Here is a 102,614-nt window from a genome sequence, read left to right as displayed (position 1 = left end):
CAAGAGGATTATGGCTGGTCTCTCACGTCAGCCACTTTGCAGTGCGCATCCCATATTGCTTCATTCTTTTCATATATCTAAACATCTCTGTACAAACATACTCAGAAAATTCCAAAAATTATCGTCCTTCTGACAAATAAATTCCTTTTCATCTTTCTTCCGTTCAGCCGGCACCTTATTCTGAGATGGTAGCCCCTTGCTGAGACACCCCCACCCAGGAAAAACGTCAACTCTTCTTCGGCCTTGTCAATTCCTTAGGAATTTTGTACTTTTCAATGTGATCACCTCACAGACTTCTAAACTCTGGAGAGTTCTGGCCCAGTCTGCTTACGCTCCTCTTACAGGGCAAGTCCACCATCCCAGCAATAATCCACTGAACCCTCACTGCACTTCCTCGATTGCAAGTGTATCCCTCCTGTACCCGTACACAAAATTTGGGATGCAGTTTCGTGTTATCTGATTTTGTACTCAAACCTGCTTGCAATAGATGCCGCCACTCTGTGCATTTTCCACATTTCTTTCTGTTTCCTCACGTTAACGTTCAGCAACGCATGGAAACAGTTGTACAACTCTCTCTGATCACCATCACCTTTAGATCCCTTATCACTTAGAAATACTTCACCTTTTGTCTTTATGGCTTTGATGTGTTTATGCCTTATAACTTCAAAACTTTGAATTAATTCAAAGATACGGAAGTCCAAAATGGGCTTTTAACTTTGTCTTTATTTTAAGCGAGGCACACGCATGTGGTAGTGCGATGACGTATGCAATTAATGCTTTTTTATGTATGTCTTAATTACTTAAACAACCACAAATGCCTAACCAACCTATATATATACACACGTATAAGATTACTCAAATACCTGTTAGATTGTTGAAAAACTGGCTTAAACTGTTTATCTTCCCCTGAAGCCACTTTGCATCCTTCTCACAGCACAAGCTGACACCTAGTTTCGCATCATCTCTTCAGACAGAATTGAGAATGGCACTTTTCACTTGTGGCTTTTGGAATGTGCAAAGGTGCAGACTCTCCACGGTTGGTATGTGAGCTGCCTGTCAGAGGGGGAGGGTGGCTACTCTGTGAGGTGATGCGCTTCTCCTGTCACGTGCGTGGAGCTTGCACAGGCTCACGCATGGTTTTCGATACCATCCACCTCCTCTGTGAGGTGTCATGGACCAGGGGTTGGCAGGAGTCACTGGGGAAGGTACATTTTCTCTAGAAGTCTTTGAGATCATTTTTGAATCATTTCCACTGTACCGTGATCTCTTCCTTTGACCAAGTTTGAAATAAGGAGTAAACACGAAAAAGCCATGTTTTTTTTTCTTCTTCTTCTAGATTTTGTATTGCATTGAACTGCTGCCGCTAAGTTAACAAATTTCACGACACATGCCGGTGATAATAAAACTGATTCTCAAAGTCTGCAGATGCTGGAATTCCAAAGCAACACACACAGAATGCTGGAAAAAAGTAAACAGTCAACGTTTTGGGCCAAGACTTTTGTTATGCTTGTTCTTACTAAAGACAAACTTGGTGCAGGTAAAAACCAACACATCTTTACTTGGGATACGCCAGCAATGGCTTCAGCCCAACACGGGCGCGTGCGACCAGCTCAACCATGTCACTTCCAGTTCAAAGTGAACCACCTGCATCGCACACTGGAAACTGGAGTTCTTTATCATGTACACACATAATAAGACAATCCTTTTTCAAGACTGAGTTATTCTTCCCCCTTCCTTCTCAGTCCTGAAGAAAGATCTTGGACCTGAAATGTCAACCGTTTACTCTTTTCCATAGACGCTGCCTGACCTGAGTTCCACCAGCATTGTGTGTGTGTGGCTTTGAAATAAGGAGTTAAGAAACCTGCCTGTACAACATGACCAACCCAGTATAACCAAGGCATCAAGGTAATTCTCACCACCATCCAGTTGTTGAACCAACCTTAAAAACCCTAGCACTATCTCCAACTGTATTTTTTTCCCTCCCTCTCAGCTTGCTCTAATGTTGTTATATTGACTTTGCTGTGCAGGTTACCTATAGCTTATGTTAACTTATTTCTGTTGTGTTTGTAATGTACTGTGCTGCTGCTGCAATGAGATAATTATCACAGCATTTATAGTCATGGTCATACTTTATTGATCCCAGGGGGAAATTGATTTTCATTACAGTTGCACCATAAATAATAAATAGTAATAGAACCATAAATAGTTAAATAGTAATATGTAAATTATGCCAGTAAATTATGAAATAAGTCCAGGACCAGCCTATCGGCACAGGGTGTCGGACCCTCCAAGGGAGGAGTTGTAAAGTTTGATGGCCACAGGCAGGAATGACTTCCTATGACGCTCTGTGTTGCATCTCGGTGGGATGAGTCTCTGGCTGAATGTACTCCTGTGCCCACCCAGTATATTATGTGGTGGATGGGAGATATTGACCAAAATGGCATGCAACTTAGATAGCATCCTCTTTTCAGACAGCGCCGTGAGAGAGTCCAGTTCCATCCCCACAACATCACTGGCCTTTCGAATAAGTTTGTTGATTCTGTTGGTGTCTGCCACCCTCAGCCTGCTGCCCCAGCACACAACTGCAAACATGATAGCACTGGCCACCACAGACTCGTAGAACATCCTCAGCATTGTCCGGCAGATGTTAAAGGACCTCAGTCTCCTCAGGAAATAGAGACGGCTCTGACCCTTCTTGTAGACAGCCTCAGTGTTCTTTGACCAGCCCAGTTTATTGTCAATTCATATCCCCAGGTATTTGTAATCCTCCACCATGTCCACACTGACCCCCTGTGCATGCATGCCAATGGCAGTAACATTGAACTTCATGCATCTGTTAGCAGGTGGGCATCAGTGCCAGAGTGCCTAGAGTAAGTGTGCCAAATAAAGCAGCAATGAAAACAGTCAAGAGCAATAAGACAAATGGTGGATAGAGAACAGGGTGATCCTTTTCCCTGAAGCATAAACAGCTGAGGGGTGGCCTCATAGAGGTATATTAAACCATGAGGTGGATGATCACAGTCTTTTTCCTGGGGTAGTGGAGTCTAAAAATAGAGGGTATAGATTGAAGGTGGGGGGGGGGGGGCAGATTTAAAAGGCACCTGAAGGAAATTCTTTTCAGAGACTAGTGGGTATATGGAATAATTTGCCAGAGGAAGCTGTAGAGCTGGGTCAAATGATAAAGTTTAATTTGTGTGGATTGAGAAGATTTAGAAGGACATGGGCCAAACCCAGGCAAGTGGGATGGATTAGATAGACATCTAGGGTTGGCATGGGCTAGTTGGACCGGAAGCCTGTTTCCATGCTGTGTAGCCCTCCGATGTCCATAAATTAGTCAGGATACGGGATGTAAGGAAAATTTAAATAGAAGGGAAAAATCTCTGAGTAAAGTTGCAGGAGGAAACTTGAAAATCATTTGCAAGCATCGAATATGTAAGAGAATAGAGGAAAGATGCGGTTCGGTAACAATAAGGATATTGTCCTGTGGAGGCAGAGCACACAGTAGGCAAACAGGAAAGTTGAATGGTGTTGCAACAACCTTGCACCCAACATCAACAAGACCAAGGAATTGATTGTGGATTTTAGGAAGGGGAGTTTGAGAGAACACACAGCAGTCCTCATTGAGAAGAAGAGGGGGGAATAACTTCACTCACTGCAGTAGTGAGCTGTTCCCACAACCTACAGACTCACAGGACACTTCATCTCATGTTCTCAATATATATTGCTTGTTTATTTATGATTATCATTTTTTTTTCTTTTTGTATTTGCAGTTTTTGTGTTTTGCACATTAGTTGTTTGTCTTGTGTGTGGTTTTTCATTGATTCTGTTGTTTCTTTGCATTTACTGTAAATGCCCACAAGAAAACACATCTCAGGGTTGTATATATTGACATACGTAATTTGATAATACATTTACTTTGACTCTGAACTAATGACATTCAGCAGGCGTATGTGAAGGGAAAGTCAAGTCTGTGTGTAAAATAAAAAACTGAAAATGCTGGATATTTCACATCGGGTCAGGCAGCAGCTGTAGAGTGAGAAACAGATTTAACATTGCCGGTCTTGGGAAAAGTTAAAAAAATTCAACAGGTTTTAATTTACAACAGCAAGTGTGTAGTAGTGTAGGTTTGTGGAGTAATTGGTTTTATTATTGTCACGTGTACTGAGGTACAGTGAAAAACGTTATGGTTGGCATGTTATTCCGGTAGGTCACTGAGGCAGTTAAAAACGAATGTAGAATACCGTGCAGCAGTATAGGGAAAGCACAAAGCAGTTAAACAAATATAGTGGATGGGTCACACTGGGGCACATTGGGAGATGAAGAATTCATCTTTAACATACGTGCAACGCTGATATAAACAGTGCGGATTGAATAACAAGCAGTGGTGGCATTGGCTGAGAAAGACTGGTAAAAGCTAGTGAACAACAAAAAGTTTGTCTGGAGGATGTAATTAGGAGACAATGAATGAATTCTGACATTAATGAAAAGAACAACTGCTATTCACTAGTGCTCTCAAATCTCTCCCCCGTGTCATGTGTAGAATTACACCTTTCAGCTTTTACCGTTACCACTTCCCAACCCCACAGTCCTGAACGTTTACAGAAAGTAGTTCCTAATGACATGTCCCATTATTTTATTTCATTAGATTCAGTGCTGATGTTTGCTTGATAATATTGTAGTGATTCAGCTTGGGATATTTCACGCTGCTAAAGGGTCTGTATAAACGTTGCTACAAATGAATAAGTTATAATGAGAAATTTACAACCAGCCAACCAAAATAATTCTGAATCAATTTTATTAGACATTTTATTTTCATATTGTTTCTTATTGCTTAAAGCATCTCAATTAGCAAGAATAAACTCTAAAAACCCACTTTACCCATTTTGTGCATTCCATTTAAAACACATGGCTTTTATTTTTTATAAATTCAAATAATTCAAACACACTTAAAAAGTTCTGTAAAGCGCACTGACAACTGCTGTTTGCACAAAGGATACCAAGGCTCGATAGCTCAGATTCAATCTGGAATTCAGTCCCACTAACAGGAAAGAGGGCCACATCTGAATGGCTCTAAGCCATCCTTGTATCTCCATATGGAGGTGCATTGCATAGGCTGGAAACTTAATGCCAAATCATAGCACCTTTGAGCAAACAAACTCATTGGAAAAAAGGTGCCTGTAATGGGGCCCTGCTTCAATAAAAGTTCAAGTATAAGAACTGACTGAGCAAGACAATTCTGGAAACTGCGAAGCAAATGTGGAGTGCAAAAGAAAAGCTGAATTATTAACCACCCACGCTAGAAACAAGTTCATGACGCACACAAGTGGCGGTAGAGAGGTTCTCCATTTCATTCCCATTATTTGCTCTTCCTTTTCAGCGATTCCCAAAGTGTGCAAGACTTTCTTTGCATTAGCCTTGCAATGTTTCCCCATCTTAGTAGTTACACCTAGAATTATTTTCTCTTTTGGCACAGGCTAGAACAAGTAGACAAAACTTTAAAAGTTACAGCTAGGCTGTTCTGCGGTGATGTCAGGAAACACCTTGACAGAATAGAGCAAATCTGGGATTCTCTCACAGCTATGAGATAGAGAATCACTCAACCATTTCAAGACAAGGATTGACAAGTTTAGTGGAGAAGGGTATTGAAGTCAGAACTCAGGCACACATTTGAAGTTAAGACACAGTCAGTCGCAATTAAATTTAAATGCAAGAGCAGACTCCAGAGCCTAAGCTGTCTCCTTGTGTTCCTCTGTGAGAATGGGAAAGCACTCAGCCTTCAAGGCGCACATAAAAAGAAGAGTTAATCAAAGGTGTGTCGCCTGTACACATTGCAAAGGGACACGGTGATTATGCTGCATCCACTAAGTTGGCTCTTCCTGAAACCAGTCCCTTCCTTTCAGAGGAGACACAAGTCACTGCAGACTCTAGAATCTGTACAGCAGATGACCTGCTGGAGGAACTCAACAGACTGAGCCACCTCTGTTCGGGGAAAGGAACCATCAACATTTTGAGTCAAGACTCTGTATCAGGATAGGTGATATGGGGTTTTGACCGAAAATGTCAGTATTTCCTTTTCCTTCACAGATGCTGCCTGACTCTCTGAGTGCCTCCAGCAGACTATTTGTTGCTTCCTGTTTACATTTCATTAATGCAATTAAATCTTTGCAACCGAATAATGACCACCATAAACTGGGACTAATTTTTATTTCTTTCAAGAAGTGCTTCTCACATGAGTTTTTATGATGAATTATAGTTAAATCTAATATGGGGAAGTACCCTGTTAATCCTCAGCCTTCATCAGCTATGACTAAAGGCACCTTCTGGTTTAATAATTTTTAAACAAATTCTGACACTGTGAAAGGTAATAAATCTATCAAATGGCACCTACTGAATTGCAAATGAAAACAAATCAGTCAGCTCAGACACATTTAAACTGATACAGAACCAGCGAAAGGTCTCGGAAAAAAAATGCAAACATTTACAAAATTGAAAAGCTAAGTCACATTTTAACTGGGTGAAAGCTTTCACAATAGAAATCTTGTGATCATCTATTCTAAATTTTGCTCCAAAAATTATTAGGAAATGAATTTTAAGCAAGAAATTGTTTAAAGCTGTCACATCTACAGAGCAATATTGTATTCAAACTCCAAGGTGATAACCCACTAGTTTGATTAGGTATATACAAATGAACATCCTGCCAAGTTGCAAATCAAGACTGAATATATTTTCAGATGAAGCAGGATTAAGGAAAACTCTGTACCCATTTTAAATGCGTACATCCTGACCCCAGTTTGTTAAATATGCACACCCAGCCCTGTAATGGAAACTGCCAATGTAAACAACATAATGTAATTATACCCCTACAAGTGGTAGCACAGAAACATAGACGGCTGCAGATATAATCTGACAAATTTACTCATCCAGTATCCATTGAGAGTACAGATAGAAGAATTTATAATAGAAAAAGAGCAAGCAGAAGCAAGATTTATAATATAAATATATTTCTTTTAAATTTTGCAAATTCATTCACAAACACACAGTCCTGCATGTGAGAGCAAGCAGTCATAACCCCTGCTCTCAGGATTTCTATTTAAGGCTTTCATCGAATTTTGGAATATACACGTATCTAATATAATAAAATCTTTAAAAATATACAAGAAACACCAGTGACAACCTAGTAACTCGAAGTAAAACTTCAAAGTGACAAACTGAAGGTGGTGTGAAGATCAGAAGACAAAGCACGGAGATACTGTTTGTAACAATCCCATCACATCTTAACTTGTAGGCTCAATGAAGAGATGTTTATATTCAGCTTGAAAAGTATTCCTGTTATTAGGAAGCTACAACTGGACTGTCAGCTGCTGCCTGACTGTAGGAAAATGCTGAAACTTTTAGATACTATAGGCTGAACATCTGCTCATTTTCCATTGGGCTTTCTGGTTTATTTGGAGAATTCCTCCAAGTGCATTTCACGCTGCCTTTTGTGCACAGATCAAGAAGGATGAAGATCAGGTCCTGCAGAACGGCCATTCTTTAACTTTTGAACAGTATTTCACCCAGTTGCAGAACAGCACACTCACATTAGCCCATAGGGCAATTCCACTCCATCAGCAAAGAAATGAGATCACACGAACAGCCCAACACAGGGAGCATTGCCAAGCCATGGAAAAGATATAACTCCAGTTCCAGGTTGGACAAATAGTGCTAGAAAGTGCTAGACACTTCCCAAACACTATAGAAACCCAACATTTTTCTTAAATGAACTTCTTATTCCTGGCGGCAGTCCCCCTGCCATTTTAAATAGGATGAATTTAGTTTGGGAGTGGACCGAAGTGAGACTGCAGTGAAGAGCGTGCAGACAGTAGCCAGACGAACAGGCCAAAACCTCTGCTGACAGAGGCACACGCTGATCAGCATGAAGGTGTCTCATTGTTAAAGTGATGCAATTGCAGAACCTTGATATGGTATTCGTATATCTTTAGTGCTGGGCCCAATTTAATTGCTAGTCCTGTCAAAACATCATTCCTCTTCATCAGAAGTAGAGACTTGCCGTCGATCTCCTGCAGTAAAGAAGATTAACACTTGTCAGTTGGCAGTGGTGATTTCAATACAATTACACCATAAGCATCTTGGACAATGAGGTTCCTAGAGTTTACATTGAGTTTAAATGCTTGTTCAATAGCATTGTTTCAGCTGCAGCTTTTGGACTCCGGGATCCTAGACCCTCTGAGTCCAAGTCCAACATTCTCCTCGGTCGTGGTTCACAGCATCTTGTGCTGCTGTCGCAGAATCAGAATCGGGCTTCTGTCACTGTCTGACATGACATTTACTGCCAAGTACAATGCAAAGACTCAAAATTACTATAAATTACAAAATAAATAATAAATGCAAAAAACCCCACGGAATAATCAGGATTCACGGATCATTCAGAGAGCTGATGGCAGAGGAAAAAAGCCGCTTCAGAATCCAGTGCAGCCAGTGTAGAGTTTGCAGATCCTCTTGGTGACTGCGTGACTTCTCTCACCATCCCCAACACCTGCTAGTGCAGGAGTGCCAAAAAAAAAATGGGGGCTTGATGGGTTTGCGTGAGAAAGGAAGTTGCAGAGGTACAGTGTAAGGAGAGGGGAATTGAACTGATGGGATGGGTCCCCTGGCTGCCAGGATGGACCCCATTCACACAGTGCTTTTGATAAGTTGTTGATAACTCAGCATCATTTTATCAAGTCCCTCAATAAGTAATGTCTGGGTCTCAACAAAGGCCAATTAAATCATCATCTATACACCCATTGGGACAGTACAAAGTTCAAAGTATATTTATTATCAAAGTATGTACAAATTATACAACCTTGAGATTCATCTGCTTACAGGCAGCCACAAAACAAGAAACCCGAAAGACCCCACTTTAAAAAAAGACCAAGGAACACCCAATGTGCACAGAGAGAAAAGAAACACAAATCGCGCAAACAACAAAAGCAGGCAACAGCATTCAGAAAAAACCTGAGTCCACAGACACGGAGCCCAGAGCAGCAAGAGCAAGCCCACAGCCTCAGCCTCAGTTCAGGGCAAACTGCAGTGAAGCCAGGAGCAGCCGGAGCAGTCTCACAGCCTCGGTGCAGCGGACACAGAAGGGCGAGCAGAATCGGCCCAGCCCTCGCCTCCGGTCCCAGCACCCTACCTATTCAGTCTATCTGGGCCAGCGTTTAAAATGCCAAAAACACTGGGATGGGAGCTCAACGTTCAGGGATATTCAATATTCAGGAGGGATAGACATGAAGGAAGGGGAGGTGGGGTGGCGTTGCTGGTTAAAGAAGAGATTAACGCAATAGAAAGGAAGGACATAAGCCGGGAAGATGTGGAATCGATATGGGTAGAGCTGCGTAACACTAAGGGGCAGAAGACGCTGGTGGGAGTTGTGTACAGGCCACCTAACAGTAGTAGTGAGGTCGGAGATGGTATTAAACAGGAAATTAGAAATGTGTGCAATAAAGGAACAGCAGTTATAATGGGTGACTTCAATCTACATGTAGACTGGGTGAACCAAATTGGTAAAGGTGCTGAGGAAGAGGATTTCTTGGAATGTATGCGGGATGGTTTTTTGAACCAACATGTCGAGGAACCAACTAGAGAGCAGGCTATTCTGGACTGAGTTTTGAGCAATGAGGAAGGGTTAATTAGCGATCTTGTCGTGAGAGGCCCCTTGGGTAAGTGTGACCATAATATGGTGGAATTCTTCATTAATATGGAGAGTGAGATAGTTAATTCACAAACAAAGGTTCTGAACTTAAAGAGGGGTAACTTTGAAGGTATGAGACGTGAATTAGCTAAGATAGACTGGCAAATGACACTTAAAGGATTGACGGTGGATATGCAATGGCAAACATTTAAAGGTTGCATGGATGAACTACAACAATTGTTCATCCCAGTTTGGCAAAAGAATAAATCAAGGAAGGTAGTGCACCCGTGGCTGACAAGAGAAATTAGGGATAGTATCAATTCCAAAGAAGTAGCATACAAATTAGCCAGAGAAAGTGGCTCACCTGAGGACTGGGAGAAATTCAGAGTTCAGCAGAGGAGGACAAAGGGCTTAATTAGGAAGGGGAAAAAAGATTATGAGAGAAAACTGGCGGGGAATATAAAAACGGACTGTAAAAGCTTTTATAGATATGTAAAAAGGAAAAGACTGGTAAAGACAAATATAGGTCCCCTGCAGACAGAAACAGGTGAATTGATTACGGGGAGCAAGGACATGGCAGACCAATTGAATAATTACTTTGGTTCTGTCTTCACTAAGGATGACATAAATAATCTTCCAGAAATAGTAAGGGACAGAGGGTCCAGTGAGATGGAGGAACTGAGTGAAATACATGTTAGTAGGGAAGTGGTGTTAGGTAAATTGAAGGGATTGAAGGCAGATAAATCCCCAGGGCCAGATGGTCTGCATCCCAGAGTGCTTAAGGAAGTAGCCCAAGAAATAGTGGATGCATTAGTGATAATTTTTCAAAACTCCTTAGATTCTGGACTAGTTCCTGAGGATTGGAGGGTGGCTAATGTAACCCCACTTTTTAAAAAAGGAGGGAGAGAGAAACCGGGGAATTATAGACCGGTTAGCCTAACGTCGGTGGTGGGGAAACTGCTGGAGTCAGTTATCAAGGATGTGATAACAGCACATTTGGAAAGCGGTGAAATGATCGGACAAAGTCAGCATGGATTTGTGAAAGGAAAATCATGTCTGACGAATCTCATAGAATTTTTTGAGGATGTAACTAGTAGAGTGGATAGGGGAGAACCAGTGGATGTGGTATATTTGGATTTTCAAAAGGCTTTTGACAAGGTCCCACACAGGAGATTAGTGTACGAACTTAAAGCACACGGTATTGGGGGTAAGGTATTGGTGTGGGTGGAGAATTGGTTAGCAGACAGGAAGCAAAGAGTGGGAATAAACGGGACCTTTTCAGAATGGCAGGCGGTGACTAGTGGGGTACCGCAAGGCTCAGTGCTGGGACCCCAGTTGTTTACAATATATATTAATGACTTGGATGAGGGAACTAAATGCAGAATCTCCAAGTTTGCGGATGACACGAAGCTGGGTGGCAGTGTTAGCAGTGAGGAGGATGCTAAGAGGATGCAGGGTGACTTGGATAGGTTGGGTGAGTGGGCAAACTCATGGCAGATGCAATTTAATGTGGATAAATGTGAAGTTATCCACTTTGGTGGCAAAAATAGGAAAACAGATTATTATCTGAATGGTGGCCGATTAGGAAAAGGGGAGGTGCAACGAGACCTGGGTGTCATTATACACCAGTCATTGAAAGTGGGCATGCAGGTACAGCAGGCGGTGAAAAAGGCGAATGGTATGCTGGCATTTATAGTGAGAGGATTCGAGTACAGGAGCAGGGAGGTACTACTGCAGTTGTACAAGGCCTTGGTGAGACCACACCTGGAGTATTGTGTGCAGTTTTGGTCCCCTAATCTGAGGAAAGACATCTTTGCCATAGAGGGAGTACAAAGAAGGTTCACCAGATTGATTCCTGGGATGGCAGGACTTTCATATGAAGAAAGACTGGATGAACTGGGCTTGTACTCGTTGGAATTTAGAAGATTGAGGGGGGATCTGATTAAAACGTATAAGATCCTAAAGGGATTGGACAGGCTAGATGCAGGAAGATTGTTCCCGATGTTGGGGAAGTCCAGAACGAGGGGTCACAGTTTGAGGATAGAGGGGAAGCCTTTTAGGACTGAGATTAGGAAAAACTTCTTCACACAGAGAGTGGTGAATCTGTGGAATTCTCTGCCACAGGAAACTGTTGAGGCCAGTTCATTGGCTATGTTTAAGAGGGAGTTAGATATGGCCCTTGTGGCTACAGGGGTCAGGGGGTATGGAGGGAAGGCTGGGGCGGGGTTCTGAATTGGATGATCAGCCATGATCATAATAAATGGCGGTGCAGGCTCGAAGGGCCGAATGGCCTACTCCTGCACCTATTTTCTATGTTTCTATGTTTCTATCCCCTGCAGTAGGACCCAGGCCCTGCTGCAGCGATACACTCTGGGCCCGGACCCAGCTGCCACGTTCTGGCCCATACTCCACTTTTCCAAATCGGCCCGGCACTTAGATTGATCCAACCTGGTTTAGGCGGATGGGCTGTAAAACCCTCCGAGCTGATCCCCTGAACATGGAGGGCTATCAGCCTTGATTGGTCAACAAAACTGATATGGAAACAGCAATGAAGAACCCGTCTACACCCCTGTGCGATGGCATTCCTGAGTGTGCAACAGTATTCCCGAGACCCCACCCAGGACTTGCGTGGCTGACAGTCGTTACTGTTATGATGGAGGAAGTCCTGAACACCGCTAAAACCAAAACTGGTTTCTGGAATGGCTGAAGACGAACAGAGATGGAGGATCCTCAGTGCTGCCCTACACGCCAGTGACGTAACGCGCAGTAAGCGCAGCTGCTGTTGTTACTGCCTGTACTGTAGCTCTTGATGAGTAATAATCCTAAAGCTGCCCTGCTGGACGTGGTGAGTGAAACCACGGTAAAGTTTTGTTTTGTAAAAGAACACAAATTTTTCATTCAAAGTCAAAGTGAATTTATTATCAAAGTATATATATGTAAGGGTCTGTTTTCAAATAAATAACCCCTCTTGACAGCTGGTTATGTTTATGCTGGAATCTGCAGTGTTCCCTTACATATTTAAATCTGCACCCATTTTAGCTAGTTATGAGCCAATTGTTTAGGTGGCGCTCTCCTAGTAAAATATTATTTTGTAGCAAGCAGCGTTTATAGTTTGCAATGGAAGTCTAACAGCCCGCGCGTGGAATCCATTTGGCAAGAACAGTCAGTCGTAAATTAACTGGAGCTTCCTTGTGATAGTATTCTTCTGCGTCTATTGGGCACAAGGCAAGTATTTTTAATGGGTAAAAGTCATTTCAATACAGAGTTCATGTAAGTGCTTTAACATCTTCAAGAATTCATTCAGAAAATAGAACCATTCATCAATTTAGTACCATAAAAGCTGAGAGAGGATTTCATACTCACTTGGTCCTCGAAAGCAACAGCTTGCTCTGGAAATCCTGCCTCCTTAAAGTAATTCACCACATCAGTGATGCTCCATTCAGTCGGGTCTACTGACTTCCCTTCCTCTTCTAAGCTGTTGACAGAGAAGCCACAATAAGTCCTTCCTAATACCCTCATGTTTCACGCTTCCATCAGAGCCTGACAGGAATTGCTTTTTAATGATCATAAACACATATAGGGTACATCATAGGGTCCTGATGCAGGGTCTTGGCCTGAAACATTGGCTATTTATTCCCACTCCATAGATGCTTCCCAGCCTGCTGAGTTCCTCCAGAAATTTGTGCGTGCTGCTTCTTAACAAACTGAGATGTGTAGGTGAAGGAGTGGTTACCATTGTGAAAACCAAGCTAAGAAGGATCAAAAGCTAATGGAAGGGGTTAACATTTAAAAATAAATCTGCCCATGTCAATGATCCTAATCCTACTGCGGTACAGAGAAAGAACTCATTAGGCTCAGGGTTACTTTCCAGACACCGAGCTACAGCTCTCGTGTAGCTGACAGTCTGCCTCTCGCTTCAGCGTCACTCAATCATGCCAGCAGGACGCAGAGTCAAATCCCAGATGTTCATTTGCATCTCCAGCTGGCTCTGCATCAGGTTTCAGACTTTGAGTCACAGCCTGCATTTTAATTGGGGTCAAACTCTGGATGTCGAGACTAATTCACTCTCAAGCTAAGGGTCAAGGCCAAAGTATTCAATCACCATCTATATGTGGTTTAAAATGAATCATCTGTGAATTCCTTATAAAAAAAAATCCAACAAGGAGATACAGGAAACACAGAAACTATACAAAAGAAAAAAAAACATACAAGGGAAAACTCAATAGAAGTTGATTATAAATTGTGTAATATTAATTTAGATTAAAACGTGGACTTTACAAGTTATTCACTGGATAATCCCAGTTAATTATTTAACAAAAGGGGTACTTTCATCAATTTGATTTACTACAAAGTTATGTTTAACATGGCACATCTCTTCAAAGCTAACCTTAGATGTTAACTGGTGTTAGCAAAGGAAGACTGTAAATTTATCATTGCTTTAAACATGTCTTTACCCATCCAAAGTAGGACAGACTCAGTAATTTGATGTGGTTCAATATCAGAGGGCATGTACTGAAGGTGAGAGGGGGTAGGTTCAAGGGCGATGTGAGGGCTAAATTTTTTTACTCAAAGTCACGGATGCCTAGAATGTGCTGCCCGGTATGGTGGTAGAGGCAAATACATTAGAGGCTTTTAAAAGATGTTTGGATAGGCACATGGATGTAAGGAAGATGGAGGGATATGGACACTGTGTAACTTGGCGGGATTAGTGTTTGAATGTCTTTGATTTCCTTTTACTTGGTTTGGCACAACACTGTGGGACGAATGGCCTATTCCTGAGCTGTACTGTGATATGTTTTATGTTCTATGTAACAACCAGGGGCACTGCTCTCGACTCATCTACAGACACAGAACATACAATGTGCCCACTAATTATTACTGGATTATAGATGGGCTAGGGCCATTGGGATAGGTAGCAGCAAGAGTACTAGAACACTGAACTCTGCGAGTGGTTTACTTACAGGTGTCTGTCTGAGGGGCCATTCTCTTCAGGGACCATCTCTACCGGAGAAGCTGATGGCGTAAGCAGACACGAGGCCCCACCAACCTCAGGAACTGTCCAACAAGAGTAAAACACAAGTATCAGACACTGTGCAGCAGGCCCTGATCAACCATAATGGCATACATCTCCGGCTACAAAGCCTCAGGCAGTGAAACAATGAGACTGTGAACTGCCACAGACTTCAAGCACTTAAACAGTGCCTACAGAAAGTATTCAAACCACCCCCCGCAGAAGATTTCATGTTTTACTGTTTTACAACATTGAATCACGGTGGATTTAATTTGGCTTTTTTTGACACGATCAACAGAATTTCGTATCAAAGTGAAAACAGATCTCTACGAAGTGATCTAAACACAAAATAATTGATTGCATAAATATTCACCCCTTCAAGTCAATAATTAGTAGATGCACCTTTGGCAGCAATTACAGCCTTGAATCTGTGTGGATAGGTCTCTATCAGCTTTGCACGTCTGGACACTGCAATTTTTCCCCATTCTTCATTACAAAAATGCTTAAACTCTGTCAGATTGCAAGGGGATCGTGAGGGAACAGCCCTTTTCAAGTCCGGCCACAAATTCTGAAGTGGCTTACGGTCTGGATTCTGACTTGGCCTCTCCAGGACATTAACTTTGTTGTTTTTAAGCCATTCCTGTGCAGCTTTGACTTTATGCTTGGGGTCACTGTCTTGCTGGAAAACAAATTTTTTCCCAAGTTGCAGTTCTCTTGAAGACTGCATCAGGTTTTCCTCCAGAATTTCCCTGTACTTTGCTGCATTCATTTTACCTTCTACCTTCACAAGGCTGCCAGGACCTACTGTAATGAAACATTCCCACAGCATGGTGCAACCACAACCATGCTTCACAGTAGGGATGGTGTGTTTTTGATGGCGTGCGTTGTTTGGCTTATGCCAAACATAGTATTCCGTCTGATGGTCAAAAAGATCAATTTTGGTTTTATTAGACAATAGAACCTTCTTCCAGCTGACTTCAGAGTCTCCCACATGCCTTCTGGCAAACTCTAGCCAAGATTTCATGCGAGTTTTTTCCAACAGTTGCTTTCTCTTTGCCGCTCTCCCATAAAGCTGCAACGGGCGAAGCACCCGGGACACATTGTTGGATGTGCAGTCTCTCCCATCTCAACCACTGAAGCTTGTAATTCCTCCAGAATTGTCGTAGGCCTCTTGGTGGCCTCTCTCACTAGTCCCCTTCTTGCAGGGACATTCAGTTTTTGAGGATGGCCTGCTCTTGGCAGATTTACAGCTGTGCCATATTCTTTCCATTTCTTGATGACTGACTTAACTGTACTCCAGGGGATAATCAGTGACTTGGAAATTTTCTTGTATCTATCTCCTAATTTGTGCTTTTCAATAACCTTTCTGCAGAGTTGCCTGGAGTGTTCTTTTGTCTTCATGGTGTAGTTTTTGCCAGGATACTGACTCACCAGATACAGGTGTATTTTTACTACAATCAATTGAAACAGTTTGACTGCACACAGTGAACTCTATTTAACTAATTACGTGACTTCTAAAGCCAACTGGCTGCACCAGTGATGATTTGGTATGTCATTTTAAAGGCAGTGAATACCTATGCCATCAATTTATTTTGCGTTTTATATTTGTAATTAATTTAATTCACTTTATAGAGATCTGTTTTCACTTTGGCATAGAAGAGTCATTTTCTGTTAATCAGTGTCAAAAAAGCCAAATTAATTCTCTGTAATTCAATGCTGTAAAACAAGAAAACATGAAAACTTCCAAGGGGATGTGAATAATTTTTATATACACTGTACAGGGAAATCAATCCACTGAACATGCCAGCTTAGATCAAGTACAGGACAGCAAGCCCACTTATTGAAAGAAGAGGAGGAATAGGAATAAGACTTGGAATATTCAGATTTTCTTTTCATTAAAGTGACTTGATATATATATTTTCTAACCTCTTAAAATTCTAAATGTTTAGTGTAAATTTGTGCTTATTGACTTGAAGTCTGACAGCTTTGTTGACAGATAAGCTTTGAGGACTGGCTCAGCTGAAGGTCAAAGGATTTTTTTCTGGACAGAACTTGCTACGTACAATCAGATCAGTGCTAGCAGTGCTGAAGGAGTTTGTACCAGGGACTGGTTGAGAGTGCACAACAAACCAATCTGCAGAAGATGACAACTGATAACCTCAGTTTATTGAACATAACAAATACATTAATAAATTACTAGTAAGAACCTCCCAAATACAACATTTCAGATACCCACTCCAGTGGAGATTGAAGGAACTGGGTTGCACTTCTCAGGACTGGGAAAACGAAGAGGAGATTTAATAGAAGTGTTCAAAACTATTCAGAATTTAGAGTAGTTAATGAATTTCAAGGCCACTTTCTTCTTAAGGGCGGGGGGGGGGCATGCTAAAGGCTTACTTTGCAGTGCATCAAAGCGCAATTTGGCTTTGGCCACGCTGCAGCTGAATCTAGAACTGCTGGAGGCTCAGGACACCCAGCATGACCGAAGGGTCCTTACAGCTTTCCTTCTGTGTGTTGCACTATTGCAGTGCCCATGAAGCAACGTACTACATGGGTTTGCACAGGGTCGGGTACTGAGGGAGGAGAAAGGTTTAGTGGGTGTGTTGGGGATAGTGGTGGGAAGCAAAGGCCACGTATGGAGGTGCATCTGGGGAGGGGGGAGAGGGTTGACAGTGAGGTTTGGGGCAGAGGCAGAAGGTGAGAAGATAAATACGGGATATTCCCTGTGGGGTTCTTAGACTTGTACAGGGACTCGCTCACAGAGCCTGCTTTTACAGCATGGGTGCCCTACAAGAACTAATTTCCTCCCAATGATCTAAAACACCCTTATATTGACAACTACATAGTACAACCTGTTCTGATGTGGACAGCACATCAATGGCACAGGTGGGATTTGATCTTGGAATTGTCCAAGCAATTTTCTGGAGTGCTGCAATTCAAGATGGAAATAATCTCAGTAACATTTCAAACATATAACGTTGTCACAAGAACGCTGCTCTGTGTACGGATTTCTGTTCCAATGTTTCCACTATAGAAGCCGGTGAGTAACATACGCATGAAAATACTCAGCAGGTTGGGCTGCACTGGTAGGAAGGGAAACTGAGCTAACATTTCCGGTCAAAGACCTTTCGTCAGAACTGGGAAGGAGACAAAGAAGCTTATGAAGCTGCATACAGATTGATGGAAGAGGGAATATCTCTGATGGGGTAAGTCCAGGCTGAGCATGGGAATAAGCTATAAACAATGTTATTTGGTCCTCCAAGAGGACCACACCTTGTTGTGGTTTGGAAGCTTGCGTGCATTAATAACCCAGAGAGCCATGTTTGTCCAGGGTCAGGGCCTTGTGCTTTGACTCTTGTTAGGGTCACCCATACTAAACAGGTCAAAGGGTAGAGGACAGACTAAGAGTGGTCAACCAGTGCTCCAGGTTAGGGGTTGAGCTCAGGGCTAACAACCCTGACTGGTCAAACAAAACTTTTATGGAAACAGCAATGAAGATAACAATCTGTGTGCAGATGGTATAGAAGATGGCCAAGGACAGACAAAGATGGAGGTCCTTCATTGCTGCCCTAATGCCATGACGTAGTGAGCAGCAAGGTCATTTGATGAATGAGTGAAGGAGAAGTTAGGAATGACAACGTAACCAAAAAGGAATAAAGACAAAGGGACGTAGAAGTTGGTAAATGCAGAGCAAAAGGGATACCCAGCAGGTCAGTCTGGAGAAGCTGCTTTAATTCCCCAACCCATCTCCACTCTGACCTGTTGGTCTGTACCCTCTTGCACTGTTACAGCAGGCACAACAGAAACTTGAGGAACGCCACCTCACCTTTGGTCAAGACATAAATATCATAACTTTCTGGACTCAATTTTTCAGTCCAGAGGAAGGATCTCATTCTGAAATACTGACTGCCCATTTCCGTCCTCAAATCCTGTCTGACCCGCAGAGGTCTATCAGCAGCTCGACCCAGTTTTTGTTTTGCTGCAGAATCCAGCATTGATCCCATGCTCAGCCCAATTTTACCCCATGGGAAACAACCCCTCCACCCCACCTTCTCAGCAGCTTAGAAGCTTCCCTGTCTGACAAAGGATCATTGACCATTAAGTAGTGTTTCTTTTCCCAATGCAGCCTGACCTGTAGAGTATTTCTAGCATTTTCTGGTTTTATTTTAAACAACACACAGATTTAAGCAATTGCTTAACAGTAGGGAACTTTTAGAGTCATAGGATCAAATAAAAGTAGTGCACAGAAACAGACCCCTCGGCCCATCTAGTCCATGCCAAAACCACTTAAACTGCCTACTCCCATCGACCTGCACCAGGATGATAGCCCTCCGTACCCCTACCATCCACATACTCATCCAAACTTCACTTAAATGTTGACATCAAGCTCGCATGCTCCACTGGTGTGGAGCTCATTCCACACTCTCATGATTCTCTGACTGAAGTTTCCCCTCAAGTTTCCTCTTAAAATGTTCACCTTTCACCCTTAACCCATGACCTCTGGTTGAAGCCCCACCCAACATCAGCGGAAAAAGCCTGCTTGCATTTACCTTACGTACATCCCTCATAATTTTGTATACCTGTCAAATGTTTTGTGTTCCAAGGAATAAAGTCCTAACCTATTCAATCTTTCCTTATAACTCAGGTCTTTCTGACCTAGCAACATCCTTGTAAATTTTCTCTGTACCCTTTCAACCTTATTTACATCTTTCCTGTAGGTAGGTGACCAAAACTGCAAACAATACTCCTAATTATGCCTCACCAATGTCTCATATAACTTCAACATAACATCCCATCTCCCGTACTCAGTACTTTGATTTATGAAGGTCAATGTGCCAAAACCTTTATTTATGACCCTATCTACCTGTGATGCTACCTTCAATGAATTATGGACCTGTATACCCAGATCCCTTCGTTCTACCACACTCCTCAATTTCCTGTTGTTCACTACATAAAACCTACCCTGATTGGTCATACCAAAGTGCAACACATTGCATTTGTCTGCATTAAATCCCATTTGCCATTTTTCAACCCATTTTCCAGCTGACACAGATCCCTCTGCAAGCCATGATAGCCTTCCTCTCTGTCCACTACATCCCCAATCTTGGTGTCAACCACAATTTTGCTGATCTAGTTAACCACATTATCATCAAGATCATTAATACAGATGACAAACAACAATGGACCTAGCACCGATCCCTGCTACGTTCCACCAGTGACAGAGACAACCTTCTGCTACCACTCTCTGTCTTCTCCTACAAAGCCAAAATTTAATACAATTTACTACCTAATCTTAAATGCCGAGTGACTGAACCTTCTTGACCAATATCCCATGCGGGACCTTGTCAAATGCCTTGCTGAAGTCCCTGTAGACAACACCCACTGCCTTGCCTTCATGAACTTTCCTGGTAACTTCCTGAAAAACTCCTGAAAGATTGGTTAGACATGACCTACCACGCATGAAGCCATGCTGACTATCTTTACAACACACACAAAATGCTGGAGGAACTCAGCAGGCCAGGCAGCATCTAGTAAAAGAGTACAGTCGACGTCTCGGGCCAAAACCTTTTGGCAGGACTGTTCTTACCTGCCTATACTGGCTACGCACCTCCTTTTCTTAATCAGGGCCTCAATATCTCTTGAAAACCAAGTTTCCCTATACCTGGTATCTTTACCTTTTAGTCTAAAAGGCACATACAAGCTTTGTACTCTCAAAAATTCACTTTTGAAAGCCCCCACTCACCAAGTACATTTTTGCCAGAAAACAGCCTGTCCCAATCCACACTTGCAGGTTTGGCTAAGTCGGCTTTCCTCCAATTTAGAACCTCAACCGTGGACCAGACCTGTCTTTTTGCATATTTAATGACATCGTGATCATTAGATGCAAAGTGTTCTCCTACACAAACTTCTCTCACCTGCCCTGTTTTATTCCCTAATAGCAGATCAAATATCGCATGCTCTACGTACTGGTTAAGGAAACTTTACTGAACACATATGACAGACTCTATCCAATCCAGTCCTTTTACAGTATGGGAGTCCCAGTCAATATGTGGAAACTTAAAATCACCTACTATAACAACTTTATGTTTCTTGCAGCAGTCTGAAACTTTCTGCAAATTTGTTCCTCTAAATCCCTCAGACTGCTGGGTGGTCTGCAATATAGCCCCACCAACATGGTCATTCCTTTCTTATTCCTCATTTCTGCACCAGATGAGTTCTCCAGTCTGCCCTGACTGTGCACTGTTGTGACATTTACCCTGACTAGTAACGCCAGCCCACCTCCCTTAATTCCTCCCACACTGTTACACCTAAGACAATGGAACCCCAGAATATTGAACTGCCAGTCCTGCCCCTCCTGCAACCAAGTCTCACTAGTGGCTACAATATCATAATTCCAGGTGTTGATCCATGCCCTGAGCTCATCTGCCTTTCCCACGATATTTCTTGCATTGAAATATGTGCTGCTTAGGACATTAGTCGCACCAAGCTTAACCTTTTGGTTCCCGATTTTGTTTGAGGTCTGAACAACACCTGCATCCACAACCTCTCCGTTAACTATTCTGGCACTCTAATTCCCATCCCCCTGCAACTCTAGGTTAAACCCCTCCGTACAGTACTAGCAAATTTTCCCACTAGGATTTTAGTCCTTCTCCCGCTTGTGTGCAAACCATCTCTTCTGTACAGGTCCCACCTACCCTGGAAGGGAGCCTAATGCCCTCCCTCCCACACCAATTCCTTGGTCATGTGTTAAACTGTATAATCTTCCTAGCTCTAGCCTCACTAGCATGCGGCAATCCTGAGATCACAACCCTGGACATCCTGCCCTTTAACTTAGCACCTAATCCCTGAACTCAATTTGCAGAACTTCGTCACTCTTCCTACCCATGTCACTGGTACCTACATGAACCACAACTTCAGGCTGTTCACCCTCCACTTAGAATGCTGAGGACTTGATCCAAGATGTCCTGGACCCTGGCACCCAGAAGGCAACATAACCGTCCAGGGATTTCATCCTTTCTGCCCAATTATGAAAACAGCTCGCCTCTTCTCCCCATCTTTTCTTCTGAGTCACAGAGGCAGACTCAGCGCCTAAGACCTGATCGCTGTGACTTTTCCCTGCTACATGACCTACAGTAGCCTAAGTGGGTTGTGAAGGGGATGGTCACTGGGGTACCCTGCACTGGCTGCCCCTTTTCACTTCCTGTCACACTGTTTCCTTTGTCCTGCACTCTGGATGCAACTACCTCTCTAAATGTCCTATCTATCACCCCTCGGCCTCCTGAATGACTGGGAGTTCATCCAGGTCCAGCTCCAACTCCTTAATACGGAGTGTTAGAAGTTGCAGCTGGAGGCACTTCCTGCAGGTGTAGTCACCAGGGACACTGGAGGTCTCCCTGCCTTCCCACGTCCTGCCTGGCATCTCTACTGTTCTAACTGAGCAAATATAAAGGAGGAAGAACAAGAAATTCTGTGTGTGTGTGAGTGAGAGAGTGAGAGCGAGAGCGTGCGTGCGTGTGTGTAAGTATATATATTACCTACAACTTTTTTACATTCTCTCAGCTGAAGCCTTGAAGAGCTAAGGCCTCAAAATGCCCACCCTAAACTCTGTCCACTCCAACAATGGCTGCTCTGCTTGCCCCTGCCTTACTTTAATTTGTTCTTTTTCAATCAATCCCGAACGCCGGTTGGCCGCTGCTCAAAGCTCTAAATTGCTGCTTTTTCTACTCAATCGTCGAACCTGAGTGAACTACGTCCTCTCAGTTTTCTGATCTCTGACTGGGCGCTGCTCAAAGCTCCAACCTGCTGCGTTGTCTTACACAGTGAATTATGGTGATCAGGAATGCATTGGCTAGAAATAGATGGAAAGAAACTCTACATTTCAAAAGGGAATCAATATGCATGTTCCATGCCTGTTCTGAATAGAAGGGAATTGGATATGTCACCACCCACTCTGACAGGCCTCCACTGCATCTGAATCTACCGTCACCATCATGGATGTAACAGTCTTCCTTCTCCCACTGGGCAGAAGGTGCAAAATATTGAAAGCACTCAAGGGCATCTTCTATCCCACTGTTAGCAGACTCTTTTACGATAAGCCTCACAATCTACCTGGTTAAGATTTTCTACTTTATTGTTTACCTGCACTGCACTTTTCCGGTAGCTTTTAGAATTTATTCTGCATTATTACTGTTTTACCTTATTCTACCTCTACAGTGCGATCATTTGATCTGTACAACAAGTCAAGCAGTTCACTGTATCTTACAATATCTGTTGGAAAATTTTGCAGGTTTTTAGGAAAGGAATGATGGTACTACTAAACTCTGCCACTAGGGGCTCTGGTGTTAGGAACCTGATGTGCAAACGGACGACAACATACTGTACATTAGAATTCAAAACATAAACAGGCATCGCGTAAAAGCAAAGACCTGAAGAAAAATGTGTGAGTTTGTTCAGCGATTTATAAAGAAAAGCTGGCACTTTACAGCATTTTTTCACAATTTCATTAGGTTTCAAACTCGCAATTAAGTAATTTTTTGACGTACAGCTGCTGCTCGAATGTATACATTAAGGGTTCACGACAATGACCAGCTCAGGCGTCAGTAACACTGACTGATGGATAATGCTGGCCTACACAGTGGGGAAAGTCTCCAAATCTTCAAATTCTGCAATGGAACTTCTACATCCACTTCAGAAGGCAGACAGGAGGCACATCTGGCAATGCCATGCTGAGGTCGGCACTTTTGATAAACGAGGACACAAAAAACAAATGTAGGAGAAAACCACTCAGCCCTTCAAGCCTACCCCAGTACTCAATCTGATCAGGTATGATTTCAACCCCTTCCCCCCGAAAGGCCTCACCTCCACTTCTGCTTCTGTTCCCACAGCCCTCAGTTCCCAGATCTCTCAAAAATATGTCCATTTCTCTTTAACTAACCCTGATGATCTACGGTCCTTTGGGTAGAGAATTCCAGAGATTTATCACCCTTGGTGAGAAGTTCCCACACACCTCAATTTTAAATATCTGACCCCTAATGTTTTTGCTGCGTCCCCTTGTTCAACAGTCTCTCACTAGCAGAAACAATTGAACATAAGACATAGGAGCAGAATTGGGTTATTTGCCTCATTGAGTTTGATCCACCATTCAATCATGGCTGATCTATTTTCCTCATTCTCCTTCCTTCTTCCCTATAGTATTTGACGCCTTTACTAATCCCCTATCAGACTTCACTTTAAATATACCTATAACTTCTACAGTTGCTTGTGACAATAAACTCCACAATTTCACCATCCTCTGACCAAAGAAAAACCTCTTCATCTCCGTTCTAAAAGGACGTCCCTGAGCACTGAGGCTGTGCCCCCTGGTCCTAGACTGTCCCACTATTGGAAACATCCTCTCCACGTCCACTCCATGTGGGCAATTTCAATGAGATCTCTCCTCATTTTTCTAAATTCCAGTGAGGCCCAGAGACTGCAAGCACTCCTTCATATATCCCTTTCATTCATGCGATCATTCTCCTAAACTTCTTCTGGCCCCTCTCCAATGCCAGCACATCCTTTCTTAGATAAGGGGCCCACATATCCCCTCAGCACCTTACGTGTGTCAATAAGTTTACTAGTTATTCTTCCAGACTTCAAAGACCATAGTTATAATTTATGTTTCTAGTCATTCATTATCAGACAACCATATTCTAGAAGTGTGAGGTGGTACACTTTGGAAGGACAAACTCCAAGGCAGAGTACAAAGTAAATGGCAGGATACTTAGTAGTGTGGAGGAGCAGAGGGATCTGGGGGTACATGTCCACAGATCCCTGAAAGTTGCCTCACAGGTAGACAGGGTAGCTAAGAAAGCTTATGGGGTGTTAGCTTTCATAAGTTGAGGGATAGAGTTTAAGCGTCGCAATGTAATGATGCAGCTCTATAAAACTCTGGTTAGGCCACACTTGGAGTACTGTGTCCAGTTCTGGTTGCCTCACTATAGGAAGGATGTGGAAGCATTGGAAAGGGTACAAAGGAGATTTACCAGGATGCTGCCTGGTTTAGAGAGTATGGACTATGATCAGAGATTAAGGGAGCTAGGGCTTTACTCCTTGGAGAGGAGGATGAGAGGAGACATGATAGAGATGTACAAAATATTAAGGGAAATAAATAGAGTGGGTAGCCAGCGTCTCTTCCCTAGGGCACCACTGCTCAATACAAGAGGACGTGGCTTTAAGGTAAGGGGTGGGAAGTTCAAGGGGGATATTAGAGGAAGGTTTTTTACTCAGAGAGTGGTTGGTGCGTGGAATGCACTGCCTGAATTAGTGGTGGAGGCAAATACACTAGTGAAGTTTAAGAGCCTACTAGACAGGTATATGGAGGAATTTAAGGTGGGGGGGGTTATATGGGAGGCAGGGTTTGAGGGACGGCACAACATTGTGCGCCGAAGGGCCTGTAATGTACTGTACTGTTCTATGTTCTATGTATATGTTTTTCAAACTGCCTCCAATGTTAGTATATATTTTTTAAATGACAGGACCAAAATAAAAGTACCCTAAGTGTAGCCCCACTAAAATTACATTAGGGTTAGGTTTAGACATTTGAAATTTTTTTTGCTTAGACATATTAACAGAGACAGGAATGCTACACACTGACCTAGGTTGGGACTACTGAAACTAGTAATAGTTACAGAAATCCAAACCTCTAAAATAGCACTCAATTTCAACTGTACGAAGAGAAGACAAAACACCAAAGTTATCGGAAAATGGTGATTCATGACATATTAGTAGTCGTCTCTACTGCTGGAAGGAGCTGCCTCCAAAACTTTACCTTGGTAATGCTTCAGCCTACACTGCAGTGGCAGCATGAAACAGGCACAACTAACAAAGCACTAAACATACAAATTGATCAACTGGACATCAAACCTCTGCTCTGCACAAATAACTTAGCCACTGTTTTGAAATCTACACTTCAGACTATAAAAATCATTTAAATATTGGCTGAACAATCCTCCAGTTGTTTATAATTGAATTAAATATGCTTCTCTCTATATTGTTGCGTATATCGTCAATACTGGATGTCAAACCTCTGGTGTGCACAAATAATTCAGCCCCAGTTTTGAAAGCTATAGTTCAGACTATAAAAAATCAGTCAAATATTGACTCAACTGTCATCCAATTGCCTACAATAGAATTAAATATGCCTCTCCCTGCATTGCAGTGTATATTAAGTCAATTGAACTGCAGCCAAAACTAGTATTAGGGAGTAATGTCTGTCACTTGCAGTACATGCTACAGAAACACAGCTTTATTTCACTCTGCTACAAAGCTGTCTTTGGTAATCAGTGATTAACTCTCAGATCCACCACCTGCAGAAGCAGGAAGTAAAAGATCAAAGGGTTCAGAAGCTTCGGGTAATTGTAGGTGATTCTCTTTGCCCGAGGAGGTATTGTGCAGCTGAACACACATTGCATAGAGATGCAACCCAACCAGAAACTGTACACAGCTGCAAAGAAAGGGATAAGAGGCAAAGTGCTGAAAAATATAGCCCCAGCAGTGCACTAAGAGTGCCATCAAACCAATGGTAGAGGAATGAGATGTGCTGGGTCTAAAATGGAGTAGTGCCGTGATGTTGGGAGGGGTCACAAAGATTAGCAGGGGATTTTGTAAAGGAGCAGTTTGAAAACAAGGATGATAAATTTAGAAGTGAGACTTCCAATCAACTACTATCGGCAGCATTAACAGTTGCTAGTGAACTGGACTATCAAATGAACTGACAAGCCGATCTGCTGAGCATAAAGTCAGGAGAATGTGAGGGGCAGTATTTGTCGGAGCAGCGTAGAGAGTCCCCTGATGGGTCTTCTCAGCTTCTTCCATTGCCTGAATCTGGAAAGCCACTGACGGAAAGGTGCGCAAAAATGTGTCCATCCTGGGCCCCTGCCTATTTGGGTATCAGATTGGCTTGCTTGGCAAAGGGGTGGGGGGGGTGGGGGGGTGGTGAACTGGTATGATTCACGTTCTGGCTGGGCCGAACAACAGCAGGTTTATGGAAGGATCACTGCCATTAAAAGGTGTGTGCCTTTCAGTGAATTCTGACTGGCACCATTGTCTGTCAATTTGGAGTTGATCCTAAAAATGAAGGACAAGCTGTTATTGTCTCTAATATATGTATAGACAGTGCAGCAGCCAACTTATACTGAAAAATCTTCTCCAGTCTACTGACTGTGATACATCTCCTGTAAAAGATGTAACTGCAATTCAAAGCCCTCTTTCTTGATATTCTATTGAAGTATTGATCTAAACTGATTTGCAAGCTCTACATAAAAATGATACGGCCAAGTTTCTTAAAAAGGACCATCCACACTCTGGATAACCTCAATCATCTTTGAAAAGAAAGGCGTCTCTTAATCTGCAGCAGTATCCACTTCATAGCTAAGGCAGATGTTATTCCAAACGGAAGGATTAATTAACCTTCCGGACTCCACTGAGCCAGTTTGATTCCAGTCTAATTAAAAGGTGTAGACTATTTTCTACACGGACTTGGGAGTCCTTGTGCAGGATTCCCTAAAGATTAACTTGCAGGTTGAGTCGGTGGTAAGGAAGGCAAATGTAAAGTTAGCATCATTTCAAGAAGACTAGAATATAAAAGCAAGGATGCAACACTCAGGCTTTGTACGCCATTGGTTAAACCACACTGAGAGTATAATGAGCAGTTTTGGGCTCTTATTCTAGGAAAAGATGTGCTGGCATTGGAGAAGGTCCAGAGGAGACCTTCATGAGAATGATTCAGGAAATGAAAGGATTAACGTATGAGGAGTGTTTGAATGGCTCTGAATCTGTACTTGCTAGAGTTTAGAAGAAACAGTGTGATGACAGACCCAAGTGAGGATGATTAGGACCCAAACACGAGGAATTCTGCAGATGCTGGAAATTCAAGCAACACACATCAAAGTTGGAGGCGACACTTCACCTGTGAGTCGGCTGGGGTGATATACTGCGTCCGGTGCTCCCGATGTGGCCTTTTATATATTGGCGAGACCCGACGCAGACTGGGAGACCGCTTTGCTGAACACCTACGCTCTGTCCGCCAGAGAAAGCAGGATCTCCCAGTGGCCACACATTTTAATTCCACATCCCATTCCGATATGTCTATCCACGGCCTCCTCTACTGTAAAGATGAAGCCACACTCAGGTTGGAGGAACAACACCTTATATTCCGTCTGGGTAGCCTCCAACTTGATGGCATGAACATTGACTTCTCTAACTTCCACTAATGCCCCACCCCCCCCGTACCCCATCCGTTATTTATTTTTATACACATTCTTTCTCTCACTCTCCTTTTTCTCCCTCTGTCCCTCTGACTATACCCCTTGCCCATCCTCTGGGTTCACCCCTCCCCCTTTTCCTTCTCCCTGAGCCTCCTGTCCCATGATCCTCTCATATCCCTTTTGCCAATCACCTGTCCAGCTCTCGGCTCCATCCCTCCCCCTCCTGTCTTCTCCTATCATTTTGGATCTCCCCCTCCCCCCTCCCACTTTCAAATCTCTTACTAGCTCTTCTTTCAGTTAGTCCTGACGAAGGGTCTCGGCCTGAAACGTCGACTGTACCTCTTCCTAGAGATGCTGCCTGGCTTGCTGCGTTCACCAGCAACTTTGATGTGTGTTGCATGATTAGGACCCAAGTGATGTATCCGAGACTAGAATCAAGACATGACACGAGACTGAAACAAAGACAGGGTTCTAAACTTGATACTGCATGAGAATTCGAAGTAGAGCTGACGGATGAACACTGAACCTCAGTTTGGGTGCTCTTTAAATATTTGAAATCCTGGCACCAAAACATGGCCGCCAATTAGCAGGGCAGCCTGAATCTTTAAAGGAGCTGTGCCACCTATCCATACTTCAGAGAGTAAGAGTGTCGAAACTCTGGCACGTGTCATGACAATGAGGGGGGAATCACATTAAAACCTATTGAATACTGAAAGGCCCAGCGAGAGTGGATATGGAGAGGATGTTACCTACAATGAGAGAGTCTAGACTCAGAACAGAGGGATATCCATTTAGAACAGAGATGAGGAGGAATTTCTTTAGCCAGAGGGTAGTAAATCTGAGGAATCCGTTGCCACAGACAGCTGTGGAGACTAGGTCATTGGCTACATTTAAAATAGGCTCCTGATTAGTCAGGGTATCAAAGGTTATGGGAAAAGGCAGGAGAATAGGGTTGTGATGGAAAATAAATTAGCCATGATCTAGTGGCAGAGCAGACTAGATGGGCTGAATGGCTCCAATTTCTTATGATTTAACCTTCTGCTTTCTTGTTTCAAAATTGGCTGAAAACTGCTGCTACAAATACCATGGCTGGGAGAGTACTAAAAGGGTATAAACAAATTAAGCCAGCATTTAGCATCAGAGTGGCATCTAGTTCTGTGATTCTCTAAATGACAAAGGTCACCGAGGTCATTCCAGTGCTAAAAGCATCTGATGACACATCATGCTGATAACATCAATTAGTTGCTTTTAATGCAATCTATATTAGGCACACTATTCCACTTCCAATAATAATGGCAATACTAAGCCCTTTTTAAGATGCTATTCCTCGCAGTAAACATGATCAATGACAGAAAACATACACTGATAACTCCTTTGGTTCAATTTCCCTCTAATTAGAATGAATGGAAATGGATCAAAAGCAAACAAGGTGTTACAGAACACAACGTAACAAAAACTTGCTTATTTGCCATGAAATAAAACATGAATGTGTTTCCCTCAATAATGTAACACAAAATATGAACGGATGTAGTTTCCCTCAACAGTGGTCTTGGACTGACTGGCAAGATGGCGCTAGTGACTGACGGCGACATCTTGCAGACAGCTTACAAAACTACTAGATACGCTTGTTCTTCTGAACTGGGATTGATTGAAGCCAGTATTTCCCTTTTAGGAAGGTATTTTTGAGCTGAATGATGAGCTGGTACACTGCGATTTCCTGGGGGATTCGGAGCAGGGTGCAGATATGGCCGTCACTGGGGGTATGTTGCATCGATTCTGAATGCCGGAATACGAACCTGTGGTCAGCTCTATTAATTCTGTGCTGATTAAAACGCCGAGCAAAATTAAAATTGACGAGGACGAGAGTGGAAAATGAAAGGGTATTTAGTGCTGTCTGCCGGGGTTTGACCAGTCTCCCTCTTGCTGCTGCCAGTGGAAGGTGCAGGAGTCTTGCATCCCACACTGCAAGGTTCCATCACCTTGGAGGCTTGTGGTTCGGGGCTATGGATTCACTTTCAGCTGTAGTTTGATAGTTAATGTCCTCAGTGCTGAACCAGCTTGACGATTTGCACGATTTGATCAAGGTCTGCAGCCAGCAACACAGCACTAAACTGACTAACTTGGCTCCTGCATTGGCTTTACTTGCCTCAAAAGCTCATGGCTGTGGTCTCACTTTTGGGGACTCTACAGTTTAATGTTTAATATTTTATGTGTTGTTTGCACAATTTGTTTTTTTTTCGCACCTCTGATGGTCGTGATATGTGGAGGGGTTTCTTTGTTTTGCGGTTGTCTGTGGGGAAGACAAATCTCAATTAATGTACTTGAACTTTGGTTACAGTTCATTGTTTGTTCCAATTCTATTACACAATCGCATACAGGCAGATTTTGAGTTTTTTTATTTGTCAAGTTCAGTTTGCAAAACCAAACTGAATATCCATCCAGTCCAATTTACGGCAACTCTTAATGTCAATTTGTTAAAGTTAGTACATAATAATTTGTCTTAATGCTGAAGATGAAAAAGCCCTCACTTGACTATGATCAAAAGCAAAACGTATATTTAGATGAAAACAAGTACAGTGAATCAAAGATAATGAGAATTATATCTTGCATAGAATTACGACCTCGGACTGGGAGCAGCCATCTTACTCAGAATCAGCGAATTTTGTATCTCTGAAATATGACACAGTCAAATATGTGTATTTCTCCAATATACTTCTTACAGTAAAATGAACTAAAAAAGATATTCATTTTAAACAAAAATGAATTTTATAGCACATTTACATTTTCAGGCTGCATCAGTGTTTTAAAACTAATCAATTACTTTGCTAATTCATCTTTCTGTGACCAATCGGTGTGAAGGATAGAAATTTAAACCGCAGTGGAGAGGATGATTTCTCCTGTTACTGGCTAGAGGATCTGTGTCAATCAGGACAGCAGCAGAACACATCCAAATTCTACCATGGGTACCTGGACATTCAGCTAACAGAATATCGGTGGAACACCTCATCACAGAACGACAGAGAAATAATTTGTGTTCACATTAACTTTTAATACAGTAAACAAAACCTAGGGCACATCTTAAAAGTGCTTTCAAATCAAAATTTATTGGGCCATAATACATTAGGGCAGATGACAAAAATTTTGATCAATGCAGTAGATTTTATGGGATAACTTAAAAGAATGAAGAGAAATACAGAGGCAAGCAACTTAGGGATGGAACTCCATCGTAGGTGTGATCAAGAGGTCAGAATTAGAAGAGCAGAAATATCTAGTAAGTAATGGGGTAAAAAAAAGTTACAGAGAAAGTTTGGACCAAGGCTACCCAGGATCTAGAAAAACAAAGCTGAGGGTTTTTAGAATCAAAGGGTTCCTCAGCTTGGAGTCAATGTAACTAGACTTAATGGGTAAACAGCATTGCCTTGAGATAGGACATGGGCAGCAGAGTTAACAACAAACCTCTGGAAGATAGAGCATAAGGGATACTAGTGAAGACTGGAGGTAATAAAGGCTTAGATTGTTGTGTTCTGTTGATCAGCAGAGACATAGGTGAATATTTCAGGGATTCCCCTAGTCTCCTGCAGTGTATGTCTAACAAAAGACCCCTAGTTGGTGGGTCCCAGGATCGCAAGTTTATGCCAGTAGGAGGCACGAGAGCTGGTGAGTTGGTGAGCCCGGACTGTGAGACCTGGAGTGTTCCATCATCGGCCAGTATGGGGGTCAGTACTGAAGATCAAAGCCTGAAGGTTGATTGGAAGTTTGGAAATTGAAGCCTGAGGATTGAAGCCTAGAGATTGGAAGCCCAGAGGTCTGTCCTGGGGTTGTCCGTGCATATGGATAGGTGGGAGTGAGGTGAGGGGCTTGTTCTACCAAGTATTGTAGGGATGCAATGTTGACACTTGTGGGCTGCCCCCAGCACATCCTTAGGTTGTGATGGTTGTTAGTGCAAATGGGACATTTCACTGTTTTGATGTACAAGGGATAACTACTGTAAGAGAATCTGATCCTGCTCTGCACGTGACCCCAAGAAACTGCAGACTGTAGTCACAGCTCAGAACATCACAGAAACTCTGTCCATACTTTTTGATGTCTCAGTAAAGAAGTCAGTATAATCAAAGAGCCCACCCACCTGGGATATTCTCTTCCCCTTCTCCATCACGCAGAAGAATCAAAAGCCTGAAAGCATTTACCAGCAGGTTTAAAGTCAGGTCTAGCCCGCTGTTTATCGCATCTCCTTTGAAGCCCCGCAGCACCTCAAATGCACACCTTTTAATAATAGACATTTTGACCCTGGGAAAGATACCAGCCATTTGGATTGAAATGCCTATTCTATTTATGTCTCATAATTTTATAAATTCTATCACGTCTTCTGTCAGTCTTTGCCTCACCAGAGAAGACAACTCAAGTTTGTCCAACTTCTCCTTGTAGTACATGCCCTCTAATTCAGACAGCATGGCGGTAAGCCACTTCTGCACCCTCAACATGCTTTCTATAAATGAGGCAACCAGAACTGAATGCAATACTCCAGATGGAACCTAATTTTATAATGCTGCAGCACATCTTCCTAACTCTCGAACTCAATTCTTCAAAGACCAAAGTTCAGATTTAATATTAGACTACATACATGTCACCACATACAACTGAGGTTCTTTTCCTGTGGGCATACTTAGCTAATCTATAGAAAAGCTACTGTAAACAGGATCAATGAACAACAAACTGTGGAAATGCAGAAATCAATAATGAGCATTAAATAACAAGAGTCCTTAAATGAATGTAGTTATCCCCCTTTGTTTGAGGGGTAGTAACTGTCTTTGAACCTGGTGGTGCAAGTCCTGAGGCTCTTGTACCTTCTACCTGATGGCAGCAACCAGAAAAGAGCACAGCCTGGGTGGTGAGGATCTTTGATGATGGATGCTGCTTTTCTATGTCAATGTTTCATGTAAACATGCTCAATGGTTGGAAGGGTTTTACCCATGATGTACTGGGATTTTCCACTCAAAGGTATTGGCGTTCCCATATCAGATTGTGCAGTCAGTACACTTCCCACCACACATTTATAAAGGTTTACCAAGGTTTTTGATGACATGTTGAATCGTCACAGACCCCTGAAGAAGTAGAGGCTTTGTCGTGCTTTACTTGCAGTAGTATTTCTATGATGGTGGGCACGTGGCCAAGTGGTTAAGGCATTGGAATAGCTACCTGAAGGTTGTGAGTTCGAGCCCCAGCCGAGGGAACGTGTTGTGTCCTTGAGCAAGGCACTTAATCACACATTGCTCTGCGACGACACTGGTGCCAAGCTGTATCCGTCCTAATGCCTTTCCCTTGGGCAACATTGGTGTCGTGGAGAGGGGAGACTTGCAGCATGGGCAACTGCTGGTCTTCCATACAACCTTGCCCAGGCCTGCGCCCTGGAGAGCGAAGACTTTCCAGGCGCAGATCCATGGTCTTGCAAGACTAACGGATGCCTTTACTTATTTGTATGATGGGTCTAGGACAGGTCCTCTGAAATAGTATCACCCAGGAAGTTAAACCCTCTCCACCTCAGATCCTCCAATGGTTACTGGCTCATGGACCTCCGGTCTACCTGAAGTCTACAGTCAGTTCCTTGGTCTCATTGACATTGAGTGAGAAGTTGTTGTTATGATATCACTCAGCCAAATGTTCAGTCTCCCTCCTGTGTGCTGATTCATCACCACCTTTCATGCTGTCCACAACAGTGGCATTGTCAAGCCGGTGTATGGTGTTGGAGCTGTACTTAGCCTCAGTCATGGGTGTAAAGCAAGTAGAGCGGGGGCCAGGTATACATCCCTGCAGTGCTCCTGTGCTGGAGATTGTGGAGGAGATGTGTTTGCCTATCAAGTCATAAAGGCAAGCAGGCCTTTATAAAGTCGGCATGGCAGTGTAGCACTTAGCTCAACGCGTCCCCGGTTCAATTCCCGCCGCTGTCTGCAATGTTTTTAACGCTCTCCTCGTGACCGAATGGGTTTCCTCCGGGTACGTTAACTGGCCATCGTAAATTGTCCCGTGATTAGGCTAGGATTAAATCAGGGGTAGCTGGGTGGTGCGGCTCGAAGGGCCTGTTCGTCATTGTACCTTAATAAATAAATACGCCTTTCCCATCCTATCAACTTGCATGGCCTCTTTTGTGAGTTATGGACTTGGACCCCAAGATCCCTGGTACATCAACAGTGCTAAAGGTCCTGCCATTAACTGTATATTTACTCTTTACCTCTGATCTCTCAAAGTGCAACACCTCACACTTGCCCAGGTTCAACCCCATCTGAAATTTCTCTGCCCGTATCTCCAACCGACCTGTATCCTTTGGCAACCCTTCCTCATTATCCACAATACCCTCAATTTTTGTGTCGTCTGCAAACTTACTAACCCACTCATCCACGTCACAGATCCCTGTAGAACAACACTAGTCACAGTCCCCAGCAAGAATAAGACCCATCAACCATTGCCCTCCATCCTCCATGGCAATTTTCAATCCAAATGGCCAAGTCACATGCATCTTAATCTTCTGGATGAGCCTATCATGAGGGACCTTGTTGAATGCCTTACTAAGATTCATGTAAGTAACATCTACAGTTCAGAAACAAGAGAAAATCTGCAAATGCTGGAAATCCAAGCAACACACACAAAATGCTGAAGGAACTCAGCAGGCCAGGCAGCGCCTATGGAAAAAGTACAGTTGACGTTTCGGGCCGAAACCCTTTGGCAGGACTGGTTTCTACCTTCATCGATCACCTTCACCACCACCTTGAAAAACTTCTACCGTGTAACATCTTTAAGAAAATATGATCTGATCATAAGGTCTGATGGAGTTTTAACAGTTCGGAAAATCTGCTAGCCCAGAGGTCCTGGGTGTTCCTGAGTTTTGTATATCTAGATAAACATTAGCTAACATACCATTTGCTGCAGAAGGTAATTACTGACGGTAGATGGGAGGGGTGTGGTTACTCTTGCTACCTGGGTGTACATAGTCACACTTGCTCAGAAATAATCACGCTCATCACTAATTCCAAGTTATTTACAAATTAAGTGATGCTTATATTCATCCAAACAATGGCTCCAAAAATAAGGCACAGAAAGAGCGAGTCTAATCAGGACAAAAAAAAAAATCACAAACAAAGGTGCAGTTGAGCCAAAGAAATTCAGTAGAGGACCTAGTGCAAGAGCAACACTTGGTCCATGGAGACAGGATAGATAATCAGCTTATCAAATTCACAACTCCTAGCCAATCTTTAAATTCCTAACTCATTAGTTTAAAAATAAGGGAGCACTGAAAGTGCTGCAGTAAGTTAACTCTCACAGGTCATGACTTTGATCAGAATATGACACAACGGTTGGTGGTCCTGTTTGTTCTACGACAAAAAACAAGAGAGTCCTATAATTCTGAGGTTAAACAGAAAACTGTAACTTTGTGATTGCCCTTTACAATCACTTTCCATGGCAGATTATGTAACTTTTGTTTTATAATCACCATCGTGACGTTAAAACACAGCAATAAAATTGAGCAGCATGATTTCACAAGGAACAATTTGACAAGTAGATATACAGTTATGACGACACAGAAATAAACCCAAGCGAAAACAACAGAGAATCACTGCTCCATTCAGCATAGCAATGTTACCATCCCCTTTACACCCACAAAAAAACTCATCCAAAAGATAGAAACACGAGGAATTCTGCAGATGCTGGAAATTCAAGCAACACACATCAAAGTTGCTGGTGAACACAGCAGGCCAGGTAGCATCTCTAGGAAGAGGTACAGTCGACGTTTCAGGCCGAGACACTTCGTCAGGACAAAGGGTCTCGGCCCGAAACATCGGCTGTACCTCTTCCTAGAGATGCTGCCTGGCCTGCTGCGTTCACCAGCAACTTTGATGTGTGTTGCTCATCCAAAAGATAAACCTTTTGCCTTTCCTCAATACTGCATTGGGAACATTAGCAGAAAACTCACACCCAGTCTCTGAGATAGGATTTGAGTAGGATTTTTTCAGAGGAAGCCCAACGTGTATTTTACATTTTGCATCAAGGTACGTTTACCTTCTGGAGACCGAAGAAACTGCAAATACTGCAACCCGGAGCAGCAAACGATGCGCTCTGGAAACTCAGCGGGCCCAGCAGTATCTGGGGAGCAAAAGGAATTGTTGACCCTGCAGGGCCTCAATCTGAAACGTCAACAATCCCTGCTCGACCCACTGGGTCCCATTTATATCCTGGAAAATCAACTGGCAGCACTTTGCTTCTTTTTAATTACTACCTTCTTTTTAAACAAGAGTAGCAACAGCGAAAAGGAACGTCAGCACCCATTATTCCTTTGGAACGGCCCGAAAGCAGGGAAGAAATTATGTGAAGTTCTTTTTCTCTGACCCTTATACCCTCTGTGTATATTTAATAAAGCTAAGGTAATGAAGACTCTGGCATTGCATTTCACTTCACTGAACAAGTCGAGAGGTTAATACCCCAAACAGGTGATGGAGACTCTCGCATTGCATTTCACTTCACTGAGCAAGTCGAGAGGTTAATACCCCAAACAGGTGATGGAGACTCTCGCATTGCATTTCACTTCACTGAGCAAGTCGAGAGGTTAATACCCCAAACAGGTGAGCTATCTGCGCACCACACCGCCCACCTTGGCAGCCGCCTGCCATTTGTCCCGCCTCCAGCCCTATGACATAAGCGGTCTGCCCGTTCCCGATTGGCTACGCAAGCTGCTCCTCTGCCCAGGTGGACGCCCGACTGCAATCAGCCCGGTCGTCGCTCCAGGCGGCGGAAACACACACTGACGCGCCGCCGTGAAGGCAGTTGACGGCAAGTGAGCCAAACCCGAGTTTGTCTTTTACCTCATGTGGCGTCAGTGCCCCCTTTCCCCTGGACCCCGCGGCGCTGCCCACTCGCCCTCGGACGGGCACTCCCGCTACCCCGCATGCGCAGCAGCACCGCACGATTTGCGCACGCGCAACGGCAGGAAAACTCCACGGGGCTTCTCCCACCGACAGCGTGATGACGTCAGGACGCACACAGCAGGCAAGGGGTCGAGGCGGAGAGCGCCCGTACCCCTAGTGGAAATGGCTAGGTACTGCTGGCTACTGTTGGTGGTGCAGAGACGACCAGAGTTGTCAACAACTTCAACTCTCCAAATAGCTATGGTTTGGCAAAAAAATAACTGCAGTCAGAACACAAACAATAATTCTTACTCTCCCCCCCCCCCAGAGTGCTGCTCCTCAAAATAAATTTAATTTTACACAGAGGCCTCCGGATACCTTTAAATAGTTTACAAGCACTGTCACCTTTAAAATGTAGGAAACGTGGGACTTAATCACAAGCATTTCTGTTCTGATGAAGCAAGTAGGAGATGATGTGAAAGAAATTGGTAGAGTTGCAAAGAAAAGAATAGAGAGGGCAGAGATCAGCTGGGAAATTGGCTGCAACAGTGGCCAAAGAAACTGAATCCAGGCAAGTAGAATTTAGCCCAGCAAGTATGACAAGTGCTATACTTGCCCTTACATCTCCTTCCTCACCACTATTCAGGGCCCAAAAGCAATCACTCAGGTGAGGTGACACTTAACACGCAAGTCTGCCATTCATCTATTGTATCTGGTGCTCCCCTCTCCCTCCTCTGCTCTTTTTCCATTTCTATTGTTTCCCCTCTTAACCTTGCCCCATTCTCCTCACCTGCTATCACCCCCTTTCCTTTCTTCCATTGGCCACTGTCCCCTCCAATTAGATTCCTCCTTCTTCAGCTCTTTACCACGTCAATCTATCCCCTGCCTGCTAGCTTCTTACTTCATCTCCCTCTCTCATCCACCAACTTACCCCTCACCTGGTCTCACCTACTATCTTGTATTCATTCCCCTCCCCCACCTTCTTAATCTGCTCCCTTGTTTTCCAGTCCTGATGAAGGACCTTGGCTCAGAAATCCAACTATTTATTCCCCTTCCTAGAGGCTGGCTGACGTGCTGAGTTCTTCCAGCATTTTGGAGCTTTGAGCACAGCCAATCAGCAATCAGAAACCTGAGAAGACGTAGTTCACTCAGGTTCACTGACTGAGTAGAAAAGGCAGCGACTCGCAGCAGTCTGGTGCTTTGATCAGCAGCCAATCAGCATTCTGAATTGATTGACAAGACCATATTAAAGTAAGGTGGGGCAAGTGGAGCGGCCATTGTTGGAATGGTCAGAGTTAGAGTGGGGTTTTTTTTTTGATGCCACAGCGATGAGAGGCTTCAGTCAGAGAAGGCAAAATAAAAAGCTGTGGGTTGAGTTTTTTAATTGTTTTTCCTCCTTTATAGTTGCTCAGTTGGGAACAGTATTCACGCCAGGAAGGATCCTTGCAGGATGTGGGAAGGCGGGGAGTCCTCGAGTGTCCCCGATGACCACACCTGTGAGAAGTGCATCCACTTTAAGGAGTCAGAGCTGGAACTAGATTCACTCCGGATCATTTGGGAGGCTGAGAGGGTGATAGTTAAGGACCTATAGAGAGGCAGTTACACCCAAGGTGCAGGACACAGGAAGTTGGGTGGCAGGGTTTAAACAGCCAGTGCTGAATACCCTTGTGGTCATCCCCCTCAACAACAGCTTTGGATACTGTTGGTGGTTGGGGGTGGGGTGGGGCGGGGGTTGTATGACCTAACAGAGGAAAGTCACAGTAGTCAGGGCTCTTGCACTGAGTCTGCCAGTGTGGCTCAGAAGGGAAGGCAGGAGCAAAGGAGAGCTATGGTTAGGAACCAAAAGGTTGAGCATGATGTGACGAATATCCTGAGCTGTGTATATTTCAATGCAAGAAGTACTGTAGGAAAGGCAGATGAGGTAGAGGCATGGATCAATACTCGGAATTATGAAATTATAACACTTGGTTGCAGGAGGGGCAGGACCGGCAGCTCAATATTCTGGGGTGCTGTTGTTTTAGACATGACCAACCTGGATTGATTAAAGGAGAAAGAAAGGTGGCAGTACCAGTTAAGGAAAAAGTCACAGCAGTGCTCAGTCAGGACAGACTGGAGAACTCGCCTAGTGAGGCGCTATGGGTGGAATTGAGAAATAAGACATTAACGGGGCTACATTGCAGACCACCAAACAGTCTGAGGGATTTAAAGAAAGAAATTTATAGAGAGATTGTAGACTGTTGCAAGAAACACAAGGTTGTTAGAATAGGTGATTTTAACTTTCCATTTATTGACAGAGACTCTGATATTGTAAAAAGGACTAGTTGGAGAAAAGTTTGTCAAATGTGTTCAGGAAACTTTCCTTTAATCAGTACCTACAGTTGCAAGAAAAAGTTTGTGAACCATCTGCAATTACTGTCTTTCTGCATTAATTACTCATAAAATGTGCTCTGATCTTCAATCTAAGTCACAATAATCAAAGGCAATCAGCTTAAATTAATAACACACAAACAATTGTACTTTTCATGTCTTTATTTAACACGTTGTTTAATCATTCACAGTCCAGGCTGGAAAAAGTATGCAAACCCTTGTATTTAATAACTGGTAGAACCTTCTTCAGCAGCAATAATCTCCACCAAGCATTTCCTGTAGCTGCTGATCAGACTTGTTCAATAGTGAGGAAGAATTTTAGACTATTCTTCCATTGAAAACTGTTTCATTTCATTAATATTTCTGGGATACCTTGCATGAACAGCCTTCTTCAGGTCATGCCACACCATCTCAGTTGGGTTAAGGCCTGTACTCTGACTTGGCCATTCCAAAACATGAATTTTCTTTTTTTTTTAAAAAAAAAACATTCTGTTGTTGATTTACTCTTGTGTTTTGGATCATTGTCTTGTTGCATTATCCAGCTTCTATTAAGCTTCAGGTGATGGACTATTACCCTGACATTCTCCTGTAAAATGTCTTGATACAATTTTAAATTCATTGTTCCCTCAACGATTGCAAGCTGTCCAGGCCCTGAGGCAGCAAAGCAGTCCCAAACCATGATGCTCCTTCCACCAGGCTTCACAGCTGAGATGAGGTTTTGGTGTTGGTGTGCAGTGCCCTTTTCCCTCCAAACATAGCAGTATGCATATCTGCCAAAAAGTTCAACTTCGTCTCATCTGTCCACAGAACATTGTCTCAGAAGCACTGTGGAACATCCAGGGTAGTCCTTTGCAAACTTGAGAAGTGCAGCAATGTTTTTTGGAGAGCAGTGGTTTCCTCCACGGTGTCCTTCCATGAACACCATTCTTGTTCACTGTTTTTCTTATAGTGGACACGTGAACAGAGCCTTTAGCAAATTCCAGAGATTTCTGCAGGTCTTTTGTTGTTACCCTTGGATTCCTTATCACCTCCTTCAGCACTGCACATTGTATTCTTGGTGTGATCTTTGCAGGATGCCTACTCCTAGGGAGAGTAGCAATAGTACTGAGTTTCCTCTATTTCTCTTACTGTGGACTGATGAACACTAGGGTCTTTAGGAATGCTTTTGTAGCCTTTTCCAGCTTCATGCATCTCTACAATTCTTCTTTTATGGTCCTCTGAAAGTTGCCTTGATCAAGGCATGGTGCACATAAACAGATTTTTCCTGAGAAGAGCAGGTTCTGTCAGTAACCTGACTTTGTCTTTTTCTATAGGGCAGGACACCTCTACAACACACACCTCCAATCTCATCTCATTGATTGGAACACCTGCCTCCAAATAGCTTTTGTAGAAGGCATTACTGCAGAGGTTCACATACTTTTTTTGAACCTAGACTGTGATTGTTTAAATGGTATACTCAGTACTGATGAGAAGTAGTACAATTGTTTGTATGTTATTAGTTTAGGCAAATTGTGTCTATCTGTTCTTGTGACGGATGAAGATCAGACCATACTTTCTGAGTAATTAATGCAGAAAACCAGGTAATTGCAAAGGGTTCACAAGTGTTTTCTTGCCACCGTACGTTCCAATGAGAGAGATGTCCCTATCTCTCTCTCTCTGCAGGCTAGCACATCATAGACAGGAGCAACAGGGAGGTAGTCAGCCCTAAGATGCAGGAGGCAGGTATTTGGGTGACTGTCAGGACAGAGAAAGGGAATAGGCAGCCAGTGCAGGGTACCCCTGTGGTGATTTCCCTCAATACTAAGTGTAGCGCTTTGGATAATGTGGGGGAGGTGACCTAGGCATTAGGGAGAAGCCACAGCGACCGGGTCTTTGGCACTGAGTCTGGCTCTGTGATTCAGAAGGGAAATGGGGAGAAGGAGATTTCATAATTAGAGGAGGTGTCAGGAGTTCCTGTGGATGTGAAAAAGAAACACAGAAGGTATTTTGCCTCACAGGTGCCAGGGTCAGGGATGTCTTCGATGGAGTCCACAGCATTCTAAAGGGGGGAGGGTGAGCAGCCAGAAGTTGTGATACATATCGGTGTCAATGACATACCTGTACATAGGAAATGGAAGGAGGTCCTGAAGAGAGAATATAGGGAGTTAGGTAGAAAGCTGAAAAGCAGGACCTCCAGGGGTATTAATTTCTGGATTGCTACTTGTGCCACAAGCCAGTGAGATTAAGAATTGGATGATTTGGCGGATGAATGCATGGCTGAGGAATTCATGCAGGGTACAGGGTTTCAGATTTCTGGATCTTTGAGATCTCTTCCGGGGAGGGTATGACCTGTACAAAGAGATGGGTTACACCTGAACCCGAGAAGGACCAATATTCTTGCTGACAGATTTCTTAGAGCTGTTGGGAAGAATTTAAACTAACTTGACAGGGGAAAGGGAACCAGTGTGATAGGGCTGACGATGGGGCAATTGATACACAAGTAGATGCAGTGTGTAGTGAGGGTGTGAGGAAGGACAAGCAGATGATAGGGCAAATTTGCAGTCTGTGTGGACCAGAGATAACATCTCCTCACTGACAATCAACACCGGCACATCTCAAGGATGTGTGCTTATCCTACTGCTCTACTCTCTCCACACCCACGAATGTGTGGCTAGGCACAGCTCAAACACCATCTTTAAATTTTCCGACACAATTATTGTTGGCAGAGTTTCAGACGTTGATGAGGAAGCGTACAGGAGCGATATAGGTCAACTGGTTGAGTGGCGTCACAGCAACAGCCTTGCATTCAAAGTCAGTAAAGCCAAGGAAATGCTCGTAGACTTTAGGAAGGGGCAGTCCAGTCCCCATCGAGGGATCAGAAGTGGAAAGGAAGAGCAGTTAAAAGTTCCTGGGTGTCAATATCTCCCAGGATCTATTTTGGGTCCAACATATTGAAGCAATTACAAAGCAGCATGACAGTGGTTATATTTCATTAGGAGCTTGAGGAGAATTGGCATGTCACCAAAGACGTAGGGGCCAGAGGGGGTCATGGAGACAGGGAGAGGTGTAGGGGTCAGAGGGTGTTGCAGAGACAGGAAAGGATGTAGGGGCTGGAAGGGATCAACAGAGATGGAAAGCACTGTAGGGACTGGAAGATGTTACAGGCACGGGGAGGCATGTAGGGGCAGGTGGGTGTCACAGAGACAGACAGCGGTGTAGGGGCCAGAGGGTGTCACAGAGACAGAGAGGGGTGTGGGTCTGGAGGGTGTTACAGGGACAGGGAGGGGTGTAGGAGTCAGAGGTGTTAACAGACACGGGGAGGGGTGTGTGAATCACCATTGAGTTTCTGTGTGTTGGTGACAACAGTGATCAATTATTCCCTAAGTTTTTTTTAAACCCTACCAGAGCTTTCAACAGGGTTAGTCACAATATACTCTCCATGTCATCCTCCAGCTAAGTACTGGCATAGATATGATGGCCCGAATGGCCTCCTCCTATGCTGTAACCATGTACATCCTAGATTCTCCCTAAAACCTGTTTTGATGAAACCTTTGCAACCATCATTCCAGTGACACTGAAGGTGACAGTAATCCTGCCTTAAGTGGCATTAACATCGAACGTTATGAAATACTTCGAGCGGGTAGTCATGAAGCACATTAAAGCCGTACTTCTGGCTAGACTGGACCCTTTCCAGTTCGCTTATCACTTGAGTCGATCCACTGGCGATGCAATGGCCTCTGCCGTCCACTCTGTCCCGTCCCGCCTGGAAAATGGGTTCTCATATTCTAGGCTGCAGTTTATAAACTTCAGTTTGACATTTAACCCCATTATGCCCCAGAAACTGGTGGGGAAACTGGGTCTCAACACTTCCCTCCGCAACTTCTTAACAGAGAGGCCACAGTTAGTCCATGAGAGCAGCAACATTTCTCGTCCCGTTACGCTGAGCACTGGCTGTTCACACTGCTAACGCATGACCGTGTCGCAGGATCCAGCTCGAGCCGTGTCGTCAGGTTTGCGGATGGCACAACAGTGGTTGGCCTCATCAACAGTGATGATGAGTCGCAGTACAGAGAGGAAGTGGGGTGGCTGGTGTGAGAAAACAACACTGTGTACATACATCTATTGACGCTTCTGGACACATCTTCAGTGATGCTCCTGGAATCATCGTGTGTTTTGGGTCTTTCAACATCATATACCCTCCTCCAGCTGACCCAGCCGGGGCTGATCAGACCCCAGCTTGTGTCCAGATGGCTAGCTACTTATGACTCCATGGCTCCCCTCTTTTGAGCCACAGCCATCTTGAGGCCCTCTCTGCCGCATCGGTGGTACTGCAGACGGCTCTCCTCTTCCTCTCTCCCTCGATGCCCAAATTGCTGAAGGTTCTAGCTAAGGAACGGGCTACGAATCCCCGACAGCCAACCTCCACTAGGAGACACCTCGCTCTCCATCCAGCCTGCTGACAGTTGCTGACCAGTCCTGCGTACTTGGAGAGCTTCCTTTCAAAGGCCCCTTCCAAGCGATCTTCCCATGGGACTGTCAGCTCCAGCAGCACCACTTGCTTAGTAGACTCAGACACTAGGACAATGTCTGGTCGCAGGGTGTTGGCTGTGATATGGTTGGGGAACCTCAGCTGCCATTCGAGGACCACCAACAGCTGCCAGTCCCTTGCAGAGGTCAGGATGCCTGCAGATGTTCTTTTGGCGGGTATTGGCTGCTCCCCAGCTCTGACAAAGGCAATGGTCTGCTTGGAGGGTCGGGACCGCTTCGCCCACTCAACTCCTGCGCTGAAGATGCAGATGAACCACCTCCCTCGACAACTACATGGCTCCTCCCTAGAGAGAGTTAAGAGCACCAAGCTCTTGGGAATTCACATCACGGGTGATCTTACCTGGTCTCTTCATATCACCGCCCTGAATAAGAAGGTACAACAGTGTCTCCACTTCCTAAGGAGATTGAGGAAAGCAAGGATTCCCCTCCTCTCCGCACCCCCCATTTTAACCGAATTTTACAGGAGCACCGACAGCATTCTGACAAGTTGCATCTCCATCTGTTAATGGGAGCAGCAGAGCATCGGACTGGAAGCCCCTACAAAGGACTGTGACAATGGCTGAGAGGATCATAGGGGTCTCCCTACCATCCATCAGGGACATTTATCAGGAGCGCTGAGCACATAGGGGCCTTAGTTTTATTAAGGATCCCACCCATCCATCCAGCATCTTCTCTGACTTTCTACCATCAAGCAGGAGATTCCAATGTATAAAAACAAGAATGGACAGGATGGGAAACAGATTCTTCCCTCAGGCCATTAGGGTCTTGAACTCCCTGCTGCATCGCTTTCAAAGTGTCACTGATTAATCTGTTCTGTACCTTACAATATTTAATTTATGCACTTTAGTTTGTTTATGTATGTGCAATTCATCTGTAGGTTTCATCCTTACTTTCATATGTGTGATAATGTGTTATGTGTACTATAGTGCTTCACACCCTGGTTCGGAGAAACATCTCGTTTGACGGTTAAATGACAATAAACTTGACTTGATTTTGGTCACCTGCCCTCATACCACCTTACCTGAGTCAGTTTGTTTAATAATCCTATGAAGCTCCTTGTTTTTCTTCCTTACGACGATGGTTCAATAAGTTTAAACCACTGATATCGACATGGAACCGTGTTGCCTCTATAACAAATGCTACTCCATTTCAAACAGTAGTCCCAGAGATTTCAAACCAAGTGATTCAAATCCCTGTGTCGGGAGGTGTTTGTTGACGAGCAGCTTTCCCATCCCAGTGCAAATTTGTACCATATTGAAGAGCAACTTATGCGTCAATGGTTTTGGAAAACAAATTGAAATAGTTTCCATGGACTTAAGAATCAGTAGCCAGAGAAAGAGAATGATGGAACGAGAGGTAATTTTAAGGAGAGTACAGCACAGTAGAGGCCCCAAGGCCCATGATAATTTTCTTTTCTAATTATTTGGTGAACCTGTGGAACTCTCTAGACAGAGAGCAGACCAAGTTAAAAGCATTAAATTTGGAGCTGTAGCATCACACAGCACAGAAACAGGCCATTTGGCCCATCATATCCATGCCACCCATTGTAACTAGTTACACTTGCCCATTTACCTGTACTGGGTCGATGATCGATGCCTTGGTGATTCAAGTACTTGTCCTGAAGCTTTTTAAATGTTGTGGGAGTCTCTGCCTCCAGCTCCTCTTCAGGCAGCACGTTCCAGACTCCAACCACTCTCTGGATGGGAAGAACTACCCCACCCCCCCCACCACCATCCTCTCTAAATCTCCTTCCTTTTGAGAATTCCCAACCATGGGAAAACAGTTTTTATTTTACTATCTATATACCTGCCTCATAATTTTATACAACTCCATTAGGTCACTCATCAGCTCCCTCAGCTCCAGGGTAAACAAAGCTATCCTAATCAGCCCCTCCTTGTAACTGAGCTGCGTCCAGTCCAGGCAACGTTCTGGCGAATCCCTCTGCAGCCTCTCCAGCACGGTATCACCCGCGACAATCAGGACTGCACAAATTACCTCCAGTAATGGCCTAACCAAAGTTTTGGATCCCTGGAGGCGTTAAATATTGTCCTTGGAGCTGGAAGAAGAGGAATTAGAGGAAAAAGCTTGAACAGGGTGCTGAATTCAAAACGATCAGCCACGGACATACTAGATGGCAGGGCAGTCTCGGGGGTTAAGTGCCTCTTACTTTTCCATGTTTCTACATAAAGATGTTGCTTATCTGTCACATGCATTGTCTTCCAAAGCACACTGTAGATATCTGCAGCTGTAAAACTTTGCAGACATACAGACAACACTTGGGAGATGGGATTAACTGGATGAGCAAATGGATTCCTTCTCTGCTGGACGTGCCAGAATTCCACCGTGACTGAGAACTTGCAGGTTTAATTTAGAGTATGTGTGGCGGGAGCTGGCTGCACGCTGCACGATGCCAGAACTTTGGCTGGAAATTGCAGCATGAAACTGAACCGCATCTTTACTCAATCAAAAGATAGTGCACGATTGGCCTCCGTTATGTTGTAGTTATAAAAGACATTAGTGAGACTGCACTTGAACTACTGTGTAGAGTTTTGGCCACCCATTATCGGAAAGATTATTAAATTAGAAAGAGTGCAGAAAAGGCCAACTACGCTGTTGCCTGAACTTGGGGGCTCGTGTTACAAGGGGAGGTTGCACGGGCTAGGACTTTATTCCCTGGAACGCAAGAAATTGAAAGACATCTCATCAAGATATCTCATAGGGTACAACTCCACCAAGGACCCGGCTGTCAAAGGGCGGGGGGGCGTGCTGGGCAAGGGGCTAGCAACACCATCCCATAAAAACCCAGAGCTACAGAAATGACAACAGAAGCTCCCAAGCCCTCATCCCTGGGAGAAGGAGGACTTTCGCCTAGAAGAGGCGTGAGGTTGTGTGGTGAAAGGAATGTGGAAGCCACAGGGGCAATCAACCTTCTATCATCCAGGACAACTTGAAAGACTGGCCCAGGACTGGGGACGCTGGTGAGCTGCTGTCGCTGGCCTATCCCCAGATGGGGTGATGGGCTAATTACTACTTATAGAGGTAAGAGGGGCACTGACAGGGTGAAAACACATAGTCTTTTCCCCAAGGCGAGGGTGCTAAAAACAAGAGGAGACAGGTACAAGATCAGAGGCAAGAGATTTAAAAGGGAGATCAGGAGCAGCTTCTTCTCACAAAGGGTGGTTTGTATTTAGAATGAGCTGCGAGAGATAAAGATTGAGACAGGTACATTAGCAATATGATCTAGATAGGTACAAACATAGGAGAGGTTTAGTGGGCAGATGGGACTAGCTCTTTGGAGAATGCATTCAGTATGAATTTATCTGAAGGGCCTGTTTCCACGTTGAGGCTGTGAGACTGTTCCAGCTGCTCTGGGCTTCGCGTCTGCGAGGTCTGCGATGATTTGTCCCTGTGCGATGAACTGAGGCTGAGGTCGTGGGCCTGCTCTGTCTGCTATGGGCACTGTGTCTACGGACTCACTTTCCTTCTGAATGCTGTTGCTTGCTTTTATTGTTGGCATGATTTGAGTTGTCTTTTCTCTGCACATCGGGTCTTTCAAATTGTCCTGGATAACAGGAGGTTTGTCTTTTTTGAAAAAATAGGTTCTCTTGAGTTTCTTGTTTTGTGGCTGCCCGTAAACAGGTGAATCTCAGGGTTGTGTAAATTATAAATTAAGGCATCCGTTAGTCTTGCGAGACCATGGATCTACGCCTGGAAAGTCTTCACTCTCCAGGGTGCAGGCCTGGGCAAGGTTGTATAGAAGACCGGCAGTTGCCCATGCTGCAAATCTCCCCTCTCCACGACACCGATGTTGTCCAAGGGAAGGGCATTAGGACCCATACAGCTTGGCACCAGTGTCGTCGCAGAGCACTGTGTGGTTAAATGCCTTACTCAAGGACACAACACGTTCCCTCGGCTGGGGCTCGAACTCACGACCTTCAGGTCGCTAGTCCAATGCCTTAACCACTTGGCCACGTGCCCATAATTTGATAATAAATGTATTGTGAACTTTGTAGGACTCTACGATCTCCACTTATAGTTGACATTACCCTGCCCTTCTAGGAGACATTTGTGTGTCCACTGATATGGTATATTGGTTTTTGCTTCTGCTTTTCCCCTGGTAAGACTAAAGATTATGGGACGAAGATGCTATGTTCCCCAGCAAACCCAGAGCACGAGGTGGACTGAGGAGAAATAATCCATGCAACAATCCCAATCCAACTCGTATACAGGAACTAATGGTGGCTCGATGCTTTGAAAAGCCTCCCACAATGCCACATTATTCTACTATTCCATATACCCCAGTGGAGAGACATGGTAGTGTAGTGGTTACTGTAACACCTGACGTTGCCAGTGATTGGAAAATCGTGGGTCAATTCCCATCGCTGTTTGTAAGGAGCTTGTGCATTTTCCCTGCAGCCACGCAGGTTTCTTCTGAGTGCTCTACTTTCTCCCACACTTCAAAGACGTACAGGTTAGTGTTATTAAGTTGTGGGCATACTATGTTGGTGCCAGAAGCATGGTGATACTGTGGGGTGCCTCCAACACATCTCGGACTGTGTTAGACATTGATACATTTGCTGTACGTTTCGAAGTACGGTACATGTGACAAATAAAGCTCATCTTTTTTTCTTATCCTTCAAAAAATGGTTTCAGGTGGCAAAGTACAGTAGCTAGTCCAGGAGTCAAAGCCCTGTCCACAGAGACACAACCAGGCACAACAGAGTTGAACCAACATATGGACAAGCTGTGCAAATACATTCTCCAGGAAGTGCAGGTCACAAGACTCTTGCCACCTTCAGCTTGCAACGTCGTCAGAGTGATAATATTCTATTCTATGTAGTTAGTGGTTAACTTGTCTGCAAATTAGACAAGGAAGTTTGATACTTATTTTGAAAACATTCCTCTGAAATGTAGGGAGCATTTTCCAGAACAGCGAGAGGCACTTTGTAGGGGTGTCCGTGTCACATACTGCCTCAAATGCCAAGCTGCCTGGATCAGCACTAAATATACTCAAGGGCAAAGTATAATTTTGAACACTGGATGTCAATAATGTGAAGATTAATTAAACCAGAGCAATGCCTGCTGGGAACGTAGGCTCTTATGAAAATATAGGAATTTGATTAAAATTGAGAACATCTCTTGCCCTTCTTCATGCCTACACTTTTGGGATCTGGATAGTTACCAAACTGAGGTAGAAAGCAGCCAAAGCCATAAGCGAGAGAAGAGAATGATATTTACAAGTTATCCTCAGTTCTGCACAAATTCAAATGAGATGCGAAAGCCATCGGTCAACTGCCACCTCCTGACAAAGGGACCTGAATAACTGCGTTTGAAATCTCTGGGGCCAATTCAACCCAATGAGTACTGTTTGAAATGGAGTGACATTTGTTACAGAGACAATAAGGTCCTCTCAAAATCAGTGGTTTAAATTTAATGAGCCACCATTGTAGGAAAATAACAAGACACTTCACAGGATTATTAAACAGAGAATTGGCACTGAGCCAGTTAACTGACATTATGGGTAGGTGACCAAATGTTTCATCGAAAAAGGTAGATTTTAAGGACAGTCTAAGTTAGTAGGAGATTACAGCACAGGAGGAGGCCACTGAGATAGTTTACAAACTGAGTCTAAACAGTCGGCCCTCCTTATCCGCGAGTTCTGCATGCGCGAATTCAACCAACCGCGAATCGAGAGAACCCGGAAGTGCTCTTCCAGCACTTGTTATTCGAGCATGTACAGACTTTTTTTTTGTCATTATTCCCTAAACAATGCAGTATAACAACTATTTTACAAGGCATTTACATTGTATTAGGTATTATAAGTAATCTAGAGATGACTTAAAGTATACAGGAGGATTATCATGAATTGGGATCGAGAAAAAACCCGGAAGTTCTCTTACTAAGTAAGTCGGAACAGGTACATCTGGTATTATTTAGCGTCAGTTAGTCAAACATTTGTTTTAATATACAGTATATATTTTACCTTTCTATGCATATAAAACACTTAAGAAACGTATGTTTCAGCGCTGGGCTCGGGAACGAAAATTCCCGAGTTCGATCCAGTGACAGACTGCTCCCCAGTGCACTGTCCATCCCCGCCGGGTGGATGTGAAGGATCAAAAACCCAAAACCCAATAATTAAACCACTGCGTTGCTTAGTAATAATTGTAGCTTTCATCGGGGCAGGGATTTTCTCACTTTATCCTTTAAAATTGTTCCGATCGTTGACCGACTGTAGCCTAACACTTTTCCAATGACAATGGCGTTTCACCTCTTTCTGATCGCTTTATTATTTCCACTTTATTTTAAATCGCGATCCTGATTATTTTCGTGAACAGAAACACTGCGGATTCAGAGCTCCGCCGCCGGGTCCTAATGTCCACCGCACTGAGATAAATTAAATAAGGTCCGGGGTTCCGCTGGTCCTAAGGTCCACCGCATTAGGACAGGTTGAATAAGGGACTTGAGCATCCGCGTTTTTTGGTATCCGCGAGGGGTCCCGGAACCAATCCCTCGCAGGTAAGGAGGGCCGACTGTACTGTAACGTGCCAAATGTTATACTATGTTGGGTCAGTTTAATTAAGTGGCTCGTCCCCATAAGAAAAAAACAGGAGGCAGTTCTCTACCCAGATAGATAAATAGAAAAGTCACCACACGCTCCCAACAGCAGTTCTGGGTCTAAGGATCACCAGTGTAATTGTTACATTCGTAAGATTATAGTACAGATCACTGACTGGTTATGTCACCTGATCCGAATGTGGTATTTCAAGGAGTGTGAGTGTTTAGGCCAGTGGCAAAGGGAAACAAGAGCAACCTCAGAGCGAAATAGGGGATAGGTTCAGGAGTAACAAGAGATGGAGAGGAGCAGATACCGTCACCTTACTCCACAAGAAACAATTCACCACAGGTAGGATCATTTCAAGTATTTCCTACCTTCACTGGTTTGCGATTCGAGCTGGTAGGAAGTCCTCTGATCATATGCAGCGCGGGGTCTCTGAAAAGGACAAATGTTTTTGTCAGAACAAAGCCCAAATCAGTCCCAGGCACATTCTCCCGAGAGAATCTGATGTGGGCACACATCATCTGATGGAATCCTTGCAAAATTCTCAACTCAGGAGGCCATTTGGTCCATTGTGTCTGATCTACCCTGCCTTAACACCACCTTCCCGCACTGGTCTGTTGCTTTGCAGGTTATAACACTAATAATCCTTGCCCAAATTCTGTTCAAATGTCACCAGTGTTCCAGGACCCCACCTCTTACTGAGTGAAGGACATACTGTCATTTCCTGCATCTCCCCTCAAATCTTTCCATGTTTGTTTATATTAACACCCTCTTTATTTATAACTCCTTTCTGTTAGGGAAAGGAGACAATTCTATTTACTCCAATACAATACACAAAATGCTGGAGGAACTCCAGATCAGGCAGAAGAGGAATAAACAGTCAACGTTTTGGTCAAGACCTTTCATCCGGATTGGAGAGGAAGTGGGTAGGTGCCAGGATAAGAAGGTGGGGGGGGGGGGCAGGATAAAGGGACGTGGACCAGCTGGCAGGTGATAGGCGAAGCTGGGTGAGGAGTAAGGGCGGGAATAGGAACGGGAACTAGAATTAAAATGAACAGCTGCTGGGAAATCCCACTTGTTGTGGCTTCATCCAGGTTTCTGGGGTTTCTATACCTCCATTATGTGTTCCCTCAGTTCTCCCTATTCCAAAGAAAACCAATGCAGCCTTTCCAAACTTTCTCCACATCCAGAACTCTCCAGTTCTGGCAACATCCTCGTACATCTCTTTTGCTCTCCCTCCGGTACAGTCAAACTTTTCCTGTAATGTGACCCGATCCGTACTCGTACGGAAGCTGCAGCCCAACCAGTCTACATTCTTATTTTGCAATGTGTTCATATGATGTAGAACACTGCCACTTCGACCCATCATTTCAATCCTGACTCACAGGGCGGGATGTTGGGACATCAAAAACTTTCTTGGAAAGTGAATAGAAGATCCATTGTTTGGGACAACCAGGGTGCAATTGCCCCAACTCCAACTCCCTTCTTGGCAACCCTGCCAGGCCATCCAATGCCACGTCTCCCCCTCCTGTGCACTTGCAGCCCCTCCTTTTCCTGCACATCCATCAGTCAGCCTTCTCACACCAGCCAGGTACCCACCCCCCAACCTCTGCATCCCACCACCCCTTTACCCTCAACCTTGACCTGTCCTCCATGCCTGCCAGATGTGTTTGACCTTCACTAGCCCTGCCACTGCTAATCCCTCTCTTCAAATCATCTCAGTCGCCCCTTCCCCTGGAGGGGCAGAATCCGAAACAGCATGGAAAGGAGTGCTGGTAATTATACGCCCCCCCCCCAAGGTACTCACATCTTCCGTACACTGGGGCAGTCCTGCCGTATCACAGACTACAGGCCCGAGCTGATCCAGTGTCTTCAGTTCAGCATCTTCCTCACCTGAAACAGGACACAGACCGGAACTGAAGTTAACAATTCAGTGCAAACTTGAATGGGTTTCATTGACTGTGAGCTCATTACAGATGATCCACACAGGGAATTCAAACAGAGTTGTAGCAGTCATTCATCTGTTTTCCATCTGCACTGTATTCTGTTTTGTGCGTTCATTATGGTAGTTAGTCAGGTGAGTCGAGCTGTGGTAAAAGCAAAGGGAGTAAGTTACATATTCGTGCTTTATTCTGGGCAGTTTAGCTCTGGGCATCATATCTTTTGTTAACCGCTTAGTTAGCTTAATTATGTTTAATTACACTTCTTTGCAATGCATTAAGATTGTTTTACTAGTTGCTAATAAAGGGTCGAATACATTTCTTCAACTTTGTGGAACATTATTATTGGATTGACTAGAGAGCGCGCCACACAAGGATAACAACCCATGCTTAGTCGCCAGCAACGGCAATTGATTTATTAGAATTGGCTGCTACATTCTGTCAACAAAAGGTTTCGACAGTTACACCAAACAATTATTAGCATTTGGCAAAATTACAAGCATCAGAGCCAGCAGTAAGTAACAATCTCTTGTTGTTTGGAATGGTCAACGCTGATCGTAAGCCCCAGTATTGTGGCATTTGTCAAAGAGTTCAGTGCTTGGCTCATTGAAATGCTGAACTACTTTGATCGTCGACATCGGAGTTAAATACTGTTGTTTTGTCTGGTTCGTGCACTTTAAAAACAACATGAGTCAAGCTGGAAGCAGTGACCTTGAATTCAAGACTAAAAGAGAAATTAAACTTACTGGTAAAGATTCTGGTGACTAGAATTGACAGTTTTCAGTAGGACTATAATAAAATTGTTAAGAAGATTAAAGATTTAATTCTGTTAATTAAAAGTCTTTTACAAGACAAGCAAAATGTCTTGTGAGTGCAGTCTCATTTGGATGATTTGAAAAAAATCTTGGCGAAGATAGTGCTAAGCAACATAACCTGTTGTTGTCTTTAATGCTTATTTCAGAGCAAGATAAATAAACTGAAAGCTATGCGAATTGTCACGTACCCTGTGACGGGTTAAAGAACCAGCAGAGATGGAAAAAAAATGCAGATAAATCAAACAGGTTAGCAACGATCATAGATAAGTAAGTGTGGAAATAAATGAAAACCAAGCTTCTTCAAGACTAGGGGTAAATAGATAGTCTTACGATGATGAGTAAAGTTCAGTTCAGTTTGTGGTATTGAATTGAGTAGTGATGAGACAGAGGGGGAGGGGGAGAGAGGGAGAGATTTGAGTCTTCAGGTGAGCTGATACCGTCGATCTTCCCCTTGTCCTCCGAAATCCTTTTGAAGTCACTGTGACCCCAACAAAGGGGACCGTTCTTCTGTGGTGGAATTATAAACCCAGGCGAGGGTTGGACACGCAAACAACTCCCCACCGGTCACTCCCTTTTCACACTGTGAGAGCCACTGATCGATCCTCCAAAACCCACTTTTTCTGTGGGCACAACAAAGCTCATTCAGTGTCCAAAACCATGTGTCTGTAGGTCTAACAGCTGATTTATTTATCTCAGCGTGCTGAATACTAGCTGTCCATCAAGCAGCTCCTCCCTTCCCCCTCTGTAAGTAACTTGGAAGCTGCTAGTGTCCTTGTAGAAATTGTAAACAAACTGTGAGCAGTCTTCACTTCTCTCTCTCCTTTTAACAAGGTGTCTGGTGTTGAACAACTTTCTCTCTCTCTTTTCAAAAGCACAATTCATAGGGTTAATTCAGGACCCCGTCACAAAATATTGATTCTCTTATTAATACAGTCACAGCAGAGGCTGAACAATGGTTGAAGCAAACATGTGATGTTGAAGGTCAAATTGCTGGAGCAAATGAAAATAATTATAAAGCCACAAGGCATGCTTTGACTACGTATAAAGCTCCTGATTTTCAGGATGACATACACCCTGAAGACCATGTATCTAACATGCGCGCGGCAGGTTCTATTGCTAGCAGAGTGTCCCGTGCATCTGATACCTCCTGGCATGCACTGAAGCAGAGGCTCATTTAGCCGAGTTAGGAACAAGGCAACAAATTTGAAGGATAGACGTGCAATGGAAGAACAGGCGGAACACCTTCACAGAAAAATGGAGCAGCTTATGTTGCAGCCGAGATGGCCAGAGTGAAAGGGCTGAAGGCTTTAAGTGCTGTGGGTGCTAAAGGTGCTCCAGCGAGACAGTTCTGTGGTGTGATTCTTATCTTGAGATGGCACAGAAAATCCAACATACTCAATGTCAACGTGGATACATTTGTTCCTTAGATGTCTATGAGCCACGAGTTTGAGCCCCAAGGGGTAGTTCAGGGTGTTCACTCTCAGCCTGAATCAAGGAGTCAATAAGGTATGACTATGACTATGAGTCACTCTGAACATATGACATATCCAATTGCACAAGGTGCTTCTGAGGATGCTAATTTATAGTATGGGGACACTCATGTTTCATATGATAAAAGCTTAAAGAATGCGCTGGAGATCATAAGGACGCAAGCGGAAATAGTGAGCTCAGTGATGCAACAACAACAACGCATTGCATCTCTGCCTAAAGGAGAGATTCAAATCTTCAATGTGATTCATTGCAATATCATGCATTTATGAGAATAGCACTGAAGGCAAGACTGATGATTATGGTGACCATCTCCATTTCCTCATACAATCCACTTGATGTTACCCTACAGAGCTTGTCAAAAGTTGCTAGCGAGTCAGCCCAGAGGAAGGATATCTAAAGGCCAAAGCTTTACTACACGAACATTTTGGTGATGAACACCAGGGGTCCCCAACCTTTTTTGCACCGCGGACCGGTTTATTATTGACAATATTTTTGCGGACCAGCTGACCCCGGGGGGGGAGGGGAGGGTGGGTAAGGTTGCCAACGGACAAGAGTAGTAGTCAAATACGTTGTGTTTACCCCGAGAAAGACTACCATAACCATGAAGCCTTGCGCGGGCACCTGTGTGCGCATGCGTGTACGTGCTGATTTTTTTTCTACAAATCATTTCTGGCGATTCTGTTCGGGGGGGGTGGGTGTTAATCACGACCAGAATACAGGTGATAAGTGGCTAATACACTCAATTTCATTACTAAAAGGGTTTATCTAACAAATTTAATATTAAACACACAGCGCATATTTTCCTCGCATGAATATAGTGATTAGTCAATTATCAGGGGAGGACAGGGGAGCTTGAAGTAAGTATTGAATGAACTTCCAGTAGGAGTGGTAGAGGCAGGTTCGATGCTGTCATTTAAAGTTAAATTGGATAGGTATATGGACAGGAAAGGAATGGAGGGTTATGGGCTGAGTGCAGGTCGGTGGGACTAGGTAAGAATAGCGTTCAGCATGGACTAGAAGGGCCGAGATGGCCTGTTTCCGTGCTGTAATTGTTATATGGTTATATAAGTCACTTATAAGTCAATAGCATCATAACATTTTAAGTAATGTTTGGATATTAAACACACACCACATATTTTCCCCGCATGAAAATATAAAATCATTGCAACACACCAATATCGCTGAATCAGTGGGAGCCCTGGGCTTGTTTTCCTGCAACAAGACGGTCCCATCGAGGGGTGATGGGAGACAGCGATACTCGAAGGGGGCTCCTTATGTCCAGTCTATTCCGCAATTTAGTTTTTGTTGCATTCATTGCAGAGATATGTTGGAAATGGAAGCAACGTTTTCAGTGCTTTCGTGGCTATCTCAGGATATTTAGGCTTGACTTTGATCCAGAATGCCGGCAGAGATGTTATGTCATATATACTTTTCAGCCCGCCATCATTTGCAAGCTCGAGGAGTTGATCTCCTTCCCGCGCTGACATGGATGATGCACAGGTAATGATCTCGCATGCGTAACGACTTCGCATGCGTTCAAGCTCAATAGTGCGTGACAGGGAATGAGGAAAGGTGCAGCTGACTCATATCGCCAAATCATATCGTTTCCTCGCGGCCCGGTAGCGCATGCTTTGCGGTCCGGTGGTTGGGGACCGCTGTCATAAAGAAGCTGCCCCATAAGCTCAGGGAAAAATAGAGATTGAGCGTCTGCAAATGGCAAGAAAATGAAAGTAACCTTATGGTTGTGCCTGATATTGATGATTTTATTGAAAGACAAGTAAAGGTTGTTACACACAAACAACAGGAATTCTGCAGATGCTGGAAATTCAAGCAACATACATCAAAGTTGCTGGTGAACGCAGCAGGCCAAGCAGCATCTATAGGAAGAGGCGCAGTCGACGTTTCAGGCCGAGACCCTTCGTCAGGACTAACTGAAGGAAGAGTTACACACCCAGTGTTTGGGAATATAGGTGATCCTACATTGCTGGCACTAAGCAAAGGTATGAACAACATTAAGTCACTAGTTCATTCTAAAGCAGCTTTGCCACGATTGTGGAAAGTGAAGCTGAAACTGAGCCTGGAACTAGTGAAAAGGGTGCAGATTTAAAACAAGCCGTAAAGGAATCAAACACGGCAGCCAGCAACACCCTGGTATGTAATGGCTATGCGGAGGCTGGTGATGATGACCGTAATCTTCCTATAATTCCAGTTCCGGTGAAGTCTAAGATGGGTAACAAGACAGGGATTACTTATGCTTTCCTAGATCAAGGAAGTACTGCAGTGTTCTGTATAGTGAGCCGCATGAACAAGCTCAGCCTGACAGAAAAAGGAACACACGTGCAAGAGAAGGTTGTGAGTAGCTACGTCATTTCAGGACTGGAAGTGGTTGGCTTAGATGGTGTGAACTGCCCAACATTTTACGCAGGAACATATGCCTTTCCACAGAGGGGATATTCCTCATCAGAGGGATCTCCAGGAACAGTCTCACCTGAAGCATATTCATTTGTCGGAGTTTGATTCAGAAATTGATCTGCTGATAGGGATGAATGTGCCTAAAGCATTAGAGCTTTAGCTGTCCTGGGCTCATCATATAAATATAATTGCAAAGAAAGCAGAACAGCACCTCTACTTCCTCAGGAGTCTGTGGAGATTCAATACCATCGAAAACCTTAACAAACTTCTATAGATGTGTAGTGGAAAGTGCACCGGTTGGCTACGTTCTGGCCTGGATTGGGAACACCGATGCTTTTGAGTGGAAAATCCTACAAAAGGTAGCGGCCCAGTACGTCACGGGTAAAACCCTCCCAACCATTGAACACATCGACATGAAATGCTGCCGTAAAAAGGCAGATCCTCACCACCCAGACCACGCTCCTTTTTTGCTGCTGCCATCAGGCAGAAGGTACAATAGCCTCAGGACTCGCACCATCAGATTAAACAACAACAGTTACTACTTCTCAACCATCAGGCTCTTGAACAAAACGGGTAACTACACTCGTTCTATCTCTGGTGTTCCCACAACCGGCGGTCTCACTTTAAGGAGTCTTTGTCTTGTTACCTCATGCTCTCATTGTTTAATTTATACCTGCATTTGCACAATTTGTTGTTCACTGATCCTGTTTACAGCTACTGTTCAATTTGCTAAGGATTCCCCCAGGAAAAAGAATCTCAGGGTTGTATGGGGTGACGTGTAAGTACTCTGATAATAAATTTTCCTTTGCGCCACTGCCAGTGACTTGCAGGGTTGATGATACAATCAGAACGATGTTGGGTCGGTCTGTGAATGGACCATGGGAAGGAGACCACGGTGACTGGAGAGATTGCGCACAGTCCGAGCTGACAGTGAACAGGATTTCAGTTTTGAACTTGGATGAGCTTTGGAAGCAGCAATTCAAAACAGATTTCCATGAATGCAGTTGGGAGGAGCAACCTGGGTTTGTCAGGAGAAGATCACAATCCGGGACAGAAAGAGGACATTTGTGTGAATGATTAAGATTTCATGTCTCCTGCGTTTTGTAGCACCTAGCTGTAATTATTGGCGATGGCCTCAGTCATTCAGCGTTGACCATGGTTGGTTAGATATGCAAGCCTGTGTAGTACGATATGGAGAGCAAGCTGTTGCCCATGTAGCAAGCTTCCCCACGCCACACATCTGATGAACCCAAAGGAACGGCAGAGACTGATACAATCTGGTACCAGCAGCATTGCAGGAATTGTCAGTCACTATTGAGCTCAATATACGATTGCCTTAGGGACTGGAATGTAGGAGCCATGCATCTGCTTTCTATCTGAATTGTATTCTGTGTTGTGCGTTTGTTATGTTTAACATGGTAACCAGACAGGTGAGTGGGGAGTGGTAAAAATGAAGGGAATAAATTACATATTAGTGCTTTGCCCTGGGCGGTTTGGTTCTGGACACCACTGGGTGTCATGTCTTTTGTTGACTGCTTAGTCACAAATTACATTTAATTACGGTTAAATGCATCACATCAAGATTGTTTTGCTAGTTGCTAATAAAGGATTGAATACATTTTTTCCGATTTTGTGGAACATTATTACTGGACTGATTGGAGGCCGCATCACAGAACAACAACAGCCCAGAGCTAGGCTGCCAACAGTAGCACTTAACTTGTTAGAATTGGCTGCTACAAGGGTCACTTCCATTACTACACTTTGAGAGCTTGGGACTATTGGCGATAAGTAGATCAGCCTCGAGTTCAACAGCACACTGTTCAGTCACACAGAAGGATCAGAGCGACACGGAGGCACAGTTCCAGGGACCCAGGTTCAAACCTGACCTCCAGTGCTGTCTGTACAGACTCGGCACATTGTCCACGAAGCCATGCCAGATTTCCTCCGACGTCCCACAGACGTGCAAATTGGGTGGCTCAATGGCTCTGTAAATTATTCTTATGCTTAAGTGAGTGGTAGAATGTGCAGAGTTGATGGCAAGGTTGGGAGAGTAAAATAGGATTAATATAAATGGGTAATTGATGGTTGCTATGGTTTCAGTGGGCTGAAGGGTCTGTTTCTTTGCTGTAACAGCCCATTGATTCTGCACAGTCTACATCTAAAATGTAAGATTTTTCTTATTAAATGCACCCCATATGGAGTAATTGAGCCAAATACCACAGCTACATTTAACAAAGTGCAGTACAGAGCAGGAACATGTCCTTCACCCCATGGTGCCTGCACGGAACACAATGCCGAATTAATCTAAAGCCCTTCTGTCTGCATGTGATCTACATTCTTCCATCCCTGTGTGTGTCTAACAGCTTCTTAAGCACCGCTATTGTACATGCTCCCCTGTTCCAGGCACTAACCCCTCCATGAAAAGCAATTACCTCACGGACTAAAGCTTTGTTCCTCTCACTTAAGTGCACAGCCTCTGGTATTTGACATTCTAACTCTTTGAGAATTTAAGGGGAAAGAAGGTGGATATTCTCAAGAGGGCAGAGTGGAAGGATATGTAGGAGTACAGCATCCACCTGCTCAACAGCACCTCCAAAACCCTGACCTCTACGGGAATAGCCCTACCAGGCTTCACTGCCAATTATCATCATAGGGTCATAAAAAATACAGCAGAGAAATGTGCCCTTTGGCCCATCTAGTCTATTCTAAACCATTTAAACTGCTTACTCCCATCACCCTCCATACCCCTACCATCCATGTACCTACCCAAACTTCTCTCAATCGTTGAAATTAAGCTTGCATGCTCCACGCGTGCTGGCAGCTCGTTCCATACTCTTACGACCCTCAGACTGAAGAAGTTTCCTCTCATGTTCCCCTTATACTTTTCACCTTTCACCCTTAACCCATGACCTCTGGTTGTAGTCCCAGCCAACCTCGGTGGAAAAAAGCCTGCTTACGCTAACCCAATCTATGCGCCTCATAATTTTATATACCTTTTTATCAAATTTCCTCTCAATCTTCTACAGTCCAAGGACTAAAACCCTAACATATTCAATCTTTCCTTATAACTCAGGTCCTCCAGCAACAACTTTGTAAATGTTCTCTGTATTTTTTCAACCTCATTTACAGTTTTCCTGTAGGTGGGTAACCAAAACTGCACACAATACTCCAGATCTGGCCTCGCCAACATCTTATACAACTTCAGCACAACATTCTATCCTCTGTACTCAATACTTTGATTTGTCCATCTTAACTGCCCCTTGAGGTGGTGCTATGGCCCTTTGGCAGTGGATACAGGAGTTGCAAATTTTAGTACAGCATTAACAAAGGAACAGTTGTACATTTCCTGCAGGATGGTGAGTGAATTTGATGGGAGCATAGAACGTGGAACATAGAACATAGAAATTTACAGCACGTTCCAGGCCCTTCGGCCCACAATGTTGTGCTGACCATGTAACCAACTCTAGAAACTGCCTAGAATTTCCCTACCGCATAGCCCTCTATTTTTCTAAGCTTCATGTACCTACCTAAGAGGCTCTTAAAAGACCCTATTGTATCCGCTTTCACCACCATTGCCAGCAGTGCATTCCACGCACCCACCACCCTCTGTGTGAAAAACTTACCCCTGACATCCTCACAGTACCTATTTCCAAGCACCTTAAAACTATGCCCCCTCGTGTTAGCCATTTCAGCTCTGGGAAAAAACCTCTGGCTATGGGCCAGATGGCCTAATTCTGCTCCTATGTCTTATGGTCTTATTCACATGATCAATGTCTCTCATCATCTTATACACCTCTATCAGGTCACCTCTCAGCCTCCGTTGGCTCCAAGGAGAAAAGACCAAGTTCACTCAACCTATTCTCATAAGGTACACCCTCCAATCCAGGCAACATCCTTGTAAATCTCATCTGCACTCTTTCTATAGTACACACATCCTTCCTGTAGTGAGGTGAGCAGAACTGAACAGTACTCTAACTGGGGTCTGACCAAGGTCTTATATAGCTGTAACATTACCTCACAGCTCTTGAACTCAATCCCATGAATGCCAACACACCGTACGCCTTCTTAACAACACTGTCAACCTGCACAGCAGCTATTGACACGGACCCCAAGATCTCTCAGATCCTCCACACTGCCAAGAGTCTTACCATTTATATTATATTGTCTTCAAATTGGACTTTACACTTATGTGGGTTGAACTCCATCTGCCACTTCTCAGCCCAGTTCTCCATCCTATTGATGTCCTGCTGTAACCTCTGACAACCCTCCAGACTATCCACAACACCCCCAACCTTCGTGTCATCAGCAAACTGACTAACCCACCCTTCTACTTCTTCACGCAAACAACAGGAATTCTGCAGATGCTGGAAATTCAAGCAACACATATCAAAGTTGCTGGTGAACGCAGCAGGCCAGGCAGCAGCTCTAGGAAGAAGTGCAGTCCTGACGAAGGGTCTCGGCCTGAAACGTCGACTGTACCTCTTCCTAGAGATGCTGCCTGGCCTGCTGCGTTCACCAGCAACTTTGATGTGTGTTGCTTCTACTTCTTCATCCAGGTCATTTATGAAAATCATAAAGAAGATGGGTTCCTGAACAGATCCCTGCAGAACACTGCTGGCCATTGTCCTCCATGCAGAATCCGAACCATCTAATTCGTATTTGCTAATATTTATGTAACACAGACACAATGATGGAGGGACTCAGCAGGCCAGACACCATTTATGGAAAAGAATAAACAGTCGATGTTTCGGGAATCAGAACTCGTGATCAAGGGTCTCGGCCCGAAACATCAACTGTTTACACTTCCCCATAGAAACTGCTTGGCCTGCTGAGCTCCTCCAGAATCTTGAATGTGTTACTTTGATTTCCAGCATCTGCAGATCTTCTTGCTTTTCCAAATATTTATGTACTTTCTTTAGTAGCTACGTATAAGCTTGCTTGGCACAGAGTCCAGATCCACGCACAGCATTCCGAGCATGCTCTAACTAAACTCCGGCGCTTAATTAAAATAATCGTTATCCCAAGCTTGGATTTGCATTTTTCTGGCTTTGTTCACTTGCACAGCTAATTTGCATGAGAGCACTGGTGTAATCAAAAACTGCTAGTAGGCTTTTCATTACACCTATTCATTTAGGCAATATATGGCAACATATTTGACTTTTTTTTTGGACTTATGAATGTATTTCCTCTACCCCAGTTGGAACTTCATTTCCCAAGTAGTAAGCGAACTACGTAAGAAAAGGTACCCCTGAGAAAATTAGCTCTGACACAAGACACTGCAGATGCTGGTATCTGGAGCAATCGTCAAGTTGCTGAAGAAATGAAGTGAATCAAGTGGCAACTGTGGGGGGGGGGGATTAATTTTAATTATTGTATTTAAAGATACTTCATGATAACTGGCCCTTCTGGCCCAACAAGTCCAGGCTGCCCACTACCCATGTGAACAGTTAATCTACCTGTACTCCTTTGAAAAGCAGGAAGCACCCAGTGAAAATGCACACTGTTACAGGGAGAATGTACTAACTTATTACAGAAGAAAGCCCTTAACTCCGAGTGGAGTCATTGGGATGCCATCATGAGGGCATTTTTTTTTTAGCAGGTTTTCTTATTTTTACGAGGTCGCGTTGCTAGCTCGACGCTCAACCCAGCACGGATGGAAAGCATGCAAGGGAGCCGGCTGGATTCGAACTCGGGAGCCTTCGCTCCGAAGTCAGGCGCTGATGCCACTACGCCACCAGCCGGCTGACTTGTTACAGGCAGCAGTGGGAAAACATCTACGTTTCACGTTGAAGCGCTGCGTGAACGAAAACAAGGATTTCCTCCCCTTCAACACCCACAGATGGTGCTTGACCCGATGAGTTCCTACAGCAAGTCGTTCATTGCTCCATCTCAGCTCTGCGCTGAACTGGAGCTGAGGCAGAGGCCTGCTTTGTGTCGATGGACTCACTTTTGTTCTGAATGCTGTTTGCTTACTTTTATTGCTTGCACAATTTGCTTCTTTTCTTTCTGCACATTGGGTGTTTGACTTACTTTGTTTTTATGGGCTCTTATGGGTTTCGTTGTTTCATGACTGGCTGTAAGACCGGTCTCAAAGCTGTATAACATAGTTATAGTTTGATGAAGTGCTGCGTAAATCTAGGTTCAAAACAATGCAAACAGGTCCAATGTTGATGAGGAGAAGACTGTTACTGATGTGAGTAATAGAGAAATATACCAAATATACTGAACTGATTCAGGGTATTTAAGGTAGCCGTGTCTATTGGGGGAGGAGGTAACCAGGGTCGTGGAGTCTTACACTGTTTGGAATTAGAGTAGGCGTGGAAGTATGGGTAACTGAAATGGAACTGGAACTTAGTCCATAACATTATTTTTGAAAACACAGATTTTTTGATGGTGCATTTTTGTTTAAAGTACCAATCTAAAGAGGTGCCATCTTCACAACCTCACAGAACTCCAAAGCATCTCTCAAAGGACCTTTAAAGAACACTCTATAAAAAAAGCACGCAAGGACAGATAAATAGCAATGATATAAAAACTTTTCCTCTCCAGACAGGCATCCAATAAGTATTTGATCTGTTTTAGTGAGGTCAGTTAAGGGATAAATATTGCTCAGTAGCCTGCACAGAACCTGAGCGTACCCTGCGATTCAATGTGCATATCCCATCTCAAAGCTACATCCCCATCCAGGCTCAGAGTAACTGGATGTTAAATTTATATTTAGGAAAAAAATGCCAAGTGGAAAACTTTAAAACCCAGGTTTCAAGGATGAACACACACCAGTCTCATCGAGGGGCCAGTGGTGGGAAGAGTGAGCAGCTTCAAGTTCCTGGGCAGCATCGTCTCAGAGATCTGCTCTGGGCTTCACGAAGAAGACATGCTAGCAGTTGAACTTCATCAGGAGCTTCGGGAGATTTGGTAGGTCACCCATGATCCTTACAAACTTCTGCAAAGGTACAGTGGAGACATTCTAACTCGCTGCATCACAGTCTGATATGGAGACTCTTTGGCCAGCGTCACAAGAGGCTGCACGGAGTTGTAGATTTAGTCAGCTCCATCATGAGCCCAACCCTCCCCAACAGTGAAGCCCTCCTGAAGAGGTGGTACCTTGAGACGGAGGCATTTGACATTGAGGACCCACACCTTGTTACTATCATCAGGGAGGACATTCAGTGTCTGAAGACTCATTTTAGAAACAGCTTCTTCCCCTCCACCATTACATTTCCCAATGGTCCATGAATTCATGAACTGTACCCCCTTATTCCTTCCTTTCACTATTATTTTCACAATGTATACGTCTTTGCACTGTACTACTGTACAGCAAATCTCACGTCATACAAGCCAGTGATCTGATCTGATCCTGCCCGGGACTGGTCTGAAATACACACTGTCCTTCAGTAATAAAAGGGTTCCATTTCTACAGGAGTCCTAAACGCAATTTTGTCCGCAACTCAGAAATATTGTTCGATATGGTAAACGCACACTTCTACATCTCCTCAGTAGTCTGCTGAAAGGCACCAAAATGCAGACCTGACTGATGAGAGAAAGACAGAAAAGAAACCAGTTCTGTTCATAGGAATGAATTTATGTTCGAACCTTTGAAATTTATATTATAGGAGGCTTAATCGTATCTGTGACCATCTGTAAATCACAGGGACAGCCCACATAGCAAAACACAGACAAGGGCTGATGCATAGATCTAGCTTTCTAGTTCACACTGTGGTAGGTCCGTGACACTGGTTCACCCAAACACCTGTTACTCCATACTCGAGTCCTATATCTGCAGCTTAAACATGTTTTGTAAGACCATTTTAGCAGATTGAGAGGCAAGCTGCTGATTTCAATAATAGCTTTTATAAATAGGGAAGAAAGTGCTATTAATTTTACTGTTAAAACCCTAAGTATATTTTTTGAAGGTTGATTAAACTAATTTGCTAATTCAGATTTTTCTGTTGCAAGTTGAAGTCTTTACAGATGCAAAGAGGATTTCACTTAGCACGACCATTCCGTGGGTCTGTTTGCTGACCTGGGGTTAGTGCGGGTCTGCCTCAGAGCCCATGAATCCCACTTCATGATGATCCAGTGTCAGACTGGGTTCTCACTCCAGATCTGGGAGCAGCTACATCACATGGATGCTCTCACTGTACTTTAACTGGGGTGTAGAACATAGCACAGTACAGTCTCTTTGCCCTACAATGCTGTGCCAACCCAGTGTTCAATATAAGCCTTCCCTCCTTCCTTCACAGCCCATAGGTCCCATTCTTCTTATGACCATGTGAATATCTAAGAATCTTTCAAACGTCCACCACCACCCATGACAGTGCATTCCAGGCACCCACCACTCTCTGCGTAAAAGACAACTACCTCCGACCACCCCCTTAAACCTTCCTTCACTCACCTTAAATGGACTTCCAATGGAAAAAAAGTTTCTGATTGCCCACCGTCTCAAAATCTTCTACTCACTGCTACGGGCGGAAGTACCCACTTGCTTCAAAAGGGCAACAATTATACCAGTGCCTAAGAAGAATAATGTGGGCTGCCTTAATGACTATCGCCCGGTGTCACTCACATCTACAGTGCTGAAATGCTTTTGAGAGGTCGGTCATGGCTAGACTGATCTCCCGCCTCAGCAAGGACCTGGCCTATTGCAATTTGCCTAGCGCCACAATAGATCAATAGTAGATGCAATCTCAATGGCTCTTCATGTGGCCTTAGACCACCTGGACAACACAAACACCTATGTCAGGATGCTGTTCATTGATTATAGCTAAGCATTTACTATCATCAGTCCCACAATCCTGATTGAGAAGTTACAGAACCTGGGTCTCTGTATCTCCATCTTCAACTGGATCCTTGACTTCGAAACCAGAAGACCACAATCTGTGTGGTTTGGTGATAATATCTCCTCCTTGCTGACAATCAACACTGGTGTACCTCAGGGGTGTGTGCTTAGCCCACTGCTCTACTCGCTATATACATACTACCTATAAATTTGCTGATGATAGAACCATTGTTGGCAGAATCGTGATGAGTATGCATACAGGAGCGAGGTATGCCAACTAGTGGAGTGGTGCTGCAGCAACAACCTGGCACTCAACGTCAGTAAAATGAAAGAGCCGATTGTGAACTTCAGGAAGGGTAAGACGAAGGAACACATACCAATCCTCATAGAGGGATCAGAAGTGGAGAGAGTGAGCAGTTTCAAGTTCCTGGGTGTCAAGATCTTTGAGGACCTAACCTGGTCCCAACATATCGATGTAGCTATAAACATAGTCATACTTTATTGATCCGGGGGAAACTGGTTTTCGTTACAGTTGCACAATAAATAATAAATAGTCATAGAACCATAAATAGTTAAATAGTAATATGTAAATTATGCCAGTAAATTATGAAATAAGTCCAGGACCAGCCTATCGGCACAGGGTGTCTGACCCTCCAAGGGAGGAGTTGTAAAGTTTGATGGCCACAGGCAGGAATGACTTCCTATGACGTTCTGTGCTGCATCTCGGTGGAATGAGTCTCTGGCTGAATGTACTCCTGTGTCCAACCAGTACACTATGTAGTGGATGGGAGACATTGTCCAAGATGGCATGCAACTTGGACAGCATCCTCTTTTCAGACACCACCGTGAGAGAGTCCAGTTCCATCCCCACAACATCACTGGCCTTACGAATAAGTTTGTTGATCCTGCTGGTGTCTGCTACCCTCAGCCTGCTGCCCCAGCACACAACAGCAAACATGATAGCACTGGCCACTAAACTAAAGAAGGCAAGACAGCAACTATACTTCATTGGGAGTTTGAAGAGATTTGGTATGTCAACAAAAACACTCAAAAACTTCTATAGATGTACCGTGGAGAGCATTCTGACAGGCTGCATCATTGTCTGGTATGAGGTGGGGAGCTACAGCACAGGACCAAAAGAAGTTGCAGAGGGTTGTAAATTTAGTCGGCTCCATTTTGGGTACTAGGAGTACTATTCTACGAAGTACCCAGGACATCTTCAAGGAGCTGTGACTCAGAAAGTCAGCGTCCATTATTAAGGACCTCCAGCACCCAGAGCATGCCCTTTTCTCACTGTTACCATCAGGTAGGAGGTACAGAAGCCTGAAGTCACACACTCAGTGATTCAGGAATCACTGAATCACTTCTTCCCCTCTGCCATCCGATTCCTAAATGGACATTGAACCAGTGAACACTACCTCACTTTTTTAATATATATTATTTCTGTTTTTTGCACGATTTTTAATCTATTCAAAATATGCATACTGTAATTGATTTACTTATTTATTATATTATATTTTCTTCTTCTTCTATATTATGTATTGCATTGCTGCTGCTCAGTTAACAAATTTCACGTCACATATTGGTGATAATAAACCTGATTCTCATGTCACCTCACATCCTCCTTTGCTCCCAAGAGAAAAACCCAAACTCACTCAAATTTCCCTCACGAGACATACGTTTTCTAATCTAGGCAGCATTTTGGTAAATCTGCTCTGCATTCTCTCTAAAGCTTCCACAACCTTCCTGTATTTGAGGCGAACAGAAATGAATACAATACTCAAAGTGTGGTCTAACCGGAGTTTGTAGAGCTGCAACATTGCCCAGCGGCTCTTCAATTCCACCCCCCCCCCACCCCCCACAACTACTGAAGACCAACACACCATACACCTTCTTAGCCACCCTATCAACTTGTGTGGCGATTTTGAGAGACCTCTGTGCTTGGACACGAAGATCCCCGTTTCCCCCAAACAGCTAAACCTGTAACTCTGCCTTCAAGTTAGACCTTCCAAAATTTATCTCTTCACACTTCTCCAGATTGAATTCCATCTGCCACTTCTCCACCCAAATCTGCATCCCATCTATATCCCATAGTAATCTACACTATCCTTCTACACTATCCACAACACCTCCAACTTTCATGTTATCTGCAATTCTACTGACCCACCTTTTCACTTCCTCATCCAAGACATTTATAAAAGTCACAAAAAGCAGGGGTTCCAGACCCAATCCCTATGGAACACCACTGGTCACCGACCTCCAGGCACAACATGCTCCATCTTCTAACACCCTCTGCCTTCTGTGGGCAGCCCAATTCTGAATCTATATTGTCAAGACTCCCTGGATCCCATGCCTCATGGCTTTCTGGATGACGGGAACCTTATCAAACACTTTAGTAAAATCGATATACATCCAACGCTCTACCTTCATCGATTTGTTTCGAGAAAGTCAATCAGACATGTGAAGTACGACCTGGCCACAGAAAGCCATGCTGATTATCCCCAATATCTAAAATTTGGATTTTTATCTTTTTATTGAAGAACCACATTCAAATGCTCACAAACCCTGTCTCTGATAATCCTCTCCAATAGTTTGCCCACCAGTGACACAAGACTCTGGACCCTAATTCCCAAGATTATCCCTATTCTCTTTCTTAAACAAAGTAATAAGATTTACCACCCTCCAATTCTCTGGTGCCTCTCTTGTGACCCGGGAGGATGCAAAGTTCATCGTCAATGCCTCAGCAATCTCCTCCCTTGCTTCCCATAGTAACCTGAGGTATATCCTGTCCATTCCCAGGGAATTATCTGTCCTAATGTATTTCAGAAATTCCAACAATATGTCTTTCTTAATCTCAACATGCTCCAACAAATTAGCCTGTTCTATGCTAATCTCACATTCATCAAGGTCCCTCTCCCTGCAAACATCAAAGCAAAGTATTCATTAAGGCCTTCCCCTACCTCCTCCACCTCTAAGCATACAATATCATAAGATTTTGAGATATAGGAGCAGAATTAGGCTATTTGGCCCATCGAGTCTGCTCCACCATTTCATCATGGCTGATCCAATTTTCCTGTCAGCCCCAATCTCCTGCCTTCTCCCTGAATCCCTGACCAAGCGAGAATCTATCGACCTCTGCCTTAAACATATGTAAAGACTTGGCCTCCACAGCTGCCTGTGGCAAAGAATTCCACAGATTCACCACTCTCTGGCTAAAGAAATTCCTCCTCATCTCTGCTCTAAAAGGACACACCTCAATTCTGAGGCTGTGTCCTCTGGTCTTAAGACTCTGCCACCACAGGAAACATCCTCTCCACATCCACTCCTTCAAGGGCTTTCACTATTCGATAGGTTTCAATGAGGTCACGCCTCATTCTTCTGAATTCTAGTGAATGCAGGCCCAGAGCCATCAAATGCTCTTCATACGACAAGCTGTTCAATCCAGGAATTATTTTTGTGAACCACCTTTGAATCCTCTCCAGTTCCAGCACATCCTTTCTCAGATAAGGGGCCCAAACCTGCTCTAAGTGAGGCCTCACCAGTGCTTTATAAAGTCTCAACATCACATCCTTGTTTTTACATTCTAGACCTCTTGAAATAAATGCTAACAATGCAGTTGCCTTCCTCACCACAGACGCAACCTGCAAATTAACCTTTAGGCAATCCTGCACAAGCGCTCCCAAGTCCCACTGCGCCTCAGTTTTTTGTATTTTCTCTCTATTTAGAAAATAGCCAACCCTTTCATTTCTTCGACCAAAGTGCATGACCATACAATGTATTCTATCTGCCCACTCTCCGAATCTGGTTAAGTCCCTCCACCTATCTTCATATCGACTGCAGACTTTGCAACAAAGCCGTCATTTCCAACATCCAAATCATTGACATATAACATAAAAAGAATCAGTCCCAACACAGACCCCCGTGGAACACCACTAGTTACCGGTAGCCAGTCAGAAAAGGATCCCTTTCTTCCCACTCTTTGCCTCCTGCCAATCAGCCACTGCTTTATCCATGCTGGAATTTCTCCTATAGTACCATAGGCTCTTAGCTTGTTAAACAGCCTCATGTGTGGCACCTTGTCAAAGGCCTTCTGAAAATCAAAGTACACAACATTAACCGATCTTCCTTTGTCTATCCAGCTTGTTACTTCTTCAAAGAATTCCGTCAGGCAAGACTCTCCCCTGAGGAAATCATGCTGACTATGGCCTAGTTTATCATGTACCTCCAAGTACCCTGGGACCTCATCCTTAATAATCAAATCCAGCATCTTCTCAACCACTGAGGTCAAACCAACTGGCTTATAGTTTCCTTACTTCTGCTTCTCTCCCTTCTTGAAGAGTGGAGTGACATTTGCAATTTTCCAGTCTTCTGGAACCATTCCAGAATATACTGATTCTTGAAAGATCATTACTAGTACCTCCACAATCTCTTCAGAACCCTGGTGTGTACACCATCTGATCCAGGTGACTTATCTATCTTCAGACCTTTCAGTTTCCCAATTACCATCTCTCTAGTTATGGTAACTTCACACTTCTCCTGACACCTGGAATTCCACCACACTGCTAGTGTTTTCCACAGCGAAGACTGATGCAAAATACTTATTCAGTTCGTCCGCCACTTCATTTCCCCCTTTACCTCTCCAGCATCATTTTCCAGCTGTCCGATATCCATTCTCGCCTCCCTTTTACTCTTTGTGTATCTATTAAAATGTCAGGTAGGCTCTTTAATACTATTGGCTAGCTTATTTTCGATTCCATCTTCAGCTTCTTAATGACTGTTTAGTTGCCTTCTGTTGGTTTTTAAAAGCTTCTCATCCTCTAACTTCCCATTAGTCTTTGATATGTTACAGGGTTCCATGATGGGTCGCTAGGGGTTCCGCAAGAGATCATGATTTAAAAAAATAAACATCATTTTTTGAACTTTGATGCTAACGCTTGCGGTGGTGGGCAGTGATTGAACAGCTCCGCGAGCAATCTTGTCAGACGTCTCTCGGCCCAGTGTGGTAGTGCACAGTCGCAATAGAAAAGCCACAGAAACCATAGAAAAATTACAGCACAGAGGACCGTGTTTATTTGGTTGAGTCCATTCTCAGTTTTTGACAGGAGATAGGGTAGGCTGTTGATAATTGGTGAGCGCTGTATTGCATGGAGGGGAGGATGGTAGCCCCTCAGATACTCAGACAGGGGCTGCAACCTCTCACGCTCCATGTAAACGTGGTACACTGGCTCCTCCCGGCCACAGAATGGGCATGTGGACGGGGTGTCAGTGAACATACTTAAAAACCTTTGACGCGGTACTGCCCTATCCAACACCTTCCACCCAAGGTCCCCAATGTTCAGGGAAAGGACCCCTGCATAGAGGGACTTACAACTGGGGCCTCTTTCACTGCCAGATGGTATAACAGCCCAAGGTGAGCCTGGCCAGCAGACAAAGGCAAGGAAGTGAAAGGTGTGCAGGATTAGCTGCTACAAGAAACATTTTGGAGCATCACGGAAGGGCACGGTGGACATCCCTGCAAGACGGCTCACGTTGTGCTGGACCCTGTCCATCCACGGTGCTATCCCGAGGCCTGGCCCGACGAGCACTCCCGGCCCATCAGGTGGTCGTGCCGCTGGAACCTCTCCACTTCCTCGACACCCGCCCTGACAGGATGAGCACCAGTCCCCGTTGCAGCTAGAGTACCATCCCCCACCAGCGCAGGAGCACCCTGTCTGGGGGAAACTAGACAGCTCTTGGTAAAGGCGAGGCCGATACTGTCCGCTGGAATACGCGAGCCCTCCTGCAGGCAGTGTCCCCGGCAGAGAAAGTGCGTCGCCAGCGCATGCAGTCTTGGAGGGCGGTCACTGTACAGGCATCTCTGCAGGGTCCTGACACGCAGAGCCGCCAGCTGGGTGCGCACACAAGACAATCGTTGACCGCTCTCCATGATCGGAAGACTCAGGACCCCAGCAGAGACACAATGCCTCCTGTTACCCCAGAAGTTGTCCACCAGCCTCTTCTGGGTCCTGGAGACAAAAGCAGTGTGCGGGACTAAAGTAATCAACTGGTACCATATCTTTACAATGAAAGCTACATATCAATGGGGTTGAATGGGGTTCTCCTTAGGGAACAGTGATCACAATATGATCAAGTTCACATTGAAGTTTGAGAGGGAAAAAAAATAAAATACAATGTGCTAGTATTTCCGTGGAATAAAGGAAATTACAATGGCACAAGAGGGGAACTGGCTGAATTGACTGGAAAGGGACATTTGCAGGAAAGACAGCAGAGCAGCAATGGCTGGAGTTTCTGTGAAAAATGAGGGAAGTAAAAGACGGATATATTCCAAATAACAAGAAATTTTCAAAGGGAAGAAGGACACTACCGTGGCAGACAAGTGAAGTCAGAGCCAAAGTAAAAGCAAATGAAAGGGGATACAAGGAAACCACAGCTACTGGGAAGGTAAGAGGACTAGGAGCTTTTAAAAACTTACAGAAGGAAACTAAGAAGGTCAATAGGAAGGAAAAGATGAATCATGAAAGGAAGCTGGCAACTATTATCAAAGATACTAAAAGCTTTTTTAAAGTATTTAAAGGATAAAAAAGTCGAGGGTAGATATAGGACCAATGCAAAATGATGCTGGAGATATTGTAATGAGAGATGCAGAGATAGCAGAGGAACTGAATGTGTATTTTGCATCAGTCTTCACAGTAGAAGATGTCTACAGTATACCAACATTCAAGAGTGTCAGGGAAGTGAAGTTTGTGCAGTGAAAATTACGACTGAGAAGGTGCTCAGGAAGCTTAATGATCTGAGGGTGGATAAATCTCCTGGACCTGATGGAATGCACCTTCGGGCTCTGAAGGAAGTAGCTGGAGAGACTGCAGAGGCATTGACGATGATCTTTCAAGAATCGATAGATTCCAGCATTGTACCGGATGATTGGAAATTGCAAATGTTACTCCGCTATTTAAGAAGGGTGGGAGGCAGCAGAAAGGAAACTATAGACCTGTTAGCCTGACATCAGTGGTTGGAAAGTTGTTGGAATCGATCGTTAGGGATGAGATTACAGAGTACCTGGAGGTGCATGACAAAGTAAACCAAAGCCAGCACGGTTTCCTGAAAGGAAAATCCTGCCTGACTAACCTACTGCAATTCTTTGAGGAAATAACAAGTAGGGTAGACAAAGGGGTTGCAGTAGATGTGGTGTACTTGGATTTTCAGAAGGCCTTTGACAAGGTGCTGCACATGAGGCTGCTTAGCAAGATAAGAGCCCATGGAATCACAGGGAAGTTACTAGCATGGGTGGAGCATTGGCTGGTCAGCAGAAAACAGAGAGTGGGAATAAAGGGGTCCTACTCTGGCTGGCTGCTGGTTACCAGTGGAGTTCCACAGGGTTCAGTGTTGGGACCGCTGCTTTTTACGATGTATGTCAATGATTTGTACTACGGTATTAGTGGATTTGTGGCTAAATTTGCTGATGATACAAAGATAGGTGGAGGAGCGGGCAGTGTTGAAGAAACAGAGAGCCTGTAGAGAGACTTAGATAGTTTAGGGAAAAGGGCAAAGAAGTGGCAAATGAAATACATTGTTGGAAAGTGTATGTTCATGCACTTTGGTGGAAGAAATAAACAGGCAGACTATTATTTAGATGGGGAGAGAATTCAAAGTGCAGAGATGCTAAGGGACTTGGGAGTCCTTGTGCAAGATTCCCTAAAGGTTAACCTCCAAGTTGAGTCAGTTGTGAAGAAGGTGAATGCAATGCTGGCATTCATTTCTAGAGGTATAGAATATAAGAGCAGGGATGTGACGTTGAGGCTCTATAAGACACTCGGGAGACCACACTTGGAGTATTGTGTGCAGTTTTGGGCTCCTTATTTTAGAAAGGATATACTGACATTGGAGAGGGTTCAGAGAAGATTCATGAGAATGATTCCAGGAATGAAAGGGTTACCATATGAGGAATGTCTGGCAGTTCTTGGACTATATCCCCTGGAGTTCAGGAGCATGAGGGTGGATCTCATAGAAACATTCCGAATGTTAAAAGGCCTGAACTGATTAGATATGGCAAAGTTATATCCCATGATAGGGGATTCTAGGACAAGAGGGCACCAGTTCAGGATTGAAAGGCATCCTTTTAGAACTGAGATGTGGAGAAATTTTACTTCAGTCAGAGGGCAGTTAATCTGTGGAATTTGTTATCACAACCGGATGTAGAGGCCAAGTCATTGGGTGTATTTAAGGCAGAGATAGATAGGTTCTTGATTAGCCAGGGCATCAAAGGGTACGGGGTGAAAGCAGGGGAGTGAGGATGACTGGAAAAATTGGATCAGCCTATGATTGAATGGCAGAGCAGACTCAATGGGCCGAATGGTCTATTTCTGCTCCTATATCTTATGGTATTATGGATCCAAATTGCCCTATTCCATCGTGCCTAGTCTGTAGCAAACAACTTACAAATGTAACAATGGCTCCAGCAAAATTGAAGACACCTAGCTATAAATCACAGCCATATGACACGTAAAAGTGCTGACTATTTTAAACGACTATTGGAATCTCAAAACAACCAGATTAAAGCTTTTGAAAATAAAGTCACAGTCAGTAAAAAGTTTTTAAAAGTTATGGAAAAAAAATATAAAGAGTAATTTCAAGAAATGTAAGCTAAGCTTATCTATCTCTTTTTTTCAAGAAAGATTAGCTAAAAATTCATTCTCTATTCAAGAGTATCAACCATTATTTTTGGATTATTATATCTACAACTTACTGATCACATTAACGTACCATGAGTTCTAGATGCAATAATTTTTATGCAGGGGTTCCGAGACATGAAAATTATTTCAAGTGTTCCTCCAGGGCAAAAGAGTTAAGAAAAACTGCTCTATTATATGCCCCCTCTTTGGTTTTTATGTTGGCTTTGACTTCTCTTGTTAGCCATGGCTATGTCATCTTTCCTTTACAATACTTCTTCTTCTTTGGGATGTCTATATCCTGTGTCTTCTGAATTATTTCCAGAAATTCCAGCCATTGCTCTGCCATCATCCCTGCCAGTGTTCTTTTCCAACCAATTCTGGCCAACTCCTCTCCCATGGTTCTGTAATTCCCTTTACTCCACTGTAGTATTGATACTTCTGATTTTAGCTTCTCCTTCTCAAATTTCAGGGTGAATTCAATCACATTATAGTCACTAGACCCTAAGGGTTCTTTTACCTTAAGTTCTCTATATCAATTCTTGTTCATTGCACAACACCAAATCCAGAATTGCTGACCCTCTAGTGGGCTCAACTACAAGCTGCTCTAAAGAGCCATCTCATAGCCACTCTAGAAATTCCCCCTTTTGTAATCCAGTACCAACCTGATTTTGCAGATCTAACTGTCTGTTGTGTGACGAGAATACACATAAAATTAAGATGTTTGCTGGCCTGGGTTAGCATCAGTGACATCAGCAAGTGGTCTGCCACCTGCCCTCAGGGGAAGGAGAGATAAGGAACAATGGAGCAGCGTCTGGAGATGTGTAATGAAGGGACGGGTGAGAGAGCTGTCTGGAGCGGCTCCCCCTTTGAACCCTGAACTGTTTGAAGTGGTGGACAGGCGATGCCCCAGCAGGGGAATAAAAAGGGACAGGTTCGCTAAGGCAGGACACACACGCCACCCGAGACCCTGGAAGCGGTACGCCTCTCACGAGTCGGTGGGAAGTACCAGACAACGGCCAGGGTGGAAAGGTACGATGAGCGGGAACCCGGTGTGTGTCCGCCCTTGCCTGGGTGCCGGGTTCACTGCAGAGGATCGACCGCATCTGGAGGAGGGGTCACAGTGGGTGACCTCAGGTGACATCACCAAGGACCTGCCCAAAAGCTGCTTGTGAGCCATATCGCCGGTCTGTGAGTGAAGCCATGTCTGAATGATCAGTTGTTCCTGTTCTCTCTCTCTCTCCCCCCACGTTGTCCATCGCCATGGCAACGATTACTGCGAACTGAACTACTAAACTGGACTGAACTTTGAGTCACTTTGAAATTTGGTCATTTACCCCTAGACAACGATAGAGCTTGATTGATGCTGTTATCTTAATTCTGTGCACATGTGTGTTTATCATCGCTGAACTGTTGCATTTATTATCCTTTCGATTACTGTGTTGCTTGTTTCTTTAATAAAACTTTCTTAGTTCTAGTACTCCAGACTCCAACTGAGTGATCCATTTCTGCTGGTTTGGCAACCCAGTTACGGGGTACGTAACAGTTGAAATACCCCATGACTATTGTAACATTGTCCTTTTGGCATGCATTTTCTATCTCCCATTGTAATTTGTAGGCAATATCCTTACTACTGTTTAGAGGTCTCTATACAACTCCCATCAGGGTCTTTTTAACCTTGCCGTTCCTCTGCTCTATCCACAGTGACTCAACACCTTTTGTCGCACCATGCTCAATCTTTTGATTCCTAACTTTGTCTGAGGTCTTACCAACATCTGTCTCCTCAACCTCTCCACTAACGGTTCTGGCACTCTGGTTCCCATCCACCTGCAACTCTAGTTTAAATCCCATCACGCAGAATTAACAAATCTTCTCACTAGGATACTAGTCCCCTCCAGTTCAGGTGAAAATTGTCCCTTCTGTACAGGTCCCACCTTCCCTGGAAAACAGCCCAATGATTTCAAAAATCTTACGCCTTCCCTCCTACACCACGTTTCTCCCATTATCCCTGATCGTCCTATCCTCACTCGATTCACCCTCCTGTTCTCCATGTACATGTGGAACACTTTGGGGTGTCCCTTAATCCTGCTCTCCAAAGATTTCTCACGTCCACTTCTAGCTCTCCTAAATCTCTTTTTAAGCAGCATCCTGACGACTTATTATTTCTCAAGGTCCCTGCCCAACTTATGTGTCTTAAATCTTAAGTGTGCTCTCTTCTTCCTCAACCACATGTTCCATGCCTCTTTCCCTACCATCTTCTCCCTGACTCAGTAGGGAAGTTTTGTTAAGTGGAAAGAACTTGGGGTACAGGTACACAGATGACTGGCTTTAGTTACAAGAGATGAGCTGGAAAGTGGGCAAAGGAATGGCAAATAATATTTAACTCAGTCAAGTGCAAAGTGATACAGTTTGGGAAATTAAACCAAAGCAGGACTTCAACAGTGAAATGGCGGGGCCTGGGGAGCTTTGTTAAATGGAGAAAACTTGGGATACAGGTACACTGATCCCTGAAAGTAGTAACACAGACAGCAGCGAGGAAGATTACTTTTGACTAGCTGAGGGGTTAAGTACAAGAGTCGGGATGCATGTTATAGTTGTACAAAACATCGGTTAGGCTGCACTTGCAGCATTGCATGCAGTTCCGGTCACCTCACTACAGGACAGACGTGATTAAACTAGAAAGGGTGTAGATTAGGGTGGCATGGTAGCGCAGTGGTTAGCACAGTTCTCTAAAGTCCAGGCAACCCAGGTTCAATTCCCGCTACTGCTTGTAAGGAGCTTGTACATTCTCCCCGTGGCCATCTGAATTTCCTCTGGGTGCTCTGGTTTCCTCCAAGACATACTAGTTGGTAGGTTAATTGGTCGTTGTGAGTAGTCCTATGATTAGGTTAGGATTAAACTGGGGGAATTGCTGGGGGTGCAGTTCGAAGGGTCATCAATATAAGATTCACAAGGAGTTGGATATATCGGAAGGCCTGAATTCTGAGGAGACACTGGATAGACTAGGTCTGATTTCTGATGAGTGGGGGAGGCTGAGAGGTAATACGATAAAGTACGTATAAAATTATGAGAGGTGTAAGATAGGGAAGATAGCCAGTGTCTGTTTCCCATGGTAGGGGTGTTTAAAACTAGGGGACAAAGGTTTAAGCTGAGGAGGAGGAAATTTAAAGGGCCTCTCTGGGGTACATTTTTCTCACAGAACAGTTAGTCCCTAGAATGACCGACCAAATGAGGTGATGGTTGCAGGAACAGTTCGTACAATATTTAAAAAGCATCTGGACAGGTACCTGAATGACTACGGTACAGAGAGAGATATGGAATTATTGCAGGCAAGTGGGAGTAGTACTGATAGGTGTGATGATTCTCTACCACACAACTCTATGAGTCTCAGTTACCTTGGTGGACACCAGGCTCTTCACCACAGCCCTTCTCCATGGCGACAGGTCCATCAGACGAGCCAGCTTCCCCTGTGCTACCTGGGCAGAGACGCACTTCGGCCTCACTTCTCGGCTCAGCTTCAGTCATGGCCTCGGACTCATCAACTGGGTCGGGCGAGGTGCCCTGCCCCACTGCCAGAGATGCTTCAAGCCGCTCTTCAGTGGGCATTTTCTCTCCGACATCTTCAGCTGAGTGACCTTCTGTATCAGGCGACTTGACGGGACTCCCTTCGGTATCGCTGTCCTCACTCCCGCAATCAGTGGCGGCTTCTGCCTCCTTCTGTGCTCCACTAGGCTCCTGTCCCACCAATTCACAGCCTTTCACTGGAGCCGCATTGTCTTCATCTTCATCACTTCCTTCGCTGTCAGACGGATCGGCCTCTTTTGTTCTCCTGGTCTTCTATAGAAAGATAAACAACAATATTTAGGTGACTGAAAATATAGAGGATCCTAATAGTAACTTGCTTCTCAGTGAATTAGTCACAGGAACCACAGCTACACTGAGCTAGAGACTTGACTGAAGTTTAAGGTGATTGGAGAATTAATTGTGAGTGTGAACTTACTTCCTTTGGTGGCTGAACCCAGAATCGAGACATGGGAGGTAGGAGAAATCCTCCAAAAGGACCACAACCTTCTCGTAGGGTTTGGAGGCTTGCATGCGCCAGTGACCCAGAGAGCTATGTTGGCTGGAGTCAGGACTTTATTCTTTGACTCTTGGTAGGGTCACCCACGCCAAACAGGTCAAAGGGTAAAGGCCAGACTAAGAGTGGTCCAGCGGTCCGCCAGGTCCAGGGGTTCAGCTCGGGGATATCAACCCTGACTGGTCAAATAAAATTGTTACAGAGTCAGCAATGAAAAATCCTTCAACATCTGAGCACAACAGTAGTGAAAACCAAAAGGAAGCCTCAAACGTGATGAAGGAAGCTCTGAACACCGCCAAAGATGGAGGACCTTCACTGCTGTCCTAAACACCAGCAACGTAATGGGCAGTAAGTAAGGGTGGGCAAATGAACTCTTCCTCAAAAATCTGTAGCCATTGGTAGATTTTTGTCAGTCAAAAGTATTAGGGTCTATAGAACCAAGAGATGGCTGCAGTTTAAACACGAGTTGGCACAGTGGTGTAGCTGGTAGAGGTGCGGCCACACAGCTCAAGAGATGGAGGCTAATCCCCTAACCCACGTACCTCCCGTGCCTCAGAGATGTGCGAGTTGCCCTCTGTAAACTGCCCCTCGTGTGTAGGTGAATGGTAAGAATCCGAGGAGCTTTGACAGGAGCGCATGCAGTATAGATTTCCAGAAAATGCAGTGGAATAATGGGGAAAATCCTGCCAACTGTCATAGATTCAATGGGCCAAAGTTTCACCTATATTGTAAGTTAATATGATGTAGATCACAGGGCAGGGAGCCTCGGGGCCAATGCCTCTCTTAGCTTCATGCTAAAGAGGTTTCCTTATCAAATGTACGACTCCTCCTCTCCAGCTCATCCTGAACCACACTCACCAGTCAGAGCACACTGCCGCTTGGAGTCAGGTTTATGGTCACGTGCACAAGTGCAATGGGAACGCTTAACTTGCAGCACCATTGGCAATAAAATCATAAATTAATCACAAGCCTTGCAAGAGAGGTCACAATTAATACGAAAAAAAAGACCATTTTGAAGGAAGTGATTAGAGACCACAGTGCTGCCAAATCCAGTGATTTGGGACATGCCAGCTGATTCAAGAACCAAATGCCTGAAGCAAACTCATAAACACTCAGCAATATCCTCAGTGATGTAGCATAAAGCCCAGTGATGAAAACACAGAACAGGACTAGAAACGACCAGTCCCTGCTTATTAGATTTACGGTTCCAATTCTACTCATCACATTAGTACTACCAAATGATTTTCACAGCTGAATTGAACACTCAAGATGGCGCCAGCAAAAAAATGATTCCTGGAGCGACATCTTCCAGGTAAGTCAATCATTTCAGTTTTTCTATTCTTCTACTTATTCTTTTTGTCTTAATTTAGTTTTTTGAACTGTTGGAGCCTGTGACTTACAGTCTGTAGTTCGATCGAGTGAGCTAGCACTGTGTTGACCCCAAGAAAACTTTGAGAGAGAAATGCAAGCATGGTTACAAGGAGAAGCTCAGAGGCGAGGGGCCATGATTGACTACATTTCTTGCCAATTAAAACACTGAGGCAAATGTGGAGGAGAGCAAACAGTTCTCGGAGAGGCCGCTGGTTTGAGTTGCTTCCCTCAGAGGGGCCACTGGGTCCTGATGCTCTCGGAGATGTTACCAAAATTCTGAGATTGGACTAAAATTATGGATTGGACTGTAGTTCATATTGGTCTCTTTCAGTTCCATGCTTTCTTTTCTTGTTGTTGTCCATTCCTTCCTGTTGCCTGTTGTTGGGCTGGGGGTTTGGGGTTTGGGGTTTGATGCCCTTGCTGTTGATTCTCCACGTGCGTGATGTGTTAGTTTTTGTGCGGGGCGTTGTGGGGGGGGGGGTGTTGAGGTCGCGATTTTTTGTTTCTTCTTCTTTTCATGCGCGAGGAGGGTTACAACTAGAGGGTGAGGGGGGCATTGGTGTCTGCCTTTCAACTACTTCTATAGTTTTCTATATTTTATGGCTATCTGGGGAAGACAATTATCAGAGTTGTATTCTGCATACGTAGTATGATAATTAAATGAACCTTGAACACCTTATCAAAGTTCCACCTCCTCTGCACTGCACTCCTGCTGGAGAATACCTGGATTGAGAAGACGACAGACCCGTTGGGTTTGGGCTCCAGATCTCTGTGGCTCAATAGTAGCCTGCACTTTGAGCTCTGTTAAATTCTAAACACAGTTTAGGCCTAAAACAAATCTAAATCAGCTCTACAAAGTTCAACATTGCTTAGATGCAGTCCAGAAGTAAGAACTCACTTGTGTGTGTGTGCATCAGCAAGAAACATCTGAGACAATGAAAGTTCTCTCTCATGTGGAATATTTGGGCCCTTTACAGAGAAATTCAAATACGTGCCATCTCTTTTCGTGGAAGGCATAAAAACCGAATCGAGATGATGGGGGTCCACAGTTAATGGGGGCTGAAAGTGGCTGAAAGATATTTTTTAAAAAAATTAATGGGACTGAAGGCCTCGGGACCTTCACCCAAAGTCTTAAGGAGGTGATGACAGAGACAGTGGACGCACCAGCTGTCATCTCTCAAAGGCCCATTTTAGAAGCCTGAAAGCAGCAACTAGAAGACTACTGGAAAGGGAGACACAAAATGGAGAAGGTTGGCCAACGTTGATTGCAGGGAAAATACTAGAATCTTTTGTTTAGGAAATGGTAATGGAGTACACAAAAGTTTATAAAAAGGAAACTGGTGTTTAACAAATTTATCAGAGGTTAAAACTAGATTAGACGAAGGGAGTCAAGTGGTTGTAGTCAAATTTCAGTGGATTCCAATTAATGAGCCATTGATTAATCGGGGCAGCCGTCTATTTGGGAAAACTCTTAAGCGATTTGGCATGTCAACAAATACGCTCAAAAACGTCTATAGTTGCACCGTGGAGAGCATTCTGACTGTCTGGTATGGAGGGGCTTTTGCACAGGACAGAAAGCAGCTGCAGAAGGTTGTAAATCTAGTCAGCTCCATTTTGGGTACTAGCCTACAAAGTATCCAGGACATTTTTAGGGAGTGGTGTCTCAGAAAGGCAATGTCCATTATTAAAGACCTCCAGCACCCAGGGCATGCCCTTTTCTCACTGTTACCATCAGGTAGGAGATACAGAAGCCTGAAGGCACACACTCAGTGATTCAGGAACAGCTTCTCCCCCTCTGCCATCCAATTCTTAAATGGACTTTGAAGCTTTGGACACTAACTCACTTTTTTTAATATACAGTATTTCTGTTTTTGCACATTTTTAAAATAATCTATTCAAAATACCTGTACGCAATTGATGTATTTGTTCATTTATTATGTTTTATTTTATTTATTATTATTTTTTCTCTCTCTCTCTGCTAGATTATGTATTGCATTGAATTGCTGCTGCTAAGTTAATGAATTTCATGTCACATGCCGGTGATAATAAACCTGATTCTGAAGAACAAAAACTAAATGGAGAAAATAGCCGGGATTGCCTTTGTTTGTTTGGGACCCCATGCTACTTATTGGGGCAGGAGGCTGTTTCTAACTGGCATCAGTCATGTGTACTTGTGTGACTATTAGACACTACACTGTGCTCTGAAAGAACAGTTTTTAAACAGCAACACACATCAAAGTTGCTGGTGAACGCAGCAGGCCAGGCAGCATCTCTAGGAAGAGGTACAGTCGACATTTCAGTCCGAGACCCTTCGTCAGGACTAACTGAAGGAAGAGCGAGTAAGAGATTCGAAAGTGGGAGGGGGAGGGGGAGATCCAAAATGACAGGAGAAGGCAGGAGGGGGAGGGATGGGGCCTCTCGTATCCCTTTTGCCAATCACCTGTCCAGCTCTTAGCTCCATCCCTCCCCCTCCTGTCTTCTCCTATCATTTCGGATCTCCCCCTCTCCCTCTCAAATCTCTTACTAGCTCTTCCTTCAGTTAGTCCTACGAAGGGTCTCGGCCTGAAACGTCGACTGCACCTCTTCCTAGAGATGCTGCCTGGCCTGCTGCGTTCACCAGCAACTTTGATGTGTGTTGCTTGAATTTCCAGCATCTGCAGAATTCCTCGTGTTTAAGTTTTTAAATAGCATCAGTTGTGCGTGTGTGTGTGTGTGTGTGTGTGTGTGTGTGTGTGTGTGTGTGTGTCCATGTGTTCAAAAAGCAGCGATTTTTGTCTCTGAGAGTTGGCAAGAAATCAGCAGTGAGACAATTCTGAACAGTTTTGCTCACTGCGGTTTCAAACATTCAGGCTCAGAGATGCTAGAAATAGCCGGGTGAGAAAATGGAACGATTTCACTACTTCAACAAGTAAAGAATTATGAAGAATTTCGAGGTATCTTGAAAGTTACAATGAAAATGAATATTTGGAGGACGCAATCATCGAAAGCATTTTATGAAAACATTCCGTTATCTGCATTCGGTGTCTGTGCTGATTTTGTTCATTCACTGTCAATCAAAAGAATACGATAGATCAATTCCTTCCTCGATAATTGGGAACTAATACACAATTTAATTGTACTGTAGAGGTATTGCTAGTGTTCCAATTTATTCTGTATTTCATTTAAATACTTAAATTGTTACTCAGTTACACAGTAGTTTGTCTTTTTTATCCTTTTTAACTATTACATTAAACTTTGGCTAATTGACCAGTTATTTAATTGGGCCAAAACGTACTGGTCCCGATGCCATGGAATCACAGAAAAGCACAGCACAGAAACAGGCCCTTTGGCCCATCTAGTCCATGCCAAAAACTATTCAAACTGCAGAATTTCTCGTGTTTAAGTTTTTAAATAGCGTCAGTTGTGCGTGTGTGTGTCAATATGTTCAAAAAGCAGTGAATGAAAAGCAGACTGTTCTACGAGTCTGTGGTGGCCAGTGCGATCATGTCTGCTGTTGTGTGCTGGGGCAGCAGGCTGAGGGTAGCAGACACCAACAGAATCAACAAACTCATTCACAAGGCCAGTGACGTTGTGGGGATGGAACTGGACTCTCTGACGGTGGTGTCTGAAAAGAGGATGCTGTCTAAGTTGCATGCCATCTTGGACAATGTCTCCCATCCACTACATAATGTACTGGGTGGACACAGGAGTACATTCAGCCAGAGACTCATTCCACCGAGATGCAACACAGAGCGTCATAGGAAGTCATTCCTGCCTGTGGCCATCAAACTTTACAACTCCTCCCTTGGAGGGTCAGACACCCTGAGCCAATAAGCTGGTCCTGGACTTATTTCCTGGCATAATTTACATATTAATATTTAACTATTTATGGTTTTATTACTATTTTTTATGGTGCAACTGTAATGAAAACCAATTTCCCCCGGAATCAATAAAGTATGACTATGACTACTCCCATTGGTCTGTACCGAAACCATAGCCCTCCATACCCCTACTATCCAAACTCCTCCTAAACGTTGAAATCGAGCTCACATGTACCACTTGTGCTGGGAGCTCATTCCACACTCTCACGACCCTCTGAGTGAAGAAGTTTCCCCTCATGTTCCCCTTAAACCTCACTCTCACCCTTAAGCTATGACCTCTGGTTTCCAATGTGTCCCAACTAACTGGAATCCACTGTATTTGCAGAAGGCCTTCAACAAGGTGCCATTTGAGAGGTTACTAGAGTACCAGGGTTTGCATTCATATGTCGGCCTAGACCAGGAGTCCCCAACCTTTTGCGCACCGCGTACCGGTTAAATGGTGACAATATTCTTGCGGACCTCATGTGCGTTCAAGTTCAACAGTGGGCGTGACAGGGAATGAGGGAAGGTGCGGCTAACTCATATCGGTTCATATTGTTTCTTCGCGGCCCAGTAGCACATGCTCGTGGTTGGGGACCACTGGCCTAGACTGATGATTGGTTGATGGGCAGCCAGCAGGCAGTCGGAATAAACAGGCCGCTTCCAGTCTCGGGAGGTGGTGACTAGTGGGATGGTGCGGGGACAGGAGCTGGGGCTCCACGTCCTCACGATCTGTAACGAGGACTTGGATAAAGGGACCAAATATAACATATCCAAGTTGGGTGAAGCTGGGCTGTTCAGGAGGTTGCAGAGACACTTCAGAAGGACAGAGGCCAACAGGTCAAGACACAGCAGACTGAACAGAATGAGAGAAAAATGTGAGACCATCTACTCCGGTAACAAAAACAGAGTATTCTATAAACGGTGAGAGGTTGAAAGACACTGGTGTTCCAAGGGACCCGATTATCATTGAAAGTCAACACAACAGACAGCAAGCTATTAAGTAAGCAAACAGCACGAGGGGCCTTCACTGCAAGAGGCCTTGCATACAAGTGTGAATATTCCTAACTGAGTCCGCCTCGGGAATACTGTGTAGAGAAGAAAGGGAATATTTTTGATAGAGTACATGCAAGATCCAATGGATCAATTCCTGGGATGGCAGGGTGGGGGGGAGTGTGGCTTTGGTGAGGGAGGGCCTGTGCTTTGATCAATACCCTCTAGTGTTTAAAATATTAAGAACTGATCTTAAAACACAAGAAATTCTGCAGATGCAGGAAACCTGAGTAACAGACACAGAATGCTGGAGGTACTCAGCAGGTTAGGCCACATCTATGGAACTGAATAAACAGTTGACAATTTCTGACCTAGACTTGAGGCCTGATGAAGGAACACCATCATTTACTCCTCTCCATAAATCCTACCTGCTCTGCGAGTGAATTTAAAACACTTCTTCTGGAACTGACCAGACAGATGGGAAGTGACTGGTTGCACTGACTGGGACGTCCAGAACTAGGATTTGGACCTTCAAAATAATGGTGATCCACTCAGAAGGAGCACGAGAAAAGAGTCTCTTCCTGCTGCGGACAGTTGGGGTGGCATGGTGGTTAGCACATCACTTTACAGCACCAGCAACCCCAGTTCAATTCCCGCTGCTGTCTGTAAGGAGTTTGTATGTTCTCCCCACGACTCCACTGGTTTCCCCAGGTGCTCTGGTTTCCTCCCACAGTCCAAAGACGTAGTGTTGGGAGGTTAAGTGGTCTTTGTAAATTATCCAGTGGGATTAAGTTGGGAGACTGCAGGGTAGTATGGCTCAAAGAACTGGAAGGGCCTATTGCACGCTGTATGTCAATAAATAGATACTTAAATAAATAAATCTCACCCTGGTGAGACCACACCTGGAATATTGTGTACAGTTTTGGTCTCCAAATTTGAGGAAGGACACATTCTCACCATTGAGGGAGTGCAGCGTAGGTTCACGAGTTTAATTCCCGGGATGGCGGGACAGTCATATGTTGAAAGATTGGAGCAACTGGGGTTGTATACACTGGAATTTAGAAGGATGAGAGGGGATCTGATTGAAACATACAGGATTATTAAGGAATTGGACATGCTAGAGGCAGGAAACATGTTCCCAATGTTGGGGGAGTCCAGAACCTGAGGCCACAGTTTAAGAATAAGGGGTAGACCATTTAGAACAGAGTTAAGGAAGAACTTTTTCCACACAGAGGGTTGTGGTTCTGTGGAATGCTCTGCCTCAGAAGGCAGTGGAGGCCAATTCTCCGGATTCTTTCAAGAAAGAATTAGATAGAGCTCTTAAAGATAGCGGAATGAAGGGATATGGGGAGAAGGCAGGAAAGGGTACTGATTGTGGATGATCAGCCATGATCACAGTGAATGGTGGTGCTGGCTTGAAGGGCTGAATGGCCTACTGCTGCACCTACTGTCCATTGTCTAAATCCAGATATCTCTCCCAAGGGCTGAGAGACAGCAATGTACATTAAAGGAATCGAGGTTAGTGCAAGATTAGCCATTATCGTACTGAACGGCAGAGCAGATGCAGGGGTCAAGAGGCACATTCCTGCTCTTCTTACGTTAGATTAATTTTTTTCAGCTGGTAGGTCTTTAACCTGAGCGTAGAACAGAAATAACAGTTAACAATGAGATGTGAAGGGCAGTGGGGGAAAGGGGGGTCTTTTTAATCCAGTCTGCGCTGGAAGACAGTGACTTGAAGGACAGCTGATTACTTTCAACTGCAAGTCTCAGAGAAGCCGATCAGACACAGTCAGTGGGACAGAGCAGGGGAGTGGAGCATCTCGAATAGTTCCTTCAAAGAACCAGCACGATGGGTGGGGTATCCACATTCCATCTGTTCCTAAGATTAGTGTTGAACTTGTGCCAATCAACTGGCGGGAGTACTCAAGGACATTTTCAACCTCTCACTGCTACGGGTGGAAGTTCCCACTTGCTTCAAAAAGGCAACGATTATACCAGTGCTCAAGAAGCATAATGTGAGCTGCCTTAATGACTATCGCCCAGTAGTACTCACATCTACAGTGATGAAATGCTTTGGGAGGTTGGTCATGTCTAGACTGAACTCCTGCCTCAGCAACCTACTGTAATTTGCCCATCACCACAATAGGTCAATGGCAGATGCAATCTCAATGGTTCTTCACACGGCCTTAGACCACCTGGACAATACAAACACCTATGTCAGGTGCTGTTCTTCGACTATAGCTCAGCACTTAACACCATCAATCCCACAATCAGTTACAGAAAGTTACAGAAGTTAGAGAGGTTACAGAACCTGGGCCTCTGTATCTCCCTCTGCATTTGGATCCTTGACTTCCTAACTGGAAGAGCACAGTCTGTGCGGATTGGTGATAACATATTCTCCTCGCTGACGATCAACACTGGTGCATCTCAGGGGTATGTGCTTAGCCCACTGCTCTACTCTATACCCATGACTGTGTGGCTAGGCATTGCTCAAATACCATCTGTAAATTTGCTGAGGATACAACCATTGTTGGTAGAATCTCAGATGGTGACAAGAGGGTGTACAGAAGCAAGATATGCCAACTAGTCGAATGGTGCCACTGCAGCAACCTTGCACTCAACGTCAGTAAGACTAGAGAGCTGATTGTGGACTTCAGGAAGGGTAAGATGAAGGAATACGTACCAATCCTCATAGAAGGATTAGAAGTGGAGAGAGTGAGCAGTTTCAATTTCCTGGGTGTCAAGATCTCCGAGGACCTAACCTGGTCCCAACATATCAATGCAGCTATAAAGAAGGCAAGACAGCGACTATACTTCATTAGGAGTTTGAAGAGATTTGGTATGTCAACAAAAACACTCAAAAGCTTCTATAGATGTACCGTGGAGAGCGAGGACATTCTGACAGGCTGCATCACTGTCTGGTATGTGGGGGGGGAGGGGGGGGGCTACTGCACAGGACTGAAAGAAGCTGCAGAAGGTTGTAAATTTAGTCGGCTCCATCTTGGGTACTAGCCTACAAAGTACCCAGAACATCTTCAAGAAGCAGTGTCTCAGAAAGGCAGAGTCCATTATTAAGGACCTCCAGCACCCAGGACATGCACTTTCCTCACTGTTACCATCAGGGAGGAGGTACAGAAGCCTGAAGGCGTACACTCAGCGATTCAGGAACAGCTTCTTCCCCTCTGCCATCCGATTCCTAAATGGACATTGAACCCATGAACGCTACCTCACTTTTTAAAATATATATTATTTCTGATTTTGCATGATTTTTAATCTATTCAATATACATAAATTGTAACTGATTCACTTATTTGTTTTTACTTTCACTCTTCTACATTCTGTATTGCATTGAACTGCTGCTGCTAAGCTAACAAATTTCATGACACATGCTGGTGCTAATAAACCTGATTCTAATACAATCCAACTAACTAGTAGATATAGTCTGACAATAAATAACAGTCCGATGAAGCCCAACAACGGCCACTGATCAGGTACAGTCTAGTAGAAAGTACTACTTCCTTCAACTTCTCCCAACCAGCGGACCAGTCGTGGCAGTTGGCAAAACAGCCTCACCCTAACTTCTGCTAGGGGGATGTTAATTTGTTTCTTGGTTAAAATCAGGTGAATGCAATCTGATACTAACCATTAGTGGGATACACTGCAATACTAACCATGACATACACTCCGATACTAAATAGTGTTCGCAGACCAAGACCTGATATTAACCATTCTTTATAGATCCAAGTGGTTACAGCATTGGACTAGCGACCTGAAGGTCGTGAGTTCGAGCCCCAGCCGAGGGAACGTGTTGTGTCCTTGAGCAAGGCACTTAATCACACATTGCTCTGCGACAACACTGTTGCCAAGCTATATGGGTCCTAATGTCCTTCCCTTGGACAACATTGGTGTCGTGGAGAGGGGAGACTTGCAGCGTGGGCAACTGCTGGTCTTCCATACAACCTTGCCCAGGCCTGCGCCCTGGAGAGTGAAGACTTTCCAGGCGCAGATCCATGGTCTCGCAAGACTAACGGACGCCTTTTAATAGATCCAAAGGCACTGACAGCTTGTTCGACTTGCTGCACCAGAACTCACCCATAATAAACAGGTCCACACTGCATCAACAGCCAAGGCACCACTAACGATTAATAAGTGAACACCAAGACAATGAGCTGAGATTAACCAGTGAGGACAGTTCAAAATTCAAAGTGAATTTATTATCAAAGTACATGTATGTCACCATACAACCCCGAGGTTCATTTTCATGTGGGCATTCACAGTAACTACAGGAACCACAATAGTATCAATGAAAGACCGCCCGCAACAGGACAAACAACCAATGTGCAAAAGACAACAAACTGAAAATTCAAAAAGAATAATAAAAAATAAATAAGCAATAAATATCAAGAGTATGAGATGAAGAGTCCTCGAAAGTGAGTCCATAGGCTGTGGGAACAGCTCAGTGATGGGGCGAGTGAGGTTATTTCCTCTGGTTCGAGCCTGATGGTTGAGGGGTAGTAACTGTCCCTGAACCTGGTGGTGTGAGTCCTGAGGCTCCTGTACCTTCTTCCTGATGGCAGCACTGAGAAGAGAGCATGGACTGGGCAGTGGGAGCCCCAATGATGGACGCTGCGTCCCTGCGACGGCGCTCCGTGTAGATGTGCTCAATGGTGGGGAGGGCTTTACCCGTGATGGACTGGGCTGCGTCTACAACTTCTTGTAGGATTTTTCGTTCAAGGGCATTGGTGTTTCCCTAACCCTAAGTTCAATGCAAGGCTCACTGCAGTCAGGCACCAAATAGTTAACCAATTTAGACACCAATTTATAGAGACCATCTGGTGGCAACTGAGGGCGGGACAGGGACCAGTGTTAGAAACAATTCCACACTAATTATTAAAGATAGTTTGACAATAACTCATCATCACAGTCACTATTAACAAAACAGTCTACAGTAGACTTGTGTAATATTATTCACTGTTTAGGTATATTGGTCTCAGCCCAAAACTGAGCAGTAAACAGATGGTGCAGATGACAGGGTCCCAGACCAACCATTAATTACACCAACCTGACCGGAGAGCTAGTGACAAATCTACACTACATATCACCAACAGCACTACAATAAAAACTGGTCAAGCAAAGTTCATCGACAACCAGGACGCAGGGAGTTACCAATAAAAACCAGTGGGCAGAGCTCGTCACAAACCATCGCTCAGGCACAATCGATAGTAATTGCCTGTTGTAAACCATCAGACCTGCGCCCGGCACATCCAGAACCAGTGGGTGAGGGGGCAGCGCTCACTCCCACCCACGTCCAAAACTGCTCACACTCACGCTGGCCACTCTGACTCATACTCAGCTGCGCCCACACCAGGCACACCTGGAGCGAGCGGCTCCCTCCTGCTCAGTGCACGAGGGCCATTCCTTCCCGCGTGCTCACTCCTATATACACACAGGGCACCCTCCTGCACACACACACACACACACACACACACACACACACACACACGTTCACACAGGGCAGACTCACTCCTACACACAGATGTGGCACATTCACACCTGCAGACACACACACACACACACACAGGGCACTCTTACTCCTGCACATACACACGAGGCTGACACTCACTCTTGCATGCATATGCACACACAAAACAAACAATTCTGCGCACACACACACACACACACACAGGGCACACTTACTCCTGTACACACACGGAGCACACTCATTTCTGTGTGTACATGGCACATAGGGCACAAACACTGCTACACACGGGGCACACTCACTCATACAGTCCTGCACACAGACACTCACAAAGGAACACTCACTCCTATACACACAGTGCACACTCACGGGACACACATGTACCTGCACACAAGCACACACTAGGCACACTCACTTTTGCACACAGACACATATACAGTGGTGCTAGTGAGTTTGTGAACCCTGTAGAATTTTCTCTATTTCTGCATAAATGTGATCAGATCTTCACGCATCCTAAAACTAGATAAAGAGAACCCAATTAAATAAATAACACAATAAACATTGTACTTGTTCATTTTCTTACTGAACAAAATGATCCAATATTACATGTATTTATTGGGAAAATGTATGTGAAGCTTTGCTTTCAGTAACTGGTGTGACCCCCTTGTACAGCAATAACTTCAATCAAACGTTTCCAGTAACTGTTGGTCAGTCCTGCACATCAACTAGGATGAATTTGAGGCCATTCCTCCTTACAAAACTGCTTCAGCTCTGGGATGGTGATGGACTGCCTCGTATGAACTGCTTGCTTCAGGTCCTTCCACAACATTTCTAAAGGATTAAGGCCAGGACTTTGACTCGGCCATTCCAATACACGAATTTTCCTCTTTTTAAAACATTCTGTTGTTGGTTTACACTTGTGTTTCGTTGCATTATCCAATTTCTATTAAGCTTCAGGTGGCAGACTGCTACCCTGACATTCTCCTGTAAAATGTCTTGATACAATGTTGAACGCATTGTTTCCTCAACAATTGCAAACAGTTCAGGCCGAGGCAGCAAAGCTCCTTTGCACCATGCTTCTCAGTTGATGAGGTTTTGGCATTGATATGCAGCGCCCACTTTTCCTGCAAACATGGTGGTGTGTATTTCTGCCAAAAAATTCAACTTTTGTCTCATCTGTCCACAGAACTCTGTCCCAGAAGTGTTGCAGAACATCCAGGTGGTCTTTTGCAAATGTGAGACGTGCAGCAATGACTTTTTTTTTGGAGAGCAGTGGTTTTCTCCACGGTGTCCTTCCACAAACACCCTTCTTGTTCAGTGTTTTCCTTACAGTAGACACATGAACAGAGACGTTAGCAAGTTCTAGAGATTTCTGCAGGTCTTTTGCTGTTACCCTTGGGTTGTTTTCCACCTCCCTCAGCATTACACGTTGTGCTCTTGGTGTGATCTTTGCAGGATGCCCACTCCTAGGGAGAGTAGCAATAGTACTGAGTTTCCCCATTTGTAGATAATTTCTCTTACTGTGGACTGATGCACACTCAGGTCTTCAGAAATGGTTTTGTAACCTTTTCCAACATCATGCATCTCTACAATTCTTCTGCTAAGGTCTTCTGAAAGTTGTTTTGATCGCGGCATGGTGCACATAAATGTATCTTTCTTGAGAAGAGCAGGCTGTGTCAGTAAACTAACTTTGTGTGTGTTTTTATAGAGCAGGGGACTTCTACAACCCACACCTCCAATCTCATTTCATTCATTGGAACACCTGACTCCAAATAGCTTTTGTAGAAGGCATTACCCCAGAGGTTCACAGATTTTTTTCTACAAATATTTGTAATATTGGATCATTTTTCTCAATAAATAAACCAACAAGTATGATTTTTTTGTGTTGTTTATTTAATTGGGTTGTCTTTCTCTAGTTTTAGGAGTTATGTGAAGATCTTATCTTCACAACTAGGGGGAATTTGAGACCATTCCTCTTTACAAAACTGCATACATACATACACACACATACATGGCAATTCTCTCCTGCAAAGACACACACACATAACACAACTCACTCACGCACACACACGTAGCACAGTGATTCCTATGCATATACACACAAGGCACCATCACTCCTGCACAAACACGCATACACATGGGATCACTCACTCCTGCACACGTGAGTGCAAACTCACACCTGCACACGCATGCACGAGGCTACTCGCTTGCGCCCGTGTGGCAACTCACTTGCACGTACATGAAGCCACTCACTCCTGAACACACATATACCTCGGACTTTCGATACAACACTGAGTGACGTTGTCTACAGATATTCTCTGATACCTCAGCAATTGTTGGGTGTATACGGAAGGACAGGAGGATGAATACAGGGCCCTGGTGGAGGACTTTGTCAAATGGTGCAAGCTGAATCATTTGCAGCTTAACATCAGGAAGACAAAGGAGATGGTGATGGACTTTAGGAAGATTAAGTCTGTGCTGCTCACTGTTACTATTGACGGTGAGGACAATGATGTGGTGAGGACCTACAAGTACAAGGGGATGCACCTGGATGACAGACTTGAGTGGAGCACCAACACTGAGGTCCTTTGGAGTACGCAGGCTTCTCCTTCACACGTCCTACCAGTCTGTTGTCGCCAGTACAATCTTCAATGCGGTGTTGTGCTGGGGCAATGGCATCGACACGACCAACAGCCTCATTACGCTGATTAGAAAGGCTGGCTCTGTTACAGGAGTCAAACTGGACACACTGAGGCTGTGGTAGAACAAAGGACCCTCCAGAAAATCCTGGCAATTCTGGACAATGTTTCTCAATCTCTACACGTCACTTTGGCTGAACAGAGGAGCACTTTTAGAAACAGGTTATTCTTACCCTCGGCCATTAGGCTCAATAATGAGTCAACATACAGCTGGGGAAGTGATGACTCCTCCTGTTAGACTGTTATTAACGTCTGTTTACCAGAGCTCTGTCAAACTCTGTTTATCACACCCTGCTACTGCAGACACCCTGTGCAAAACTACTATCACTTCTCATCTGGACAGTGTGATTGTGCAGCCATGACTATATAGTATTACGGTAATTCTTGCAATACCGTCATCACAAGATCACAAGACAAAGGAGCAGAAGTAGGCTATTCGGCCCATCGAGTCTGCTCCGCAGCTCCCCCATGAGCTAAACTATTCACCCATCTAGTTCCAATTTCCGGCTTTTTCCCCATATCCCTTGACACCCTGACTAACTAGATACCTGTCAATCTCCTCCTTAAACACCCTCAATGATCGGGCCTCCACAGCTGTATGTGGCAACGAATTCCACAAATCCACGACCCTCTGGCTAAAAAAATTTCTCCTCTCTGTTTTAACTGGGTACCCTCTAATCCTAAGACTATGGCCTCTTGTCCTGGACTCACCCACCAAGGGAAACAACCTTTCCACATCTACTCTGTCCAACCCTTTCAACAGTCGAATGTTTCTATGAGATCCCCTCTCATTCTTCTACACTCTAATAAATACAATCCAAGAGCTGACAGACGCTCCTCATATGTTAGTCCCTGCATTCCAGGAATCATCCTCGTAAATCTTCTCTGAACTCTCTCCAACATCAGTATATCCTTTCTAAGATAGGGGGCCCAAAACTGCACACAGTATTCCAAATGAGGTCACAGTCATATCACTGTGAACTTGGAAATCTTGTCATCTTTGAGTTCTCAATCTTGTACATATTTTTAATTTTTTTTTCTTACTTCTCTTCTAATATGTCTATATTTGTGCACTTGTAATGCTACTGTGACACTGCAATTTCCTTTGGCAACAATAAAGTGTCTATCCATATGAAGCAACTCACCACTTAGGCAGACGCGCACACATACACACAGATCACACTCCTGCATACACACATAGCACACTCACACTTGCACACACACAGGACACGCTCACTGCTGCTCACAAATGCACAAATACACACAGGGCTCAGGAGCCTGAAGACTCAAACAGCCAGATTTGAGAACAGCTTCTTTCCAACTGTGATAAGACTGCTGAATGGATCCTGACCCGGATCTGGGCCGTACCCTCCAACTATCCAGACCTGCCTCTCGGTTTTTTTTTTGCACTACCTTACTTTCCATTTTTCTATTTTCTATTTATGATTTATAATTTAAATTTTTAATACTTACTATCGATTTGTGATCCAGGGAGCGGGAAGCGCAGAATCAAATATCGCTGTGATGATTGTACGTTCTAGTATCAATTGTTTGGCGACAATAAAGTATAAAGTATAAAGGGCACTCACTCCTGTGCACTCATTCCTGAACATAGATACATCAGGGCACACACAAAAACATACACGCACAGGACACACTCTGGCACACTTGGTCCTGTACACAAACACACACACAGCTAACTCACTGCTGTGCGCGCGCCCGCTCCCCCCCCCCACACACACACACACACACACACACACACTTAAAATCAGGTTTAACATCACTAGCATAGGTCACAACATTTATTTTTTGCGGCAACAGTACAATGCCATACTTAATTTAAAAAAGGCAAATTACAATAAGAAATATTTGAAATAAATACGTAGTGCAAAAAGAGAGAAAATAGTGATGTAGTGTATATGCGCTCATTGTCCATTCAGAAACCTGATGGTGGAGGGGAAGTTGTAACAAGGACACTGAGTGTTCTCAGGCACCTCTGCATCCTCCTTGATGGTAGCAATGAGAAGATAGAATGTCCTGGGTGATGGGGGTCCCCTTAATGATGCCACCTTTTTCAGGCATCGCCTTTTGAAGGTGTACTCAACGCTGGAGACGCTAGTGTCGATGATGAAGATGGCTGAGTTTGCAACTTTCTGCAGCTTTTTCCGATCATGTGCAGTGGCCCCTCCACACCACACGGTGATGCCCTGCTTGGTACGTCTGTATAAATTCGTTAAGTGTTTTTAGTGACATATGTAGTCTCCTGAAACTCCTAACAAAATATAGCCACTGTCATGGCTCCTTTGTAACTGAATAAGTTGGGTCCATGATAGATTTTCAAAGATGTTGACACACAGGAACTTGAAACTGCTCACCCTTTCCACTGCTGATCCCTGGATGAGGATCGGTGTGTGTTTCCTTGGCTTCCCCTTCCTGAAGTCACAATCAATTTCTTGCTCTTACTGACGATGAATGTAAGATTCATTTTGCACCACCACTCAACCAGCTGATCAGTCTCACTCCTGTATGCCTCATCACCATCTGAGGTTCTGCCGATAATAGTTGTGTCATCAGCAGATTCATCGATGGCCTTTGAGCTGTGCCTATCACACAATCACGGGTGTAGAGAGAGCAGAGCCCTGGGCTAAGCACACCCCCCTGCGATGTGCCTGCATTGATTGCCAGTAAGGAGTTGGTGTTATTTCCGATCTGCACTGACTATGGTCTCCCGATGAGAAAGTCAAGGATCCAGTTGCACAGAGGCCCAGGTTTTGGAGCTTGTTGATTAATACTGAGAGTATGATGGTGTTCAATACTGAGCTGTGATCAATAAACAGCAGTCTGACGTACGTATCCATCCAGGGGGTCAGTGTGGACATGGTGGAGGATTACAAATACCTGGGGATACGAATTGGCAATAAGCTGGACTGGTCAAAGAACACTGAGGCTGTCTACAAGAAGGGTCAGAGCCGTCCCTATTTCCTGAGGAGACTGAGGTCCTTTAACATCTGCCTGATGATACTGAGGATGTTCTACGAGTCTGTGGTGGCCAGTGCGATCATGTTTGCTGTTGTATGCTGGGGCAGCAGGCTGAGGGTAGCAGACACCAACGGAATCAATAAACTCATTCACAAGGCCAGTGATGTTGTGGGGATGGAACTGGACTCTCTGACGGTGGTGTCTGAAAAGAGGATGCTGTCTAAGTTGCATGCCATCTTGGAAAATGTCTCCCATCCACTACATAATGGACTGGGTGGGCACAGGAGTACATTCAGCTGGAGACTCATTCCACCGAGACGCAACACTGAGCATCATAGGAAGTCATTCCTGCCTGTGGCCATCAAACTTTACAACTCTTCCCTTGGAGGGTCAGACACCCTGAGCTAATAGGCTGGTCCTGGACTTAATTTCTGGCATAATTTACATATTATTATTTAATTAGTTATGGTTTTATATTGCTATATTTATACTCTATTCTTGGTTGGTGCAACTGTAACGAAACCCAATTTCCCTCGGAATCAATAAAGTATGACTATGACTATGTATTGCCATTGTCCAAGGCTGACTGGAGAGTCAATGGAAATTGCATCCACTGCAGTCCTATTGTGACGATAGGAAAATTGCAGAGGGTCCAGGTCCTTGTTTAGGCTAAAGTTGATTGTGGCCATGACCAAGCTCTCAAAGCACTTCATCACAGTAGATGAGAGTACCACTGGGTGATAGTCATTAAGGCAACTCAGCCCTGCTCTTCTCGATCACCGGTATGATTGTGGCCCTTTTGAAGCAGGTGAGAACCTCTGACTGCAGCAGTGAGACGTTGAAGATGTTCCTGAACACTTCCACAAATTGCTTGGCACAGGTTTTCAGTGCCCTAGCAGCACACCACCAGGGCCTGACTGCCGTGCGAGGATTCACCCTCTTATAAGATTTCTGAGAAGTCGGCCTCCGAGACAGAGAATACAGGGTCACCAGATGCTGCAGGGATTCGCACAGGTGTAGTCTTATTCTCCCTTTCTGAGTGTGAATAAAAGGCATTGAACTCAACTGAGTGAAGCATCAATGTCATTATGATTGGAGTCATGAACACAAACACACTCACTCTTTTTCAGCTGACAGCTCTCTTAACTGCTACCAATCCATTACTGTCCTCCCTGGACCACAACAATGCCGTCCAGATGTGGTCTCACCAGCTCCTTTCGTAACCACTCATGCTCTTTAGAAACTTACTCCCCAGCAATACGCGGCAACGTTAGTAGATTTCCTCATTACCTGCTCTATGCACACATCAGCCTTTTGCGAGTCAGCCACAACGCCTGGGAGTTCTGCAACCTCTCACCATTGCGATACACATTATGAGGGGTGGGGGTGTATTGCCTTTTTCCACATTGCAAAAACCCCGTCAAAAAGGCAAGTTGAAAAACAAATTCTATTTATTTACTTCTTTTCCCCACACAAATTCTACAAGAGTGGATTTTATTCCATATCTAAATTTCTGTGTAGTGATTCTGCAAGGGCAAAGTTCCTTAAAATAAACCTGGAACATATTTCTGGTTTACTTGTCCTGCCAACGTTATTTCAAGTTTCCTCACCTTGCAGATCTCTACATCTCCTCACGTCCTCTCGACACAACTTATCACTGTGTGTCATCAGTCTCTGCAGGAAGCCGAGGGTACAACTCTGCTCCCTCCACACACCACTTGCTATCTGGAGAGAGACCCACTTATTCCCACTCTCCCCCATCAGCTACATTTCTCCACAATAATCATTCATGCCCGGCACAAGTTCTCTGCAACACCTGTTCAGGGATGTCACACCCATCCACCACACAGCAGCCGTCCTTAGTTATCCATGACAGGTGCACCTGCACCCATACCCAGCCACCCACTCACAGGGTGCACCTGCTCTCACCTTAAGAGTCCCACACACACTTCCCCCAGCCCCAGTATGCACACTGCGACTCACTCTCATCCCTGCCCCATATAGGCTGAGGGCACCCGCTCTCACCCACACTGCTGCCAGCACCCACGATGAAGGCACTTGCACCCACACGCTCACAAGAAGATGACCCCTACCCTATCTTGTGCCCGGCCTGCGCACAGTGCTCATAAAGATGTCCATGTCTAACTGCCCAACTCCCAGTTCCCTCACCCCCCCCCCCCCGAGTCCCAGGCACTCCCAACCAGGGATCTGACGACCCTCATCCCAGGCTCCCTGTCCACCACCTGCCCCAAGCATCCAGCCCCTACCCCTCCAAGGGCACCCAGCCACCCTCACCCGCGTCAGTCTGCACCTACCCACCCATACCACCCCCTACCCCCGCACCCAGACACTCCCACCTAGAGAACCCCAGCTTCGGAATGCAGTCACCCACACTCCTGCACCCAGTGTCACCCCCTCCGCCCTGTCTTCCCGCCCAACCCCCTGCCCCCCACCCCCGCCGAAGCCAACAGTCTCGCCCCACCCTCTCTCCCCCTCCCACACACACACCCCCCGGGGCACCTCGTCGCCCCCGCCCGGGGAGACTTGCCTTGCGCTCGGGTCCGCTGTCAGTGACCGGGTGCCGCCGCCTCCTCTCGGCCGCCTCGCCTTCCATCTCAGCCGGCGGCTTCCTGCCCCGAGCCCGGGCCACCTGCTGCTCCAGAACCTCCTTGTGCCGGGCCCGGGTTACCACCACGCTGAGCTGCTCGGCCGGGGGCCGGGACTTGTCGCGGGCCGGGCCCCGCTGTCCGGAGCTCCTGTCCCGGCCCGAGCCCCCGGCCGTGCGCCCGCTTCTCTCCGCGGGCTCCAGCTGCCCCGGGACGGCGTTGCGGTACGAGTGCGAGCCTTTGTAGCGGACCCGCAGCACGGCGCGGGAGCGCAGCAGCCGGTCGAGCTGGCGCCGGGTGCGGCTCGGGGAAACGCCGTGCCGCCGCTGCACCATCTTGCAGATCCGCTCCTGGTCCGGCCGTGCCTTCCGCGACCGCAGCCACTCGATGGTCTCGGCGATCCAGCGCCTGCAGTCGGCCTCCGACATCGCGTCCGTCCCGTCCAGTCCGCCCGGGCTCCGACTGCGCGCAAGGCGGAAGCTGAGCTCCCTGCGCCCCGCCTGGAGGGGCGGCGGGCGGGGCTCCAGTACGGGCCGAGAGGCGGGGGGATGTCCCGGGACCCCCAGAACTGGGGGCAGATAACCCGGCACCCCCGGAACGATGGAAACATTCCGGGATCCCAGTCTGGGGCAATATCCTAGGACGTCCAAAACGGGTGACAGATATCACTGTCACCTCAGAAGTGGGCAATATACCGGGACCCTCAAAGCTGGGGACAGATATCACTGGACCACCCCCTCCTCAAACTGGGAACGGATAACCGGGGTAGTTCCCGAACTGAGGCAATATGCCAAGATCCTTAAAGTATGGCAGTATTCAGGGAAATTAAACCTCAAGACTGTATATATGTGGTGATACATATGTACTTCCATGATAAATTTACTTTCAACTTTGAACCCCCAAACTGAGTCAATATTCTGAGACTTTTGGGACTAGGACTCTGATCCAAGATTCAAATATCACTGGTCCCCAAATTGATGGGGACCCCCAAACCCAGCATCACGAAAACTAGGGCCATATCCCGGGATCTTCTGAAACTCCGAGCAGATAACCATGGACCCTGAGTGGTCTGGGATGCCAAATTAGAGCAGCTGTCCAGAAATCCCAAATATGGGGAGGTAGGCAGGTGTCCTGAACAAGGACAGATAGTCTGAAGCCCCTCCCTGGGGGCACACAAACAAGGGCAAATATCACGGAAGGTCCCCAAGTACAGGCGGATAGTAACCATGTCCCCAAAAGAGGCAAATCATCTGAGACTCCAAGCAAATGTGGAGACTCCACATGTGGCTGGATATTGATTGGGAGCCAAAAAGGGGCAGATGATACCTGGGAGGGAAGGGAAGGTTTTGGTGAGCAGAAATTCAGGTTAAAGACCATACAGGTCTGTGAAATTGGTAAAGGCAGCTGGCTTTTTCCCTCTGTAACTCCCTGGTCCAACTTCCAATTTCACAGCACTTTCCCAAGCAACTCGGGAAATGCATCACCTCCCTTTTGACCTTGTCCACCCCCACCATCCGAAGACCCAAACGCACGCTCCGGGTGAAACAGTGATCTACGTGCACTTCTCCCAGCCCAGTGCCCTACATTCGCTATGTGGCCCCCTTGACATGTAAGGACCAATGCAGACTGGGCACCAGTTGGTCCACAGGACTGATCCTAAGCTTTCGGTTGCTTGGCACTATATTGACCACCCCACTCCCACTCTGACCTGTTGCTGTAGCCTCCTGCAAGGTCCCAATAAGCCCAAAGAGTGCAGCTCATCCTCCATCAGGATGTGCAGTATCTCAGCTCTTGAGGTTCAACATTTTCAGGTAATTGAATTTCTGTTTTGTATTGGAACAGGCCATTTCTGCTGAAGGTTATGAGTAGGGTATAGTACAGGAACAGGCCCTTCGGCCCATCGTGTCTATGCCAACCATGATGCCAATCCAAGCAAAACTAAGCATGGCTCAGACACCAGCTATGAATTAGCAGAATACACCCTGTTGTAAGATCCTGGATAGAGAGGAGACGTACAAGAGTGAGATAGATTAACTGGTTGATTGGTGTCACAACCATAACCTTGCACTCAACATCAGCTCGAACAAGGAACTGATTGTGGACTTCAGGAAGGGGAAGTCAGGAGAACACATGCCAGTCCTCATCCAGGGGTCAGCTGTGTAAGGTTAACAAGCTCCAAGTTCCTGTACGTCAATATCTTAGAGGTTCTATCCTGGCCTCAGCACATCGATCTAACCTGGACCCACAATACCTCCTCGTTAATCAAGAGGGCACAGTGGTGTCAGCACTTTCTGAGGAGACTGAGGCATACGAGGCTCCCTGCCCAGTCCTAACAACTTTCTGCAGGAGCACCGTCGAGAGTGTCCTGTCTGACTGCATGATTGAGTGGTGTGGAAGCTGCAAGACCCTATAGAGGACAGTAAAACGGCCAGGAGGATCACCAGGGTCTCCCTCCCCGCTATTTGTGATGTTTTTCAGTAGTGTTGCATACCAAGAACCCAATTGTTGAGGATCCATATCACCCATCCCACAGTCTCTTTGACCCACTGCCATCTGGAAGGAGATACAGGAGCATCAGGACTAGGACTCCCAGGCTGAGAGACTAACAAATACCTTCCTACCACCAAGGTCTCGACACTAGGATAGCAAGTTGCTTACTGTTTACCTGTGCTGCACACTACATGCACTTTGAATTATATTTTGTTACTTATTTGTGGTAGAATTTTGTTTTACTGTATGTGCTGTGTGTGATTTACGTTCTGTGGGTGCACCTTGGTCCAGAGGAACTTTGTATCATTTGGCTGTATATATGTACAGTCAGATAGCAATAAACTTCAGCTTGACCTTGGTGCGATTGTGAAGAATGCAGCAGCTCTACTTAGGAGTCTGAGGAAATTTGGTATGTCACCTAAGACTTACAAGTTTGTGTAGGTGTAGAGTGGACGGCATTCCAATTGGCTGCATCGCAGCCTGGTATGAAGTCTGTAAAGCATAGGATCACAACAGGCTGCAGATACTCATGGACTCAGTCAGCTCCATCAGAGCCACCTCCAACCCCAACATTGAGGACATCTTCAAGATGACAGCGTTAATCATCAAGGACCCTCGCTACCTGAAATGTGCACTCTTCCGTTACTATGATCCGGGAGAAGTTACCCACACCGAACAATTTAGGAGCAGATCCTCCCCCTCCACCTACAAATTTTTGAATGGTCCATGAACCCTGAACCCCTCCCTCAGTGCTCCCTTTTTTCCATTATTTATTTATTTTTTTGTTATTTATAGCAATTTTATATCTTTTCACTGTACTGTTGCTGCAAAACAAAAAATTACTCCATACAAGTTAATGATAATAATTCTGATTCTCTGCTAATGCCATCTGCCTGAACGTTCATCCATTCCCTGCCTATTCATGTGACTGTCTATATGTTTGCTGTTGTGGTTCCACCACTTCCCTAGCCACATGTTCCAGGTACCTACTCCTGTCTGTGTTAAAAAAAACTTGCCTCATAAATCTCCTTTCAACTTCTCCCTCTCATCTTAAACCTATGTTGCTGGTATTTGAAATTTCCACCCTGGGAGAAAGACTCAATTTTCTACACTTTATATCAGGTCATCTTCAGCCTCCGGTGCTCCAGAGAAAACAATTCAAGTTTGTCCAACTTCATAGTTAGTACTCTGCAGTCTAGTCAACATCCAAGTAAACCTGTTCTACACCTGCTCCAAATCTTCCACATCCTTCCTATAATGTGGGAACCAGAAATGCACACAGTGCTCCAGAAATGGCCTAACTAAAGTTTTGTAACAGCTGCAATATGTCTTCCCGATGTTTGTACTCTACAACCTGACCGATGAAGGCAACCACACCATACTCCTTCTTTACAACTCTATATTTTGCTATTTTCAGGGAGTTCTGGGCTTGCACCCCGAGATCTCTCCATACATCAATGTTCCTCGGGGCCCCGTTATTACTGTATCCTTTCCTTTTGCATCTGACCTCCCAAAATGCAATACCTCACACTTGTCTGGATTAAACTTTATTTGTCATTTCTCTAACGTAGACAACTCCTCCAATTCTTGTGCCATCTGCAAACTTACTAATTGGACCACACACGTTTTCATCAAAAGCGTGTTTAAATATTGCAAACAACAGAGGTTTCATTACTATACACTATAAATCCATATTTTTTCT

General features: G+C 44.7%; 1 protein-coding gene across 1 annotated transcript; it reads right to left on the bottom strand.

The window, feature by feature from the left end:
• Window positions 1–4,788: 4,788 nt before the first annotated feature.
• On the bottom strand, window positions 4,789–98,908 carry LOC134339476 (sterile alpha motif domain-containing protein 1-like). Its single transcript, XM_063036015.1, has 7 exons — window positions 98,365–98,908; window positions 77,774–78,215; window positions 52,083–52,168; window positions 50,647–50,707; window positions 14,635–14,728; window positions 13,037–13,148; window positions 4,789–8,060 (listed from the first exon to the last, which is right to left on the bottom strand). Exons 1-7 carry the CDS (start codon window positions 98,848–98,850, stop codon window positions 7,911–7,913), a joined length of 1,431 nt encoding a protein of 476 aa, XP_062892085.1. The 5' UTR covers window positions 98,851–98,908; the 3' UTR covers window positions 4,789–7,910.
• Between the last annotated feature and the right edge of the window lie 3,706 nt (window positions 98,909–102,614).

Source organism: Mobula hypostoma, chromosome 29 (assembly GCF_963921235.1).
Source record: "Mobula hypostoma chromosome 29, sMobHyp1.1, whole genome shotgun sequence".
In the NCBI taxonomy this organism is placed as follows: Eukaryota; Metazoa; Chordata; class Chondrichthyes; order Myliobatiformes; family Myliobatidae; genus Mobula; species Mobula hypostoma.
The sequence above is the reverse complement of the archived record's forward strand: the minus strand, read 5'-3'. Positions and strand labels throughout refer to the sequence as shown.

Coding starts and splice junctions, on each gene's coding strand:
- LOC134339476 (XM_063036015.1), bottom strand. CDS start 98,850: ATGTCGGAGGCCGACTGCAGGCGCTGGATCGCCGAGACCATCGAGTGG. Junction 52,169..77,773: donor AGAGCCTGGTGTCCACCAAG/GTAACTGAGACT, acceptor GTCCTGTTTCAG/GTGAGGAAGATGCTGAACTG. Junction 13,149..14,634: donor GGCCCCTCAGACAGACACCT/GTAAGTAAACCA, acceptor CTCTGTCAACAG/CTTAGAAGAGGAAGGGAAGT.